This window comes from Oncorhynchus kisutch, linkage group LG1, assembly GCF_002021735.2.
Source record: "Oncorhynchus kisutch isolate 150728-3 linkage group LG1, Okis_V2, whole genome shotgun sequence".
Taxonomy (NCBI): Eukaryota; Metazoa; Chordata; class Actinopteri; order Salmoniformes; family Salmonidae; genus Oncorhynchus; species Oncorhynchus kisutch.
Genome location: NC_034174.2, coordinates 12,267,570 through 12,379,155, shown reverse-complemented (window position 1 = coordinate 12,379,155; position 111,586 = coordinate 12,267,570). Strand labels below are relative to the sequence as shown.

At 41.7% G+C, this 111,586-nt stretch overlaps 4 protein-coding genes, 1 long non-coding RNA gene and 14 other non-coding genes across 19 annotated transcripts; 15 read left to right on the top strand and 4 right to left on the bottom strand.

Moving 5' to 3' along the window:
• The first annotated feature begins 3,249 nt into the window (after positions 1–3,249).
• On the top strand, positions 3,250–3,900 carry LOC116375948 (uncharacterized). The gene is made up of 3 exons (XR_004211362.1): positions 3,250–3,329; positions 3,491–3,683; positions 3,788–3,900. It is a non-coding gene; the product is annotated as an uncharacterized LOC116375948 (long non-coding RNA).
• Positions 3,901–18,607: 14,707 nt separating this feature from the next.
• On the bottom strand, positions 18,608–26,287 carry LOC109899431 (protein ILRUN). Its single transcript, XM_020494672.2, has 5 exons — positions 25,963–26,287; positions 25,123–25,277; positions 24,771–24,968; positions 23,002–23,309; positions 18,608–20,419 (listed from the first exon to the last, which is right to left on the bottom strand). The coding sequence occupies exons 1-5, from the start codon at positions 26,118–26,120 to the stop codon at positions 20,384–20,386; spliced, it is 855 nt and encodes a 284-aa protein (XP_020350261.1). The 5' UTR covers positions 26,121–26,287; the 3' UTR covers positions 18,608–20,383.
• A 16,828-nt stretch (positions 26,288–43,115) lies between these two features.
• Positions 43,116–44,780, bottom strand: LOC109899454 (zinc finger protein 664). The gene is made up of 2 exons (XM_020494709.2): positions 44,456–44,780; positions 43,116–44,041 (listed from the first exon to the last, which is right to left on the bottom strand). Exons 1-2 carry the CDS (start codon positions 44,646–44,648, stop codon positions 43,230–43,232), a joined length of 1,005 nt encoding a protein of 334 aa, XP_020350298.1. The 5' UTR covers positions 44,649–44,780; the 3' UTR covers positions 43,116–43,229.
• A 1,307-nt stretch (positions 44,781–46,087) lies between these two features.
• LOC109899438 (zinc finger protein 37) lies at positions 46,088–50,818 on the bottom strand. The gene is made up of 4 exons (XM_031833769.1): positions 50,789–50,818; positions 49,956–50,102; positions 49,719–49,872; positions 46,088–49,350 (listed from the first exon to the last, which is right to left on the bottom strand). The coding sequence occupies exons 1-4, from the start codon at positions 50,816–50,818 to the stop codon at positions 47,273–47,275; spliced, it is 2,409 nt and encodes an 802-aa protein (XP_031689629.1). The 3' UTR covers positions 46,088–47,272.
• A 4,316-nt stretch (positions 50,819–55,134) lies between these two features.
• On the bottom strand, positions 55,135–64,761 carry LOC109899447 (histone-lysine N-methyltransferase PRDM9). The gene is made up of 2 exons (XM_020494696.2): positions 64,482–64,761; positions 55,135–57,229 (listed from the first exon to the last, which is right to left on the bottom strand). Exons 1-2 carry the CDS (start codon positions 64,672–64,674, stop codon positions 56,067–56,069), a joined length of 1,356 nt encoding a protein of 451 aa, XP_020350285.1. The 5' UTR covers positions 64,675–64,761; the 3' UTR covers positions 55,135–56,066.
• Positions 64,762–90,441: 25,680 nt separating this feature from the next.
• On the top strand, positions 90,442–90,513 carry trnae-uuc (transfer RNA glutamic acid (anticodon UUC)). The gene has a single exon. It is a non-coding gene; the product is annotated as a tRNA-Glu (tRNA).
• A 2,589-nt stretch (positions 90,514–93,102) lies between these two features.
• Positions 93,103–93,174, top strand: trnae-uuc (transfer RNA glutamic acid (anticodon UUC)). Its single transcript has one exon. It is a non-coding gene; the product is annotated as a tRNA-Glu (tRNA).
• A 1,260-nt stretch (positions 93,175–94,434) lies between these two features.
• Positions 94,435–94,506, top strand: trnae-uuc (transfer RNA glutamic acid (anticodon UUC)). Its single transcript has one exon. It is a non-coding gene; the product is annotated as a tRNA-Glu (tRNA).
• A 983-nt stretch (positions 94,507–95,489) lies between these two features.
• On the top strand, positions 95,490–95,562 carry trnar-acg (transfer RNA arginine (anticodon ACG)). The gene has a single exon. It is a non-coding gene; the product is annotated as a tRNA-Arg (tRNA).
• A 210-nt stretch (positions 95,563–95,772) lies between these two features.
• On the top strand, positions 95,773–95,844 carry trnak-uuu (transfer RNA lysine (anticodon UUU)). Its single transcript has one exon. It is a non-coding gene; the product is annotated as a tRNA-Lys (tRNA).
• Positions 95,845–96,829: 985 nt separating this feature from the next.
• trnac-aca (transfer RNA cysteine (anticodon ACA)) lies at positions 96,830–96,902 on the top strand. Its single transcript has one exon. It is a non-coding gene; the product is annotated as a tRNA-Cys (tRNA).
• A 210-nt stretch (positions 96,903–97,112) lies between these two features.
• Positions 97,113–97,184, top strand: trnae-uuc (transfer RNA glutamic acid (anticodon UUC)). Its single transcript has one exon. It is a non-coding gene; the product is annotated as a tRNA-Glu (tRNA).
• Positions 97,185–98,168: 984 nt separating this feature from the next.
• On the top strand, positions 98,169–98,241 carry trnar-acg (transfer RNA arginine (anticodon ACG)). The gene has a single exon. It is a non-coding gene; the product is annotated as a tRNA-Arg (tRNA).
• A 1,264-nt stretch (positions 98,242–99,505) lies between these two features.
• trnar-acg (transfer RNA arginine (anticodon ACG)) lies at positions 99,506–99,578 on the top strand. The gene has a single exon. It is a non-coding gene; the product is annotated as a tRNA-Arg (tRNA).
• A 210-nt stretch (positions 99,579–99,788) lies between these two features.
• Positions 99,789–99,860, top strand: trnae-uuc (transfer RNA glutamic acid (anticodon UUC)). Its single transcript has one exon. It is a non-coding gene; the product is annotated as a tRNA-Glu (tRNA).
• A 984-nt stretch (positions 99,861–100,844) lies between these two features.
• On the top strand, positions 100,845–100,917 carry trnar-acg (transfer RNA arginine (anticodon ACG)). Its single transcript has one exon. It is a non-coding gene; the product is annotated as a tRNA-Arg (tRNA).
• A 210-nt stretch (positions 100,918–101,127) lies between these two features.
• trnae-uuc (transfer RNA glutamic acid (anticodon UUC)) lies at positions 101,128–101,199 on the top strand. The gene has a single exon. It is a non-coding gene; the product is annotated as a tRNA-Glu (tRNA).
• Positions 101,200–102,183: 984 nt separating this feature from the next.
• Positions 102,184–102,256, top strand: trnar-acg (transfer RNA arginine (anticodon ACG)). The gene has a single exon. It is a non-coding gene; the product is annotated as a tRNA-Arg (tRNA).
• A 210-nt stretch (positions 102,257–102,466) lies between these two features.
• On the top strand, positions 102,467–102,538 carry trnae-uuc (transfer RNA glutamic acid (anticodon UUC)). The gene has a single exon. It is a non-coding gene; the product is annotated as a tRNA-Glu (tRNA).
• The last annotated feature ends 9,048 nt before the right edge of the window (positions 102,539–111,586 follow it).

Here is a 111,586-nt window from a genome sequence, read left to right as displayed (position 1 = left end):
GAACTTGTCTGCAAAATTGAAGACATATCTTGCAATGGAACGACACTTTTAATTGGAAAACAATTATATCCGCATTCATTCAGCATTACCACAATGAGTCAAATGGCGTAAAAATTTATAATCTCAGTTGAGCTCAACGGCACAGAGCTCCTTCTTCTCACTCTCTTCTGTTTGTTTTTGCCTTTGCCAACATCCCATCTGTCTGAAGAAATTTGCATGGCAGTTTCTTGAGATGTGGGAAGAAATACTTCGCTCTTTTAACCTTTAGAAAACATTGCTTTAGAATAACATTCACATGGTTGAGATAGGATTAGTCACATGTCACAGTTCAAATTTACAACTGTGTCTAAACAATTGCAGCTATTGTAATAGTCGTGATCTTTAGCAGGCGTTTTGGCCAGGCAACTGTCAATTGTGTACCTTGGTGTTATTAACCCCACTGCAACCTTCCTCAGTGACTTTCAGGGTTGGAGCAGGTGTTTCTGGCATGTATGATATATTCAGTTATGGGTTGATTGACTGTTTTGGGTTCTTGACTTATTTTACGTTCGTAGGCAGTGACAATCTTTAACTGCCTGATCAAATTAATATACAGATCAGTAGATAGAGTAGCAATGAATGGGGATTATGTCCTCAAATTACTTTGACTAAATGTGATGCGACACATTTGCAAATTAAACTGTGTTGACAATAATGAAAACGTAATTTGGGGAATCTTCATGGTAAATACATTGTTGGGGTTAATTATATTTCAACAATCTATGCTAGGGATAAAACCCTACCAAATAATCAAGGTAATCAATATTTAATTTATGTGGTTGTCAACTAGGCGTAATGGTGCAAAACACTCCAACAAAATATGTTCTTATGAAATCTTGTTTTCAGGTTTCTGTACAGAGAGGAAGCAAAATGAAATTACCAAAAGGCAACTGGCGGCCTTCCTTTTGAACGCCCTCAGATCAATTAAACAATCTATAAATACATAATTTAGGAACTCATTTGGGGTCTCAACTTACTGTTGCAAGTTAGAATAGTAGAATAGGTGCAATTTAGAAATGTGGTTGTGCATCAGCAGTTTTTATCTTGTGTTTTTATGTGAAAAAATGTTTAATTATAATAAGGTTGGTAGCAACGTCAAATCGTTATGGAAACCTGTTGCAGTTCAAGTCGACTACTAAACTCGCAATGCTCTTTCTACCGGCTGCCTGGCCAGCTAGCTAGCAAATGTAGCTACACACAATAATACCAAAGTCAATATCAGACCATGGAGTGGTTTGGAATTAGTCATTTTCTAACTGCAAGCACCGCAAAAGCATTCATTAGCCTGCTATTCAATGGAGTGCCTGTGTGGTCCCAAATCTCAGATTAGTGGTCTCTTTTCCTAGTTTAAAATGATAAAAATTCAATATTGGCTATGCTGTCAATGAAGCATGATTTGTGCCGCGCTCAAAACAACTTAACTCGGAACTGAGAAGTCTGACTTCAGTGAGTTCAAGACAACTGGGAACTCAGAAAACAACAAGCTCCAACTGGCAAAATACATTTTGAAAGGTCATCCAACTCGGAATTGTAAATCGGGAACTCGGGCCTCTTTGTACATGAATATCCCTGAAAGCACCATAAATCCAGAGAATGACAGAATTTGATGACACATTTTGCCCAAAAAGGAACTCCCAGCCACCTTCCTGTTCAAGTGAGCACAACAAGGTGACCCTAATAATTTGGTATATTTTCACCTCTTAATTTCACCAAATGTCCTGACTGTGTGGTGCACATGTAGCTTATAACCTATTTTAGATAAATGTAATCTTCAAATATTGTAAGAGCTTTCATTGTCTGTTGATATGCCCCCTGCTGAAGAAATAGTTATATTGACTACATCCGTTTTAGCTCGCTCATTAATATCTTAATCGAAATGACGGATTACCTCTTATCCGCTTGTCGTCCTCGTATGCAATAGTTTGTACACCTCATTTGTCAGTAGAAACCACATCTGTTTAAGCAAGTCAGCCATAAAAGCTATGTTTTTTAACAGGCAGGAAATGAGGCTGAAAAACTGTTTCGCTGCCAGACAAGGCTCCGCTGATAGCCATGTGTAGCAGTGGTAAGGTGTTGGGACAGCTTTATGTAGGTGCTAACAGTCTGTGGGCACCGTTTGTCACCGTTAGAGTACAATTAATGTATTGTTTAGTGTTGTGTTGTGTAGTGTAGTGGCTTTGCTTGCATCGATCCCACATTATACATTTTTTTGCCCCACCAAGATTTACATGCTAAAATCGCCACTGGACATGGGTCCGTATTGATGTCTTACATGTATGATAGACATTTTTGCAATCTTAAGGTTGTTTTCCTATTAATTTCCAGTGTAGTGAGAGCGGCTTTATCGCAATGCTACACTACATGAACAAAAGTATGTGGACACCTGCTTGTCGACCATTTCATTCCAAAATCATGGGCATTAATATGGAGTTGGTCCCCCCTTTGCTGCTATAACAGTTTCCACTCTTCTGGGAAGGCTTTCCACTAGATGTTGGAACATTGCTGTGGAGACCTGCTTCCATTCAGCCACAAGAGCATTAGTGAGGTCGAGCACTGATGTAGAGCCTTCTAGGAAGAGTTGCTAAGAAAAAGCCATATCTCAGACTGGCCAATAAAAAGAAAAGATTAAGATGGTCAAAAGAACACAGACACTGGAGAGAGGAACTCTGCCTTGAAGACCAGCATCCCGGAGTCGCCTCTCTGTTGACATTGAGACTGGTGTTTTGCGGGTACTATTTAATGAAGCTGCCAGTTGAGGACTTGTGAGGTGTCTGTTTCTCAAACTAGACACTCTAATGTACTTGTCCTCTTGCTCAGTTGTGCACCGAGGCCTCCCACTCCTCTTTCTATTCTGGTTAAGGCAAGTTTGCGCTGTTCTGTGAAGGGAGTAGTACACAGCGTTGTACAAGATCTTCATTTTTTGGGCAATTTCTCGCATGGAATAGCCTTCATTTCGCAGAACAAGAATAGACTGACGAGTTTCTTAAGAAAGGTTTTTGTTTCTGGCCATTTTGAGACTGTAATCAAACCCACAAATGCTGATGCTCCAGATACTCAACTAGTCTAAAGAAGGACAGTTTTATTGCTTCTTTAATTAGAACAACAGTTTTCAGCTGTGCTAACATATTTGCAAAAGGGTTTTCTAATGATCAATTAGCCTTTTAAAACTATAAACTTGGATTAGCTAACACAACGTGCCATTGGAACACAGGAGTGATGTTTGGTGATGATGGGCCTCTGTACAGCTATGTAGATATTCCATAGAAAATCTGTTGTTTCCGGCTACAAAAGTAATTTACCATATTAACATTTTAATAGATATAAAATGTGCTTTTTTTCAAAGACAAGGACATTTCTAAGTGACCCCAAACATTTGAACGGTAGTGTAGATGTTACCATTTTAGTAATCAATCGAGCTAGTAAAAGTAACCTTTTTATTTTTGTCTTTCAGATGGACCGGAAACACACTTGGGTCTGTAGCTGCCATTTTCCGGTGGGAAAGAGAAAGGGCCCTGTATTTACCAGAAAAGGTAGCTCATCCACCATGGCAGAAGAGGAAGATCCAGACTGTTGATTGGGAAACAAGAACAAACAGCGAGTCATGAGGATTGGGAGTTGAGGGACCAGTTGTCACATTGTCCAAGGTGTATTTTTGTTATGATAAACTATGAGTTTTCTGTCCTGATAAAGATTATGATACAGCATTGAAAAAGACCCACTGCTGACCAAATGTCTCTTTGTTTTCAAGGACAACAGGAGTGAATCCTTCAGGCAGTGCTCAGGCTCACCCCACCAGAAGCAGTACACGATCAACGCCACCATCAGCTAGGTGATCTGCTGGAAGTGATGTACTCTCTCACTCTGGGGGTAAGGCATCATTTAAACATCACAGATATAAATTCCCACTGTGCCCAAGATAAAATGCAATGTGAATTGCTTTTTGAGTAAAACTTTTGTGTATTATAACCTATTCTGGGAGCCTTGCGTGTGTGTGTGTGTGTGTGTGTGTGTGTGTGTGTGTGTGTGTGTGTGTGTGTGTGTGTGTGCGCGTGTGTGTGTATTGTCTTCCCTGAAAAGAGGTACTGACAGGAGGAGCAATATGAGTATGGTGGCAAAATTACAAACTTTGTTTTGCACATGTGTTGTATGAGCCTTAACCTGTACATTTCCACTGTCTGCTTCTCTCATGTAAGAAGAAGACAGTGTTTTTTCCCCTCTTGTTTCTGAGCAACTTGGTCACGCGGCCACAGACAAAGAGCCTCTGAGAGTGACAACGGTTTTTGGTCCATCCTGTTCTTTTTGTATATCTTTCAAGGGCACAGCTGTGTGGAGACATGAAGAGAACAGAGACTAGCTTGAGCAGCAGCGACAATTCTATTAGCAAAAAGAAGTAACAAAACTGACGTGATCACTTGTTTGTGCGCTATGTTCCCACCAAGATCTCACACACCTGCTAAACTGCCATGTAGACAGAGGTTGTATTTTCCTATAAAGGCTGAGACCCAACTCTTATTTGTTAGGCTCTTAAAAACCTCTACAGAATCGGTGGGTCCCCGCGGGACGGTTGAGCAAACGTAGGCTAATGTGATTAGCATGAGGTTGTAAGTATCGAGAAAATTTCCCAGGACATAGACATATCTTATATTGGCAGAAAGCTTAAATTCTTGTCAATCTAACTGCACTGTCCAATTTACATAAGCTATTACAGTGAAAGAATATTGTGTTAAGGAGAACCTGAAAATGTATTAATAAACCAATTAGGCACATTTGGGCAGTCTTGATATGAAAGTTTTAACAGAAATGAAATGATTCATTGGACCAGTCTAAAATTTAGCAAATATACTGCTGCCATCTAGTGGCCAAAATCTAAATTGAGCCTGTGCTGGCATAATAGATAATGGCATTTCTCTTGCATTTCATAGATGATGGTCCAAAAAATATATTAAAAAACAAGTTTTTTCTATGTATTATCTTTTACCAGATCTAATGTGTTATATTCTTCTACATTAATATAACATTTCCACAAACTTCTGTGTTTCCTTTCAAATGGTATCAAGAATATGCATATCCTTGCTTCAGGTCTTGAGTTACAGGCAGTTAGATTTGGGTGTGTGATTTTAGGTGAAAGTTGGATCTTTAAAAGGTTATTAACTCCAAATTTGCAAATCTTATAATAAAAGGTTGTTGTTCTGAAGAATCTGCAGTTTCTCTTCCCTTTGATTAGAATTTCCACAACAATTATTTTTTTTGTAAAAAAAAATAATAGTTTTTGCCCATTTTCATGGTATCCAATTAGTAGTTACAATCTTGTCTCATCACTGCAACTCCCGTACGGACTCGGGAGAGGCAACGGTTGAGAGCCGTGCGTCCTCCGAAACACATCCCAACCAAGCAATACTGCTTTTTGACACATTTCCCACTTAACCCGGAAGCCAGCTGCACCAATGTGTCGGAGGAAATACCGTACAGCTGGCGAACATGTCAGTGTGCACTGCGCCCGCCACAGGAGTCGCTGTGCGCGATGGGACAAGGACATCCCTGCAGGCCAAAGCCTCCCCTAACCCGGACGACGCTGGGCCAATTGTGCAGGGCCCCATGGGTCTCCCGGTCACGGCCGGCTGGCTGGACTCGAATTCAGAATCTCTAGTGGCACAGCTAGCACTGCGATGCAGTGCCTTAGACCGCTGCATCACTCGGGGAGGCCCTCCATGACAATTCTTGGCGATGAGGATGGGATGGCTAACTCCATTTGCTGATTGTTCCCAAGGACACCAAGGTTGACTGTGTGCAGGGGCTGCATTAGACGTGGCTCGGGGAGCGCACACTCCGCCTAAGTGGAGCAGAAGGGACCCACCTCGGACCCTCCAGGGAGCGTCAATTAACGAATACGCTATTCCGAAAAATACAATTAAGGGTGAGACTGACTTTCTTTAGGGACAAAAGCGCACATTAAAATAAAGATCTTGTCTTAGTGACAGAAGACTGTGTGTAGAGAAGAATTCACTGTGTGTGTGTGTGAAGAAGACCTTGTCTTTTTGACAAGGAGGTCTCGGCTGTGTGTGACGTATTCCCGGGTAAATGTGCGTTATTTGGCAAAGTACTCAATATCAATTGACTTGCCATGGTTCCCATGGTTTGCGATCGTCAAATGTAAAATGTAAATGTAAACGCATGAGCTATGTGATTCCAGGTCAGGGTCCTGAGATAGAAGTAAGGAAATATTCCTGCAGGTTAACACATTATTTTAGAAGGCCATTTGACCAACGGAGCCATAGGAGAATTGGATATACTTGGGAAATAATTGATTACATACATAAAACACATACAACATTTTGTATAGGCGGAAATACTGTATGGGGACAATTCTAAACTACATAATGAAATTCAAACATATGTTGATGGAAAAGAAATGCCCCCTTTTGAATTAACTCACGATCAATTTATTTTTGCATTAACCCATAATTCATTTTAAGAAAGGAAGACGTCCCTAACTAAATACTGTTTGTTTTGTTTTTGTTTATCTGTGTGTGTGTGTGTGTGTGTGTGTGTGTGTGTGTGTGTGTGTGTGTGTGTGTGTGTGTGTGTGTGTGTGTGTGTGTGTGTGTGTGTGTGTGTGTGTGTGTGTGTGTGTATAGATGGTGTTTTACAATGGGAGCCAAGAGCAGAAGTGGAGAACCCTGTATGCCCAATCTGCTGACTGGACTGGTAAGGTAATGGTGGATAAGTGGGGTAGGGACATTCCTGAACAGGTACCAGACTTTCTCTTGAAAGGCACATTCAGCAAAGTTTTGATAGCAGAATGTACAAAGAGGTTACAGGACTTTGAGAGATAAACCAAGAAAGGCAAGTAGAATAGACTGGGATGATTTTAGGAAGTGGGAAAGAGAAGCAGAGAAGGGCAGACAAGAAAATTAAAGGAATAATGGTGAATGATGAGAAACAATGACACAACTGGCATTATCAGTTGTTTGTGTGCTATGTTCCCACCATGATCTCACACACCTGCTAAACTGCCACGTAGACAGAGGTTGTATTTTCCTATAAAGGCTAAGACCCAACCCTTGTTTGTTGGGCTCTTAACTCTGCACTGTTGTTGAGTGGATTGTTAACCAGAACCTTGTGACCAAAAGCCCTGACATTCATCCCTGTAGCCATTTGAATGCCTTGATGCCATCTTCTTCATCATCTGTCCCCCACTTTACAGACAACACCCCATCCAGCGACTATTCGCAGCGACAGAGTAACGCATTTGTTCCTATTCATTGCTCCAAAATTGCTGGCTGTCAACCTCCCTCTCCTCATGGTGTGCCAGTCAGGGTTGGTGTGCTGTTCAACTGTTGCCTGCCATATAGCCCGCTGCTCCACCACCGACAGCGCCATGCCAGCAAGGATGCCTGCATGCCCCAGGTGCCCCTGTTTTTTTTAACAATGTCTGGTACAGACTGGGATGACAGGGAGGGTAGCGGTTGTTCTGGCTCAGGTTCAAGGAGCCATGCCATTCCACTGAACCTGCCCGGAGACGGTACCTTAGCCACTGAAGATCGTCCTCTGTGGGCTCTTGGGACAGAGGGTTCAAGTCTTCGGCCAGGTACAGATCCCCCACTGACTGCAACTGGTTGGGCCACGGCTGGCTTCCTCCACTCGCATTCCACATCAGTACGGACGATATTATGAACCGCCAAAATAGGCTGCATGGCTGCATGCATGGCTAGCTCCACGGAGGCATTCACATGTGGTAGAGAGAATCCCCTGGTCACCTATAGAGATCTGCCAAGAGGAAGGAGGTTAAATCAAATCAAAGTTTACAGTGAAATGCTTACTTACAGGCCCTAACCAACAGTGCAATTTTTAAGTAAAAAAATAGGTATTAGGTGAACAATAGATAAGAAATATGAAACAACAGTAAAAAGACGGTGAAAAGTGACAGTAGCGAGGCTATTTATAGTAGTGAGGCTATAACAGTAGTGAGGCTACATACAGACACCGGTTAGTCGGGCTGATTGAGGTAGTATGTACATGTAGGTATGGTTGAAGTGACTATGCAAATATGATAAACAGAGAGTAGCAGCAGTGTAAAAGAGGGGTGGTGGGTGGTGGGACACAATAAAGATAGTCTGGGTAGCCAATGAGAGGGCACCGATTAGTCGGGCTAATTGAGGTAGTATGTACATATGTACATGAACGTATAGTTAAAGTCAAATCAAATCACATTTATTTATATAGCCCTTCGTACATCAGCTGATATCTCAAAGTGCTGTACAGAAACCCAGCCTAAAACCCCAAACAGCAAGCAATGCAGGTGTAGAAGCACGTGTAGAAGCAAAGTGACTATGCATATATGATAAACAGAGAGTAGCAGCAGCGTAAAACGAGGGGTTGGGGGAGCCACAATGCAAATAGTCCAGGTAGCCATTTGATTACCTGTTCATGAGTCTTATGGCTTGGGGGTAAAACCTGTTGAGAAGCCTTTTGGTCCTAGACCTGGGACTCCGGTATCGCTTGCCGTGAGGTAGTAGAGAGAGCAGTCTATGACTGGGGTGGCTGGGGTCTTTGACAATTGCCCATGTCTTTCAATGCATGACTGTGAACACCTTGAAATGCATTCGTTGTAAGAAATGTGCTATATAAATATATTTTTATTTGATGGATGACATTACAACTGTAGAATAATTAATAAAATGTGATTTTCACATGAGGACAAAGTGCAGTTTTTCCATAAACCTGTAATTGATAATTGGAGATTTTGTCATTTTACATATCAATCGTATAGTGCTTCTACACCTGCATTGCTTGCTGTTTGGGGTTTTAGGCTGGGTTTCTGTACAGCACTTTGAGATATCAGCTGATGTACGAAGGGCTATATGAATAAATTTGATTTGATTTGAAGAATCCTATAAATCAAAACTGTGAATGCATGTACCACTCTGAATAAATAAATACTGTGCCTTTGAAGATTTGTCTCTGGTCATGAAACTACAATACAGGCTGGATGTCAAAACAAAGTCAATTCTGAATGTCAATAGATTTTTTATTTTATTCTCATCAACATTCTTGAACTGAGTTATCACTCATCGAAGTCTGGTATCCGGGGTTGTCACTCCCTGATCTGTTTCACCTGTCCTTGTGCTTGTCTCCACCCCCCTCCTGGTGTCGACCATTTTCCCATTATCCCATGGGTACTTATACCTGTGTTTTCCGTCTGTGCGAATTTGTTTTGTTCGTTCAAACCTACCAGTGGTTTCCCTTGCTCCTGTCCTTGCCATAGTCCCTGTTTTCTAGTTTCCTGGTTTTGACCTTTCCTACCTACCCTGAGCCTGCCTGCCGTCCTGTACTTTTGCCTCTACACTGGATTACCGACCCCTGCCTGACCTGAGTCCGCCTGCTGTTCCGGTGCCTTACACCCTCTCTGGATTATTGACCTCTGCCTGACCTGAGTCCGCCTGCTGTTCTGCTGCCTTACACCCTCTCTGGATTACCGACCCCTGCCTGACCTGAATCCGCCTGCTGTTCCGGTGCCTTACACCCTCTCTGGAATACCGACCCCTGCCTGACCTGAGCCTGCTGTTCCGGTGCCTTACACCCTCTCTGGATTACCGACCCCTGCCTGACCTGAGTCCGCCTGCTGTTCCGGTGCCTTACACCCTCTCTGGATTACCGACCCCTGCCTGACCTGAGCCTGCTGTTCCGGTGCCTTACACCCTCTCTGGATTACCGACCCCTGCCTGACCTGAGCCTGCCTGCTGTTCCGGTGCCTTACACCCTCTCTGGATTACCGACCCCTGCCTGACCTGAGCCTGCTGTTCCGGTGCCTTACACCCTCTCTGGATTACCGACCCCTGCCTGACCTGAGCCTGCTGTTCCGGTGCCTTACACCCTCTCTGGATTACCGACCCCTGCCTGACCTGAGCCTGCTGTTCCGGTGCCTTACACCCTCTCTGGATTACCGACCCCTGCCTGACCTGAGCCTGCTGTTCCGGTGCCTTACACCCTCTCTGGATTACCGACCCCTGCCTGACCTGAGCCTGCTGTTCCGGTGCCTTACACCCTCTCTGGATTACCGACCCCTGCCTGACCTGAGCCTGCTGTTCCGGTGCCTTACACCCTCTCTGGATTACCGACCCCTGCCTGACCTGAGCCTGCTGTTCCGGTGCCTTACACCCTCTCTGTATTACCGACCCCTGCCTGACCTGAGCCTGCTGTTCCGGTGCCTTACACCCTCTCTGGATTACCGACCCCTGCCTGCCTTGACCCGTTGTTTGCATGCCCCTGTTTAATGAATACACTTTCGTTCCTTCAACACTGTCTGCACCTGGGTCATACCTTAAAACGTGATCGGGGTAACCTGGTTAATGATTAAATGGCTCTTTCCTTGTAGAATGTTGGTGGCAGTATAGAACATGTTGTATTGCTAAGATTTTCAAACTTAATTTAATAGCTACATTCACGTAGACAGGATAAACTTCATCCCTCATGCTGGCCCTGACCAAACCGGTAAATTGCCCCTCACTATAGCTGCACTTCTCCACATGGCCAGACTTCTAGGGGTCTTCTCCCCTTTTAGTGCTCATACTTGAAAAATGCCATAAGATCTAAAATGGGCACAAGTCAACATGCAGTACAAACAATTATAAATGTCACTATTTTTGATCTACTGCTCTGCTAACTAGCTAGGTAAAGTGTGGTAAGTAGCTAGCTAAGACCGAGAAAGGGGACATAAGAAGTTCCTGGATTGGGCACAGAAGGTCTCTGATCAAGCTGGTGAAAGGTAGCTGAAAGTGTCGGCCAGAAATTACGTGCAGGACCTTCCTGAAGGAATTTGTAGTCTTGCCGAGGTCTTCTCTGTTGCTAATTAGCATTTACATTGTGGGGGAGTAAATTGATAAAACTCACCTTGTCCAAGAGAGAATTATGCGGTTATCAAAACGTAATGCCAGGGTAAGCTTACACGGACTACAGCTCAGATACACAAAAACATGAAATTACCCCTGGGAATTGATAGAACATCGCTCAGAGATGCATGAAAACAATATAACATTCAAAATGGGTGAATCGGTCCTTTTATGTCAAGTCAAGCAAGATAGGTGAAAATAATGTTAACTTTTTCATAAAAGAATAAAACATTTATACAGTTTGGGGCAATTAACATTTTCAGAGATGGATCCAAACTTTCACCTCATTGAAAAAAAATATTGTCATGAAATAAAGAGATGGAGCCATGGTAAAAACGCCCTCTGGCAGCCGTGGTGGCCATTTGTCCATTCCGTCATAACCAGGCAATGTGTTTTCCTTCATATATAATAATGGGGTTGATTTAAATGCACTTGCAGATCCCAGATATGATAAGCAGCAGTTTGCCATGTCTTCCTTATTCAAGTTGCCAATGTACTGCAGAGAGTCAAAGTCAATATTTGTCCTCGTTTGTTCTGTTGACACCATGTCTGCACAGTCCCACTCAAATAATCACCATACACACATATTATTTTATTCAAAAACCATCATGGTACCTGTCCATCATATAGTCAGAGACCATTCCAATGGTTTTGTATACAGTTAGGTTTGTGTTATTGTAAAGTGTCCTCAGAAAGTGTTCATACCCCTTGACTTAATCCAAATTTTGTTGTTAGTGTCTGAATTCAAAATGGATTAAAAAAAATTAAAATCACACCCACCTACACACAATACCCCATAATGACGAACTGAAACTCAATATTAGGATGTGATGCTAATGTTTAATAACTTAGTATATATACAGTACCAGTCAAAAGTTTGAACAACTACTCATTCAAGGGTTTTTCTTTATTTTTTACAATCATTTGTGTTGTGACAAGGTAGGGGTGGTATACAGAAGATAGCCCTATTTGGTAAAAGACCAAGTCCATATTGTGGCAAGAACAGCTCAAATAAGCAAAAAGAAACGACAGTCCATCATTACTTTAAGACATGAAGGTCAGTCAATACGGAACATTTCAAGAACTTGTAAAGTTTCTTCAAGTGCAGTCGCAAAAACCATCAAGCTGTATGATGAAACTGGGTCTCATGAGGACCCCCACGGGAAAATAAGACCCAGAGTTACCTCTGCTGCAGAAGATAAGTTCATTAGAGTTAAACTGCATCTCAGATTGCAGCCCAAATAAATGCTTCACAGAGTTCAAGTAACAGACATATTTCAACATTAACTGTTTAGAAGACAATGTTTGAATCAGGCCTTCATGGTCGAATTGCAAGGAAACCACCACTAAAGGACACAAATAAGAAGAAGATACTTGCTTGGTCCAAGAAACACGAGCAGTGGACATTAACCGCTGGAAATGTGTCCTTTGGTCTGGAGTCCAAATTGGAGAATTTTGGTTCCAACCGTGGTGTCTTTGTGAGACGCGGTCTGGATGAACGGATGATCTTATCTCTGCATGTGTATTTCCCACTGTAAAGCATGGAGGAGGAGTTGTTATGGTGTGGGGGTGCTTTGCTGGTGACACTGTCTGTGATTTATTTAGAATTCAAAGCACACTTAACCAGCATGGCTACCGAAGCATTCTGCAGTGATACACCATCATATCTGGTTTGGGCGTAGTGGGACTATCATTTGTTTTTCAACAGGACAATGACCCAACACACCTCCAGGCTGTGTAAGGGATACTTTACCAAGATGGAGAGTGATGGAGTAATGCATCAGATGACCTGGCCTCCACAATCCCCTGGCCTCAAACAAATTGAGATGGTTTGGGATGAGTCGGACCACAGAGTGAAGGAAAAGCAGCCAATAAGTGCTCAGCATATGTGGGAACTCCTTCAAGACTGTTGGAAAAGCATTCCAGGTGAAGCTGGTTTAGAGAATGCCAAGAGTGTGCAAAGCTGTCATCAAGGCAAAGGTTGGCTATTTGAAGAATCTCAAATATAAAATATATTTTGATTTGTTTAACACTTTTTTTGGTTACTACAAGATTCCATATGTGTTATCTATGTACAAGGTAGAAAATAGTAAAAAATAAAGAAAAACCCTTGAATGAGTAGGTGTTCTAAAACTTTTGATCTTTTAAACATTCACAGTGTAGGTTGGAAAAAGCATGTGAACCCCTAGGCTAAGGACTTCTCCAAAAGCTAATTGGAGTCAGGAGTCAGCTACAAAAGTATCTCTAAAAAGCCTTGACGTTCATCAGTCCATGGTAAGACAAATTGTCTATAAATGGAGAAAGTTCAGCACTGTTGCTACTCTGCCTAGGAAAGGGGTGGCAGGTAGCCTAGCAGTTAAAGCATTGGACCAGTAACCGAAAGGTTGCTAGATTGAATCCCTGAGCTCACAAGGTAAAAATCTGTTGTTCTGCCCCTGAACAAGGCAGTTAACCCATTGTTCCTAGGCTGTCATTGTAAATAAGAATTTATTATGTACTGACTTGCCTGGTTAAATAAAGAAGGAGTGGCTGTCCTGCAAAGATGACTGCAAGAGCACAGTGCAGAATGCTCAATGCGGTTAAGAAGAATCCTAGAGTGTCAGCTAAAGACTTACAGAAATCTCAGGAACATTCTAACATCTTTATTGACAAGTCTACGATACGTAAAACACTAAACAAGAATAATGTTCATGGGAGGACAACACGGAAGAAGCCACTTCTGTCCAAAAAAAGTTTACTAAAGTGCACCTGGATGTTCCAATATTCTGTGGACAGAGGAAACTACAGTTGAGTTGTTTGGAAGGAACACACAACACTACGTGTGGAGAAAAAAAAGGCACAGCACACCATCAAAACCTCATCCCAACTGTAAAGTATGGTGGAGGAAGCATCATGGTTTGGTGCTGCTTTGCTATCATCGACGTAAAAATGAATTCCAAAGTTTATCAAGACATTTTGCAGGGGAATGTTAGGCTATCTGTCTGACAACTGAAGCTCAAAAGAAGTTGGGTGATGCAACAGGATAACAACCCAAAACACAGAAGTAAATTAACAACAGAACGGCTTCAACAGAAGACAATACGCCTTCTGGAGTGGCCCAGTCAGAGTCCTGACATCAACCCGATTGAGATGCTGTGGCATGACCTCAAGAGAGCAGTTCACACCAAGCATCCCAAGAATATTGCTGAACCGAAACAGTTTTGTAAAGAGGAGTGATCCAAAATTCCTCCTGACCGCTGTGCAGGTCTGATCCCCAACTACAGAAAATGTTTGGTCGAGGTTATTGCTGCCAAAGGAGGGTCAAACAGTTATTAAATCCAAGGGTTCACATACTTTTCCCACCCCTGCACTGTGAATGTTTACACGGTGTGTTCAATAAAGACATGAAAACGTATAATTGTTTGTGTTATTGGTTTAAGCAGACTGTGTTTGTCTATTGTTTTGACCTAGATGAAGATCAGATCAAATGTTATGACCAATTTATGCAGAAATCCAGGTATTTCCAAAGGGTTCACATACTTTTTCTTGCCACTGTAGTTGTACAGTTTAGTTTATTAAACTAGCTGTTACACATGCAGTTTAGTAATATAGTTTCTTCTTCTTTAAGTTTTTTCGACCTCAATCTGTCTTGGTCAAAACTAGCCTTTTAGGTGGGTGAATCCGTGTGCGTCAGAATTCCAAAGAAGACGTTACCTAATCACCATAACAACATTAACTGTCTCAATAACTTTTGTAAGAACTATTATGGGAACTTGCTATTGAGCATAAAGAAAAACACAGCTATGCCACACGCACAGGTAATTATCCCAATGCTAAACACTACCTGGAAGCCAAACATTGGAATTCCTGAGGTTATTTGTTCAGATGCCAGAGCTGGTGACAGACAAACGCCTCAAGCTAAGGGAGACATACTGCAGTGGTGGAAAAAGTACCCAATTGTCATACTTCAGTAAAAGTAAAGACACAGTTGATGTCGGACGTTTACAAACACTTAGGTTGGAGTCATTAAAACTCGTTTTTCAACCACTCCACAAATTTGGAAAGTCGGTTAGGATATCTACTTTGTGCATGACACAACTAATTTTTCAAACAATTGTTTACAGACAGATTATTTAACTTGTAATTCACTGTTTCACAATTCCAGTGGGTCAGAAGTTTACATACACTAAGTTGACTGTGCCTTTAAACAACATGGAAAAGTCCAGAAAATGATGTGATGGCTTTAGATGCTTCTGATAGGCTAATTGACATCATTTGAGTCAATTGGAGGTGTACCTGTGGATGTATTTCAAGGCCTACCTTCAAACACAGTGCCTCTTTGCATGACACAATTTTTTTGTAGACCTCCACAAGTCTGGTTCATCCTTGGGAGCAATTTCCAAACGCCTGAAGGTACCACGTTCATCTGTACAAACAATAGTACGCAAGTATAAACACCATGGGACCACACAGCCGTCATACCGCTCAGGACGGAGACGTGTTCTGTCTCCTAGAGATGAATGTACTTTGGTGCGAAAAGTGCAAATCAATCCCAGAACAACAGCAAAGGAAGATGTGAAGATGCTGGAGGATACAGGTACAAAAGTATCTATATCCACAGTAAAACGAGTCCTATATCGACATAACCTGAAAGGCTGCACAACAAGGAAGAAGACACTGCTCCAAAACCGCCATAAAAAAGCCAGACTACGGTTTGCAACTGCACATGGGGACAAAGATCGCACTTTTTGGAGAAATGTCCTCTGGTCTGTTGAAACAAAAACAGAACTGTTTGGCCATAATGACCATCGTTATGTTTGGAGGAAAAAGGGGGAGGCTTGCAAGCCGAAGAACACCATCCCAACCGTGAAGCTCAGGGATGGCAGCAGCATGTAGTGGGGGTGCTTTGCTACAGGAGGGACTGGTGCACTTCACAAAATAGATGGCAGCATGAGGGAGGAAAATGATGTGGATATATTGAAGCAACATCTCAAGACATCAGTTAGTTAAATTCTTGGTTGCAAATGGGTCTTCCAAATGGACAATGACCCCAAGCATACTTCCAAAGGTGTGGCAAAATGGCTTAAGGACAACAAAGTCAAGGTATTGGAGTGGCCATCACAAAGCCTTGACCTCAATCCCATAGAATATTTGTGGGCAGAACTGAAAAAGTGTGTGTGAGCAAGGAGGCCTACAAACCTGACTCAGTTACACCAGCTCTGTCAGGAGGAATGGGCCAAAATCGAAAAGTATTACACATTTATGGAAATTTAGCTAGTTAGCTACCACTTGCTAGCTAATTTGTCCTATTTAGTTAACTTGCTGTTGCTAGCCAATTTGTCCTGGGATATAAACATTGAGTTGTTACTTTACCTGAAATCCACAAGGTCCTCTAATTAATCCACACATAAAACCCTCAACCGAATTGTTTCTAATCATCTTTCCTCATTCCAGGCTTTTTCATCTTTGAACTTATATGGTGATTGGCATTTAAACTTTCATAGTATTACTACACCGACCGACAACACAGTTCGTCTTTCAATCACCCACATGGGTAAAACCAATGAGGAGATGGCACGTGGGTACCTGCTTCTATAAACCAATGAGGAGATAGGAGAGGCAGGACTTGCAGCGCGATCTAGAAAGGAGTTCTATTTTAGCCCTTGGCAACGGAGATGCTCGTTGATGCTCGCGAGTAGTGTGGGTGCAATAATTGAATTACATAGATTTCTAAATTTATTTTGCAATGCTCGCGCACGCGAGGTGAGCGGTGTGGTCAGCCTATAAGGTGTATGTTCCGACTTCCGACTTCAACTGTACCTTAATAGAAAATGACTCAAGTAAAAGTCACCCAGTAAATTACACCCTGTCTGAAAGTATTTGGTTATAAATATATCAATATATTAAAAGTAAATGTAATCATTTTAAATTCCTTATATTAAGCAAAACAGGTGGCACCATTTTATTTGATTCTTACAGAGAGCCAGGGGCACACCTCTAACATTCATACATTGTTTAGAAACTAAGGATGTGTGTTTAGTGAGTCCACCAGATCAGAGGCAGTAGGCATGACCAGGGATGTTATCTTGATAAGTGTGTGAATTGGACCATTTTCCTGTCCTGATGAGCATTCAAAATGCAACGAGTACTTATGGGTGTCAGGAATAATGTATGGAGTAAAAAGTACATACTTTTCTTTTGGAATGTAGTGTGGTAAACATTGTAAATTACAGATACTCCCAAAAAACTACTTAAGTTGTACTTTAAAGTATTTTTACTTAAGTACTTTACAGCACTGACATACTGAATCCATACGCTCAAACGCACCACCTATTTCAATGAGGACATCGACCCCTTTCCAGTAGCCCCTCCCCCCTACACACTCAAGTCTGGTCCTTTCAGGCTACAGACTTAAGTCCCTAAAAAATCCAATGTATTCTATTCTCCAACATTAAGTGGGGTTGTTTCATAATAAATACGTTGTTTCTCCTTTTCAGGCACAATACATTTACATTTAACATTAATATGTTCATATTCTCAGTCTGCAACAAAAGTTATGGGTTGTTTAATGAATGTCAATTTTTCTACCATTGTCCAACTGTAATTTATTTATATTTTTTTACATGAGTATGCACAGTATATAGTTTATTTTACATGAGTATGCACAGTATATAGTTTATTTTACATGTGTATGCACAGTATATAGCTTATTTTACATGAGTATGCACAGTATATAGCTTATTTTACATGTGTATGCACAGTATATAGCTTATTTTACATGTGTATGCACTGTATATAGCTTATTTTACATGTGTATGCACTGTATATAGTTTAGTTTACATGTGTATGCACTGTATATCGTTTATTTTACATGTGTATGCACTGAATATAGTTTAGTTTACATGTGTATGCACTGAATATAGTTTGAATTTTCCGCTCTTCATGACATACAATGTGATTTGAGGTGCAGCTATCAGCAAAGTCAGTGCGAGTAGTACAAAAGTGCAAGTGAAGGTTCACGAAAGGTAAACGTGTTCATTTGGGGGATGCTGTGGGACTTTTTCCATTACATTTTTTTATTGCTTTTGAGCATGTCTGAACTTTAGTCATTGTGATAACACCACTTAAGTCAGTGTACAGTAAGATGAAGAAGTGAGATGGCCTACACTGAACCCTGGATAGAAGAGCCCACTGTGAGGAAACATCATACCTGTCCCATAAACCAACGGCCACACCATAAATGTGGGAAGAAACCCCTCTGTCACTACTGCTTACTTCTCACCAAGACTTGCAGTTGTTTGTATTGCCACAGTAATGTTTTTCTCAGGGACCCAATACCTCATTGTTCTGTCATTTGGGAACTGCAGCCTCATCCTAGTGGTTAGAGTGTTGGACTAGTAACTGAAAGGTTGCAAGATCAATATCCCTGAGCTGACAAATTAAAAAAAATCTGTTGTTCTGCCCCTGAACAAGGCAGTTAACCCACTGTTCCTAGGCCATCATTGAAAATAAGAATTTGTTCTTAACTAGTAAAAAAATAAAAATAAATCCTGGCAAAAGAGAACATATAACTGTGCTGTTGTTTCCCTGCCAAATGGGGCCGATTCCAAGGAATCATTACCGTCACCTGCTAACCAATGTTTCAAACAGTGTGTTATATATAAGTTAAAACTGAGTCAAAAAATAAACCTGGTGCCACATTTTCTGTTTCAGTGTTAATTTAATCGTACAAATGTTCATTTATACATATAGGAAAAAGGCTTTAATTTGACATTTTCTCTTCTCATGAATGTTCTATCATAAGACTATGCAAATGCGCCACTCTCCATGCCATCTTGCTTAAAACTGCACCCTCCCACCAAAATAAAAAAACATAATAAAGCTAAGAATGAAACACTCTCTGGTTTCAGAGTAAAATGCAGAACAGTGAACACAGAGGACTAACATAATGCCCTTGACAAATACATAAATATGAAAGGCTGGTGTGAAAGCACAACAGCCACAAGAAAACAGGGACTTTTCATCAGAAGAAACCATAAGATAAGACTCTTGTATGAGCATCTACAAGATCTTTAGTCTATGAATAAAAATTGTCATCAATTTCCTTGTTTTTCATTTACTCATAACCTTGTGGAAATTGTGAAACATTGGAAGCAGAGAAATCTTGATTTGCTTGAAGAACGTGAAGGTAAATAAAATAAATTAAAATAACATTCCAAATGGGAAACAAATTGCATAACATGATGTTAACTTGGTTGATACCATGTAATTGTAAACAATAATTAATATGACTACATGTCGTAATGGAGCATTCCACTTTGACGCAGAGGAATGAATGAATTCCAGGGTTGAACCTGTCCTTTTGAGCGTATGTACCCACTCTACTTAATTTGACAATCAAAACGGGACTCAACGTTGTTAAGTGTGGAAGAAAACTAAAACACGGAGAATATATACTATTACAACAGACAATAATATCTAGATCCAGACAGCATACAGAAACTAAATCAAATCACCACTTGTAAACATCTGAAGTGACATCGTGCAAACTGCAGAAACAAAACAAATGGTGCTGATATTGTCAATGGCTTGAGCAGTCACAAACCCAGAATTTAAATACCTCTCCCTATGATGGGAAAGGGAAGTCTACTTTTCAATGTCTGTAGTGATGTGTCAGAGACCATTTGGTTTGATTGTTTAGTTAATAGCACCATCTGCTGGCTCTAAAGAACAAGCTTTACCACTGAATGATCCATATGTGTCGTAAGTACAGTACAGCAAAGGCTTGTTTAAGGGGCAACTCATTCACAGGCCTGTATCCTAACTTCTGAAACACCTGTGGAGAATTAGATTTTTATTATTAGTATTATTTTGTTTAATCTATTTAGATACATAACCTACCTGGCCTACATACATAGGTCACCACAACTTCTTTACCAAAGTTGTATCCACCACTGTGTTCAGTAAAATCCAAAAGGAAACTATACACGTGCACACATGCACAATTCAGAAAACACAGACAAGGATTCAAATCCTACAATAATAGCTCAACAGGCAAAATAGTTTTAGATGGCTTTTTCTCACACATTTCATTTGCTCAAGCTCACACACATCCATCCTTTTGCTAAGCTCAACCAGCAGTGCCTACCCTACACTAATGAGGTGTGTTGACAGCTACAAATAATAACAAAACATGTATGTAGTAGAATTTAGAATTTATAGCACTCTTTATGTAGCATTCACTCATGCTGATCTTGGGAGGGTGCTGATGATGCTGGTAGGGTGTTCACTGGGATAGGTGCCTCCTTGTTCTCACTGTAGCTTGTGTTTTGGTGGAATGGGGTAGGGCTCAAGGGAGAGAGTTGTCTAGAGTCTGTATGAAATATGTGTCCCTCCCCTCTCCAGTGCCCCTGCCGCAGGTCAGCATCAGCATGCCCAGGTCTGTTCAGCACCACCTGGCCTGGGTCTCCATCTGTCTAACTCTGGCCTAACGGATAGGGTCCATGAACACCCTGAGGGGAGAGACAGAACACAGTCAACACAATGTATTCTACGAGTTATAATCTTTCTGTTATTTTTCTATTTTTCTCTCTGCATTGTTGGGAAGTATTTCGCTGTTAGTCTATACTTGTTGTTTACGAAGCATGTGGCGAATATATATATTTTTATTTGCATGATAGAAGTTCAGTGATCACCCTGTAGCATTCACATCTGTAATTATGAAGTACTTTGAAAGGCTGGTCATGACAGACATCAACACCATCATCTCAGACACCATAGATCCACTCCAATTCGCATACTGCTTCAACAGATCCACAGATGACGTTATCTCAATTGTACTTCACATTGCCCTCTCTCTCCCACCTGTATAAGAGGGGAAATAACTCAGACTTCAGGTCAGCGTTTAACACCATAGTCCCCTCCAGGCTCATCACCAAGCTAGGGACCCTGGGACTGATGGAGATGAGTCAGCCTACAGGAAGGAGATCAGCGACTTAGCAGTGTGGTGCCAGGACAACAACCTCCCCCTCAACGCCAGTATGACCAAGAAGCTTTGTGGACTATAGTTAAAAGACGGGAGAGCACGTCCCCATCCACATCCACAGGGCTGTTGTGGAGCAGGTCAGGAGCTTCAAGTTCCTTGGTGTCCACATCACTAAGGACCTAACATGGTCCACACACACCTGCACAGTTGTGAAGAGGGCACGGTAGCGCCTATTCCCCCTCAGGATGCAGAAAATATTTGGTATGGGCCCTCGGATCCTCCAAAAGTTTGACAGCTGCACCATCGAGAGCACCTTGACTGGCTGCATCACAGCTTGATATGGTAAATGCACCACCCTTGACCGCAAAGCGCTTGAGGGTGGTGCGGACAGCGCAGTACTTCACTGGGGGCCGAGCTCCCTGCCATCCAGGACCTCTATATCAGGCAGTGTCAGAGGAAGGCCTGAAAAAATGCCAAAAGACTCCGCCCACCCAAGCATATTATCGCATAAACAGGTAAATTAATAAAAGGGGAATAAACTGGGCAGATGGAGGATGTTATTGCTCAGTGAAAACCACCAACTGACACGTAGGACCAGTTTCCCAGAAACAGATTAGGACTACAAGGTGCTTTCAATGGCGAATATCAGTTGAGAATGCTTTTTAGTACAGGATTAGGCTTAATATGGGTCTGGGAAACCCGTAGAGTTGACCTTTAGAGCAGGGGTGTCAAACATACGGCCCATGAACCCATTCAATCCGGTGGTTTGAGCAAACAAAATAGCACATTTTGTTTTGGGGGGGGGGGGGACACACACAATCTCAATCAACACTGAAATTACTAAAACTAGGCCTCCTGAGTGGCGCAGCGGTCTATGGCACTGAGGCACTTAAGGTTTCACTACAGACCCAGGTTCAAACCCAGGCTGTGTCAGCAGCCCGTGACCGGGTGGCGTAAAATTGGCCCAGCGTCGTCTGGGTTAGGGGAGGGTTTGGCCGGCCGGGATTTCCTTGTCCCACCGCGCTCTAGCCTACAAACTGACTTCAGTCACCAGCTGGACGGTATTTCCTTCGACAAATTGGTGAGGCTGGCTTCCGGGTTAAGCAAGTAGAGTGTCAAGAAGCAGTGTGGCTTGGCAGGGTCCTGTTTCGGAGGACTCTTGACCTTTGCCTCTCCTGAGTCCGTAGGGGAGATGCAGTGATGGGACAAGACTAACTACCAATTGGGAAGAAAAATGGGGAAAAGTACAAAAAAATATATAGATGAAACTGAGTAGAAATGATAACGGCGCTACATTTACAGTCTCTTCACTCTGTCCAGCTCGTTAACAGTCAGGGAGCACAAAAAATTCCAAAAGCGCTGGAGAGTCATTTTTATGGTGGGGGAAATATAACCAATTTTAAGAGCAGCCCTCCAGACCTCACAGGGATATTCCCCAATGCTGGAAGGGTGGGGCCTGAGTGAAAAAGTTTGGGAACGCCTGCCTTAGAGGAACTGCACAGATGCATAGAATAGCAAAGAGCTCACGTGTGTTTTCTACATCTGTTCAACTGCATAATGTGGTACGATGGAGCACGGTGGTTGACATGTTACATTTTCCTCTACTACTATTGTTTTGCATAGGAGAATGGTGGAATTTTTTGAAGAAGGTCTGTCTGTTGTGTCTGGTCACTAAGGTGACAGGTAGGCTTACTTTTGAGCCAGGTGAGGGTGCAGTAAACACTGGAAAAATGTATAACATTTAATTACTGATTAACAATACTGATGGAAAACAATTTATCTGTGCCACAATTCAGAGCAGAGATCTATTGTGATTTTTCCACACATACTGGAAAGGTAGAGTAGTGGCATCATCTGGAAAAGCTGAGGGCTATTGCACCAGTATATGGTTGTGAACTGAACACTGTACTCTTTTGTGACAACAACATTTTTTATTTTGAATCGGACGTTTCAAAGCCAGCCATGAATAGAGCACTTTTTACACACATCCAAATGTGGCACAGAAATTGAACTTGTGCTCCCTAAATGTTAAGCAAAAAACAGTGAGGAGTGGACATCAGCTTGTTTCGAGGCAAGCTAACCTTGGTTCATTCATTCATTCATACATACCTGACTGTAAGTCACTACTGACAGATTGTTTTGTAGCCCATTCGATGCTCTATTTACAGCATTGTGAGACAGTCCGTTTTCATCTTGCTGGATGGCGTCCTGCCTGCCCTCCCAGGCTCCTCCAGGCTCTTTGAAGTTGTTGTCGTCTCCGGCGTCATGTTTGCTCTTCTGTGGCGAGGCAAAAGGGTTAAAGTCTCCCTCTACGTTGCGGTGCGGCTGGGTGTTGAACTCCGTCTCGAAGCAGGAAAGCTGCTGTGTCACGCCCAAAAGGCCACCCACCTCCACGCTGAGGATCACCCAGATGACGTCTGTGTGGACAGAGAGTGACACACACCAGGCATTAAGGGTGACTTGTTCTGTCCAGGAGACAGCACTGGTGGTAGTGATAGGAGTTAAACATCCAAAATGCTCAGTAGTCAATTAGAAAAATGTTTACTTTACATTTTGGTCAAGTTGACCAATTTCAAGACATTGATTGACTACTCAATGTCTTGAAAAAGTACTACACACTAAAAACGTTTCATGGGTCCGAAATGGATCCGTGGCTTTCCCACCCGACCCAATATATATACAGTGCCTTGCGAAAGTATTCGGCCCCCTTGAACTTTGCGACCTTTTGCCACATTTCAGGCTTCAAACATAAAGATATAAAACTGTATTTTTTTGTGAAAAATCAACAACAAGTGGGACACAATCATGAAGTGGAACGACATTTATTGGATATTTCGAAATTTTTTAACAAATCAAAAACTGAAAAATTGGGCGTGCTAAATTATTCAACAAGCCATATTGGCCAAATGATCCACAGGCACATCCTTAAAAAAATGTTTTGTTGTGTTTCGATGTGCAGCATATTCAAAACATTAGAATCTATTCATTGCTTTATTCGTTTTTACTTTCATAAAAAAAATATTTGTCTATGTCACAGTTCAGCTGTCGGAGATTTGAGCGATAAATGCATCAGGGCATTGCATGCATATAGGCCTAAATCATATTGTATGATATTAATTACATTTTTATATTAAAAAGGAGACATTTAACAATTTTATTGTTCGATTAAAGGAGTAAGTCTGGTTGGCCTAAAACCTTCTTCCTCACCTCAAATTCAGTTGGAGTGCCAGAGCGCACTGCCTTCATATGCCTGCAGTAAGCCTAATAATAGCCATACGCCACCAAACCTTCACAAAAGTTGCTTAACTTTATTAGGGTAATTTCAAAAGTAAGTCAAGTCATTGTTTATAGGGGAAATAAGAACAGGTTATTATATAGACGGATGAAATTAATGACCAACAAAAGTCGATTGTCTACCGTAGGACAATCCAGCGACATCAACACGCTAATGCTATTTATTTTAGCATTTATTTTAATCTATTTATTTCAACAGGTCTGTTGAAACCGTGAAGACCTGTAGTCAGCACACAAACATGCAGGTTGACGTTTAATGTCACGAGTCTTGCCCTTTAGGCAGAACTGAGCGGTTTCTGCTAGATGGGCCAGCAGCAAAGTCAAAATTGGCTATATTGTAAAAATTCATGAAAACAAACATTAGCTTTTTGGTCTTAATTAAAAGTTTAGGCATTATGGTTAGCAGTGTGGTTAAGGTTAGGGATAAAATCAGATTGTATGACCTTGTGGCAGTGCCAGTGCCAGCTACTGACCACTCAAACGCTAACCTGCCACAAACATGCAAAGGTTAACATGTGTGGATAATTACACACTTATAAAACATGTTGTCCACAAAACAGTGTGTCTGCAACATTTGGACCTACCTCCATAAAACAGCCCTGTGGGTGTGCACATCCTCCATTGGCCCTGGTACATGCCGGGCGCTGCGGGGCTACGCATCTGCACACTGACGTCTGAGATCTCCTGGGGTTCCAGACAGCGCACCATCACAATGTTGACGTGGCCAAACTGGTCCCCTCCAATGTACTTCAGACATACCCCAGGTGGCCAGGAGTCTGCACCTGTGAAAGAGGCAGACAAAGAGATTACACACGTTTACAGGCCAGTGGTTTCCGGGTCTTACATTGCAGTGAAGGTTTTTCTTCTTGTGTGACATTACATTGATGAATCATAGGTATGGCGATATGATGTAGATGTCTGAAAGGTAAACCCCACCTGTGTTCTGTATCCTCCAGGTCTTTGTGAACGGTGTGTCAGGGGGAACAGACTCTCCCTCACCAATCGTCACATCCTCCACAAAGGACATGGATGGTGTGTTGATGCTGGGACTCTCAACATCATAATAGGCACCGATGGCTGCCTGTAGATTCCTATTTTAATGGCAAATGGCATTTAGAAGAGTGGGTGAGTCAATGCCATGTTTAATTAGCAACTATTCAAACGTGATCCAGTTCCTGAAACTACTTCACAACAAGAACATTTAAAAGAAGGGGAAAAAAATGCAAAAGTATATCTTGCTGATAATGATTTTCCCTTGCAAGAATGAGTCGAGTTCATTTATCAGGATTGTTTTATTTGTTCAGTGATAGTCTTGATCACTAGCCTAGATTAGCTCACTACCGATTAAATTACGTCATCATATCACAAACACTTGTTAGGTGATTTAAAGTACGCCTAGAGCCTCTTTGCGCAAGCTTTAACATTAGCGGTATATCTAGACCACAACTAGTTCAAACGCTTACAACTAATGTTAGCTAGCTAACGTTACACAATTAACAAATCTGGTCAGGTTAGATATGGTGAATATTTATGTTGCAATATGTCCTTTTGTTTTTAGCAAAAGGTAGCTAGACTTAATTTGGAACAGATGACCAGTGACTAACTATCTGGCGTTAGCTACAGTTTCACATAGCTATGTACTAGCAGTAATGACAGTCCGTGCAAAATATCGACACAAGAAGCTATACATGCAAGAGAAAAAGAGAGCCTCGGGGACTACTCAAAATGTACCTAGCTAGCTACTATACAAGCAAGGCCCCACATCCCCGAACTCACCAGTTGCTCATGTCAAGGAAGAAAGCGCATCCTGCCGGGTTGACCTGGAACCCCAGCAGTCTTTGGAACTCTGAGATGAGGACGTCCTTGTCAGTGGTACCCATGCAGTTGAATTTCTGAACGAACTCCGGGTCCAGGTCTATGTCCATGCCCTCCATTGGCAGGTCTCCCGTGGCAGCGACGAGGGGTTCTCTCCTAATTTAGTCCGAGGCCTTGTCCAGTCATAACAACCAGTTCAACAACAACAAGCGTAATACGCATGGCTGCGGGAGGGACAACGTTGGACGTCGGTGCAATCGAACGTCACCTTTCGTCACGGTGTATGGACTAGAACTAGAAATTAAAATAATTAATTTAATAGGATCTCTATGTGTGGACTTTTGTTTACGTCATCTGTTGCTATTCGAATTATTATTTTCATTGGCTTTTCTTTCGTTAATGATAAAACAGATTAGGTCATTCAATTAATGCTATTCATCCATATTTTTGTAGTTACTATACTAAACCAAATATAAACGCAACATGCAACAATTTCAAAGATTTGACTGAGTTACAGTTCATAGAATGAAATCAGTCAATTTAAATAAATTCATTAGGCCATAATTTATGGATTTCACATGACTGGGCAGTGGCACAGCCATGGGAGGGCTTAGCCCCAGCCGCTTGGGAGCCAAACCCAGTCAGTTTTTCACCACAAAATGGATTTATTTCAGACAGAAATACTCCTCCTCTGGGATCATTTATTTCAGCTCATGAAACACTTTACATGTTGCGTTTATATATATTGTTCAGTAATGTTAGCTCTGGTCCATGGCACAGCTATATATTTGGATTTCAGTAACTTGGTTAACCTGCTTTTTTGTATCCCACAGATACAAAAAAGCTATGCAAGCTACTTACCTTACGGGTGATACGTACCTTACACATGACTCGCCAGCCTTTCATTTTCAGGTTTTGACACACACACAAACTTTGCAGGTCCATCAACCTATTTAAATACCTCACACCCTACAGTAACCTGTAGGTCATGAGAGAACCTTCATAAATCCGCAGTATGTTAATAACCTATTTATTCACACTTTATGTAGTATCCTGTAATACTTAGTCCATATCGCATGTATTTAATTTAAAGTTATTCCCCTTTGGTAATTTATAACGCATACATAAATGCCTTGTATCATATGACGCTGTATTAACTATGAAGTCAGACACCTTTGGTCATTCATAACACAGACATAAATGCCTTGTATGTGACTGACCGGATCGATTCGATCTTAAGTAGCAACATTTGAAATTGTGTTTTTTACATTGGATAAAAATAGAGACTTAAAGCTAGAAAATAGTATATCATACACTACAGTTGAGGAACAATGAGAAAGTAATTCTGCTTTGAAAGTTGATAAACTGGTAACCTCACTTTTGAGAAAATGGCCTTTGAATGTTTTGGTAGACCTACTGGAGAGCTCTTCTTTGTCTACACACATTCAGCATCGTTCACACACTCTTAAGCTTTAGCCCCACCCATCTCTTTAAGGGTTGATCCAAGCGTTCTGTCCTAACAACAGCAGCCAAGCACTCAAGCTAACATGCTAGCTACCTCCAGACACAAATGAGAGAACAGCTCACTCTGACCATTTTATTCGCCCTAACAGATCTGTTTTTATGTTATCCAGAGCATTGGTGACTGCAACTGTGCTGCTGGCAACAATGTATTATTTTTTGCCAACGTTAACTGACACCGGCCATATTCAACGGGTGTTGAGCGTTCGTAAATGATTCTGTGCTCGGGCACACTCAGGCAAGATTGCTCTGAAATCTAGGTAGATAGCCAGAGAGAATTTACCAGCTTCATCTATCAACAGCTGTCGCAATGACATCATGAACATTCTATTGAAATGGATACTTGCATTGTGGAGTCTTTTGTTAAGACATGTAGCTAGCTAGCTAAACAATTAACCATAATCCCAACTCACAACGTTATTACTCTGCATGAAGAGAACCAACCAGGTTCAATGTTAGCTAGATAACATTAGCCTATAACTAACAAAGCAAATGGCTCTGAGATACGAATAATATTACTACACAGATCATACATGTAACTTTAATTAGTGAGTCAGCCAGCTAACATTAGCTAGCTAGCTAACAGTACACTTTAACTTGAAATGAAAATGACTTTCTGACAAAATTAGAAACGTCTAATATCTGAAAATGTAGCTAGCTAGAACATCTTACCCATATACGTGGATGGACGCTTTTCCCTCTCTGTTACGGATGTCATGGTTGCTCTTAGTTTGAAGACGTAATCCGGAGACAGGTGTTTTCTCCATCTCCTTAGCTATCATACTCTATTTCCACTGATTTCAAAACTCGGTCCTCCAGAAAGTGGAGAGCAACACTTATGCCATTCTACTACGCAATTCATTTTTTTAAAGCCGCATCAGACAGGATTACCTACACATACTGACCAGCTCAAATAGACAGAAGCATGCTACATGGCAGACCAATCCGAACTCATCTCTCAACATGTCCAGCCCACTCATTATCTCAGCCAATCATGACTCGCGGGAAGGTTGCTCACTTTTTCTGTGACTAAACCAACTAGGCTCGTAATTTAACAATTGTATTCGTATTTACAGATGGCATACAATTTTGTTATTAAGGCACATGACAATTCACATATTCTAGAAGGCATTTCTGCCAAAAACGCATTTTGATTTAAAAAAAAGTTTGCTTTCAAATGGCTCTCCTGTGAAGAAGTGACGCTTCGACATACGCCTAGTTTCCTGAAACGAGTCACATATCATATGATGCTGTACTCGCTATAAAGTCAAACACCTTTGGTAATTCCTAACACGTACATAAAGGCCTAATGATGAAAACACAAATGTATTAACAATTAGGGAATTATCATTAACAGCTAAAACAAATACATATTAAAGACATGTTTAAACCATACATTTCCTTTAATTTTTACATTTTTAAAACAATACAAATACATGAAGTTTCAAAACAATCCAGCAATGTAATTACATTGAACATTACACATGGCTGTGAATAGTGTAGCTTGACCCTGACCTGACAGGTGAATGGTTCTTGCCTTTCTGCCTGCTGGAGGTATAGCATGTTGGCTCCAACCTTAAAAGTAACAACAAAGAAAGTTAGGTCTGTTAGGAAATGCCTTTGTCACACCATCAGGGTAAGGCATTTCTGTGCAGTGACAGAAACTAAATGGGGAGATGGGGAAACTGCATTCAATTCGTATTATTATATTCCTCTTTCATTTACAAATTTCATGACGTGACTATGAGACGTGGCTGCATATAGGGGGATTTTAGCTAGCCATTGCTGTGAACTCACCGATATTATTTAAAATAATGATTGAGGTAGATACAGTATGTAATATAACTCAACACTCAACTACTACAAACTATTTAAAATTACAATAAATAAAGGTTAATAAAGCCGTGACAACAAAAAGACAACAGTCACACAGTGGCGGAATAATTCAACTACACATAGTGTACGTTTGTTTCATCACAAAACCGGAGAGCAACATCTGTCCACAAAGCAAATATTGCATGTAACAAACAGTATATGACTTGCAGCATGGTCAAGCAAGTTAAAGTTTGACAGTTTACTAAACAACTAATGATTTAGAACCACAGAGTTACTGCAAGTCAGCACAAAGACAACAGGAGGACTATTCCAGCACCATTTCTACTTAAACATTTAAACATCATCAAATCACAAGGCTATATATGCTTAGTTTAATACATTGAAAACAAATGTAAAGAAACCAAAAACAATTTATTCCAATCAATGTTGCTGAATATCATGTGGCTGTCCATGGTACTGATTTCTGTCTGTGTGTATGTGTGTATATGTTTGTGCATTTTTTGGACTCACCCTAGATGTAGACTAGTTAAACACCAATGCCATCCTACTCTCCTTCATGTTGGCAAAACGGTCTATGGCTCTGTACGCTTTTAGTTTTAGTTTTCTTAGGCTACCCAACTAAAATACTTGCTAGCCTGATATCCTCGCATTGGCAACAATGAATCAGCTAAGTTAGCTAGCTAGTTTGCGTGACCCTACTAGGCTACATCCAGGCTACATATTGAATTTCAATCGTCTCAGGCCAGTGGCACAATATATGAATTTAAGGTTAGATCAGAATCACTGTCATAATCATTGACCTGTACAGAGAATTAAGTCAAAACCACAAGTCCAAATCCCCATCTCCATCCATGGCCGATTTAGCAAGCTTGCTACTGCAGGACATCAACATAAGCAGACCAGAAACAGACAGGTTTTCCTGACAATGATGACGTTTTGATTAGGATGTGATTTGATTGGTGTGAAGCCAAATCCAAACTGGCTTCCCTTTGGGGTCATTTTGCTGTGCTAGGACAATCCACAGTTGATCTCAGCTTAATGCTGATTGTCTAACAAAAAAATAAATAACAATATCAAGGGAGGCCAAATGCTTGCTGGCATCAATCAATGAAATAATACAGTGGCAACATGTCATACTCTTTTGTTCCAGAGAGCATCAGATAGATTGGCAACACATACTGAGACAGAGGGGCGCTCTGAAGATTTCCCTGTGAGATTCAGCCACTTGCGAATCGACGGAAATTATGAAAACACAGAGTGTCGGAAGTTAAATTAATTCATAAATATTATTTTTTCATTGGTCAAATATTTAGGGAAGCCTGGCTTCCTTTGGCAACCATGACTACACCATTGCTTAAAGCAATAACTATTCTGGGTGCCACAGTAAAAGTATTGTATGGAATACTCAATAGGGTCTCTAGAATGTATATATGGTGTCATTTCATGGGGCTCTGAATATTGAATACATTATCATCACATATGGCTTACTGCACTACAGAAAACCCACTAACCAAACAACAGGGCAGGACATGCTAACTGGATTAAAGGGCAACTACTATCTACTATCTAAGTAGCTTAGATTTTTCTTCTCCCAGATCTCAGAAGTCATCCCCTGATGGGGTTTATGCAATTTTGTGAAAAAAGAAAATGAAATGTTGTTGTTTTTCTATAAATATTCTGTGTAAAAACAACTCAAAACCTGGAGAAAAAATTACAAAGAAAACGGTATTTGGGGGAAAAAGTAGGCATCAATAAAAACAAATACAGATTTTTAAAGGCCCTCCCAACGTTTTTTGCTGTGCATGACTGCACTTCAGACTGTGTCATCCTGCAGCACAGTATTTTAGGAAAGGTTGAGGTCAGGTCCAATATTGACTGTTCACCCAAGAGGGAAAGAAGTTGGCTATGCCACCTTTAATAAAGCAAAGGTTTATGTCATATTTGACATAGGTGGTTATGTCACATAGTTATGCCACATTTATGAACCCTTCATAAAGCATGACATACAGTTATAGATGATTTGTATCACATTTATGTAGTGTTTATGAAGGCTTTATGAAGCCTTTATAAGCTGCAATTGATTTAAAGCAGGACCGTATTGTGTCGTTGGCCCACTTTCACAAATGAAAAAAATATATATATATATTTCACCTTTATTTAACCAGGTAGGCAAGTTGAGAACAAGTTCTCATTTACAATTGCAACCTGGCCAAGATAAAGCAAAGCAGTTCGACACATACAACAACACAGAGTTACACATGGAGTAAAACAAACATACAGTCAATAATACAGTAGAAAAATAAGTCTATATACAATGTGAGCAAGTGAGGTGAGATAAAGGGAGGTAAAGGCAAAAAAGGCCATGGTGGTGAAGTAAATACAATATAGCAAGTAAAACATTGGAATGGTTGATTTGCAGTGGAAGAATGTGCAAAGTAGAGATAGAAATAATGGGGTGCAAAAGAGCAAAATAAATAAATACAGTAGGGAAAGAGGTAGTTGCTCGGGATAAATTATAGATGGGCTATGTACAGGTGCAGTAATCTGTGAGCTGCTCTGACAGCTAGTGCTTAAAGCTAGTGAGGGAGATAAGTGTTTCCAGTTTCAGAGATTTTTGTAGTTCGTTCCAGTCATTGGCAGCAGAGAACTAAATAGAGAGGCGGCCAAAGGAAGAATTGGTTTTGGGGGTGACCAGAGAGATATACCTGATGGAGCGCGTGCTACAGGTGGGTGCTGCTATGGTGACCAGTGAGCTGAGATAAGGGGGGACTTTACCTAGCAGGGTCTTGTAGATGACCTGGAGCCAGTGGGTTTGGTGACAAGTATGAAGCGAGGGCCAGCCAACGAGAGCGTACAGGTCGCAGTGGTGGGTAGTATATGGGGCTTTGGTGACAAAACGGATGGCATTGTGATAGACTGCATCTAATTTATTGAGTAGGGTATTAGAGGCTATTTTGTAAATGACATTGCCGAAGTCGAGGATTGGTAGGATGGTCAGTTTTACAAGGGTATGTTTAGCAGGATGAGTGAAGGATGCTTTGTTGCAAATTAGGAAGCCAATTCTAGATTTAACTTTTGATTGGAGATGTTTGATGTGAGTCTGGAAGGAGAGTTTACAGTCTAACCAGACACCTAGGTATTTGTAGTTGTCCACATATTCTAAGTCAGAACTGTCCAGAGTCGTGATGTTAGACAGGCAGGCAGGTGTAGGCAGCGATCGGTTGGAGGCCACGGAAGAAGAGTTGTATGGCATTGAAGCTCGCCTGGAGGGTTGTTAACACAGTGTCCAAAGAAGGGCCAGAAGTATACAGAATGGTGTCTTCTGCGTCGAGGTGGATCAGAGACTCACCAACAGCAAGAGCAACATCATTGATGTATACAGAGAAGAGAGTCGGTCCAAGAATTGAACCCTGTGGCACCCCCATAGAGACTGCCAGAGGTCCGGACAACATACCCTCCGATTTGACACACTGAACTCTACCAGAGAAGTAGTTGGTGAACCAGGCGAGGCATTCATTTGAGAAACCAAGGCTGTCGAGTCTGCCGATGAGGATGTGGTGATTGACAGAGTCGAAAGCCTTGGCCAGGTCAATGAATACGGCTGCACAGTATTGTTTCTTATCGATGAAGGTTAAGATATCGTTTAGGACCTTGAGCGTGGCTGAGGTGCACCCATGACCAGCACTGAAACCAGATTGCATAGCGGAGAAGGTATGGTGGGATTCGAAATGGTCGGTAATGTGTTTGTTGACTTGGCTTTCGAAGACAGGGTAGGATAGATATAGGTCTGTAGCAGTTTGGATCAAGAGTGTCCCCCCATTTGAAGAGGGGGATGACCGCAGCTGCTTTCCAATCTTTGGGAATCTCAGATGACACGAAAGAGAGGTTGAAAAGGATCAAGTGGGCCACTTTGAAATGTTAGTTTTCTTTTTTAACACAACACAGTAGGGCCTAAATGCATTTGTGTGATACAAATGTAACACAAACAATATCATACATTTATTTATTTAAAAAAATTATTATTTCCCTTTTTCACAGTATCCAATTAGTAGTTACAGTCTTGTCTCATCGCTGCAACTCCTGTACAGACTCGGGAGAGGCAAAGATCGTGTGTCCTCTGATACACAACCTAACCAAGCCAAGCCACACTACTTCTTGACACAATGCCCTTGAAACCTTGAAGCCAGCCACACCAATGTGTCGGGGGAAACACTGTACACTTGGCAACCGTGTTGGTGTGCACTACACCCGGTCTGCCAAGGACATCCCTGCTGGCCAAACCCTTCCCTAACCCGGACGACGCTGGGCCGATTGTGCGCCGCCCCATGGGTCTCCCAGTCGCAGCCGGCTGTGACAGAGCCTGGACTCAAACCCAGAATCTCTAGTGGCACAGCTAGCACTGCGATGCAGTGCCTTAGACCACTGCGCCATTCGGGAGGCCCTCTCATACAACATTTCAAAAAATCTACTTAAAGAAGACAAATGCTGCTGCTCGTAGGGTGCGTTTCAAGACTGGTAAGACTAGAGACAGATGAGCTGGGGGACTAGTTGACCGGGATCTTTGATAGCCAGCAACCCCTGGAAGGTATCCCTGATGATAACCATTTGGACTATTCAGATGGGGGACCGTTCCAAACCTCATTTGGTAGGACACTTTCATTCAACATGTGTTCCCGGATTGCAGGGAATATGTAATGTTGCCAATAATATATTGCAATCCCATAATAAAAATGAAATAATGTTGTCAAATGCAGCAACGTAATCATTTTCTAGAGGCAGATGATTACCATAGCTTGGAGAGGACTTGAAGGTTAGCCCGCTACAGGATGAAGGTCAGCCCGCTATAGGGTGAAGGTCAGCCCGCTACAGGGTGAAAGACAAAGGATGAGCATGCATGAGAAACTGGCCATTGAATTTCATGGGCGCAAACTAAAGTATTTAAAAGAAGAGCATGATATGAAGATGCACATCCGACATGTTGAATTGTCTATGAAGGAGGATGAGAGAACCACGAAGCAGCAGCAGTACCAATGTTCTTCTCGAACCAGCACCAGTTCGGGGTCCCGATAATTCCATTTGTGAATTAAAACATGTTTTGTTACCAATCCAGGGCTATTGTTTGAGCTATCTTTGTTGTGAGAAGTGCTGCATAGCCAAAGCATCTCAGCGGGCTAGTCAATATCTGTCATTGTCTGCCTCAACCATGGGATCATCTGGGTCATCCTCATCTTCAATGCAAGGATCTGGGCAGCCATGCTGTTTGAGGTCATTGAGACACACTGCTGTTGCAATCGTGACAATTCAGCAATTTCTTTGTTGAAAGCGCAATGTGTTTCTGAGACCCTGGAAACGACTCCTCCATACACCAAACATGCACTCCACTACACCTCTGGTGCGGATATGAGCTTGGTTGTACCATTGTTGCTCAGGTCCTATTGCATGAAGATAGCGGGTGAGCAAGAAGTTGGTCTGTGCATACCCACTGTCACCAAGTATGATTCCCCTATGTTGTCCTCCTTCAAGCTGAGCATACAAAGAGAAGTTTTGGAAAATCCTTGTGTCATGAGTTGCACCTTTACAACTTGCCTCGATGTTGGAGAATTGCACACTGGGAGTGCAGACACTTTGTACATTTATTGAAAACCAGTTTTTAAGATTCCTGTTCTCCTAAACCCTTTTCCTCCATTTTCAAGGTCAACCTGGGGGCCAACATCGGTGAGAAAGACCCACTGCAGCTCATGAAAACATAAAGAGAATGTGAAAGACTACTACCAGAAATGGATGGACGAGAAGGCACAGAGCCTCATCGATAAAACAAGCAGGGTTGGATAGGTTACTTTTTAAATGTAATCCGTTACTAGTTACCTGTCCAAAATTGTTATCAGTAATGTAACTTTTGGATTACCCAAACTCAGTAACTTAATCCGATTACATTTAGTTTATTTTAGATTACGTTCCCTTTAAAAGGCATTAGAAGAAGACAAAAATGTATGTTACCAATTGAACAACATTATTGCAGGATAAATCAATGTTAAAGTTAACATAGCTTGCCATATATGGATGTTACATTTTACATTATGTTTTTTTTAATGTAGGCTTCTTCTAACCCATCGCTTTCTATTACATTTTATACAATTAAATGATATCTTTACATTAATAGATATAATTTAAAAGTCCAAAAAGGGACAACTACAGATTGCCTCTGTAAGTCTATCAAAAGTGTGCGAGTTTGAGCATGTGTCCATTAGGCCTTTGGATTTATTTATTTAATCAGCATGAATTAGATTGAGCAATAAAAGCCCCACTTTTATTCCACAGGCTTTGATCTGCACTATAGAGCTGTTATTCTATAGGCTGGGATCCACACTATAGAGCTGTTATTCTATAGGCTGGGATCCACACTATAGAGCTGTTATTCTATAGGCTGGGATCTGCACTATAGAGCTGTTATTCTATAGGCTGGGATCCACACTATAGAGCTGTTATTCTATAGGCTGGGATCCACACTATAGAGCTGTTATTCTATAGGCTGGGATCCACACTATAGAGCTGTTATTCTATAGGCTGGGATCCACACTATGCAGCTGTTATTCTATAGGCTGGGATCCACACTATAGAGCTGTTATTCTATAGGCTGGGATCCACACTATACAGCTGTTATTCTATAGGCTGGGATCCACACTATGCAGCTGTTATTCTATAGGCTGGGATCCACACTATAGAGCTGTTATTCTATAGGCTGGGATCCACACTATAGAGCTGTTATTCTATAGGCTGGGATCCACACTATACAGCTGTTATTCTATAGGCTGGGATCCGCACTATAGAGCTGTTATTCTATAGGCTGGGATCCACACTATGCAGCTGTTATTCCACAGGCTTTGATCTGCACTATAGAGCTGTTATTCTATAGGCTGGGATCCACACTATAGAGCTGTTATTCTATAGGCTGGGATCCACACTATACAGCTGTTATTCTATAGGCTGGGATCCGCACTATAGAGCTGTTATTCTATAGGCTGGGATCCACACTATAGAGCTGTTATTCTATAGGCTGGGATCCACACTATACAGCTGTTATTCTATAGGCTGGGATCCGCACTATAGAGCTGTTATTCTATAGGCTGGGATCCGCACTATAGAGCTGTTATTCTATAGGCTGGGATCCACACTATGCAGCTGTTATTCTATAGGCTGGGATCCACACTATAGAGCTGTTATTCTATAGGCTGGGATCCACACTATAGAGCTGTTATTCTATAGGCTGGGATCCGCACTATGCAGCTGTTATTCTATAGGCTGGGATCCACACTACAGAGCTGTTATTCTATAGGCTGGGATCCACACTATAGAGCTGTTATTCTATAGGCTGGGATCCGCACTATGCAGCTGTTATTCTATAGGCTGGGATCCACACTATAGAGCTGTTATTCTATAGGCTGGGATCCGCACTATAGAGCTGTTATTCTATAGGCTGGGATCTGCACCATAGAGCTGTTATTCTATAGGCTGGGATCCACACTATAGAGCTGTTATTCTATAGGCTGGGATCCGCACTATAGAGCTGTTATTCTATAGGCTGGGATCTGCACTATAGAGCTGTTATTCTATAGGCTGGGATCCGCACTATAGAGCTGTTATTCTATAGGCTGGGATCCACACTATGCAGCTATTATTCTATAGGCTGGGATCCACACTATAGAGCTGTTATTCTATAGGCTGGGATCCACACTATAGAGCTGTTATTCTATAGGCTGGGATCCGCACTATGCAGCTGTTATTCTATAGGCTGGGATCCACACTATAGAGCTGTTATTCTATAGGCTGGGATCTGCACTATAGAGCTGTTATTCCACAGGCTTTGATCTGCACTATAGAGCTGTTATTCTATAGGCTGGGATCCACACTATAGAGCTGTTATTCTATAGGCTGGGATCCACACTATGCAGATGTTATTCTATAGGCTGGGATCCACACTATGCAGCTGTTATTCTATAGGCTGGGATCCACACTATGCAGCTGTTATTCTATAGGCTGGGATCCACACTATGCAGATGTTATTCTATAGGCATGGATCCACACTATGCAGCTGTTATTCTATAGGCTGGGATCCGCACTATGCAGCTGTTATTCTATAGGCTGGGATCCACACTATGCAGCTGTTATTCTATAGGCTGGGATCCACACTATGCAGCTGTTGCAAGAGCACATTTTTCACTGGATGTCCACTGGTTTGAAAAACAATGATTGATAAGCAGCTTAAACTTCTTGAATTCAACCATTTTGGGTTCAAATACAGATGTGTGAACAGCCATCCACAACAACCACAATCCGTAAGGCGCAAATAACTAAATGAGAGAGCAGCAGTGTGATTCACATCAATGCGCTATATAGATATCAATAATAAGTTATATTCGTAGTGCCGTAGAATACAACACTGCTGTCATTCGTACCGCCAATTCTTTATTCAAGTTGGATAATCTTTGGATGTCGACAGCAGTCGCACCATTGGAAGACAGAGCTTGGACTGTAGCCTACAAAAGCCTATTCCTGAGCTATGTCCGAATACCCGTACTAACATACTGTATACAACATACTTAATGAGTATATACTACATACTAAATACAATTAGTTAATTTTATTTACTATAAACAAACAGTATGCTTTCAGTTGAGCATACTAGCTCTTCACCTGTCTACCGGAAGTTGATGCTGTTGCTATGCAACCTCTTGCTAGCTAGTTAGCATAACAAATTACTAGTTAGACATTCGGGTGTGTTAGAAAGAGGAGGAAGGGAAGCGCTACTAAGGTACACAATAGTACATTTTGGTTGACAGAAGATGCTCTTTGGTAAAAGTGGTGAATTGGACATGAAAAACAAAGGAGGACCAAGGCACTTCTTAAATTCAATCTGGAGTGCCAGAGTGCGCTCGTAGATTCAGAACATTGTCAGATTGTCCATTTGTAAATTCAGAGCGTTTCACTCTCGGAGTGCACACTGGAGGCTCAGGCCTAGGAGTAGGGTTGGTTTGAGCATTCTGACCTTACAACGGCAGTCGAGCACCCAAGCTAACATTGGCTAGCTTGCTAGCTACTTACAGACACAAATGAGACCACTCTGACCATTTTACTCGCCCTAGCAGAGCTGGTTAGGCAGTTTTCATGTTACCCAGAGCATTGGTGACTGCAACTGTGCTGCTGGCAACAATTTGATTAGAGGTTTACTGACACCGGCCATATTCAACAGGTGTTGAGCGCTGGTAAATTCATTATTCTGCAGTGAAAGTGCTCTGAAATCGGAGTAGATAGAACGCACAATGACTATACCATTTAGCTAAGCTAAGAATGACGGGAATAATCAAGTCAATAAACATTGGGTAGTTAGTTAGATAGCCTATATTTAATATACTGTCAAGTTTGATGTATAAGTAGCCAACTAACGTTAGGTAGCTAACTAACAACATACCGGTAATGATACGCTATGTGGTTCGTAAGGACAGCAAATTGTCAGCCAATATAACGTGTGCGGTAACTTATTTGAAAAGTAATTACTTTATTATATTGCTCAACATTTTCTTAACATTTGTCATAATTAGTTAAAGCAATGAATTTGTATCTGCTCTCGTTGTACTTTGACTGCATATTTTCCTTCATTTTCTTCAAATCTGGAAACAATGTGAAGCCACACCCATTTCCTGAAGAATTGCATTATGGGCCCTAAAGTATGGAAATAGTGTCCTCTGCGTGTATACTTCATATTTTGGCGAATTTAGTATGACACCCCGGAACTTTTGGCATACCAACTATATCCATATTATGACCAATAAGCATACTATATACTCAATTCACGTCACAAATAGTATGGTTAGTGCAGTTAGTATGAGTATTCAAACACAGCTCTGCTCTTTTCCCGCGATCCATCAAACCCATGTGGTGTGTCATCATAGTGGTCTTTGACTTGTGGTCAGACTTGCTCAGGTGGAACAAACTTAAATTTGTGTTATTTTTCAATGCTAATTTGAATGTCAGAAAACAGAGAAGTGTCAAAGATTTTTTTTCGCAAACATACTTTCTGAATTTAAAAGTAATCTTCTAAATAATCATCTAGTTTTTCAAAAGTATCTGTAATCTGATTACAATATTTTTGCTGGTAATTTAACAAATGACAATTACCCTTTTTTTTGTAATCCCTTACATGTAACAGATTACATGTAATCTGTTACTCCCCAACCCTGAAAATAAGTAAGCACATATGAAGGGGGATAGCTAAACATTCAGCAGATTCCATGCAGTTTTGTTTATAAGCAACAGCTTGTGCAGATACAAAACATTCACAAGCCCCACACACCCATAATAATCATATAGTGTGAATAATGTAGAGAATTCAGGGGTAGCCCTGACCAGGATTTGAACTCCAGTCCAGCAACTGTCAGCCCAACACCTTAGCCCTTACGCACTAATCATCAATGGCAGAGATCCCAACCTCTTTTACACAAAGAGATCCCAACCTCTTTTAAGGTCGCGACACTACCCCCTTCCTTTGGGTCCTCACGCGTCTTTATGCCAAGACTTTCACTTTAACAAACGCCTCTCCGATGGCCTCACTGGCACCATCCCACGTTTCACACCAATGTAGTGAATTGAGGGGTAGCCCCGACCGGGACTCAAATCAGGTTCCAGCCACTGTCAACCCAACACCTTAGCCCTAGGTGTTGTTTGTTTAGGTGTTGGGTCGCTACAATAAGTGAACATGTTGCCTTGTGTTTTCCTCCTCAGCGGAGGCCTTCCAATCGGGGGAAGATCCCGCCAAGTCCGTTCACTGGTTCCCTAGTTCGTTATGTTTTTATCGGCTTGTCAAAAAAATATCTTCAAAAAGTAGGTTAACTTCGCATGTTCATCCGAAATAATTCCAGCATCCGAACAGTGCACTGTGCACCAGCCAACTTTCCTTGAATTTGTAAGTGGCTGAAACAATTTCACTGGAGAAAGCATTCAAGCGAGCGAAACAGCGTCCCTCTGTCTTACTATGTGTGGCCCATGTATCTGATGCTGTCTGGCAAAAAAAGTGTATGACATGCCTTACTCTTTTTGGCCAGACAGCATCAGATTAATGGGCTACACATACTGAGACAGAGGGGCACTGTTTTTCTCGTTCAGATGCTTAAATCTAGGATTGATGCGTCATTATTTCGGCTTGCGTCTCGGTCAAATAAATAATCAATATTTAAATGTTTTATTTGGATGGGCAAGGAGGTACGGTGCGGAGGGCCAGGCCCCCTAAGGCCCGCCCATAATGTCGGCCCTATACTGGGGACTGAGCTTTTGCAGCGTTCATAACATCTCCTACTATTGTAAAAATGAGCATGAGACTGGGAAACGCCCCTCCAGCTCATAATTACTAGTGGGATCCCTGAGCTCTGACTTCTCTTACATGCTGAACTCTGATCACTACTAAATAAATGACCCTTGATAACAATTTCAGCAGTTAAATGCAACAACAAAACATTATTTATAAAAAGCAATCTATTGATATTGTTTTTGAACACTATAATTTGTTTACAAGCATGATAGCTGTTGTTTTAGTTTATGGTTGACAAAGCTTGTTTGCCATTAGCCAATTTGTGTTTCTCAACCATTTCACTGTGAAAGCATTCAACTGTTTTTTATGACTTCACAACTGGTAATTACCCCCTTCCCACTTGGTTATGAACGCAGCAATAAACCTTTGATTTGTGAACCCCAGGTGGCCCTCCACACCCAGGCATGCTACCAGTGCCCGGGCCCCATATGAATGGTCATGGTCCTCCTATGATGCAAATGAGGGGCCCCTCACCACATGGAATGATGCCTGGAGATGAGATTGTTGCCCCAACACTTAAATTATATAAATGTATGTAAATGTATTTTTGATAGGCATTGGATTAAAGATATACAAGTTCTCACCTGCATTTACAAAATGTATCTACTGCTGATCACCAATATCTTCATTGAACAAAATACAGTAGTTCATGCATGGTCAAGGTCATAACTTTGAGATGTATTTTTCACCAAGATTTGATAGAATGGATTCATAAGGGACATGTATACTCGACCATGATTAGGATCTAATGTGAATAACAAGTGAAACCAGTTAAGATATCTGTGATGTTTGCTGTCCTGTAGGCCAGGTATGCGAACACCAATGGGCCACATGCAGATGATGCCTGGGCCACATGCAGATGATGCCTGGCCCACATTAGATGTGCCCCCATCGGCCAATGATGCTAATCAGACCGGGTATGATCCAGCCAGACAGATCAAAATCAAGTGGTTCTGCACTGCAATACATGCTCTTTGGAGGTCACTGCTGCCCAAAATGCATTGTTTGGGTTTTTGAAATGGCCACCTATTGTCTCGACTCTAAACCCTTTTGGTTCGAGTGAACACTGTGTTTCAGCGAGCTCCCATGGCATTAGTTAATTTTTCTCTTTATATTAATTTCTTAGCTAGAAAAGGTAGTACAATTTGCAAAACAAGTTACTCTACAATGAGTCTTGACGGATGTGTCAAAAGTTTCTGACAACATGCCCGGCAGAACTACTAAGAACTCGACCAAAACCACCACCCCTGTAGGGCTCCCGAGTGGTGCAGCGGCCTAAGGCACTGCATCTCACTTGCACTATATTAATTGGTGCAATGACAGATAACAGACTGTGGTTATGTAAGGGGACATTCGAGGGAGCCATAATCCCATAAAAAATACGGTTTTAAAGTATGAAGTATATTTTAGACTCTCTTTAATATATATATATATATATATAAGCACAGATTTTGTACCAAAATTGGTGGATGTTGGCTTTAACCTTTGGATTAATAAGGGCATAGGCAGACTAAATTATGTATATGCTGACAAGATTCTAATGTAATTTGAGCAGATGGTTGAGAAATATCGGCTCCCAAAGCAGGACTTTTCCCGCTTTCTACAAGTCAGACACGTTTTCAACCAACAACTTGGTTGACAACCCTGATGTATGTCATTGAAAGAATGCTTGTTTTCTTCACAATGCAAAATGTCTGTAAGTTTATTTTATGACACTTTAAGGTCCTTTTCTACTGTAGACACACAGGGGGTCAAGCGAGTGTGGGAGAATGAACTGTCTGTTACTATTGTTGAGGAGATGTGGGAGGACATTTGGAGATATGCAAAAACAATATCTATCTGTAATCGCATTAGAGCAATCCAATTATGAATAATACACACATTGCATATATCTCCAAATCGCAGACATGCTTTTAACCCTTTCTGCTCTCCTCAATATCTTAAATGTAAAACTGATACATGCACCCTTACACATTTCTTATGGCCATGTTCCAAATTACAAAGGCACTGGTCTAAAGGTACTTCAAGAAATTCCATGGGTCGACCTAGAATGAAACTCAATTTCTTTGCTGTTAGTTCTCCCTAGTAAGCATTACTTCTGCGCGTCACAGAAGGCTGTACGACATTCCTACCTCCGCAGCGAGGAAAAACATCCTCTTGCGGTGGATTAGTGACATCTATTCAAGGTTGGCACATGCAAACACCTCTTATCCCTTGGGTTTTGTTATTCCATTGTAAAATGGGCTTTTTTTTAGACCCACAGACTTGTATTTTTTTCAATAAATAACATTAGTAGACTTGAACATGTATGTTGGTCTTCAATCATTTTGTTTGAATAATAGATGGATGACAGGGGCTCCTAACTATCTATTGCTTCATAAAATGAGAACACCTGTTGTTTAGTAAATGGTCAATTCATTTATTCCTTCAAATATTGACCCATATTTTATTAAATTAAAAGGGCATTACTTAAGTGTGCCATATAGATTCAGACAGACTCTTTCTCCGCAGGTCACTTGTACGTTCTTTTCTTCTTGTGAATGTGCAGCATGTGATTCGTAAGGGCATTTGTACGACTGAAGCATTTGCCACAATCATGACAGCTAAATGGTTTCTCCCCAGTGTGTATCCTCATGTGCTCCGTCAGGGCTCCTTTCAGTTTAAAGCATCTTCCACAAACATGGCAACGGTGTGGCCTTTCCCCTGTGTGAAGTTTCAGGTGTGTCTTTAAAGTGCCTACCGCAACAAAGCCTTTGTTACATAAAGGACATGTAAATGGTTTCTCTCCTGCATGACCCATCATGTGCACGATAAGACTTTTTTCCCTCTTGAGGAATTTGCCACATACATTGCACTGAAATGGTTTGTCTGATTCTGCATTGCCAATTAGCTGATTCATATTTAATGTGCTCACGGAGCTGTAAGGGGTTACTACAGAGAGGGTTTGAGAGTCACTGGTTGGTTCTGATACTCTGTAATCCTCTTCATCGGGTTCTATTTTGATCTCTTCAATTGTGCTGGTAGGTAGTGAGTCCCTCTCTCTGTTCTCTACAGTTTGTATGTGGTAAAATTGGGAGGACTTATGTGGGTCATCCTGATCACAGTCACTTTTCACAAAGGGAGGAGAACATGTTAGAATGTTGGTATCAGACTCCAGCCCCTGAAGCTGCTCTTCCTCCTGATTGGTCCTGAGTTCTTCCTGTTCTTCTTTAATCTGTGTGGGGTCTGAGTCCTCCTGCACCAGACCAGGGGTCCACTCCTGCTCACAGTGCTGCTGCTCAAGGGGAACCTCCTCAGGGACAGGGAGAATGAGCTGCTGGGTATCTGGCAGAAAGGACAGAGGATGAAAGAGTTGTCTTGATCTCCATATTCATAGTGGTGACAAGACGAGATGTAATCTGTCCAAGTATTAGGCACTAATATTTTAAAATATTCACGTTGATTATAAATGAATGGGTGTTGTAAAAACTCTAGAGGCTTGCACAGATTATTTAATCAGCCAATAACCATGGTAACTTTGTTGCAGTCGATCTGTGCGTCTCAGAAAATAGCTTAGTATATTTGCTTCCTGAGATATTACACTAGCATGTGCTTCCTTCCCGCAAGTTGATATCAGATAATCGTGCACAGCGCGACACCAATAGTCTATCTGGAACGCAATCAATGTGTAATTTATTGAATTGTGTAGCATAATTAATAACTACACCTATCTGTAATGGTAGGTAGGTGGCCACAAACCTGCTTTATGTAACTTTATCTTCGGTTGGGTAACGATGTGCAGTTGCCTTCGTAGACGATCGATCTCCTCCTTTGAACGGGAGATTTCTTCCTGGTACTCCGTTATCGTTTTTTCCACTGCCCCAAATATCTCAACAGCCGCTGCAGTTAATCGCTCGGTGAGAAACGTATTCAACAGCTGCAGTTTGGACATTTTCAGATAGATTAATGCTCTTAATCCACAGAATCAACAATATTTATTGCATTTCTTCTCTCAAATGCAAATAAACGGATACACATGCGCAGCCTCTATAGCTCTTGCCCTGGGAAGTTATTGGCTGTGAAGAACAGCTCGCTACATTACCGCCACCTGCTGTGCAGTATGACTGATTTAGAGTGAATCATTATTTTCATCTTTTTGACCAGAACATTTGACACATTAAACTCCAACAGTAGGCTATGTGAGCCACAGGATATCATAATAGCCAAGTTCATTATGCATAAAATGTTTATAAGAAACAAACCTAGATGATTGTAGTGGTATGTCTCCTCCATGGTCTCATAATACTGAAGTCAAAAAATGTATGTCTCCACTATAGCCTCTGCAGTGACAGTAATTATCAGATGGTTTGCTATGCAAACCCGCCGGAGCACGGAGAATATCTTATTAAACACGCATTTCCTATTTGAAATGATTTGCCAACCGGCTACCTGGTCCACAACGATGTTCATCTTTCATGGACTACGCACCCTGTACTATCATGCTAGAAATGCACATTGCTCTTTGCACATCATATGCACCGGACTCTTTTTCAGAAACATATTTTCCCCACCGCACATTATCCTGTAAAAGTGTTTTTTTTTTAATTCATACATCTTTACATACATAGTGTACACTGAGTGTACAAAACATTAGGAACACATCCTCTTTCCATGACAGACTGACCAGGTGAAAACTATGATCCCTTATTGATGTCACCCGTTAAATCTACCTCAATCAGTATAAATGATGGGAGACCGGTTAAAGGATTTTTAAGCCTTGAGACATGGATTGTGTGTGGGCCATTCAGAGGGTGAATGGGCAACACAAACTATTGAGGAAAGGGGGATGTCAAGTCAGTTGAACAATTGAAATATGCCTTCCACATTTAACGCAACCCCTTTCGGTGCCTTTGCACAGGGTATGTCAAGAACTGCAACGCTGCTGGGTTTCTGGTATGTATCAAGAATGGCCCACCACCCAAAGGACAGTCATCCAACTTGACACAACTGGAGAAGCATTGGAGTCAACATGGGCCAGCATCCTTGTGGAATGCTTTCGACACCTCGTAGAGTCCATGCTCCAACAAATTGAGGCTGTTCTTAGGGCAAATGGGGGTGCAACATTATTAAGGTGTTCCTAATGTTTTGTACAATTAGTGTTTAATGTAGCCTGTAGTTGTTCAATTGGAGTGCATATCGCATGTGGATTTGTGTAAACTCTGCTTCTATTATGCTGTCTGTTTATCATTGTCTGTTTACTGTGGCAGCACTATTTCACCAAGTCAAATTCCTTTAAAATGCAAATGTATTTGGGGAAAAAAGGTGATTCTGATCGATGATATCTATGGATGTTGTGTGTGCGCAAAGGGTGCAAACTCAAGGAGTAGGCTATTTCAAGAACAAAAATGTACATTTTTAATGAATGGTAAATGTAATGGACAAATATTCATAGGTTTCACACAAAATGCTGATGTTAGGTCAAACAAAAAGCTACACATTTAATTTGGGTGTCAAGCTAAGGAAGTCCATTACAATAAATGACAAAACATGTACACAATTCTTTGTTATTGCTGCAACAAATACTTTCATAAGATGAAATCAAGCCGATACCGATGATATAGTATTACATAGATCACCACTGAGGGGAGGACAGCTCAAAATAATGGCTGGAACAGAGCGACTGGAATGGCGTCAAACATGTGGAAACCCTATATTTGATACCCTTCCACCGATTCTGCTACAGCCATTACCATAAGCCCAATTAAGTGGCCACCAACCTCCTGTGATATAGATGCATTAATATCAAACGCATTAGCCTTAAAGGGATAGTTCACCAAAATTGGTTTCCTTACCCTGTAAGCAGTCTATGGACAACGTATGACCTTTTCCACATGCTAACGTTTTAGTTTTTGTGGCGCAAAACCCATTCAAGTCATGCTACCGATATTAGCATTTTTCACGCATCATGTCCAAATCATCCGAAAGTATCTGAAATGGATTGTGATCCTCAGTCACAAAAAAATCAGTCCCATGACTCTAATGGGATTTGTGCTAAAAAGTTTGCATGTGAAAACAGTGCCAAGGAAACTAAACCAAAACATGGATTGCCATTATACCTTGTCCATAGATTACTTACAGGGTAAGGAAACCAATGTAATTTGGTTGAACTAACCCTTTAATCAAACAAAATAAGTTTTGCTAATAGAAGATAATGACAAAATTGTTGTGACATTTGATAAATTAGCTGGGACTGTTGCTTCTGCCTTAAAATCCACTCAAACTACAAACTTGTCAACAATGTTCTGCATGTTTATTCATGCATACCCTAAGTTTATTCTACCCAGTCGTCCTCTAAGGTTCCTAATGGTATATAGAGTACGATGTGCTCTCAAACTAGGTTCTAACCTCACATTTTCCCCACACAGGTCTCTTTCAACTTTTTGAACTGTGGTGGTGTATTGTCAATTTCTCACACCAGAAAACGACAAAAATAAATTCACAATGAACGGAGGAGTTTTTACTCTAAGTGCTCTTCTCGTTCTCTCACGATTCCCATTTGATTGAATCATTTACCAGTCATTGAACCGGTTGTTTCTCTGCCGTGTGTTTCATAATGTGGCTAGCCAAGTACGCCTTCTGAGTGAAGGATTTGTCACAAACATTGCACTTATATCTTTTCTCCCCCGTGTGTGTCCTCATATGAATTTTCAGGTCTGCATTCAAAGAGAAACATTTGCCACATTCTTCGCACCTGCATGGTTTCTCCCCTGTGTGTCTTATCATATGGGTGGTCAGATTTCCCTTCAGACCAAAGCATTTGCCACATTCAGGGCAGGGATATGGTTTCTCCCCTGTATGGGTCCTCATATGTTCTGCCAGTTTTTCCTTCCGACTGAAGCTTTTCCCGCAATCGTTGCACTGATAGGGTTTCTCTCCTGTGTGAATTTCCTGGTGGCGACTTAGATGAGTCGTTGATGAGAAACATTTTCCACATGAAGTGCACTTAAATGGCCTCTCCCCTGTGTGAGTCTTCTCATGGTCTTCCAGGGATTTTCTCACAGTGAAGCCTTTCCCACAGTGTTTGCACTGAAATGGCTTCTCCCCTGTATGGATCCTCATATGCACTTTCAGATTGGAACTACAAGTGAAGACTTTAGCACAGGCGTGGCAGAAATGCTTCACTCCCATGTGGGTTTGCAGATGCTTCACCATACTATCTGTGGACCTAAAATCTTTCCCACAAACCCCACAAAGATGGTATTTATCCTTTAAATGAATTTTTTGCACATGACTAACAAGATAAGTCATGAAAACAAAAGACTTCCCACACATCTTGCAACAATGAGGAGCCGTATGGTTTTTATTGGCTGATGTTACCTTGGGTAACTTGGAGATTTTCCTGACTCCACCACTGGTAAGATAACTTTGTCTTTTCTTGTGGGGTAACTTTTTAGTTTTCCTCGCTTCAGCACCGGCAGGAGAGCTTTGTTCTTTCTTGACCCGTGCTCTCAATGTCCGAACTAACCCCAGTGCTGACCGTAGTCCTCCAGTCTCCTCTCCTCTTATACGTGGTGACTTTGAAGTTCTCCTGCCTACTGCACTAGTATTGGGGCTTTGCACAGTCTTGAGGGGTAACTTGGCAGTCTTCCTGCCTACTGAACTGGTATCAGGGCTTTGCACGGTCTTGAGGGGTAACTTGGCAGTCTTCCTGCCTACTGAACTGGTATCAGGACTTTGCACTGTCTTGAGGGGTAACTTGGTAGTCTTCCTGCCTACTGCACTGGTATCAGGGCTTTGCACTGTCTTGAGGGGTAATTTGGTAGTCTTCCTGCCTACTGCACTGGTATCAGGGCTTTGCACTGTCTTGAGGGGTAACTTGGTAGTCTTCCTGCCTATTGCACTGGTATCAGGGCTTTGCACTGTCTTTAAGGGCAACTTGGTAGTCTTCCTGCCTACTGCACTGGTATCAGGGCTTTGCACTGTCTTGAGGGGTAACTTGGTCGTCTTCCTGCCTACTACACTGGTATCTGGGCTCTGCACTGTCTTCAGGGGCAACTTGGTTGTCTTCCTGCCTCCATCACTGGTATCTGGGCTTTGCACTATCTTAAGGGGTAACTTGGTAGTTTTCCTGTTTACTGCACTGGAATGGGAGCTTTGTACTTTCTTGTGGGGTAATTTTTTGGTTCTACGGCCTCCAACACTTGCTTGCATACTGGTTGTCCGTATTAACCCCAATGCTGACAGTAGTCCTCCACTCGCCACTACATCAACAGTTCCACTGGTGTTGTTCTGAGCTGCAGGGGATACTGGATTTTCTACAGAGAGGGACTGGAAGTCACTGGTTGTTAATGATGCCCCATTTCTCTCCCCCTCCGGTTCGGCGTCCATCTCTTCAGTTGTGTTGGTGGTCGGTGAAGGCTGGGGTGGGTCCTGATCATAGTCACTTTCCACACAGGGTGGAGTAAATATGAACTCTATGTCGGGCTCTAGTCCTTGATACTGCTGCTCCTCCTGACTGGTCCTGACCTCCTCTTCCCCTTCAATGTGTGTGGGCTCTGGCTCCTCCTGGCCTAGACTGGGGCTCCACTCATGCTCACAGTGCCGCTTCTCAGGGGGAACCTCCTCTGGGACAGGGAGAGTAAGCTGCTTGGCATCTGGGGGGGTAAATTACATGAACATTCAGTTTGTGGCAGAAATAAATGTTTATATATTTCATTACATTTGTTTACAGTTGTTGGCTGCCTGTCTGCAACAATTGAATTTGCAACAACTCTAGCCATGCCATTGATCTAGTAACGTTAGTGATAAAGAAATGAAAAGCCCGCACACGTAATACAGCTAGCTAGCTAGTCGCTCCCCAGTGCGTTACCGCACCCAAAAACATTGGGGAGCTACTACCGGGTGCGGGACTTTCAATTATTTATCTATATAATTGTTTAGCCCAGCAACGTTAATCTAGTTTAGGATGTGCACACCACCCTCCTATTTTTTTATAGTCTAGTTAGCAGTGGCCACTACTAACCTGATTTATGTAACTTTAAGTCGGGTTTCAAAGCCAAATCCAGAAGCCTCTGTAGACGTTCGATCTCCTCCTTTGAACTGGCAATTTCTTCCTGGAACTCGGTTATTGTTTTTTCCACTGCTCCAAATATCTCAACAGTTGCCTCCGTCAAGCGCTGTGAGAGAAACACATTCAACAACTGTAGTCTGGACATTTTGAGGGAAATTAAAGTGAATACGTTTATGCTTTTCTGCTCACTCCGTAGCCCTGCTTAAACAAAGATGGCGGAAGTGAAACCACAAGGGCGGCCAGAGTGACGAACCAAAGATTGAAACTCTGTGGACGACCTACTCTGCATTTAGTCACGTGGTATACAAAGAGTGACGATCTTGCGGTACCGAAACCCTACCAACAGAGGGCTTTAAGCGCAAGAGCAGATGAATGTTGGTCATTTTTTCACAGAAAACAAAACATTTATAGACACGGGCCCTCATTCGAAGTAACAAAATGTCACGACACTGTATCTAGGTTTCCATCCAACTAGCGACAGGTTTTCCCACTCGTGGTGTTTCCACCAAACGGATTTAGTGCGGAAAAAAAATCAGTGCGTGATGACATTGCTACTTTTTTTGTGAACTCTCTCTCGCTTAACTTTTCATGTACCAAGTACAAATCTAAAGTTCATGTGTTTCCATCACATTTTCCTATAGTTCTGTCAAAAACTGTTGTGTTAAAAAGCCAAGTGCCTACTCTGGTTTTAGAACTTGCGATCTAGCCAACAGATAGAGTATATGTATACGCCATATGTATTGAATTCAAAATTAAATAAATCGTGGACATGAAAAATAAAGTTAAGAATGTAAACATATTTTCGAGTACGGGTGTATTAATGGATATTGAAATCAAAAAACAAAACAATTGAAAGCAAAATGTATAGAATTGTAAACAAAAATAAGACATCAAAAGCAAAACCCAAAAACTTGTAATCAACTAATTTTAAAGCGAGAGCAAAACTGACAAATTAATAAAAAAAAATATTTGAACATGATAGACATGCTTTTTTTTTTACCTAGTTAAGTGGACGATCTGACGTCACCACTACGCGCCAAATCTTCCCCCATGCCCGAATGTTCAGAACATTCTGACACATGGGGGAAAGAATTGGCGCGTAGTAGTGACGTCAGATCGTCTACTTAAGTAGGCAAAAGAAGAAAAAAGCAACAAAAAAGGTTAAATCAGGAATACATCTATTCTAGATTTACGTGACATAGTTTTGGTTGTCCAACCCTTAGCATCTGGATTGAAATAACGCCAGGCATCCTCAACAAAGAGATCCTTGCATAATATAATGATGTTACTATTTTGAGGGTTTTGACTCGTTCTAGGCGGAAAACGATCAGCAGATGCATTAGGTGTTTCATTAAAATGCCCTGAAATAATTAGAAAAGCCTCTGAGTATTTGTTGCTTAAATCCTGTACTTTCCTGGTAAATTGGGTAAAAAGGGTCTTATTAGGAGCATGTGAGTTATGTCCGTATACATTACAGATGATGAAAATAGCATTGTCAAGTTTAACAGTTACTATGACCCATCTGCCGTCTTGTGAAGATGTGGATTCTAGAATGTCACCTTTAAACTTGTGAATAAGTGTCAAAACACCAGCAGAATGATTTGATCCATGACTGAAATAGGCCATATCTCCCCATTGTGCTTTCCAAAATATCAAATCACTTTCACCCGAATGAGGTTCCTGAAGGACAAAATCTGCATTGCTGCATTTACAGCATAAAAATAAAGCTTTTCTTTTTGTAAGATTTCTCAAACCCCTAGCATTCAGACTAACGATATTGAGTGAATTGAAAACGAACTCCTGCATAAAAAAAAAGAACACAAATAAGATAACAAGTATTAATGTGAACAATAAAACAAACAGTGAACCTTGAGAGGATTACTCAGACGGAAAACTACGTTCGGCAGAGGTAGCGGCGGGTAACAGAATAACAACTCTATTTACTTCCTTTTCTTTGGCAAGTGTTGAAGGCTGGCTAGAAGTGTTGGATTTTGTTGACATAAATAACACTTAAGATAAAATGATCGATACTGATTCAATATGGTATTTCATTCCAAATAATGTGTTTAATAAATTGGGAGGTCTTCAATTTTTACTGAAATGAAATTATATTCCTGAAAGATTACCTGCTAAATTGGCTAGGTTTCACCAACAAGCTTTAATGGCCTGGAAAATATGTTTCCTGCACAATTTTTCCCCTCATAAAGCTCTTTTGTGGAATAATTCAGACATAACTGTAAGGAATAAGTCATTGTTCTACCCCAGCTGGCATGAGAGGAATATTGACTTTGTTCTTGATATTTTCGACAACAAGGGTAATATTCTCACATATGAACAATTTATAACATTGAAAGAGTTTCCAATACCTTTCAGAGAGTTTATTTCTGTGATCAAAGCCATTCCCAGTGGTCTAACTACACTTATGAAAACTCATCTTAATTTTGGGAATGATTACAGAGTTTATCCAGAACTCAGATTGGAAGGCATGGGCTTACTTGAGAGATCTTGTTGTAATAAATATATAAGACAAATTCTTCATTCACAAAACCAACTTACACCGAGGGGAAAGTTTTTCTGGAACATGCTTATTCCTGACATTGTTTGGAAAAATGCATGGTTAAGCCCTTACAAATACTGTATACCAAACAAAGTTAAGGAAGTGCACTTCAACATTTTACATAAGATATATCCATGTAATTCTATGATTTCCACATTTATGGCTATTGATGATATCTGCGTTTTCTGTGAAAAAGGTGAGATCTGTCTCACTTGTTCTTTGAATGTAAATTTGTGTCAGAATTTTGGGAAAACCTTGCAAAGTACTTATTTACTATTATGAACACTGCCTATATTTTTGACATGAAAGATATATGTTACTATTGCGTTGATAACAAAACCACTGAGATGATTGTTCGTTTTTTATATATTCTTGTTGCCAAATACTTTATACACAAACAGAAATTCCAAAATTACACATCTTTCTGATTGAATTATCTTATTAAAACATTAACCCTAGTGAATAACAACAAGAATAACATCTTCATGAATCATTACAAGATCTTTTCAGAGTGAATATAATTGCACTTAAATACTTTTTTGTATTATTTTATTGACATTTTTTTGTATGTTTTAATATTGTTAATACCTGTGTTTTGTTTGCTAGACATGTTTGATGTAGCAATGTAAGTTGATTTTTGTATTATGTTTTTTTAAAGCATGCCTATCATGTTCATTGATTGGGTTAAGACGAATCGTCACTACAAAACTAGCGGACCAATGGAGACTCATTGTCTACGCTTCCCTCTAAACCAGCCTTTCACAGAAAAAAAATATGCCAAAACTCGCAATCGAAAAGACTGGCATTGAAAGCAAAGAAACAGACATTGAAAGCAAAGATACGAGTAGCGTAACCAAAAAAGGTAGTACATGCAGGCAAGAGCCTAGGCAAAATGTATTCAATAAGATTGGTTGCTGAGAAAGTTTAACCGAAAACGTTTTTTGCATATGTTTTCAAATATATATTTTTCATAATTTGTCAGTTTTGCGCTCGCTTTAAAATGATTTTCTTACAAGTTTTGGGGTTTTGCTTTGATGTCTTATTTTTGTTAACAATTATATACATTTTGCTTTAAATTGTTTGGTTTTTGATTTCAACATCCATTATTTTACCCGTCGACATCTCAACCGTTACCCGTTGACATTCTCAACCTTATTTTTCATGTTCACAAATGATTTGATTTTGAATTCAATACATATGACGTGAAATTTACAGGAGATTATGATGGATAAAACCGAGAATAATGTAACGACCGGAAATCGACTCTGCCGCACGAGCATGCTTTTGCGGCACAGTCGATAGCGTGCCGGACCTCGGGCTAGAAGGTCGAGGGTTCGAGACTTGCTCCCTGCTGTTTCATTACATTGGTGTCAGAAGTGGCATTATTTGTCAAGCATTGATCATCATGCCACCTGGAAAATACCCTCAATATTTATTGGAAAGGAGCATCAAACTAATCACCTTGCACTTTCACCACCCTGTGATATTCATCATTACTGATTTAATCTGTAGCCGTGTCAATAAACTGCATACCCACCCGATTAGCCACCAATCACCCCATTAAAAAAGGTGGAAAACTATTAATTACACCATTCATATGGTGAATGTGGTATCCCACACGCCACGTGGTACGCGTGTGCACCTTTCCCGACGAGTCGTAATGGGAGGACCACACAACATGTCATCGCATAACTTCAAGTTTACTTCGATATGGTTATTATATCAATATTTGTACATAAAAGCATTCGCAGCGCCATTTCTCGCTTAATAATTTACCGACACAAAAATCTATCACCATGTAAAACGAATGATCTGTCGGCATTTATTAAATCGTACCGAAAATTCCTGTTTCCATCACAGCTGTCGTTTTTATTTTTTAAAATACAGTATGACTTTACTCATAACTGGATGGCAACGTGGTTAGGGACTATTAACAACACTGAAGGACAATGCTGTATGGTTATGTCTTGAAGGGGTATAGTCTGTCAGAATTGACTTTTTGTAACAGGCTAGGATAATTAGGTTAAGGTTAGGAAAAGAGTTAGGGTTGGCAAAAAGACCAAGATTTAACACCACATTTGAATGGGGTTTGACCATCCTGGCCAAGTGGGTTGTTTAGGTTTTAAGTTTAGGGGTGTGTCTTGGGGTAAAGTGGGCTGTAAAAGCTTCTGTTTGGGATTTTGTCAGTGCTCAAATATGGCTGTCTCACTTCCATTAGACTGCAGATTAAGTTGTTTATCATGATGTGAAATAGCCCAGAGGTTGAATTTGGATATTGAGGACTTTATAACTCATCCTGATCCTCATACTCAATGTAGTTTGAAACATTTAAATTATTAAGCTGTTCTGAATACTCACTAACTTAATACATTATGCAATACATAATTCAGTTTCCTATTCTATGTGCTTAATGGGAATGTATGTTAGCAGTTACACATGTTATCATCATATCTCTTTTCTGTTAGCCGTGGGAAATGTCATACACCTATTTACCTTATAGCCTACAGTATGAGCATGGCACAAAAATGTAAATTTCTCACACTCGCTGTTTAACATATCTGCTTACTCTTACAATTACAACCTCTCTCTCTCTCAACTAATGGGAGTAACTCTTGCAATGCATTTATGTGTCAAACTTACCCAAATTCTCTTAATTGTAATCACATCATCTGGCTCCGAGGATCTTCCCTCAAGAGAAGGCCATTTCCCAAACTATTTAATAAAATGTCATATTGCATTCAGTCTCTGTTCTCAATTCAGTTAATCGTGTACTAGATTTAAATGCCTTAAGTAGCCTAAGCACACACACACTAAAGCCAAAACATATTTTTTATTATTTCAATTCAATATCTATTTTATTTTAACATTTGCTAAGCTGCATGGCGGCAAAAGACAAAGGAGCGCTTATTTTTTTAAACTTATTTTCCATTTTCTCACAGCAGAGATATTACAGACAAAGTAAAACTATGCCTCAATAACAACACCGTTACATGAACATCCTAAACATCCTACATGACAGCACAGATTGTTTTTTGTCTACCAAGCTGAGAATATATGGACAAACAATGAATTCAAAAATAAATTATCACAGAATGTGGAAGGGTGTAGGACTGTCTATCCTACAGTAACAGCAATTCAGTGGTCACTATATGCATTTATGTAGATTTACAGCATCTTCACCTTTTAAACATTTTTTTTTGTTTGTTTACTATACGACTGTGATATATGGTCTTGTCTCACCTAGTTACCTTAAGACAGGGTTTCTCAAAGGGTTTCTCCTGGGTGAACTTTTTTTATTTTCTTCCCCCTAGCAATACATAGCTGATTCAAATAACCAACAACTCATAAAACTTGGATGATTTGAAATCAGTTGTGTAGTGCTAAGCAACAAAAAAAGAACGTGCACTCGGGGAGGCCTAGGACCTACTTTGGGAAACCTTGCCTTAAGATGAACGCAATAAATGTAAGTCACTCTGGATAAGATTTAAATGTATCACACTACATGGTTCTGTGTACATTACATGTCTTCTGTCACTGAATGATCACTGCAGGAGATTTCATTGTTCTCCCAAAGATGAATCAGTGAAAATTCTTGAGGGGTTAGGGGCTAATTACAATCTCCATTCTGAAAGTGACCCTCTTTAAGTTCAACAACATTGGTTGGAACGCAACGTGAGTCGCTTGGGGTGCGGTGTTGGTTTGGAATTGGGGGCACTGTTTGTACATGTTCTTCATGTGCTTTCTCAGGGTCCCCACATGACTAAAGCTTCTGCTGCACTGGCTGCACTGAAACAGTTTCCAGTTCTTTCCAATGTAATCCGTTGGTGGAGACTTCGTTTACTTGCTGAGACAAAGGATTTCTCACAAAAATGGCACTTATATGGTCTCTCCCCCGTGTGGTTCCTCATATGCACGGTCAGGCTGCTCGAGTGTTTGAAGCATTTGCCACATTCTTCGCACCTATACGGTTTCTCCGCTGTATGAGTCCTCATATGCTCTTTCAGGTTTTGCTGCTGCCTGAAGCCTTTGCCACATTTTTGGCACCAATATGGTCTCTCTCCTGTGTGGACACGCATATGCGTTCTCAGTTTAGCATTACAATGGAAACATTTGCCACAAATATGACAAAAAGGTTTTTCTGCAATGTGAGATTGTTGGTGTTCTATCATACATTGAGAAGAGGTCATGTTTTTTCCACACACACCACACATATGTTTTGCATCATTTGCATGTACTGTTTGCGCATGATTAATTAAAGCCACCAGAAATTTAAAAGACTTCCCACACACTTTGCAACAAGGAGCAGCATTGCCATGACTGGCTGATTTCTGATTGGTCATCGCATCAGTTTTCCAGCCCTCTGCAGAGGTACTGGAATTTTGTCTCTCATTTGTCCACATTCTCTTTGATTTGAGTAGCTTTAACACTGGTAGTAGCTTTAAGACTGGCACCGCCCCGTTAACATTTTCACTGACTTCACATTGAGCTCCATTTACTACAGGGACGGGTGGAGAGTAACTGTTTGATTCTGTTCCTCTGTAACCCTCGCCATCAGGTTCAGTTCCCATCTCTGTAGTTGTGCTGATGCATACTAAGTCCCTCTCTCTGGTCTGCATTGTTAGGGTTTGGGAATGATGTGAGGGCTGAGGGGGGTCCTGATCACAGTCATTTTTCACACAGGAAGGAGTGAATATGAACTCTTTGATATCAGACTCCAGCCCCTGAAGCTGCTCTTCCTCCTGTCTGGTCCTGATCTCCTCCTGTTCCTCTTTAATCTGTGTGTGATCTGGGTCCTCCTGTTCCTCTTTAATCTGTGTAGGGTCTGAGTCCTCCTGCTCCAGACCTGGGCTGCACTCCTGCTCACAGGGAACCTCCTCAGGGACTGGGACAGTGAGCTGCTGGGGTTCTGGAGTGATGGAGAAGGTAACATAAGGGAAATAGGCCAACATAAAATGTGCAATACTTTGATACTGTTAATCTTATAGTCTGATACTAAGATTTACGGGTGATTCCTCACGAAACTAGAACAAAACCATGATTTTGGAGATTTTCACAAAATGTAATCCATAGAAGGAAGAAGGATTCTTGAAATATCTTAAAGCATAATTAAGAAATAATTATTTGAAGTTGGAATAGTGACAATTTGTCCCTACCCAGGCCTCTTATGACATGTTTAATCTGTAGGTGCTACAAAGCAAAAGTATAATTTGAAGCTTTATCGCTTGCTCTGTAATATGAGTAGTATTATCTATTCTTTTATGTTCAACAATATATTGAAACTTTTGCCATAAAACATTTTCAATATTCATGTTTATATTTGTCAGTACTCATAAATTTAAGCAAATCGTTAGAAATGTAAATACTACTCATATTATACAGAGCAAGCGGTAAAGTTACATATGACACGTATGTTTACTCTGTATCACCTACAAATGAAAGAGTCTTAAAGGAGGCCTGGGTAAGTCCAAAATGTCACAAAAAGCCTAGTCCACCTTCAATTAATAATTTCTGCTTTAGAAAAACGTTATTGTCGACGCAATGTGGAAATTAGTCTTTGGCTTCACCCCATAAAAACAGACATTAATACACCATCATGAGCATATCACTCAAAAATCAATTTGTACTTTGTAAACCATACAAAGTGCTACAGTGTCATTGCAGTTCTAAAGTCATATGTTGAATCATTGGTCTAAATCTGGTCTATTTAAAATCTTCTCATTGATTGAGACAGGTGGGCCACCCTAGCCCTTGATCATGAATAATTTCCAATACATGACACTAGTCATTGGAAGAAGGTGTCTTCTATAGGGGGGAGTTTTGTTATGTTCCACAACGCTCAATCTGAACTTTAAAACACACGTCACTTGCGTAAGGTATTGGAAGTAGAAGGATTTTATCTTTCATATCAGCGAGAAATCATTGAAAAAAAAAAAAAGGTTAAATTGATACACCTTGATAGTGTTAGTCTTCCCACATGGCCATATCTCCATGTTACAGAGCTTGTTTACGGAAAACAGACACAACAACCTTATACACACACACACACACACACACACACACACACACACACACACACACACACACACACACACGTGTAAAGGGATGAAGAACATGTACATAAAGATATATGAATGAGTGATGGTACAGAACGGCATAGGCAAGATGCAGTAGATGGTATTGAGTACAGTATATACATGAAATTAGTAATGTAGGGTATATGTAAACATTATATATTAAGTGGCATTGTTTACCAATTCAGTTTGTCCGTGATGTGTACACCGCAGAACTTAAAACTTACTACCCTCTCCACTACTGTCCCGTCGATGTGGATAGGGGGGTGCTCCCTCTGCTGTTTCCTGAAGTCCACGATCACATCCTTTGTTTTTGTTGACTTTGAGTGCGAAGTTATTTTCCTGACACCACAATCCGAGGGCCCTCACCTCCTCCCTGTAGACCGTCTTGTCGTTGTTGGTAATCAAGCCTACCACTGTAGTGTCGTCTGTAAACTTGATGATTGAGTTGGAGGTGTGCATGGCCACGCAGTCGTGGGTGAACAGGGAGTACAGGAGAGGGCTGAGAACGCACCCTTGTGGGGCCCCAGTGTTGAGGATCAGCGGGGTGGAGATGTTACCCACCCTCACCACCTGGGGGCGGCCAGTCAGGAAGTCCAGTACCCAGTTGCACAGGGCGGGGTCGAGTCCCAGGGTCTCGAGCTTGAAGACGAGTTTGGAGGGTACTATGGTATTAAATGCTGAGTTGTAGTCGAACAGCATTCTCACATAGGTATTCCTCTTGTCCAGATGGGTTAGGGCAATGTTCTGTGTGGTTGCATCGTCTGTGGACGTATTGGGGCGGTAAGCAAATTGGAGTGGGTCTAGGGTGTCAGGTAGGGTGGAGGTGATATGGTCCTTGACTAGTCTCTCAAAGCAATTCATGATGACAGAAGTGAGGGCGGTAGTCGTTTAGCTCAGTTACCTTAGCTTTATTAGGAACAGGAACAATGCTGGCCCTCTTGAAGCATGTGGGAACAGCAGACTGGGATAAGGATCGATTGAATATGTCCGTAAACACACCGGCCAGCTGGTCTGTGCATGCTCTGAGGACACGGCTGGGGATGCCGTCTGGGCCTGCGAGGGTTAACACGTTTAAATATTTTACTCACGTCGGCTGCAGTGAAGGAGAGTCGGCTCGTTTTGGTAGCGGGCCGTGTCAGTGGCACTGTATTGTCCTCAAAGCAAGCAAAGAAGTAGTTTAGTCTGTCTGGGAGCAAGACATCCTGGTCCGCGACAGGGCTGGTTCTCTTTTTGTAATCCGTGATTGATTGTAGACCCTGCCACATACCTCGTGTCTGAGCCATTGAATTGTGACTCTACTTTCTCTATACTGACGATTAGCTTGTTTGATTGCCGTGGAGGCATGTTTCCCGTCACCTTGCCCTAGTTAAAAGCAGTGTTTCGTGCTTTCAGTTTTGCGCAGTTGTTGCTACCTACCTTCACCACCTGGGGGGAGCCCATCAGGAAGTCCAGGATCCAGTTGCAGAGGGAGGTGTTTAATCCCAGGATCCTTGGCTTAGTGATGAGCTTTGAGGGTACTATGGTGTTGAACACTAAGCTGTAGTCAATGAATAGCATTCTCACATAAGTGTTCCTTTTGTCCAGGTGGGAAAGGGCAGTGTGGAGTGCAATAGAGATTGCATCATCTGTCGATCTGTTTGGGCGGTATGCAAATTGGAGTGAGTCTAAGGTTTTTAGGATAATGGTGTTGATGTGAGCCATTACCAGCCTTTCAAAGCACTTCATGGCTACAGACGTGAGTGCTATGGGTCTGTAGTAATTTAGGCAGGTTGCCTTTGTGTTCTTGGGCACAGGGACTATGGTGGTCTGCTTGAAACATGTTGGTATTACTCAATCAAGGACATATTGAAAATGTCAGTGAAGACACCTGCCAGTTGGTCAGCACATGCCCGGAGCACATGTCCTGGTAACCCCGCAGCCATTTGTATGTTGACCTGTCTAAAGGTCTTACTCACGTCAGCTACGGAGAGCGTGATCACAGTCGTCTGGAACAGCTGATGCGCTCATGCATGCCTCAGTGCAGCTTTCCTCTAAGAAAGAATATAAATGATTTAGCTCATCTGGTAAGCTCGTGTCACTGGGCAGCTCGCGACTGTGCTTCCTTTTGTAGTCTAATAGTTTGCAAGCCCTGCCACATAAGACGAGCTTCAAAGCCGGTGTAGTATGATTCAATCTTACACCTGCATTGACGCTTTGCCTGTTTGATGGTTCGTCGCAGGGCATAGCAGGATTTCTTGTAAGCTTCCGGGTTAAGAGTCCCGCACCTTGAAAGAGGCAGCTCTACCCTTTAGCTTAGTGTGAATGTTGCCTGTAATCCATGGCTTCTGGTTGGGGTATGTACGTACAGTCACAGTGGAGACAACGTCCTCGATGTACTTATTGATAAAGCCAGTGACTGATGTGGTGTACTCCTCAATGCCATCGGAAGAATCCCGGAACATGTTCCAGTCTGTGATAGCAAAACAGTCCTGTAGTTTAGCATCTGCTTCATCTGACCACTTTTTTATATACCGAGTCACTGGTGCTTCCTGCTTTAATTTTTGCTTGTAAGCGGGAATCAGGAGGATAGAGTTGTGGTCGGATTTACCAAATGGAGGGCGAGGGAGAGCGTTGTATGCGTCTTTGTGTGTGGAGTACAGGTGATCTAGATTTTTTTCCCCTCTGGTTTGCACATTTAACACGTTGATAGAAATTTGGTAGAAATTATTTAAGTTTCCCTGCATTAAAGTCTCTGGCAACTAGGAGCGCCGCCTCTGGTTGAGTGGTTCCCCGTTTGCTTATTTCCTTATACAGCTGACTGAGTGCGGTCCTAGTGCCAGCATCTGTCTGTGGTAGTAAATAAACAGCCACGAAAAGTGTAGCTGAAAACTCTAGGCAAGTAGTGTGGCCTGCAATTTATCACAATATACTCTACTTCAGGTGAGCAAAATCTAGAGACTTCCTTAGACTTAGTGCACCAGGTGTTGTTTACAAATATGCACAGACCACCCCCCTCGTGTTCTATCTTGCCGGTGCAGCGTAGATCCCGCTAGCTGAATATCCAGGTTGTCATTCAGCCACGATCCCGTAAAACATAGGATATTACAGTTTTTGATGTCCCGTTGGTAGGATATTCGTGATCGTACCTCGTCTAATTTATTGTCCAGTGATTGCACGTTGGCGAGTAATGTTGATGGTAATGGCAGCTTTCCTACTCGCCTCCTGTGGGTCCTCATGAGGCATCCTGCTCTGTGTCCTCTATACCTGCATCTCCTCCTCTTGCAAATAGTGGGGATGTTGGACCTGTCGGGTGTTTGGAGAATGTCCTGTGCTTCCTGTTTGTTGAAGAAAACATCTTTGTCTAATCCGAGGTGAGTGATCGCTGTCCTGATATCCAGAAACTATTTTTTTTGCCGTAAGATATGTTTGCAGAAACATTATGTACAAAATAAGTTACAAATAACGTGAAAAAACCCCACAATAGCACAATTGGTTGGGCGCCCGTAAAACTGCTGCCATTTCTTCCGGCGCCATTTTGCTGAGCAATCAAAGTGGAGTGGGACACCATTCTATAGGCCACAATCTACAGCCTGATCAACTCTATGCAAAGGAGATGCCATGCTGAATGAGGCAAATGGTGGTGACACAGGATATTGACTGGTTTTCTGATCCACTCCCCTACCTTAAAAAAAATAAGTATCTGTGACCAACAGATGCACATCTGTATTCCTACTCATGTGAAATGCATAGATTAGGGCATACATTTATTTTAATTGACAGATTTCCTAATATGAACTGGAACTCAGTAAAATCTTTAACTGTTGCATTTTTTTTGTTGAGAATATTTTACCTAAAACCTCCATGGCCTGAACACTTGAAAAAAATGTACCCTATCCTTTACCCCAAATAAAAAAAAAAGTGGATAGGAGAGAACATGTCTACTGTTTACCTTCCCTTCTTGGACAGCATTAAATAATTTTACTTTAGCTGAATCTTATTTTAATACTATAAAAATTACCAAAATTAGAGGCTAAGAATGGACAGAGACATAGGCCTGTGTTTAACTTATCATACTTCTCCAACGCCAAATCAGTGTGTCTTGTTTGCAACGAAACTGTCCCTGTTTGCAAATAATAGGAATCTGTGCATGGTAGGCCTACCATTCCACCCCAGACAGAGTAGGCCTACTGATGCAGAGACATTTAAGATTAACTGCTGGCTACACTTCTTCCATGGCTCAACCCAATGAGAGAAGGTCCCAAGTGGTTCCCTAAAAGCTGTCTGGGTTTAAACATCTATTGTACAGAAAGTAAACATCTTAATGAATTGATAATGACAGAATTACTTTACTTGTCAAGCAAAATCAGCCTTTGAATGTCAAAGAAACAAAACAATAATATCCCCATATGCATCGGAGTCACGTCTTTCCCAGGTATTTTACAGCTTGGTTCTAGCATAAAAGCATTGCGCATCAAAGCGCTGTTATAGATTACTTTATATATTCGGATCCATTTTATTTTATTCAAAATGTTAAGCCTGTGATTTTGGAGGCATTTTCTTTAATAAAAAGGTAGGCCTGTGGCATACACTCTCATATCCCTCAATTAGAGTCTGGGCTTTAACAGCCCTTCACTGACATGAAGGTAGGCTATTTAAAGTGTGCATGGTGGGTGGAAAAATTGACTGACAAATCAATGGATATAGCAGCCTGTAGCCCAATTTCATCCGTCAAAAAGGTAGGCCTACCTCATTTCTTAAATTGGAAGAAATAGGCTCCAACAAAGCCCTCTTGTTCAGTCTAATTCAAATGAAGTCTGTTGAAATGAATTATGCCTACTTTCAGCACCACTAGCTGTCTATTTCCGCAGCTGCTGCTGCTTTAAGTTACTAGCATCTGGCCTATTATGAAGTCAATAACTAAATACATCATGGGCAAGAAACATTGTTTTTAATTAAATCTATTATAGTAGTAGCAAACTATCAAAGTTGACCTCTGTTCCTCATCTTCACGCTCTCCTTCTCAAACTGAACAGAATATAGGCTATAGTCTAGTCCACGAGCAAGAAAATAAAATATATATTTACATTAGAAACCTTTGACTCGCCTCCTTATCTGCCACCTACGCAGCACAGTCAATGGTTAAGCAGCAACAGTCAATGGTTAAGCAGCAACACAGTCAATGGTTAAGCAGCAACAGTCAATGGTTAAGCAGCAACACAGTCAATGGTTAAGCAGCACACAAAAACGTATTTGGTTAGCTGAGCAGGCTGGGGCTCAGGGTTGGACTATCCATGCAGCCTAGTTTTATTTACATGACCCCAGCAGCTCTAAGAAATATAACTCTGCGCTTCTCCGTGCATGCACTTTGTAGCCTATAGGCTATGGATCATTTGATTGAAACCACGCTAAATAGCTTGGAGGCGCACTTGATTTAGCGCTCCAGCAGAGAATCACGAGGGGCAGCATCGATGTACAAAACATTAAGGGCACCTTCCTAATATTGGGTTTCACCTCCCCTTTAGCCATCATAACAGTCTCAATTCGTCGGAGCATGGACTCTACAAGGTGTCAAAAAAGTTCCACAGGGATGCTAGCTCATGTTGACGCCAATGCCTCCCACAGTTGTGCTGGATGTCCTTTGGGGTGGTCGACCATTCTTAATACACTGGAAACTGTCGAGCGTGACAAACCCAGCAGCGTTAGTTGTTGACACAAACCAGTACGCCTGGCAGTTACTACCATACTCGTTCATTGTTGCATTTCTTTTTGCACTTAAATATTTTATCTTGACCATTCACCAATTGCCTCAAGCTTAAACATCCGTATTTAACCGGTCTCCCCCCCTTCATCTACACTGACTGAAGTGGATTTAACAAATTACATCAATAAGTTATCAGAGCTTTCACCTGGTCAGTCTATGTCACGGAAAGACATTAAAGACTACCCATAATGTTTTGTACACCCGGTGTAAAGGCTAATAAAGCAAATAATTCTAAAACACTTATAAATATCGACACTTCATTATTGCAAATGACTTGACCCTCCCCTGGACTATATTTAAAAATACTTGACCCTCCCCAGTCAGTCAGCCTGTTAGCTACAAACCTGTTTTATGTAATCTTATCTCTGGTTTGTAAGCCGAATCCAGTAGTCTTTGTAGTCGTTTGCTCTCCTCATTTGAGCGGGACATTTCTTCCTCGTACACTGTTATCATTTTCTCCACTGCCCCAAATATCTCCACAGCCACCGCTGTTAATTTCTGAGTAAGAAACGCATTCAACACCTGTAATTTTGACATTTTCAGTAGCGTGAAAGACGAGCAGACGACCTTAGATAAGTGTCTCGTTAGCAACAAAAAAATACTTCCGGGTCACGGAATTTCGCACATTTTCTAAATAAAAGAATCCTCACGTAATAGTCGGAAAGGCTCCATTCTTCTTCGGTGAGGTTTATCGGCGGTTGGCATCCATAGGTATGGTGCATTACCGCCACCTACTGTACTGTGTGGGCCAGAGACGGGGAGAAACGAAATCTTACCTACCAGCCCGTTGCACTTAAAATATAACTATCTAATGATATTCTCCTCAATATACTCTTTAACATTTCCTATATCCCCTTCATGCTAGACCTCAACCTCTTTCTCTCTGATACTGCCCACTGTGGCAATACATGCTCCATGGTCTCTGTTTCCTGGCAATAATCACACTTTCCTGTTGGATGCGTTCCTATCACATTTAAGTTCTTATTCAACCGGCTGTGTCCCACCCTTAATCTTGTAAAACTTAGCCTCCTCTCTTAGGTCCCGTCCTGCCATCCTCCCCTCCCTGACTTTCCTTTGTACTTTAAATAAATGTCTGCCCTTAGTATCTCTATTCCACTGCTCCTGCCATCTCTGCACCGTCACTGTCCATATCAGGCTTTTTGCCTCTGCCTTGCTCATTGAAACTACAACATCAACATCCCCACTACTAAGTGCTTGTTTAACCAGTACATCAACTGTCTTGTTCCCCTCCACATTGGCTGGGACCCAAGTAATTCCTATCTGTATACCCATCTGTCTAATCCTGCCACGGGTTTGTAACACCTCATAAAGCAGGTCTTGTCTGCTACGTGAGCTAACGGACTGGAGACTCATCAACACTGCACATGAATCAGAGCAAATAGCTACAACTAACGACTTACTCCACCCACTGCAAAGCCAACAGTATGGCCAGCTAGTCTCTCCAACACTTCTAGATCAACTACTGGAGGCGGGAGTAGCCGTGGTGGATTTACAGGAATAGCTACCATTGGACTAAACTTCCTTCCATACAGTGCCATCTCCTTCGCCTGGGTATTACCCACCCACCCAAAGCTTCTGTCTTTCCTCATGTTTCCAGCATGCCTGTAAAATCCCTTTCGCAGGATGAGACACCCTATGTTCCTGTAGGTTGACCCAATATTTATTTTGTCAGCTGCTGTCTCCTAATCTGCAATGGCATATCCCCCATCTCCACCTATAGTGCAGCCACTGGGGAGGCCCGAAAAGCCCCACTACATATTCTGAATTCTTGCCCCTGTAGCCTTTCTAATGAAGTCTGATCTGCTGAACCATACCCTATACTGCCATAGTCGATTACAGATCAGAACAATGCAACATACATGGTCATCAATGACGAATGCCCAGCACCCCCACTCCTTTCCCATCAGACAGCGCATCACATTTAGCACCTTCTTACACATTACCACCACACTCTCAATGTGTTCTGCTCAGGTCAGTTTAGTGTCAAAGTATATCCCAAGGAACCTGAAGCCCCCTACCCTCTCCAAGTTTCTCCCATATAACCTCAAGCATACCTCATCTTCCATCTTCCTCCTGGTAAAGAAAGAACACTGTCTGAGTTCTCTATAGAGAACCTGAATCCCCACACTTCAGGCTCCTATTTTCCCCACTTCCTGTCAGACTGACTTGCCCAAAGTAAACTGCCTGTTACTCAGGCCCAGAAGCCAGGATATGCATATAATTGGTAGCACTGGATAGAAAACACTTTTTGTTTGAAGTTTGTAGAAATGCATGAGACTATAACACAACTGATATGCTAGGAGAAAATCCAAAGAAAACCCAACTGTATTTCCTTTTTTTGAGATCCCATGCTCTTCCCTTAGAACGTATAGGGTCAATGTTAAATCCGGCTCCCAGATTGCAATTCCTATGGCTTCCTCTAGATGTCAACAGTCTTTGTTCAAGGTTTCAGGCTTGTTTCTTCCCAAACGAGGAAGAGTTTTGGCACTGGGAGTCATAGCTGGAAATTAGTCTGTGCGCGTGAGATGAAGAGGACGCACGTCTGATAATTGTACTTTTCTATTGAAAATACTTCTTTCCGAAATATTATAGTTTAATTACATTCTAGCATACCTGAGGATGAAATAGAAATGTAATTTGACTTGTTTTAACAAAGTTTAGTGGTAGCTTTTTGGATTCCTTTGTCTGCATGTTGAACGATTGGATTACTCAAATCGATGGCGCCAACTAAACTGACTTTGTGGGATATCCATCATTTTAATTTATCCATAATTTTAATACATTCAAATCGAATTTGATTTGATTTGTATGTGCCAAAATGTTTAATATCCATAATTGTAATGATTTTAATGATGTTTGAATTACGCGCCCTCCAATTTCACCGGAAGTCGCTAGCGGGACATCCCAGAGAGGTTTGCCTAGTGCTTTACCTCAAATTGCTTCCTGTACCTTCCTAATTATGGCACTTTTCTTCCCCTCTTCCATAAGGCCCCATCATCTGCAAATAACGACCTCCCAATATCCGTCCATGCCTGAGAGTAAACATCATTGATCATGATTGAGAACAACAGAGGACTAATCATGCTCCCCTGCGGCGTACCGTTATCCACCAGGTAGCTGCCTGACAGAGACTTCCCTAGAAAACAAAAATAGAATGCCCACCCCACATCACACCCTGACCTAACCAAATAGAGAAATAAAACGGCTCTCTAAGGTCAGGGCATGACACACAGCTGTTATTGCTGCCAAAGGTGATTGTAACACAGGGGTGTGAATACTTATGTAAATGAGATATTTATGTATTTCATTCTCAATAACTTTGCTACATTTTCTAAAAACATGTTTTCACTTATTTTTACAATATGGGGTATTGTTTGTAGATGGGTGAGAAAAAAAAAATATTTAATGAATTTTGAGTTCAGGCGGTAACACAACAAAATGTGGAATAGGTCAAGGGGTGTAAATAATTTCTGAAGGCAATATAATCATGATCTTAGAATGCAATTTGTTTAATCAGATGGGTCTGCTAGGGATGGGGAAAAAAGTGTGACACCACTTCAGCCCCCGAGGACTCGAGTTGCCCATCCCTGGTCTAGGGGCTATGTAGCTTATTATCTGTCATGTTAGGAGTTGTGTTGCGCTATGATGTGGACACTTGAATGTATCTTTACAGTTGAGCTTCCCTGGTCGAAACTTTAAACTACCCCCCCCCCCCAAAAAAAATGAATCAGGAACATTTATTCTACTGTCAAAATGGACAACAAAGTGTAAACTTGATGCACCGATACCTCTTGCCATGCGGTAGCAGAGAAAATAGTTAATGGCTTGGGTGGTTGGGGTCTTTAATGATTTTCCAGCCCTTCTTTTCACTCCGCCTAATATAGAGGTCCTGGATGGCAGGGAGCTCAGCCCCAGTATTGTACCGTGCTGTCCGCCTAACCGTTTGTGGAGCCATGCGATTGAAGGCAGTGCTATTGCATACCAAGCAGTGATGCAGGAGGGCCCATGCCAAACTTTTCCAACCTCCTGAGGGGGAAAAGGCACTGTCATGCCTTCTTCACGACTGTGTGTGTAGACCATTTTAAGTTCTTAGTAATTTGAACAGCCAAGACAAGTGTCGATGATTCATGATTTCGACTGGCTGGGAAAAGATGTCAGTCTCGTCCTGACATGTTCATTTTCTAAATAGGACACTGGAGATCTAATTTCAATATTGAAACTATGTTGCAAATATCGAGTCACAGACAGCAACATTTGTACAACCCCGAATCGTTGAATCGTTGTTTTTTTAATCCTTTATTTTCCTTACAGTGACAACCGGAGAGTAGAAAAGCATCAGGCTTCTTCCGACAATCCTCATTCCTCTCACCTCGTAAATCTGTCATCAGTATGCATAACTTTTTAATATGAAAACCCGCCTCTTTTTGTCCAATTGCTCACCTGGCAGGTAGCCTAGCGGTTACAGAGTTGAGCCAGCAACTGGAGGGTTGTCTCTGACATGAAAAATCTTGTGGGAAGTGAGCTGGAAACCAAAGGGTTGCTGGTGTCAAATCCTAGATTACCTGCTGTTGTGCTCTTGAACAAGGCACTTAACCCCCCACAACAACAGCTGCTCAGTGTGACAGTCCCCTGCACCTCTCCAAAAACCTGTATGTGTGTCTTTAGGAGCGGTTGGGTTAAAAGCAGAAGTCATATTTAGTTTGTACCTTGTGTACAATTGACAAATAAATGTATCTTATTCTGACAATCCTTGTTCCTCTCACCCTATAAATCTATCATCCATAACTTTTTAATATGAAAACCAGTATCCTTTTGTCAAACCGCTCACCCTTGTCAGGATTTGAACTTGTAGAAGGGTAAATGTGTTAAGCCTAAACACCACAGAAGTTAAATCTTGTTTATCTGAAATAATAGAAATGGCTTATTCTATACATTTAACATAAAGTTCACATCGAAAACGTAACGTTAGCTAAGTTGTTTTGATTGTAAATCAAGGAAGTAATTGAAGTAACAGAAGACGTGAGAATGACAAATATACTCTAATTGTAGAAAGGCACTTCCATCACACATGAAACAAAATATAAAACAGTACATCATATAACATTATTACACCACTACATATCTACAATACAACATGTATACCACCATACTACATTATTACACCACTACACATCTACAATACAAAATGTACAATACCACCATACTACATTATTACACCACTACACATCTACAATACAACATGTACAATACCACCATACTACATTATTACACCACTACATATCTACAATACAAAATGTACAATACCACCATACTACATTATTACACCACTACACATCTACAATACAAAATGTACAATACCACCATACTACATTATTACACCACTACATATCTACAATACAACATGTACAATACCATCATACTACATTATTACACCACTACACATCTACAATACAAAATGTACAATACCACCATACTACATTATTACACCACTACACATCTACAATACAACATGTATACCACCATACAACAATATTACAATGTACGTGTGTGTAGAGTGCATTTGCTGGTGTTTGTGTCTGTACCTGTGTGTGTGTCTCGTCACAGTATCTGCTGTTCCATAAGGTGTATTTGTATATGTTTTTTTAACCTGATTGTACTGCGTGCATCAGTTACCTGATGTGGAATAGAGTTCCATGTAGTTATGGCTCTATGTAGTACTGTGCGCCTCTCATAGTCTGTTCTGGACTTGGAGATTGTGAATAGACCTGGTGGCATGTCTTGTGTGGTATGCATGGGTGTCCGATCTGTGTGCTTATAGTTTAAACAGACACTTTGGTGAATTCAGCATATCAACACTTCTTACAAAAACAAGTAGTGATGAAGTCAATCTCGCCTCCACTTTGAGCCATGAGAGATATGCATATCATTAATGTTACTTCTAGTCTCTGCTAGGTAAAGCCCCATCGGCCCGAGAATTGAACCCTGTGGCACACCCATAGAGACTGTCAGAGGTCCGGACAACAGGCCCTCCGATTTGACACACTGAACTCTATCAGAGAAGTAGTTGGTAAACCAGGCGAGGCAATCATTTGAGAAACCAAGGCTGTCGAGTCTGCCAAGAAGAATGTTGTGATTGACAGAGTCGAAAGCCTTGGCCAGGTCAATGAATACGGCTGCACAGTAATGTCTCTTATCGATGGCGGTTATGATGTCGTTTAGAACCTTGAGCGTGGCTGAGGTGCACCCATTGCAAGCTCTGAAACCAGATTGCATAGTGGAGAAGGTATGGTGGGATACAAAATGGTCAGTAATCTGTTTGTTAACTTGGCTTTCGAAGACCTTAGAAAGACAGGGTAGGATAGATATAGGTCTGTAGCAGTTTGGGTCTAGAGTGTCACCCCCTTTGAAGAGCGGGATGACCGCGGGAGCTTTCCAATCTTTGGGAATCTCAGACGATACGAAAGAGAGGTTGAACAGGCTAGTAATAGGGGTTGCAACACTTTCGGCAGATCATTTTAGAAAGAGAGGGTCCAGATTGTCTAGCCCAGCTGATTTGTAGGGGTACAGATTTTGCAGCTCTTTCAGAACATCAGCTATCTGGATTTGGGTAAAGGAGAAATGGTGGGGGCTTTGGCGGGTTGCTGTGGAGGGTGCCGGGCAGTTGACCGGGGTAGGGGTAGCCATGTGGAAAGCATGGCCAGCTGTAGAGAAATGCTTATTGAAATTCTCAATTATAGTGGATTTATCAGTGGTGACAGTGTTTCCTAGCCTCAGAGCAGTGGGCAGCTTGGAGGAGGTGGTCTTATTCTCCATGGAATTTACAGAACTGTCCCAGAACTTTTTTGAGTTAGTACTACAGGATGCACATTTCTGTTTGAAAAAGCTTGCCTTAGCTTTTCTAACTGCCTGTGTATATTTGTTCCTAACTTCCCTGAAAAGTTGCATATCAAGGGGGCTATTCTATGCTAATGCAGAACGTCACAGGATGTTTTTGTGCTGGTCAAGGGCAGACAGGTCTGGAGTGAACCAAGCACGATATCTATTCCTAGTACAACATTTTTTGAGAGGGGCATGCTTATTAAGATGGTGAGGAAGGCACTTTTAAAGAATAGCCAGGCATCCTCTACTGACGGTATGAGGTCAATGTCATTCCAGGATACCCCGGCCAGGTCGATTAGAAAGGCCTGCTCGCAGAAGTGTTTCAGGGAGCGTTTGACAGTGTTGAGGGGTGGTCGTTTGGTCGCAGACCCATTACGGATGCAGGCAATGAGGCAGTGATCGCCGAGATCTTGATTGAAAACAGCAGAGGCGTATTTGGAGGGCGAATTAGTTAGGATGACATCTATGAGGGTGCCCGTGTTTACTGATTTGGGGTTGTACCTGGTAGGTTCATTGATAATTTGTGTGAGATTGAGGGCATCAAGCTTAGTTTGTAGGATGGCTGGGGTGTTAAGCATGTCCCAGTTTAGGTCACCTAGTAGCACGAGCTCAGAAGATAGATGGGGGCAATCTGGTATCGAGGGCACAGCTAGGGGCAGAGAGAGGTCTATAGCAAGCGGCAACAGTGAGAGACTTGTTTCTGGAAAGGTGAATTTTTAGAAGTAGAAGCTCAAATTGTTTGGGTACAGACTTAGATAGCCTGCAGAGTTGTGTATTACTATCTTTGCAGTAGATTGCAACACCGCCCCCTTTGGCAGTTCTATCTTGGCGCATAACGTTATAGTTAGCAATGGAGATTTCAGGGTTTTTGGTGGTTTTCCTAAGCCAGGATTCAGACACGGCTAAGACATCTGGGTTGGCAGAGTGTGCTAAAGCAGTGAGTAAAACAAACTTAGGGAGTAGGCTTCTAATGTTAACATGCATGAAACCAAGGCTTTTACGTTAACAGAAGTCAACAAATGAGAGCACCTGGGGGGGTGGGAGTGGAGCTTGGCACTGCAGGACCTGGATTAACCTCCACATCACCAGAGGAACAGAGGAGAAGTAGGATAAGGTTAAGGCTAAAGACTATATGAACTGGCCGTCTAGCACTTTCAGAACAGAGAGTAAAAGGAGCAGGTTTCTGGGCATGATAGCATAGATTCAAGGCATAGTGTACAGACAAAGGTAAGGTAGGATGTGAGTACATTGGAGGTAAACCTAGGCATTGAGTAATGAAGAGAGAGATATAGTCTCTAGAGATGTTTAAACCAGGTGATGTCATCGCATATGTAGGAGGTGGAACAACATGGTTGGCTAATGCATATTGAGCAGGGCTAGAGGCTCTACAGTGAAATAAGACAGTAATCACTAACCAGGACATTAATGGGCAAGGCATATTGATATTAGAGAGGCATGCGTAGCCAAGTGAACATATGGGTCCAGTGAGTGGTTGGGCTGGCTGGGGACACGGCGATTCAGACAGTTAGCAGGCCGATGCTAACAAGCTAGCAGCTAGTAGACCGGCTGGGTTAGCAAGCAAGCAGTTAGCATGGGCTAGCAGTTACAGACCGGGCAGGTAAGCTAGCAGTTAGCAGGCCGGGGCCGGCAGCTAGCAGTTAGTAGACCGGGGCAAGCTAGCAATTAGCAGGCCGGGTTAGCAAGCAATTAGCAGGCCGGGTTAGCAAGCAGTTAGCAGGGGCTAGCGGTTAGCAGACCGGGTTAGCAAGCAAGCAGTTAGCAAGGGCTAGCAGTTAGCAGACCGGGCAGGCAAGCTAGCAGTTAGCCGACTGGGCCCGGCAAGTTAGCAGTTAGCAGACCGGGTTAGTAAGCAGGCAGATAGCAGGGGCTAGAAAGTTAGCCTTTCGGGGACGTCACGATGGGGGTAGGTCTGTTTTTGCCTCTTCGTGCGGTGACGTCGATAGACCAGTTGTGGAATTAGTAGGGTTCCAAGTAGCTCTAGGTAGCTAGCAGGCCTAGCTGGTTAGCATAATGGGCCTTCAGCGGGCGTCCCGCCTGAGTGGACTGCGAAGGAGGTGCTAATGAACATTGTTCAGTGCCTCTGTGTTCAGCTTCTTCAAAAGGTAATGGTATTGTGAGCTTCCGTAGTTTCCCGGTCGATGTAGAGCTCAGAAAAAGGTGGTTGGTGGCAGTACGTCGTGACATCAGCTACAATAGCAGCTAAATCATGTCTAGTGCTACTTGATGCTTAGAGAAGATGGGCAATAATAGTAATGAGCTTTTTTGGTATTCATATAGTCTGGGTCTGTCTTTAGGTTTTGCAAGCTACACCCACCTGATGGCCTTCTGGCACTTGATTGAGCGGGCAGCAGAGACCAGGTTTATAAGAGTCACAAGCACCAATCCATCTGAAACAAGTGTTACTCGAAGAAAACCAGTAAGGGACAACTTCATTAAATACAGTACTTATAGAATATTATTTGATCTTACTGTAATTGTTAAACATTATTTACTTTTTGTGTTATGGACAATATATTGTACTAAAACGGTTTTCTTTATGTTCAGACACGGCCATCAATCAACAATTTCTTCTTGTTTTTGACTCATCTGTCGCTGGGTCTGAAGCCGAAGGGTTTGGCCCATCGGTTCAGCATCCACCAATCGTCTCGTGTCATCATTGTATGCTGGATCTGTGAGTGACAAGGAGATATTCAAGCAGTCTGGAATTATTTCCTTACTCAACTGACATGGCCATTGTGGTGGATGAGGGCTTTCTCGTAGATGACATTGTTCCGTGCAAGATCTACCGGCCAGCCTTTCTGTCAAGACGCACACAGATGCCAGCGCATGAGGTTAGGGAGACCCAATCCATTGCCAGGCTGAGAGTGCTTGTTGAAAGAATGATCCGCTGAGTAAAGGAACACAAGGTGTTTGACACACTCATCCCCCTAACAATCTCAGGCAGCATCAACCAATTATTTGTAGTGGCATGCATGCTTGGTCAACTATCAAAACGGACCTTTGGTCAGTGCATGGGCCAAGCCAGTGTAAATGTACATGTGTTTATTTACTAGCAGAAAAATAATAATTTGTTTATATATGACATGTATCAATAATGTGTGTGGAGCTTGTATTAGCTGTAATTAGGCAAGGAGTTGGGCGAGGGAAAGATATCAAGTAAACACAGAATATCCAGAATGCAAGATTGAATACAATGTTAGAGATGTGTAATTGATAAACTGAACTGTTGAACATTTGCTGAAATATTTGTTTTAAACAAATCTATTCCACTGTAGTTTTCTTCACAATAACATCAATACTTATTTTTCATGATACCACTAAACGTGGCACCCATGCAGGGGATCCATTCAGGTGCGAGATAAACACTTCTGCAAGTAATGGTAAAAATAAGTGGTCAACCTTCTCTCTTATAGTTTTTGAAACCTGTAGATCTTGATATATCCTTTCAACTAGTATGTGCTCCTGTGCACAGATGATAAAGTCACACCAGCTACAACCTGTGAGAAGGATTTGACCTTGTACCTGCCAGTAGTAAGCATGAGATCTATTCAACATCTCCATTCTGTATCTTCAGGTAAGGACTTCAGCTCTCCATTCTGTATCTTCAGGTAAGGACTTCAGCTCTCCATTCTGTATCTTCAGGTAAGGACTTCAGCTCTCCATTCTGTATCTTCAGGTACGGACTTCAGCTCTCCATTCTGTATCCTCAGATAAGGACATCAGCTCTCCATTCTGTATCTTCAGGTAAGGACTTCAGCTCTCCATTCTGTATCTTTAGGTAAGGACTTCAGCTCTCCATTCTGTATCCTCAGATAAGGACATCAGCTCTCCATTCTGTATCTTCAGGTAAGGACTTCAGCTCTCCATTCTGTATCTTCAGGTGAGGACTTCAGCTCTCCATTCTGTATCTTCAGGTAAGGACTTCAGCTCTCCATTCTGTATCTTCAGGTAAGGACTTCAGCTCTCCATTCTGTATCTTCAGGTAAGGACTTCAGCTCTCCATTCTGTATCTTCAGGTAAGGACATCAGCTCTCCATTCTGTATCTTCAGGTGAGGGCAGTCAACATAACTTGGTACATTTGGGTACTTGACCTCTGAGAGTCCAAAGTGAGGTCGCACACTGGGATCAAATGTGATGCCATCTGGAGAGGACCCTAACCACGGGGAATCTGGCTGCACTACGAAGCCACACGGAAAGAAGTTAACATTCTTCAGTGTGCAGTACTCCTGTACATCCGCAAGCCTCCTCTTTATCTCTTGGTCTGCATACCAGGCATGTATCCATTGAGTGCTTTGTAGAGAGAACTTCTGTAAAACATTTTCAAATCAAATCAAATTTATTTATATAGCCCTTCTTACATCAGCTGATATCTCAAAGTGCTGTACAGAAATCCAGCCCAAAACCGCAAACAGCAAGCAATGCAGGTGTAGAAGCACGGTGGCTAGGAAAAACTCCCTAGAAAGGCCTAAACCTAGGAAGAAACCTAGAGAGGAACCAGGCTATGAGGGGTGGCCAGTCCTCTTCTGGCTGTGCCGGGTGGAGATTATAACAGAACATGACCAAGATGTTTAAATGTTCATAAATGACCAGCATGGTCAAATAATAATAATCACAGTAGTTGCCAAGGGTGCAGCAAGTCAGCACCTCAGGAGTAAATGTCAGTTGACTTTTCATAGCCGATCATTAAGAGAATCTCTACCGCTCCTGCTGTCTCTAGAGACTTGAAAACAGCAGGTCTGGGACAGGTAGCACGTCCGGTGAACAGGTCAGGGTTCAGGCAGAACAGAACAGAACAGTTCAGGCAGAACAGTTGAAACAGTTGAAACTGGAGCAGCAGCACGGCCAGGTGGACTGGGGACAGCAAGGAGTCATCATGCCAGGTAGTCCTGAGACATGGTCCTAGGGCTTAGGTCCTCAGAAAGAGAGAGAAAGAAAGAGAGAAAGAGAGAATTAGAGAGAGCATACTTAAATTCACACAGGACACCGGATAAGACAGGAGAAGTACTCCAGGTATACTAAACTGACCCTAGCCCCCCGACACATAAACTACTGCAGCATAAATACTGGAGGCTGATGATAGCCCCGGACAGGGCCAAACAGGAAGGATATAACCCCACCCACTTTGCCAAAGCACAGTCCCCACACCACTAGAGGGATATCTTCAACCACCAACTTACCATCCCGAGACAAGGCTGAGTATAGCCCACAAAGATCTCCGCCAAGGCACAACCCAAGGGAGGGCGCCAACCCATTTTAAAATCTTAAAATCAGGTTGGAGAGATTACTATGACAAAGACTCATGTAACTTGTCCAGAAACAGCACAAACCTGAAAGTTCAAATAAAATGGATTAAAATATACAGATTTATAGATTATTATATATTTCCCCCCAGTCTTTGTCCTATACATTTTTCATTACTTCGTAAAGACGCCACTGTTTAGGCTTATCATCTGGGGACAAAAAATCACAAGAAAAAGTTTTCTAAAATTTTTCCATTCTAGGAACCTCCAATTTACCTTATTCCATCAGCACACGAGTTAGTAGGTTGACAGAACTCTATCCCATCAACCGGACCTGGCTTCACACCCTAATTAACAAGGATTTACTGTTACATAGGCTGAATACCTTTCAGGTGCATTTGTTACGGATATTGATAGACTCACAAGTGTTCATGGCTTGTGCCAACACTGTTCTGTGTCTGTGCAGCTGTGAACTGGTGGTGCAGCAGGAATGTTTAGTTGAAAGTAGTGCGCTGTCTGGTAAAGAAGGGACACCAGATGAATGCACATAGCACTTCCTGCAACACAGGAGCAGTGGCTTTGGACCACTATCACTGGTATGGAGTGCTTTAACACCATCTGTGAAGTGAAGATAAGTGTTATGAAAGACTGAAGAAGAATGATGCGGCCCATAAATAACAATAAACATAGTAGTGTCTAGTCTTCTTAACTAGGAGCTCATTTAACTATACAGGAATACATTGTGTTTCAGTAACAAAACTACCAAACACTGCATCAACAGATTTTTACCAAATAACCTGTTAAGTGGGCTGTAGTGTCTTAACACTTAGTACTTATTTATGTAATAAGAAAGACTCGGAATACAAGCAATGGAACTGGAGCTTCACATTTACTCAAACGAGTTAGTACCAGAATAACATAGAACAACACTGCGCATGACCAAGGGTGCTCCATCCTTAAAGGGGACATCAGTAATTAACAGAACATAACATTCCTTCTTTTATACAATCAGAGTTACTTTTACCAAACCACAACTGAAACATTTCCCAGAACTTGTTGTAGTTATTTTGCATCTTTTAATTTGAACTTGAACAGTTAGTTTTTGTTTGTTTGTTTATAAGTCTAGTCTGTCTGGTGGACGGTGCCTTCGTTCTGGGTAGCGCCTCAGATTGTCTGGAGGCTCCTGAACATCCTCAGTGTGTGCTTGTTCCATTATAGCTTCTGCTATAGCAGCACCTTCATCAACACGTTCCCTTCTTTCAGCCTGGGGTCTCTTTACTGCCCCACCGTCCTCTACAGTTCCCTGTGTGTCACTCTCAGGATCTCTCTGTGCCTGTTCTCTCTCGATTGTTGTGCCGTTTTCCGTGGAATGCATTTGGTTAATGTGACGCTGCCAGATTATGTCTGGGCTCACTTGAACCTGGTAAGTTCTGGGTCCCGTTTGTGTGTGTACGGCCCTCTTGTCCATTTCCCTCCTCTTCTGTAGTCTCGCACCATCACTTCCTGTCCTGTTTGGAGATGGCGCTCCCGGGCCACCGGAGAGCATCTTGGCTTGTTTGTTCAGCACTTCATTACGCCTGTTTGGCTTCATGATGTCCAGCTGTGTGCGGAGAGGCCTCCCGAACATCAGTGCGGCTGGGCTTTCATTTGTCGTGGCATGTGGGGTGTTTCGGTAGGAGGCCAGGAACTTGGCCAGTTTTGTTTGCAAAGTCCCTTCGTCTCGTTTTGCTGCATGGAGTCCTTGCTTTAGGGTTTGCACAAAGCGTTCTGCCAGCCCATTGGTGGCAGGGTGGTATGGAGCTGAGGTTGAGTGTTTGATTCCATTTACTGACATGAATCTTGTAAACTTGTCACTTACAAAAACTTGCACGTTGTCACTTACCAGCTGCAGTGGCAAACCGAAGCGTGCAAACGTTGTTCTGAGACACTCTATCGTCTGAGCTGAGGTGGAGGAGTCAGTGCAAAACACCTCTGGCCATTTGGAATGGGCATCCACTATAACCAGAAACATGTGCTTTTCAAAGGGACCAGCGTAGTCCACATGAATTCTCTGCCATGGCTCTGCGGGCCATTCCCATGGGTGGACTGGGACAGGAGCAGGCATGTGAAGGGTTTACAAACATCCGCTACAGTTCTTCGCCATGTTTTCTATCTGTTGGTCCAGACCTGGCCACCAGAAGTGGCTCCTTGCGAGCAGCTTCATTTTGACAATTCCAACATGACCTTCATGTAATTGCTGCAAAACTAGATCTTGGCATTTCTGGGGTATCATGACTCTCATTCCCCACATCAAACATTCTTGGTATGTTGTAATATCGTTTCTCCGCTGGAAATACAGAGTCAGCTCCTTTCTGCCAGTAGCTGGCCATCCTGACATGGTGTAGGTGTACACTTGTGACAAGGTCACATCTTTCCTTGTCTCCCGTTTGATAACTGTGCTTGTGACTGGTAGTGCCTCGAGCTGAGCGGTATGGAACATGTCCACTGCATCCACCCTCCTTTGTCTTTCTCTTGTACACTGCAGTCTGGATAATCCATCTGCATTTGTGTGGAGGGATGACGGCTTAAACTCAATGTCATACATATGACTGGCAAGGAACAGGGCATATCACTGTAACCTGGCTGCTGTCATTGCCGGAATGCCTTTCTTTGGACTGAAAATGGAAAGCAACGGCTGGTGATCTGTAACCAGTGTGAAACGCTTGCCATATAGGTATGGGTGGAATTTCTTGACGCCCCACACTAGTGCCAGTGCTTCTTTGTCGATTTGTGAGTAGTTTTTCTCTGCATCATTCAATGTTCGTGACGCGAATGCAACTGGCCTCTCTGACCCATCTTTCAGTGTGTGTGAAAGGACGGCACCTAAGCCATAAGGGTATTTCTTCCGCAAGTGTTCCAGTGTTTGGTCTGTACCATTCTCTTTGGACTGGAACGTGTGGAGCATTTTCAAGTCACACCAGTTCAGCTTTATTTTTGAAAGCCATTCCCTGCCAAATAATGGGGGGCCAGTTCCAGGTACCACATACAGCGGTAACTGCTGTGTTTGCCCCCCATAATGCACTCTGACACTCCCCATTGGGCTCAATCTCTTTCCTGAGTATGTCTTCAGCAACACATTTGTGTTCTTCAGCTTGATAGCCTTAAAGTGCTCATTGTAGACGGTAGTGGAAATTATAGACACTGCAGATCTTGTGTCCAGCTCCATTTTGAGGGGTTTGCCTTCGATATCTGGTGTCACCCATATTATGCTACTGCTGGGAGAAGTCACTGTGTTTAACTCCATTGTACCAATTAATCGTTCATCTGAATCACTGCCACTGTTCTCTGCTAGTGCATTCACAGACCCTTTAATTTTCTCAGTTTTCCTGTTGTGACTGAATTTTGCTTTGCATGCTCTTTGAATTTGCCCCCTTCTACTGCATTTGTGACAAATTTCGTCTTTGAAACGGCAGTCCTCTGCTCTGTGACCATCTCTGTCACACCTGTTGCATTTATCGGCCACACGGGGGCGCTGTCGACTGCGTGAAAACTTGTGACAGGTCAGTACTTCTTTTACTTTGCAACTCAAATGCATCTTTAGTCGCAATTTCCATAGCCACAGCAATTTCAACAGCCTTTGCAAACGCGAGCTCTGATTCTGTGAGCAAACGTTTTTGAATGTGTTCATGTTTCAGTCCACAAACAAATCTATCCCTTAATGTGTCATTTAGGTTCTCTCCAAACTGGCAATGTTCAGACAGTTTCTTCAACACTGCTACATATGTACTAACACCCTCGCCCTCATTCTGATCTCTCTTGTGGAAACGAAAACGTTCCGCGATGAGGAGTAGGTGATAGGTGATTTTGCAATATCTCCACAATCTCTGTGAATGTTTTATTTGAGGGCTTCAGAGGAGCAGTCAGATCTCTTAGCAAACTGTATGTTTTTGGGCCAATTACACTCAACAACGCTGGTACTCTTTTGTTATCAGCAATGTCGTTTGCAATGAAGTACTGTTCCAGTCGTTCAATGTAAGTTGCCCAGTTTTCTTGCGTGTCATCAAACACATGCTAGCCATTCTCTTTACCTCCGGCTCCACGCGTCTTTGATGTGCAGCCTTGTTCTCGTCAGCTCTCCCCTCGTCTTCACTGCTTGCTAGCTGTTGTGCTACAGGGTCAAAATCTTCCTCTCTTCCTACGAACTCCATCTGTATTCGTGATGCACACTGCAGGTAATCATCCTCGTCGCCATTGTAGTGTCTTAACACTTAGTACTTATTTGTGTAATAAGAAAGACTCGGAATACAAGCAATGGAACTGGAGCTTCACATTTACTCAAACGAGTTAGTACCAGAATAACATAGAACAACACTACGCATGACCAAGGGTGCTCCATCCTTAAAGGGGACATCAGTAATTAACAGAACATAACATGGGCAAATCTAAATTGGGACCCATCATTAATATCTATCTATTGTTAAGATTAAACGTTGACACTGTCTCCAACACACCATGATCAAATCAAATCAAATCAAATTTATTTATATAGCCCTTCGTACATCAGCTGATATCTCAAAGTGCTGTACAGAAACCCAGCCTAAAACCCCAAACAGCAAGCAATGCAGGTGGAGAAGCACGGTGGCTAGGAAAAACTCCCTAGAAAGGCCAATACCTAGGAAGAAACCTAGAGAGGAACCAGGCTATGTGGGGTGGCCAGTCCTCTTCTGGCTGTGCCGGGTGGAGATTATAACAGAACATGGTCAAGATGTTCAATGTTCATAAATGACCAGCATGGTCGAATAATAATAAGGCAGAACAGTTGAAACTAGAGCAGCAGCACAGTCAGGTGGAAGTTGAAACTGGAGCAGCAGCATGGCCAGGTAGACTGGGGACAGCAAGGAGTCATCATGTCAGGTAGTCCTGGGGCATGGTCCTAGGGCTCAGGTCAGTTGAAACTGGAACAGCAGCATGGCCAGGTGGACTGGGGACAGCAAGGAGTCATCATGTCAGGTAGTCCTGGGGCATGGTCCTAGGGCTCAGGTCCTCCGAGAGAGAGAAAGAAAGAGAGAAGGAGAGAATTAGAGAACGCACACTTAGATTCACACAGGACACCGAATAGGACAGGAGAAGTACTCCAGATATAACAAACTGACCCCAGCCCCCCGACACATAAACTACTGCAGCATAAATACTGGAGGCTGAGACAGGAGGGGTCAGGAGACACTGTGGCCCCATCCGAGGACACCCCCGGACAGGGCCAAACAGGAAGGATATAACCCCACCCACTTTGCCAAAGCACAGCCCCCACACCACTAGAGGGATATCTTCAACCACCAACTTACCATCCTGAGACAAGGCTGAGTATAGCCCACAAAGATCTCCGCCACGGCACAACCCAAGGGGGGGGGGGGGGGCCAACCCAGACAGGATGACCACAACAGTGAATCAACCCACTCAGGTGACGCACCCCCTCCAGGGACAGCATGAGAGAGCCCCAGCAAGCCAGTGACTCAGCCCCTGTAATAGGGTTAGAGGCAGAGAATCCCAGTGGAAAGAGGGGAACCGGCCAGGCAGAGACAGCAAGGGCGGTTCGTTGCTCCAGAGCCTTTCCGTTCACCTTCCCACTCCTGGGCCAGACTACACTCAATCATATGACCCACTGAAGAGATGAGTCTTCAGTAAAGACTTAAAGGTTGAGACCGAGTTTGCGTCTCTGACATGGGTAGGCAGACCGTTCCATAAAAATGGAGCTCTATAGGAGAAAGCCCTGCCTCCAGCTGTTTGCTTAGAAATTCTAGGGACAATTAGGAGGCCTGCGTCTTGTGACCGTAGCGTACGTATAGGTATGTACGGCAGGACCAAATCAGAGAGATAGGTAGGAGCAAGCCCATGTAATGCTTTGTAGGTTAGCAGTAAAACCTTGAAATCAGCCCTTGCTTTGACAGGAAGCCAGTGTAGAGAGGCTAGCACTGGAGTAATATGATCAAATTTTTTGGTTCTAGTCAGGATTCTAGCAGCCGTATTTAGCACTAACTGAAGTTTATTTAGTGCTTTATCCGGGTAGCCGGAAAATAGAGCATTGCAGTAGTCTAACCTAGAAGTGACAAAAGCATGGATTAATTTTTCTGCATCATTTTTGGACAGAAAGTTTCTGATTTTTGCAATGTTACGTAGATGGAAAAAAGCTGTCCTCGAAATGGTCTTGATATGTTCTTCAAAAGAGAGATCAGGGTCCAGAGTAACGCCGAGGTCCTTCACAGTTTTATTTGAGACGACTGTACAACCATTAAGATTAATTGTCAGATTCAACAGAAGATCTCTTTGTTTCTTGGGACCTAGAACAAGCATCTCTGTTTTGTCCGAGTTTAATAGTAGAAAGTTTGCAGCCATCCACTTCCTTATGTCTGAAACACATGCTTCTAGCGAGGGCAATTTTGGGGCTTCACCATGTTTCATTGAAATGTACAGCTGTGTGTCATCCGCATAGCAGTGAAAGTTTACATTATGTTTTCGAATAACATCCCCAAGAGGTAAAATATATAGTGAAAACAATAGTGGTCCTAAAACGGAACCTTGAGGAACACCGAAATTTACAGTTGATTTGTCAGAGGACAAACCATTCACAGAGACAAACTGATATCTTTCCGACAGATAAGATCTAAACCAGGCCAGAACATGTCCGTGTAGACCAATTTGGGTTTCCAATCTCTCCAAAAGAATGTGGTGATCGATGGTATCAAAAGCAGCACTAAGGTCTAGGAGCACGAGGACAGATGCAGAGCCTCGGTCCGATGCCATTAAAATGTCATTTACCACCTTCACAAGTGCCGTCTCAGTGCTATGATGGGGTCTAAAACCAGACTGAAGCATTTCGTATACATTGTTTGTCTTCAGGAAGGCAGTGAGTTGCTGCGCAACAGCCTTCTCTAAAATTTTTGAGAGGAATGGAAGATTCGATATAGGCCGATAGTTTTTTATATTTTCTGGGTCAAGGTTTGGCTTTTTCAAGAGAGGCTTTATTACTGCCACTTTTAGTGAGTTTGGTACACATCCAGTGGATAGAGAGCCGTTTATTATGTTCAACATAGGAGGGCCAAGCACAGGAAGCAGCTCTTTCAGTAGTTTAGTTGGAATAGGGTCCAGTATGCAGCTTGAAGGTTTAGAGGCCATGATTATTTTCATCATTGTGTCAAGAGATATAGTACTAAAACACTTGAGCGTCTCTCTTGATCCTAGGTCCTGGCAGAGTTGTGCAGACTCAGGACAACTGAGGTTTGGAGGAATACGCAGGTTTAAAGAGGAGTCCGTAATTTGCTTTCTAATAATCATAATCTTTTCCTCAAAGAAGTTCATGAATTTATCACTGCTAAAGTGAAAGTCATCCTCTCTTGGGGAATGCTGCTTTTTAGTTAGCTTTGCGACATTATTAAAAAGGAATTTCGGATTGTTCTTATTTTCCTCAATTAAGTTAGAAAAATAGGATGATCGAGCAGCAGTAAGGGCTCTACGGTACTGCACGGTACCGTCCTTCCAAGCTAGTCGGAAGACTTCCAGTTTGGTGTGCCGCCATTTCCGTTCCAATTTTCTGGAAGCTTGCTTCAGAGCTCGGGTATTTTCTGTGTACCAGGGAGCTAGTTTCTTATGAGACATTTTTTTTGTTTTTAGGGGTGCAACTGCATCTAGGGTATTGCGCAAGGTTAGATTGAGATCCTCAGTTAGGTGGTTAACTGATTTTTGTCCTCTGGCGTCCTTGGGTAGGCAGAGGGAGTCTGGAAGGGCATCAAGGAATCTTTGTGTTGTCTGTGAATTTATAGCACGACTTTTGATGTTCCTTGGTTGGGGTCTAAGCAGATTATTTGTTGCAATTGCAAACGTAATAAAATGGTGGTCCGATAGTCCAGGATTATGAGGAAAAACATTAAGATCCACCACATTTATTCCATGGGACAAAACTAGGTCCAGCGTATGACTGTGACAGTGAGTGGGTCCAGAGACATGTTGGACAAAACCCACTGAGTCGATGATGGCTCTGAAAGCCTTTTGGAGTGGGTCTGTGGACTTTTCCATGTGAATATTAAAGTCACCAAAGATTAGAATATTATCTGCTATGACTACAAGGTCCGATAGGAATTCAGGGAACTCAGTGAGAAACGCTGTATATGGCCCAGGAGGCCTGTAAACAGTAGCTATAAAAAGTGATTGAGTAGGCTGCATAGATTTCATGACTAGAAGCTCAAAAGACGAAAATGTCATTTTTTTTTGTGTAAATTGAAATTTGCTATCGTAAATGTTAGCAACACCTCCGCCTTTGCGGGATGCACGGGGGATATGGTCACTAGTGTAGCCAGGAGGTGAGGCCTCATTTAAAACAGTAAATTCATCAGGCTTAAGCCATGTTTCAGTCAGGCCAATCACATCAAGATTATGATCAGTGATTAGTTCATTGACTATAATTGCCTTTGAAGTAAGGGATCTAACATTAAGTAGCCCTATTTTGAGATGTGAGGTATCATGATCTCTTTCAGTAATGACAGGAATGGAGGTGGTCTTTATCCTAGTGAGATTGCTAAGGCGAACACCGCCATGTTTAGTTTTGCCCAACCTAGGTCGAGGCACAGACACGGTCTCAATGGTGATAGCTGAGCTGACTACACTGACTGTGCTAATGGCAGACTCCACTATGCTGGCAGGCTGGCTAACAGCCTGCTGCCTGGCCTGCACCCTATTTCATTGTGGAGCTAGAGGAGTTAGAGCCCTGTCTATGTTGGTAGATAAGATGAGAGCACCCCTCCAGCTAGGATGGAGTCCGTCACTCCTCAGCAGGTCAGGCTTGGTCCTGTTTGTGGGTGAGTCCCAGAAAGAGGGCCAATTATCTACAAATTCTAACTTTTGGGAGGGGCAGAAAACAGTTTTCAACCAGCGATTGAGTTGTGAGACTCTGCTGTAGAGTTCATCACTCCCCCTAACTGGGAGGGGGCCAGAGACAATTACTCGATGCCGACACATCTTTCTAGCTGATATGCACGCAGAAGCTATGTTGCGCTTAGTGATTTCTGACTGTTTCATCCTAACATCGTTGGTGCCGACGTGGATAACAATATCTCTATACTCTCTACACTCGCCAGTTTTAGCTTTAGCCAGCACCATCTTCAGATTAGCCTTAACGTCGGTAGCCCTGCCCCCGGGTAAACAGTGTATGATCGCTGGATGATTCGCTTTAAGTCTAATACTGCGGGTAATGGAGTCGCCAATGACTAGAGTTTTCAATTTGTCAGAGCTAATGGTGGGAAGCTTCGGCGTCTCAGACCCCGTAACGGGAGGAGTAGAGACCAGAGAAGAATCGGCCTCTGACTCCGACCCGCTGCTTAATGGGGAAAACCGGTTGAAAGTTTCTGTCGGCTGAATGAGCGACACCGGTTGAGCGTTCCTACAGCATTTCCTTCCAGAAACCGTGAGAAAGTTGTCCGGCTGCGGGGACTGTGCCAGGGGATTTACACTACTATCTGTACTTACTGGTGCCACAGACGCTATTTCATCCTTTCCTACACTGAAATTACCCTTGCCTAACGATTGCGTCTGAAGCTGGGCTTGCAGCACAGCTATCCTCGCCGTAAGCCGAGTACAGCGGCTGCAATTAGAAGTCATCATGTTAATGTTACTACTTAGCTTCGGCTGTTGGAGGTCCTGACGAATCGTGTCCAGATAAAGCGTCCGGAGTGAAAAAGTTGAGGAAAAAATAAATAAATATATGAACGGTAATTAAAAAGTGAAAACCGTAAAGTTGTCAGGTAGCAAAACAGGTTAGCAACAAAACGCACAGCAACTCGAAAACAAGCCTGCAAGAAGTTGTGACCGGAAATGACGTCAGTATCTCACAGGAGATGTTCTAAGGTTTGCTAGTAGCTATCTATAACCTTTCCCTCTTCCTCATGGACCTGTGACAGGCAGCCCTCACAGTGATCTCCCCTGTCAATGTATCTTTGTTAGTTACTGTGTACAATGGAAGACATGAATAACAGCGAGCAAAAATAGCTAGCAAGCATCATTTTTAAGCAAGCTAATGAAAATACAGACATTCTCAGGTAGATTCTGTCAACGTTACATCATTTTACGAAGTAACTAGCTAACTACAGTTACTGGTTAAATTAGCTAGCTAGCTAATATGATTGTAGCTAGCTATATCTGTCACTGACTCACCTTCATAGTTGTCTATGTAGCTTCCTATATACATCTTGAATCACTTTTCGTTCTTGCTAGCTGGAGTCTCGGAGGCTGATTTAGCAATTCGATGTACATAATTAATATTAATTTGAGGCAAGTCCTGAAGACACCTAGTAAAAAACTGCGAAATAGTGGTAGTAATGTTATATTGTCGATAACAACTAGACTTTTGTTATATAGTTTGCGCCACCGGAAATTACCACAACGGTAGGAAGTGTGCTTCGAATGTTCGGTCATGGAATGTGCATAAGGGCTATAGTAATTTTCCAAAGTCCCTCGTTGTGGCACCTGACCACACGACTGAACAGTAGATCTTGAGTAATAGGTAGGTCATTGTGATAACAGTTATGAGTGCAGGCACTGCTAGGATTCAATACCAGGCTCTCATGTTGCACCAGCTGAGCCTGACACATCTGCAATGCAGGTTGGCAAGCCTACTCTTTAGAGGAAGTGGATGGCAGTTTGCAAAGTGAGGTGATGCTTCGCCGAATAAAAAGTTTGCCCAACATTGCCCTCAAACCCACACCTCTGAGATTAGAAGTCTCATGCTCCACTGACCAAGCTAACCAGGATGCTCAATCACAAGCTGGCGTTGGACCAAATATCGTACAACCGTCTTTGTGCAATCATTGGTGATCAGCATTCTGTTTTCTATGGAGCCTGTGGCGCAATCGGTTAGCACACGGTACATATACAGCGATATGCTGAGGTTATGAGAATCCTCACCAGGAGCAGTGAATTTTCTTGAACCCTCTGCCTGTATATTTCTTGTCCAAAAAAGGAACACTTTCCACTCTATTTAGGAGGACGTTTCCCGAGTAACAGGTAGGTCATTGTGACAACAGTTATGAGTGCAGACGCTGCTAGGATTCAAACCCAATCCAGAAAAGGAAACCTTTTAACTCTTTGAGCTAACTCTCAGTTCAGGACATACCACCTTGCGAAACATGTGCCAGTCTTCAATCCTGTAGTCCACTCCTAACTCCTAGAACAAACTCCTATTTGTTCTTAACTGACTTGCCTAGTTAAATAAAATGTATAGAGTTTCACTCTACAGGATGGGTAATCAAACATATACCTCCATAATTGTTCATTAGACATCAACCCTGGATCTTTCAGTACAGTTGTGTTCTATACACATTTAGAAAACACTTTTTAGGCACCTGATGTATTGCTGATTTATACTCACACCTTTATCTATGTTTTAGGCATTGTCTTGCTTCCGAGGTTAAGGTCGTCACGGGCTTATCAGTATCACTTAACAAATCCACATTTTCTTTCTTCCTTCTTTACAGTCTTCTGTGGTTTATCTTAAGGTTTCTTGTCTCTTGTAGTGTTCACAGCTCTTACTAATACTCAGGCATACCTACCCTGGAAATTTGTTTTTCATATACAAGCTCCCTAAACAGCTGAGCCATAAGTCTAATACAACATTTCCAAACTGTTACTGTCTGGTCGGAGAGAGCATGCGTCAAACACATTGTAGAAAGATTTTATATGGGACTTTTCCCCAACCTCTCTGAGAAAAAGATTGAGCTTTTAAAAACTACAAGCATAATTTCAACCAGATTTTTATTGTCCTTGTCACGGTCGTCCTCCTCTTCATCTGAAGAGAAGAGGCAAGAAGGATCGGAGGACCAAAATGCGGTGTGATATGTGTTCATGTTGAATGTTTAATTAAAGAAAGAACTGAACACTGAAACACTATACAAAAACAGGAAACAAAATAACAACCGTGACGCTAATGCGAGCTGCGCTGAAACAAGCCATCAACATAGACAATCACCCACAAACAAACAGTGCAACCCAGGCTACCCAAGTATGATTCTCAATCAGAGACAACTAATGACACCTGCCTCTGATTGAGAACCATACTAGGCCGAAACATAGAAATACCCAAAACCTAGAAAAACAAACATAGACTGCCCACCCAACTCACGCCCTGACCATACTAAATCAATACAAAACAAAGGAAATAAAGGTCAGAACGTGACAGTCCTTTATAGATTTGTCAGTAAAGTTTTTTTGGTTGAGAGTGTCTTCCCATATGGTGTAGCGGTTAGAATTACAGGTTTTCCCCCAGGAACCTTAACTTCAACACGTGGTATGGGAAAGAACATCTTGTAATTTGGCATGCACTTGTGTAACAACATATTTTAACTGGCAGCAGTTTAACACAACACAACAATATTCCCTCAGCAACAGCAAATGTGACATGCTACGTAGATTCAAAATTTACAAGGATTTTTAAATGTTGAATACACTTTATGGCTGCATTTCTTGCTCTGCAGTAAAATTCATGTAACAACAGGAGGATCAAATTAAGATATGCATCTGAAACAGAAAACCAAGGAACCTTGTCGGTGACAGACACTATGACTGTGTACACTGGTTTAGCTGTGACCTGACTTCAGCTTAGCTGTGGGGCCAGTAGCGCAATGGATAACAAGCTGGGAAAAATACTGTATACTTTTCACTGTCTGGCAGTTCTCGATTCAAACACATTTTAGACTGATTTTATATGGGACTATTCCCCAACATCTCTGAGAAAAAAGATGGAGCTTGTAATTACAACAAGCATCATTTCAATGTTTATGGATTTGTCTGTGATGTTTTTTTTAAGTAACTGTCTTCCCATATGGTCTGGCGTTTAGGATTCCTGGTTTTCGCCCGGGTTGAACTCCCAGTATGGGAAAGAACATCTTGTCATTTGTGATGCACTTGTGTAAGAACAGATGCTGCATTTTAACTGGCAGCAGTTTCACACAACACAACAATATTCCCTCAGCAACAGGAAATGTGACATGTTATGTAGATTCAAATTATACAAGGCTTTTTAAACGTTGAATACACTTCATGGCTGCATTTCTTGCTCTGCAGTAAAATTAATGTAACAACAGGAGGATCAAATTAAGATATGCATCTGTAACAGAAATCCCAAGGAACCTTGTCGCTGACAGACACTATGACTGTGTATACTGGCCTAGGTGTGACCTGACTTCAGCTTGGCTGTGCGGCCAGTGGCGCAATGGCTAACGTGTCTGATAGGTCAGAAGATTGAATATTTGACTCCTGTTTGGTTCAAAACTAGATTTATTTGACCAAAATCAAGCTGTGAAAAATACTGTATACTTTTCATTGTGTCTGGCAGTTCTCGATTCAAACACATTTTAGACTGATTTTATATGGGACTTTTCCCCAACATCTCTGAGAAAAAAGATGGAGCTTGTAATTACAACAAGCATCATTTCAATGTTTATGGATTTGTCTGTGATGTTTTTTTTAAGTAACTGTCTTCCCATATGGTCTGGCGTTTAGGATTCCTGGTTTTCGCCCGGGTTGAACTCCCAGTATGGGAAAGAACGTCTTGTCATTTGTGATGCACTTGTGTAAGAACAGATACCACATTTTAAATGGCAGCAGAATCACACAACACAACAATATTCCCCAAGCAACATGAAATGTGACATGTTTTGTAGATTCATAATTTACAAGACTTTTTAAACATTGATACACTTCAAGTTTGCATTTCTTGCTCTGCAGTAAAATTCATGTAACAACAGGAGGATCAAATTAAGATTAGCATCTGAAACAGAAAACCAAGGAACCTTGTTGTTGACAGATGCTGTATACACTGGTCTAGCTGTGACCTGACTTCAGCTTAGACGTTGTGCAAGTGGGGCAATGGATAATGTGTCTGACTACGGATCAGAAGATTCTAGGTTTGACTCCTGGCTGGCTCAATAATTTATTTAATTGATTGAAATCAAGCTGGGAATGATACTGCATACCTTTCAGTGCTTCTGGATGTTCTCACTTTAGACGGATTTCATCTGGACATTCCCCATCATCTCTGAGAAAAATAATGGAGCTTTTAAATCCAACAGGCATAATGTCAACATTTAAAGATTTGTCTGTGATGTGTATTTTAAGTATGTGTCTTCCCATATGGTCTAGCGGTTAGGATTCCTGGTTTTCACCCAGGTGGCCCGGGTTCAACTCCCGGTATGGGAAAGAATATCTTGTCGTTAGGTACGCACTTGTGTAACAACAGATGCTGCATTTTAACTGGCTGCAGTTTCACACAACACAACAATATTCCCTCAGCAACAGGAAATGTGACATGTTATGTAGATTCAAAATATACAAGGCTTTTTAAACGTTGAATACACTTCATGGCTGCATTTCTTGCTCTGCAGTAAAATTCATGTAACAACAGGAGGATCAAATTAAGATATGCATCTGTAACAGAAATCCCAAGGAACCTTGTCGCTGACAGACACTATGACTGTGTATACTGGCCTAGGTGTGACCTGACTTCAGCTTGGCTGTGCGGCCAGTTGCACAATGGATAACGTGTCTGATAACAGGTCAGAAGATTGAATATTTGACTCCTGTTTGGTTCAAAACTAGATTTATTTGACCAAAATCAAGCTGGGAAAAATACTGTATACTTTTCATTGTGTCTGGCAGTTCTCGATTCAAACACATTTTAGACTGATTTTATATGGGACTTTTCCCCAACATCTCTGAGAAAAAAGATGGAGCTTGTAATTACAACAAGCATCATTTCAATGTTTATGGATTTGTCTGTGATGTTTTTTTAAGTAACTGTCTTCCCATATGGTCTGGCGTTTAGGATTCCTGGTTTTCGCCCGGGTTGAACTCCCAGTATGGGAAAGAACATCTTGTCATTTGTGATGCACTTGTGTAAGAACAGATACCACATTTTAAATGGCAGCAGAATCACACAACACAACAATATTCCCCAAGCAACATGAAATGTGACATGTTTTGTAGATTCATAATTTATAAGACTTTTTAAACATTGATACACTTCAAGTTTGCATTTCTTGCTCTGCAGTAAAATTCATGTAACAACAGGAGGATCAAATTAAGATATGCATCTGAAACAGAAAACCAAGGAACCTTGTTGTTGACAGACGCTATGACTGTGTACACTGGTCTAGCTGTGACCTGACTTCAGCTTAGACGTGGGTCCAGTGGCACAATGGATAACGTTTCTGACTACGGATCAGAAGATTCAAGGTTCGACTCCTGGCTAGCTCAATACTTTATTTAATTGATTGAAATCAAGCTGGGAATGATACTGTATACCTTTCAGTGCTTCTGGCTGTTCTCACTTCAAACACATTTTAGACGGATTTCATCTGGACATTCCCCATCATCTCTGAGAAAAAAGATGGAGCTTTTAAATCCAACAGGCATAATGTCAACATTTAAAGATTTGTCTGTGATGTGTATTTTAAGTATGTTTCTTCCCATATGGTCTAGCGGTTAGGATTCCTGGTTTTAACCCAGGTGGCCTGGGTTCAACTCCCGGTATGGGAAAGAATATCTTGTTGTTAGGTACGCACTTGTGTAACAACAGATGCTGCAGTTTCACACAACACAACAATATTCCCTCAGCAACAGGAAATGTGACATGTTATGTAGATTCAAATTATACAAGGCTTTTTAAACGTTGAATACACTTCATGGCTGCATTTCTTGCTCTGCAGTAAAATTCATGTAACAACAGGAGGATCAAATTAAGTTATGCATCTGTAACAGAAATCCCAAGGAACCTTGTCCCTGACAAACACTATGACTGTGTATACTGGCCTAGGTGTGACCTGACTTCAGCTTGGCCGTGCGGACAGTTGCGCAATGGATAACGTGTCTGATAACAGGTCAGAAGATTGAATATTTGACTCCTGTTTGGTTCAAAACTAGATTTATTTGACCAAAATCAAGCTGGGAAAAATACAGTATAATTTTCATTGTGTCTGGCAGTTCTCGATTCAAACACATTTTAGACTGATTTTATATGGGTCTTTTCCCCAACATCTCTCAGAAAAAATGTGGAGCTTGTAATTACAACATGCATCATTTCAATGTTTATGGATTTGTCTGTGATGTTTTTTTTAAGTAACTGTCTCCCCATATGGTCTGGCGTTTAGGATTCCTGGTTTTCGCCCGGGTTGAACTCCCAGTATGGGAAAGAACATCTTGTCATTTGTAATGCACTTGTGTAAGAACAGATACCACATTTTAAATGGCAGCAGAATCACACAACACAACAATATTCCCCAAGCAACAGGAAATGTGACATGTTTTGTAGATTCATAATTTACAAGACTTTTTAAACATTGATACACTTCAAGTTTGCATTTTTGCTCTGCAGTAAAATTCATGCAACAACAGGAGGATCAAATTAAGATATGTATCTGAAACAGAAAACCAAGGAACCTTGTTGTTGACAGACGCAATGACTGTGTACACTGGTCTAGCTGTGACCTGACTTCTGCTTAGACGTGCGGCCAGTGGCGCAATGGATAACGTGTCTGATTACGGATCAGAAGATTCTAGTTTTGACTCCTGGCTGGCCTAATACTTTATTTAATTGACTGAAATCAAGCTGGGAATGATACTGTATACCTTTCAGTGCTTCTGGCTGTTCTCACTTCAAACACATTTTTGACGGATTTCATCTGGACATTCCCCATCATCTCTGAGAAAAATGATGGAGCTTTTAAATCCAACAGGCATAATGTCAACATTTAAAGATTTGTCTGTGATGTGTATTTTAAGTATGTGTCTTCCCATATGGTCTAGCGGTTAGGATTCCTGGTTTTCACCCAGGTGGCCTGGGTTCAACTCCCGGTATGGGAAAGAATATCTTGTCATCAGGTATGCAGTTGTGTAACAACAGATGCTGTATTTGAACCTGCAGCAGTTTCACACAATACAACAATATTCCCTCAGGAAATGTGTCATGTTATGTAGATTCAAATTATACAAGGCTTTTTAAATGTTGAATACACTACATGGCTGCATTTCTTGCTCTGCAGTAAAATTCATGCGACAACAGGAAGATAAAATTAAGATATGCATCTTTAGCAGAAATCCCAAGGAACCTTGTTGCTGACAGACACTATGACTGTGTATACTGGCCTAGGTGTGAACTGACTTCAGCTTGGCTGTGCGGCCAGTGGAGCAATGGATAACGTGTCTGATAACAGGTCAGAAGATTGAGTATTTGACTCCTGTTTGGTTCAAAACTAGATTTATTTGACCAAAATCAAGCTGGGAAAAATACTGTATACTTTTCATTGTGTCTGGCAGTTCTCGATTCAAACACATTTTAGACTGATTTTATATGGGACTTTTCGCCAACATCTCTGAGAAAAAAGATGGAGCTTGTAATTACAACAAGCATCATTTCAATGTTAATGGATTTGTCTGTGATGTTTGTTTTAAGTAACTGTCTTCCCATATGGTCTGGCGTTTAGGATTCCTGGTTTTCGCCCGGGTTGAACTCCCAGTATGGGAAAGAACATCTTGTCATTTGTGATGCACTTGTGTAAGAACAGATACCACATTTTAAATGGCAGCAGAATCACACAACACAACAATATTCCCCAAGCAACAGGAAATGTGACATGTTTTGTAGATTCATAATTTACAAGACTTTTTAAACATTGATACACTTCAAGTTTGCATTTTTGCTCTGCAGTAAAATTCATGCAACAACAGGAGGATCAAATTAAGATATGCATCTGAAACAGAAAACCAAGGAACCTTGTTGTTGACAGACGCTATGACTGTGTACACTGGTCTAGCTGTGACCTGACTTCTGCTTAGACGTGCGGCCAGTGGCGCAATGGATAACGTGTCTGATTACGGATCAGAAGATTCTAGTTTTGACTCCTGGCTGGCCTAATACTTTATTTAATTGACTGAAATCAAGCTGGGAATGATACTGTATACCTTTCAGTGCTTCTGGCTGTTCTCACTTCAAACACATTTTAGACTGATTTCATCGGGACATTCCCCAACATCTCTGAGAAAAAAGATGTAGCTTTTCAATCCAACAGGCATAATGTCAACATTTAAAGATTTGTCTGTGATGTGTATTTTAAGTATGTGTCTTCCCATATGGTCTAGCGGTTAGGATTCCTGGATTTCACCCAGGTGGCCTGGGTTCAACTCCCGGTATGGGAAAGAATATCTTGTCGTTAGGTACGCACTTGTGTAACAACAGATGCTGAATTTTAACTGGCAGCAGTTTCACACAACACAACAATATTCCCTCAGCAACAGGAAATGTGACATGTTATGTAGATTCAAATTATACAAGGCTTTTTAAACGTTGAATACACTTCATGGCTGCATTTCTTGCTCTGCAGTAAAATTCATGTAACAACAGGAGTATCAAATTAAGATATGCATCTGTAACAGAAATCCCAAGGAACCTTGTCGCTGACAGACACTATGACTGTGTATACTGGCCTAGGTGTGACCTGACTTCAGCTTGGCTGTGCGGCCAGTGGAGCAATGGATAACGTGTCTGATAACAGGTCAGAAGATTGAATATTTGACTCCTGTTTGCTTCAAAACTAGATTTATTTGACCAAAATCAAGCTGGGAAAAATACTGTATACTTTTCATTGTGTCTGGCAGTTCTCGATTCAAACACATTTTAGACTGATTTTATATGGGACTTTCCCCAACATCTCTGAGAAAAAAGATGGAGCTTGTAATTACAACAAGCATCATTTCAATGTTTATGGATTTGTCTGTGATGTTTTTTTTAAGTAACTGTCTTCCCATATGGTCTGGCGTTTAGGATTCCTGGTTTTCGCCCGGGTTGAACTCCCAGTATGGGAAAGAACATCTTGACATTTGTGATGCACTTTTGTAATAACAGATACCACATTTTAAATGGCAGCAGAATCACACAACACAACAATATTCCCCAAGCAACAGGAAATGTGACATGTTTTGTAGATTCATAATTTACAATACTTTCTAAACATTGATACACTTCAAGTTTGTATTTCTTGCTCTGCAGTAAAATTCATGTAACAACAGGAGGATCAAATTAAGATATGCATCTGAAACAGAAAACCAAGGAACCTTGTTGTTGACAGACGCTATGACTGTGTACACTGGTCTAGCTGTGACCTGACTTCAGCTTAGACGGGGGGCCAGTGGTGCATTGGATAACGTGTCTGACTACGGATCAGAAGATTCTAGGTTCGACTCCTGGCTGGCTCAATACTTTATTTAATTGATTGAAATCAAGCTGGGAATGATACTGTATACCTTTCAGTGCTTCTGGCTGTTCTCACTTCAAACACAATTTAGATGGATTTCATCTGGACATTCCCCATCATCTCTGAGAAATAAGATGGAGCTTTTAAATCCAACAGGCATAATGTCAACATTTAAAGATTTGTCTGTGATGTGTATTTTAAGTATGTGTCTTCCCATATGGTCTAGCGGTTAGGATTCCTGGTTTTTACCCAGGTGGCCCGGGTTCAACTCCCGGTATGGGAAAGAATATCTTGTTGTTAGGTACGCACTTGTGTATCAACAGATGCTGCATTTTAACTGGCAGCAGTTTCACACAACACAACAATATTCCCTCAGCAACAGGAAATGTGACATGTTATGTAGATTTAAATTATACAAGGCTTTTTAAATGTTGAATACACTTCATGGCTGCATTTCTTGCTCTGCAGTAAAATTCATGTAACAACAGGAGGATCAAATTAAGATATGCATCTGTAACAGAAATACCAAGGAACCTTTTCGCTGACAGACACTATGACTGTGTATACTGGCCTAGGTGTGACCTGACTTCAGCTTGGCCGTGCGGCCAGTTGCACAATGGATAACGTGTCTGATAACAGGTCAGAAGATTGAATATTTGACTCCTGTTTGGTTCAAAACTAGATTTATTTGACCAAAATCAAGCTGGGAAAAATACTGTATACTTTTCATTGTGTCTGGCAGTTCTCGATTCAAACACATTTTAGACTGATTTTATATGGGACTTTTCCCCAACATCTCTGAAAAAAAAGATGGAGCTTGTAATTACAACAAGCATCATTTCAATGTTTATGGATTTGTCTGTGATGTTTTCTTTAAGTAACTGTCTTCCCATATGGTCTGGCGTTTGGGATTCCTGGTTTTCGCCCGGATTGAACTCCCAGTATGGGAAAGAACATCTTGTCATTTGTGATGCACTTGTGTAAGAACAGATACCACATTTTAAATGGCAGCAGAATCACACAACACAACAATATTCCCCAAGCAACAGGAAATGTGACATGTTTTGTAGATTCATAATTTACAAGACTTTTTAAACATTGATACACTTCAAGTTTGCATTTCTTGCTCTGCAGTAAAATTCATGTAACAACAGGAGGATCAAATTAAGATATGCATCTGAAACAGAAAACCAAGGAACCTTGTTGTTGACAGACGCTATGACTGTGTACACTGGTCTAGCTGTGACCTGACTTCAGCATTAGACGTGGGGCCAGTGGCGCAATGGATAACGTGTCTGACTACAGATCAGAAGATTCTAGGTTCGACTCCTGGCTGGCTCAATAATTTATTTAATTGATTGAAATCAAGCTGGGAATGATACTGTATACCTTTCAGTGCTTCTGGCTGTTCTCACTTCAAAAACATTTTAGACGGATTTCATCTGGACATTCCCCATCATCTCTGAGAAAAATGATGGAGCTTTGAAATCCAACAGGCATAATGTCAACATTTAAAGATTTGTCTGTGATGTGTATTTTAAGTATGTGTCTTCCCATATGGTCTAGCGGTTAGGATTCCTGGTTTTCACCCAGGTTGCCCGGGTTCAACTCCCGGTATGGGAAAGAATATTTTGTCATTAGGTACGCAGTTGTGTATCAACAGATGCTGCATTTTAACTGGCAGCAGTTTCACACAACACAACAATATTCCCTCAGCAACAGGAAATGTGACATGTTATGTAGATTCAGATTATACAAGGCTTTTTAAACGTTGAATACACTTCATGGCTGCATTTCTTGCTCTGCAGTAAAATTCATGCGACAACAGGAAGATCAAATTAAGATATGCATCTGTAACAGAAATCCCAAGGAACCTTGTCGCTGACAGACACTATGACTGTGTATACTGGCCTAGGTGTGACCTGACTTCAGCTTGGCCGTGCGGCCAGTTTCACAATGGATAACGTGTCTGATAACAGGTCGGAAGATTGAATATTTGACTCCTGTTTGGTTCAAAACTAGATTTATTTGACCAAAATCAAGCTGGGAAAAATACTGTATACTTTTCATTGTGTCTGGCAGTTCTCGATTCAAACACATTTTAGACTGATTTTATATGGGACTTTTCCCAAACATCTCTGAGAAAAAAGATGGAGCTTGTAATTACAACAAGCATCATTTCAATGTTTATGGATTTGTCTGTGATGTTTTTTTTAAGTAACTGTCTTCCCATATGGTCTGGCGTTTAGGATTCCTGGTTTTCGCCCGGGTTGAACTCCCAGTATGGGAAAGAACATCTTGTCATTTGTGATGCACTTGTGTAAGAACAGATACCACATTTTAAATGGCAGCAGAATCACACAACACAACAATATTCCCCAAGCAACAGGAAATGTGACATGTTTTGTAGATTCATAATTTACAAGACTTTTTAAACATTGATACACTTCAAGTTTGCATTTCTTGCTCTGCAGTAAAATTCATGGAACAACAGGAGGATCAAATTAAGATATGCATCTGAAACAGAAAACCAAGGAACCTTGTTGTTGACAGACGCTATGACTGTGTACACTGGTCTAGCTGTGACCTGACTTCAGCTTAGATGTGGGGCCAGTGGCGCAATGGATAACGTGTCTGACTACGGATCAGAAGATTCTAGGTTCGACTCCTGGCTGGCTCAATACTTTATTTAATTGATTGAAATCAAGCTGGGAATGATACTGTATACCTTTCAGTGCTTCTGGCTGTTCTCACTTCAAACACATTTTAGACGGATTTCATCTGGACATTCCCCATCATCTCTGAGAAAAATGATGGAGCTTTGAAATCCAACAGGCATAATGTCAACATTTAAAGATTTGTCTGTGATGTGTATTTTAAGTATGTGTCTTCCCATATGGTCTAGCGGTTAGGCATTCCTGGTTTTCACCCAGTTGTCCTGGTTCAACTCCCGGTATGGGAAAGAATATCTTGTCATTAGGTACGCAGTTGTGTAACAACAGATGCTGCATTTTAACTGGCAGCAGTTTCACATAACACAACAATATTCCCTCAGCAACAGGAAATGTGACATGTTATGTAGATTCAGATTATACAAGGCTTTTTAAACGTTGAATACACTTCATTGCTGCATTTCTTGCTCTGCAGTAAAATTCATGCGACAACAGGAAGATCAAATTAAGATATGCATCTGTAACAGAATCCCAAGGAACCTTGTCGCTGACAGACACTATGACTGTGTATACTGGCCTAGGTGTGACCTGACTTCAGCTTGGCCGTGCGGCCAGTTTCACAATGGATAACGTGTCTGATAACAGGTCGGAAGATTGAATATTTGACTCCTGTTTAGTTCAAAACTAGATTTATTTGACCAAAATCAAGCTGGGAAAAATACTGTATACTTTTCATTGTGTCTGGCAGTTCTCGATTCAAACACATTTTAGACTGATTTTATATGGGACTTTTCCCAAACATCTCTGAGAAAAAAGATGGAGCTTGTAATTACAACAAGCATCATTTCGATGTTTATGGATTTGTCTGTGATGTTTTTTTAAGTAACTGTCTTCCCATATGGTCTGGCGTTTAGGATTCCTGGTTTTCGCCCGGGTTGAACTCCCAGTATGGGAAAGAACATCTTGTCATTTGTGATGCACTTGTGTAAGAACAGATACCACATTTTAAATGGCAGCAGAAACACACAACACAACAATATTCCCCAAGCAACAGGAAATGTGACATGTTTTGTAGATTCATAATTTACAAGACTTTTTAAACATTGATACACTTCAAGTTTGCATTTCTTGCTCTGCAGTAAAATTCATGGAACAACAGGAGGATCAAATTAAGATATGCATCTGAAACAGAAAACCAAGGAACCTTATTGTTGACAGACGCTATGACTGTGTACACTGGTCTAGCTGTGACCTGACTTCAGCTTAGATGTGGGGCCAGTGGCGCAATGGATAACGTGTCTGACTACGGATCAGAAGATTCTAGGTTCGACTCCTGGCTGGCTCAATACTTTATTTAATTGATTGAAATCAAGCTGGGAATGATACTGTATACCTTTCAGTGCTTCTGTCTGTTCTCACTTCAAACACATTTTAGACGGATTTCATCTGGACATTCCCCATCATCTCTGAGAAAAATGATGGAGCTTTGAAATCCAACAGGCATAATGTCAACATTTAAAGATTTGTCTGTGATGTGTATTTTAAGTATGTGTCTTCCCATATGGTCTAGCGGTTAGGATTCCTGGTTTTCACCCAGGTGGCCTGGGTTCAACTCCCGGTATGGGAAAGAATATCTTGTCATTAGGTACGCAGTTGTGTAACAACAGATGCTGCATTTTAACTGGCAGCAGTTTCACATAACACAACAATATTCCCTCAGCAACAGGAAATGTGACATTTTATGTAGATTCAGATTATAGAAGGCTTTTTAAACGTTGAATACACTTCATTGCTGCATTTCTTGCTCTGCAGTAAAATTCATGCGACAACAGGAAGATCAAATTACGATATGCAACTGTAACAGAAATCCCAAAGAACCTTGTCGCTGACAGACACTATGACTGTGTATACTGGCCTAGGTGTGACGTGACTTCAGCTTGGCCGTGCGGCCAGTTTCACAATGGATAACGTGTCTGATAACAGGTCGGAAGATTGAATATTTGACTCCTGTTTGGTTCAAAACTAGATTTATTTGACCAAAATCAAGCTGGGAAAAATACTGTATACTTTTCATTGTGTCTGGCAGTTCTCGATTCAAACACATTTTAGACTGATTTTATATGGGACTTTTCCCAAACATCTCTGAGAAAAAAGATGGAGCTTGTAATTACAACAAGCATCATTTCAATGTTTATGGATTTGTCTGTGATGTTTTTTTTAAGTAACTGTCTTCCCATATGGTCTGGCGTTTAGGATTCCTGGTTTTCGCCCGGGTTGAACTCCCAGTATGGGAAAGAACATCTTGTCATTTGTGATGCACTTGTGTAAGAACAGATACCACATTTTAAATGGCAGCAGAATCACACAACACAACAATATTCCCCAAGCAACAGGAAATGTGACATGTTTTGTAGATTCATAATTTACAAGACTTTTTAAACATTGATACACTTCAAGTTTGCATTTCTTGCTCTGCAGTAAAATTCATGGAACAACAGGAGGATCAAATTAAGATATGCATCTGAAACAGAAAACCAAGGAACCTTGTTGTTGACAGACGCTATGACTGTGTACACTGGTCTAGCTGTGACCTGACTTCAGCTTAGATGTGGGGCCAGTGGTGCAATGGATAACGTGTCTGACTACGGATCAGAAGATTCTAGGTTCGACTCCTGGCTGGCTCAATACTTTATTTAATTGATTGAAATCAAGCTGGGAATGATACTGTATACCTTTCAGTGCTTCTGGCTGTTCTCACTTCAAACACATTTTAGACGGATTTCATCTGGACATTCCCCATCATCTCTGAGAAAAATGATGGAGCTTTGAAATCCAACAGGCATAATGTCAACATTTAAAGATTTGTCTGTGATGTGTATTTTAAGTATGTGTCTTCCCATATGGTCTAGCGGTTAGGATTCCTGGTTTTCACCCAGTTGGCCTGGGTTCAACTCCCGGTATGGGAAAGAATATCTTGTCATCAGGTACGCAGTTGTGTAACAACAGATGCTGCATATTAACTGGCAGCAGTTTCACACAACACAACAATATTCCCTCAGCAACAGGAAATGTGACATGTTATGTAGATTCAGATTATACAAGGCTTTTTAAACGTTGAATACACTTCATTGCTGCATTTCTTGCTCTGCAGTAAAATTCATGCGACAACAGGAAGATCAAATTAAGATATGCATCTGTAACAGAAATCCCAAGGAACCTTGTCGCTGACAGACACTATGACTGTGTATACTGGCCTAGGTGTGACCTGACTTCAGCTTGGCCGTGCGGCCAGTTTCACAATGGATAACGTGTCTGATAACAGGTCGGAAGATTGAATATTTGACTCCTGTTTGGTTCAAAACTAGATTTATTTGACCAAAATCAAGCTGGGAAAAATACTGTATACTTTTCATTGTGTCTGGCAGTTCTCGATTCAAACACATTTTAGACTGATTTTATATGGGACTTTTCCCAAACATCTCTGAGAAAAAAGATGGAGCTTGTAATTACAACAAGCATCATTTCAATGTTTATGGATTTGTCTGTGATGTTTTTTTTAAGTAACTGTCTTCCCATATGGTCTGGCGTTTAGGATTCCTGGTTTTCGCCCGGGTTGAACTCCCAGTATGGGAAAGAACATCTTGTCATTTGTGATGCACTTGTGTAAGAACAGATACCACATTTTAAATGGCAGCAGAATCACACAACACAACAATATTCCCCAAGCAACAGGAAATGTGACATGTTTTGTAGATTCATAATTTACAAGACTTTTTAAACATTGATACACTTCAAGTTTGCATTTCTTGCTCTGCAGTAAAATTCATGGAACAACAGGAGGATCAAATTAAGATATGCATCTGAAACAGAAAACCAAGGAACCTTGTTGTTGACAGACGCTATGACTGTGTACACTGGTCTAGCTGTGACCTGACTTCAGCTTAGATGTGGGGCCAGTGGCGCAATGGATAACGTGTCTGACTACGAATCAGAAGATTCTAGGTTCGACTCCTGGCTGGCCCAATACTAAATTTAATTGATTGAAATCAAGCTGGGAATGATACTGTATACCTTTCAGTGCTTCTGGCTGTTCTCACTTCAAACACATTTTAGACGGATTTCATCTGGACATTCCCCATCATCTCTGAGAAAAATGATGGAGCTTTGAAATCCAACAGGCATAATGTCAACATTTAAAGATTTGTCTGTGATGTGTATTTTAAGTATGTGTCTTCCCATATGGTCTAGCGGTTAGGATTCCTGGTTTTCACCCAGGTGGCCTGGGTTCAACTCCCGGTATGGGAAAGAATATCTTGTCATTAGGTACGCAGTTGTGTAACAACAGATGCTGCATTTTAACTGGCAGCAGTTTCACATAACACAACAATATTCCCTCAGCAACAGGAAATGTGACATGTTATGTAGATTCAGATTATAGAAGGCTTTTTAAACGTTGAATACACTTCATTGCTGCATTTCTTGCTCTGCAGTAAAATTCATGCGACAACAGGAAGATCAAATTAAGATATGCATCTGAGAGAGAATAGAGTAGATGTCACGGGTCAAAATTTTGATTGATGACCCTATGTGAACTCTATGTGAACCCTATGTAGTGATGACGTGTGCATGTCTTCTGGTCAGGCAAGCCTGGTTAGGTGGGGGCTATGGGGTGAGTAAGGGTCCATTTGACAGGCCGTTAATGATTGATGACCCAAGCCTGATAGACAAGCCTGGTTAGGTGGGGGCTATGGGGTGAGTAAGGGTCCCTTTGACAGGCCGTTAATGATTGATGACCCAAGCCTGATTTATGACCCTATGTAATGATTTATGACCCTATGTCATGTAGAAGGGTGCATGCCCAGGGGGGTTGGTGGGGTTGAGTAAGTGACCATGTGTCAGGTCAACCTGTTACTGTTTCTCACGGTTTGGGTTGGTTAAGGCCCCTTATAAAGCCGCTGAACAATACCTGTTTAAGAGTGCACAAGATCTTAAGAATAACCATGGAATTTGGGATCGGTACCAAAGCAGTGATGACTGTAACAACTGAAACAGGCCTTCGGGTTGCCCATAGAGCAAGGGCAAAGTATCAACCAGCAATATATGATGCGCCAAAAAAACGTTTTTTAAATGTGTATAGAACCCAAATACCGCCAGCAAATGCTCTGACAGATCAAGTGTTGATGTCTAATGGCCAGCAGTGGGGGTATCGGTTTGATTACCTGGCCTGTAGAGTGACCCTCTATACGGTAGATGAAGGAGAAGAATATACAGACCAGACTGTAGGCTTGGAATATGGTGTTGAAGACTGGTCGGTTTTTCGCAAGGTTGTGTGTCCTGAACTGAGCCTTATCACCAAGGGGTATAGTGTGTTCACGGGCCACGAGACCCGTTGGGAAGGTACCCCGGACTCCTCAGGACAAATATTTCACAGGGTGAAAATACAAAGAAAGAATGGCCGACCGTGCGGCAGCGTGGAGTTCTATATCGGCACCGAGGCAATCCGAAACCACAAACTTAGGGGTGGTGGCCTGACTGGGGATACCCGACTGCGTCTGCTTATTCCTTTTAACAGTTGGGATGTACTGGAATTGAAAATGTTGCAACCGTTGGATGCTCTCTTTGTACAGAGCCAACAGCGTCAGAGCCTTGTTCATTTAAAGAAGTGCATAATATATACGAATCGTAAAGATTACGATGCAAAAGAGCCTCAAGAAGATACAGCGTCAGAAGAAAACTAAGTAAGCGGATGCTTTAACCCCGCCCCCCCAGATACCCAAGGGCCTTGTTCTACAATAAAAAGAAAAAAAGCAGACAGTTCTTCATTTCAGCATACACCATGGATCTCCAGACCATCTACGAGGAAGCCACTACGTCATGGGGGCCCGACACTAAAGACTCTATGCCACGAAGCCCTACACTCTACGCACCCCTGGCAAGACCCGTGACACCCCCGACATTTACCCAGCCTGAGGATGTGTTTGATGGGGTGGCCAGTACTGTTTTTGTGGATACAATCAAGGCCTCTGTAGCTACACTTTTAAACGTGGTGATTGGCGAATATATACGAGAAAAATGCATCGGCTGTGAGATCAATCATCCCAGCCAGCGTCGTCATCCTTGCCTCTACGACCCTCCTAGATACTACTTTTTCAATCATTTTGAGGAGCTGGTGAAAAGACTGTGGTCCTGCCGTTTTATACCAGCGCTGGTCATCGCCCTGGAGTCTATGGGTATTGCGCCGTCTATCCCTAGAGTTTACGGGGTAACCGAAGCCTTCCTACATGAACTGAAGGAGGTCCTCTTCATCCATGAGAAACTCAAAGAAATCCGACACACCCTGGTGGACGACAACAAATACAGGGAAGCTGTGATGGCTGATGTGATGCTTTTCTGGCTCAATAAATCCCAAGAGACCGAGTGACATTTTGTTTATTTAGAGCTATGGGTAACTATGTGTCTACGATGTTTGAGCGAATAAATACATTTTTTCTTTTGAGAGACCTTACAAATGTTATGCATCAGATTATTGAAAATAAAGTGAACAATGTAAAGTTCTACACAACCCACAATACAGGGGTTATTGTAGAGCGTGTGTTAAAAATGGAGCAAATCATGAAACATGTCCGACATACGGGCGAGAGTTTACAATGGTCACATATGGTATCAAGGCTTGTTGAGGATTCTGAAGAACTAGAAATAACTTTGGCTAAGATTTTACATTATTTGTTTGAACCACCCTTTAATGTGAATGTGTATCATATTTGTTGTTTATATACTTATATATCAGACGTGTGTGTTTTAAAAATTCAGCGAAACAAACCTGTAAATCTAAACAATATATACAGGGTGTTGCATGCTGTGATTGTTGAGAAAACGGGGACTTGTATCTTGCAACAAATCCTGAATTGTCTGTATACGTAATAATTGTTGCATTCTTAAAATAAAAATTCACAAACTGAAATGTTGTCGTTATATGAAAGTGGCTCATTACAGTTATTGTACCTCAGAGAGGCAAGAAGGATGGCTGAGCAGCTGTTGAAAAACATATATTATAATCCCTCTAACCCCGGGTCTTATGGGGGTAAAGAGCGTTTACAGAGAGCTATAGTCGAAGAAACAGGGAGTCTGTTAAGCGATGCTAAAGTGAATGAATGGTTATCAGAGCAAGATGCCTACACTCTACATAAACCTGTAAGAAAACATTTTCCAAGAAATAGAGTTTTTTCTACGCATCCATTATCCCAATTTCAGGCGGATCTATGTGACATGCAGTCCCTTGCCGATAAAAATGATGGAAATCGCTACATGCTAACGGTTATAGATATTTTCTCTAAATTAGCCTATGTAAGGGTGTTAAAAAATAAGAGCGGGGCAGAGGTGACCAGGGCCTTTGAATCGATCTTGAAGGCAGGAGGCGCCCCCAAGAAAGTGCAGACGGATGGCGGAAAAGAATTTTTTAATAAAACATTTCAGAAGCTAATGAATAAGTATAATATAGTACATTTTGCTACAGGCTCTGATTTGAAAGCTTCGGTTGTGGAACGCTTTAATAGGACTTTGAAAGAGCGGATGTGGCGCTATTTTACAGCTCACAACACCAACCGATATACAGACATAGTTCAGGATTTAGTAAACGGTTACAACCACAGCTACCATAAGACTATACGTATGAAGCCCTCGGAGGTCTCTTCGGAAAACTCTTTTCAAGTCTTTAAAAATATGTATGGTTTGTTCCCACTTCGCCGTAAGAAAAAAATGACTTTTAAATTCCTAGTGGGTGACTTGGTGCGTATATCAAAGTTGAGGGGTGTTTTCGACAAAAAATACGAACAAGGCTTTAGCTCGGAGTTGTTTACCGTTACCGAATGTCTGCCACGCATTCCGCCGGTCTACAAATTAAAAGATTATGACGGGGATCTTATAGAGGGATCTTTTTATGAGAAGGAATTACAGAAGGTCCAGTTGGGTAAAGACAAAGTCTTTCACGTGGAGGAGATTCTAGATCAGAAGAGAGAAAAGGGTAAAAAATGGTTGCTGGTCCGCTGGAAAAACTGGCCTCAAAAGTTCAACAGTTGGGTATTGGAGCAGGATGTGGTGGAGGCAACGGGGGTTAATTTAAACCCCTAGTCATGATAACTAGCGCATCATTCGCGTGTACACAGTTGGGCATCATGGAACACAGCGGCTTCTACCTGACTCTCCCCAGTAATGCGTCGGCACAGATATATCGTAATAATCAGAGTTCGAAGTATACAACCAATTTTCCAAAGCCTATAGAGTTATCAGAGGCTTGGGAAGTAGGTCTCAGCGAGATTACATACCCCCATAGTTGGTATAATATCAAAGCTAAGGACCGTGATTTTTATTGCAAAAGGTTCTCGGAACCTGCGAAACTTATTAAGCTTAAAAAAGGTTTCTATAGAACCGTCGACAGGATCGTCTCAGAGTTGAATGAACACCTAACCCTGAACAAGATGGAAATATTCCTATTCTACAATCCAATCCATAAAAGGATACAAATCTCAGGGCCTGCTAACGGAGGTATAAAGACCAGCGGTAATTTATCCTACATGTTGGGGATGGGTCCCAATAAATGGACGTATGTGAACGATAAATTATTCCCATTCCCTGCGGATATACATGCAGGCTTTTACAACATATTTGTCTATACCGACATCATAACCTATCAAAGGGTCGGAGACAGCTGTGTGCCCCTCCTGCGAACAGTTCATATAGACGGCAAGGATGGGGACATCGTCACTGTCAATTATGACAAGCCGCACTACGTACATGTCAGCAAGAACTATATTGAAAACATTCTGGTTGAGCTTAAAACGGATCAGAACGAAAACATTGAATTTACTTATGGTAAAACGATTGTAAAACTCCACTTTAGACCCACCAAAACCTCTCTACATATATAATAGCTGTATTATATTTATAAACATAATACAAATAAAAGGGTTATGGAGCACCATCAGCTCGACCCTAACCGTTATGTTTCATACTATGTGGATCAAGTGGGTAATGGACTACCAGGATATCATGGAGCGCCGACAATGTATGGTTCGGGGATAGGAGGTATATTCCGTAACCTCTTCAGGATGGTTTTACCGTTTATGAAGAGAGGCTTCAGCATAGCCAAACCACATTTAAAATCAGCGGCTAAAAATATAGTAAGTGAGGTTGTAGCCAATGCTATGACCCGAAGGGCGTCACCAGAGGTGGAGCATCAAGAAGGCTCGGGGCTTATGATATTGTCTCGAAGGCCAAAAAAGAGACCTCCTGGTTTAAGGCGTAGACCTGCACCTAAAAAGCGGCGGTTAACTGTTAAAAGAACCTCAGTAAGTCAAAGACGGGGTAAAGTGAGGAGGTCTGTACCAAAACAGGCTAAAAGAATACTAGGAAGTATTTTCTAAAAGAATAAGTGACATGGCTCTTTTACATCGAATGTCCTCTGAAGCTATAAAGACAGAACTTGATCTTTTCACGGCACCGTTAACGCAGCATTCAATAGATAGATCCAGTTATGTGGAGATAGCCCCTCTCTCTGCTATTACCGATAACGGGCCTATCGAATTTTTCATACCAGGCCATGGTGACAACTATCTGGACCTCAACAACACCTTGGTGCATTTACGTCTAAAAGTGACCAAAAGAGATGGGTCTAATATTGCAGACGATGCCAAAGTGAGTCTCATTAATTACCCCTTGGCCACCATTTTCTCCCAAGTTGATGTGACTTTGGGTGAACGCCTAATCAGTCAAAGCAGCGCTACATACCCTTATAGAGCCATCATGGAGTGTTTACTAAACTACTCCGAAGACACTCTCAAAACCCAATTTAGCGCCGGGCTGTTTAGCAAGGATACTGCAGGAGCCTCTATGGAATCGACAGACCCTTCCACCGGTGCAAACAAAGGACTAGCGGCACGAGCTCGCTACTGCGCCGAATCTCGAGAGTTTCATTTGCTAGGCCCTATACACTCTGACATTTTCTTTCAAGAACGGTTACTCTTAAATTCGGTTGATTTAAGATTAAAATTAACCAGGGCCAAGGATGATTTTTGCCTGATGTCTCCCCAAGACGGGGATTTTAGTTTGAAAGTGTTGGGGGCAACCCTTTTTATTAAAAAAGTATCTGTATCTCCGGCCGTGCGCCTGGGTCACTCACATGCTTTGATGAAAGGAAATGCCCTTTACCCTCTCCAAAGAATTACCATGAAAACCTTTAGCATACCTGTGGGCAGTAGAATCTGCAGTCAAGAAAACCTATTTCTAGGCCCTTTACCTAGATATGTGGTTATAGGTCTGGTTGATCACGCCTCTAATACGGGAAGTTTAGATAAAAACCCCTTTAATTTTCAGCACTTCAATGCAGAGTATGTAGCGCTCTGTCAGGACGGACGTCAGGTTCCGGCGAAGGCTTTCCAACCACAATTTAATAACAACATATCTGTGCGAGAATTTTACAATCTATTCCTGGCTACAGGGCGACATCTAAAAGATCTCTCTTTACCTATTGACAGAAATGATTTTGCAGAGGGTTACACATTGTATGCTTTCAATTTATCACCTGATGATGACACCTCAGGAAATCTGTCTGTGGTGTCCCAAGGTAACCTCAGGCTGGAAATGCGTTTCCGTACACCTTTAGCCTGTACAGTTAGCATGATTGTTTACGCATGCTCTGATTCAATCTTGGAAGTGAATGCCCGAAGACAGGTCTTAGTGGATTATTATTAAGGACCTTTGAACAAAGACATGAATACCCAAGAGTTGGACGGGCTCATGAGCCGCTTGATTGGAAAACAATTTTGTGGAGTGTTGGCTTGTGATGAATTACCTATGGAGATATGGTCTGAGAGGCCTGCAATGTTTATTGTCAATACCCATCCTAAACACATGCCTGGTGAACATTGGCTAGCTATGACATTAGAACAGGAAGGTGGACGAAAAATCTCAACTTTTTTTGATTCCTATGGCTTTCCCCCCGGTTTTTCACATTTCCCTAAATCTATTAAAGATTTTTTGACCCTAAACGGTACAAAGATCTACTACAACATCAAACAAGTGCAAGATAACCTTTCCACTACATGCGGTCACCACTGTGTATTTTACCTGTGCCAAAGAGCCCGGGGAGTTTCTTTTGAAGATGTTATGTCTCTTTATAAGGATGATTTAAGAAGTAATGATAACCTTGTATCTTGTTTTGTTAGAAAATATCAAAAGTGTTCAAATGTGTGTCCTTTAAGAACGCGTAATCAAGGCGTATGCTCACGTCATATGTTTCAAGAATGCCACAAATGTTAACTTGCTTATTTTTCAAATAAAAAATTTATTGAATTTAATCATAGTCATTCAAAAGTCATTTTCAAAAGTCTAACCACGCCGAGAGATCGGGTTTAGGAAAAGGTCCTGAGACGTTCATGGGAGTAAATGAGTTAGCATCATCGCTTTCATATGGGGCCGGTGTCGTTGGGGCATCTTTAGGGGTGCTGTATCTCGTTGAAGGCTTTTGTTTTAAAGCTTGAATCTGTTGACGAAGCTTATGGTTGGGTACACCGGAGAGGGGGATGTTGAGGATTGCCAGGGCCTTAAGAAACTGACGCCAGCCGGGAGGCCTTCGGTCATCAGCAACCTTGTGGGCAGCCGTGGTACTTTTAAGCAAGTCCTGCATATGGGACCCCCTAACCACAGAGCCCTGAAGGATAAACTCTCCAGAGTCGTTCCAAGCAGCTATCCCCTTTGAGTCTTTTATCTTGTTCATAATGTATTTAACATTCTTCCTGTTACGTAAAGGCACATGTGTCAGTAGGTCATGCATAACTTTATCTTCAAATGGCATTTGAGCTTCACCCGACATATTATCGCCACTAGGTAAGATCGACGGTACAGGCCTTACAGGGGCATGGCTATCGTTAGGTTCGACATCTGTTAAAGGGTCCGGTAGGGAAAGGGTTAAATGGTTAGTCTCTCTCTCCCCTTGCTTTACCCGAGTCAAATACCTTTGCATTAGGTTTGTGTATTTTTGAATCTTATCATAGGGGTTCAATCCTTTTCGGTTCAAAACATCCTTCATGGCCGTATCCAAATCATTTTCCGCTGTTTGTCTGATATCTGTTTGTCTGATATCTTCAGGACCCTGCATTTGTTTTTTAAGGCTGGTGATGAAGGGCACGGCTATACTGAGTAAAGGTAGAAGAAAGGTAGAAGAAAACCCCCAGACTGTTGTATACTATGTCTTTTCTTTTGAAGACTGGCCCTTTTATTGGCAAAGAGTTTGATCGCTGTCTTTTGTCTCCTTAATTTTTTCAATTGGTTCAGGGTGAGTGGAATGCGTCCTTTGAGAAGATTCAAAGCAATCTCACATAGGGCTAATATGAGATCTGAAGAACAGCGACCCAAGATGGCCTTCCGTTCTTTAGCTGTAGAACCTACTAGCCTTCTCAAGAGGGGGAGGTTTCTTTTTAAACGCAGAGACATAGCGTTTACTTTTTAGGAAGGTATGCAGCAGGCCTCTCCCCCGGAAACAGCCCTGTACGTAGCCTAAGGTGTTCTGGAGTATTTGCTTTTAAATCCACGATTAAATAAGAAAATGGCTCTTTGGTAGCGTCCTCATAGCTCTCCATAAAGTATGATTTCCGTCCAGGGTACATCTGCTGAGCTAGAGTGCTAATTTGCAGTTTGTCTCTAGGATTTTTAAACAATACCATGTAGTTGGCATTCAAGCTAATGGTCCGACTATTTTTACCTTGGTGAAACACATTCTGGACCAAGTAAAGCACGGACAGGTTTCTATGATGAGTATATTGGGTAAAAGCTCGTGCAATTTCAGGGTGTTCGCTACCAGCAAATAGCATATCGTCCAAAACCAGCAGATTATTTACATGTGGGGGGAGAAGTTCATCATCAGACAGAGAATCGGGTATTCCTTCAACAAACTTGATTTTATTGTCTTCAATAATTCATCATACAGAGGTTGGTAACATGAATAACACCATACAATATTGTCAGGCTTTTGAGATAACACATGTTCAGAATTCTCTAAAATACTTTTTACAAAAAAGTTTTGCCACTGTTTGAAGGGCCGGCAATTAATGCTGAAAAAGGCAATTGTAGCCGGGGGTCAAAACCCTCGACAGCAGTCATAATATCTTAAGCTTTAAGACACACTGGGGCTTGTAGCATAAGTCAGTAGCCAAAGGGCAATGTGGTACCGTCAGGCAATAGCTGTCTCTTGTCATAGGACTACCCTGAATCTTTTAGTGAGTGGTGCGTTTCTTAGATGGAACCCCTTTTTATCCCTCACTATTTTGTTGTAGGAGCTCAAATCTCCAAGTCACTATTCTT

Coding starts and splice junctions, on each gene's coding strand:
- LOC109899454 (XM_020494709.2), bottom strand. CDS start 44,648: ATGTCCAAACTGCAGCTGTTGAATACGTTTCTCACCGAGCGATTAACT. Junction 44,042..44,455: donor GATAAAGTTACATAAAGCAG/GTTTGTGGCCAC, acceptor CCTTTCTGCCAG/ATACCCAGCAGCTCATTCTC.
- LOC109899447 (XM_020494696.2), bottom strand. CDS start 64,674: ATGTCAAAATTACAGGTGTTGAATGCGTTTCTTACTCAGAAATTAACA. Junction 57,230..64,481: donor GATAAGATTACATAAAACAG/GTTTGTAGCTAA, acceptor CCATCACTCCAG/AACCCCAGCAGCTCACTGTC.
- LOC109899438 (XM_031833769.1), bottom strand. CDS start 50,818: ATGGGGGAAGATTTGGCGCGTAGTGGTGAC. Junction 49,873..49,955: donor TGTTTAAGCAGGGCTACGGA/GTGAGCAGAAAA, acceptor TTTCTCTCACAG/CGCTTGACGGAGGCAACTGT. Junction 49,351..49,718: donor CTTAAAGTTACATAAATCAG/GTTAGTAGTGGC, acceptor TTACCCCCCCAG/ATGCCAAGCAGCTTACTCTC.
- LOC109899431 (XM_020494672.2), bottom strand. CDS start 26,120: ATGGAGGGCATGGACATAGACCTGGACCCGGAGTTCGTTCAGAAATTC. Junction 25,278..25,962: donor TTCCTTGACATGAGCAACTG/GTGAGTTCGGGG, acceptor CCATTAAAATAG/GAATCTACAGGCAGCCATCG. Junction 24,969..25,122: donor CTGGAGGATACAGAACACAG/GTGGGGTTTACC, acceptor CCTCTTTCACAG/GTGCAGACTCCTGGCCACCT.